Below are 142052 nucleotides of genomic sequence, written 5' to 3'. Positions count from 1 at the left end.
ACCTAACACTCCTCCTAATCCATGCTTGTTAGTGTAAGCATAATCATCTGGAAAACTCCTCCAAAACCCTGTGGGAAAAATGAGGATATATGCGTTTGATATGTTGCTAAAACTCCTGCAAACCCAGTGGGAAAATGATGTCTACTACACAAATTTATTTTTGTAGACACGTATTGGGTCTCCAAGCGCAGAGTTTTGTAGGACATTAGCAATTTTCCCTCAAGTGGATGACCTAAGATTTATCAATCCGTAAGAGGTGTAGGATGAAGATGGCCTTTCTCAAACGATCCTGCAACCAAATACAAGAAATCTCTTGTGTCCCCAACACACCCAATACAATGGCAAATTGTATAGGTGCACTAGTTCGGCGAAGAGACGGTGATAAAAGTGTAATATTGATGGTAGAAATATATTTTTATAATCTGAATAAATAAAAACAGCAAGGTAGCAAATAGTAACGGGCATAAAAACGGTATTGCAATGCTTGAAAATGAGGCCTAGGGTCCGTACTTTCGCTAGTGCAACCTCTCAACAATGCTAATATAATTGCATCATATAACCACCTCCCAAAGTGCGATGAAGAATCACTCCAAAGTTCCTATCTAGTGGAGAACATAAGAATAAATTGTTTGTAGTGTACGAAACCACCTCAAAGCTATTATTTTCGTTCGATCTATTCAAGAGTTCGTACTAAAATAACACAAAGCTATTCTTTCCGTTCGATCTTTCTACTACAAGAAATATGTCAACTTGCGACCATCACTATTGGTCACTGAAAGGTCATTGTTTTTCATTTGCGACATTTTTTTTGACCAAAAAACAGATGGTCAAAAGCTGACGGTCGTAAACTGAAATTAACGACCTTCTCACGGAGAAGGTCGTGGAAGGAAGTGACCAAAACAAAAGGTCGTTGAACACATGACCTTTTGTTTTGGTCGCTGGCTGTCTGCCCAGGCCACGTCGGATCCGACGTGGCAATCTGACGTGGCAAAAATGCGACCAAGTGAAAAGGTCGTTGATTAGAATCAGCCCCGTCCATTTCGGTGTCTATATGGGCCGAGCCCAACAATTCAGCCCATTTAGTATATTTATTTCTGTTAATTTTTGTCAGCTACATGGGCCAAGCTCAACTGGTCAGCCCATCAATTTTTATGCACGTTTGGCCTTTCAAGAGTATAGGTCAATTTTGTGCAGCCCATTTCTGGTTTACATTCAGCCTTTTTATACATTCAAATGATAATTCAATCCTGGAGTTGGTCCAGTACTCTTTTCAGCCCATTCACATATTCGTACAAATGATCCTCCTTTTCGACAAATTTTGCAAATAATTTCATGTTTCAGCACTACATATGTTTACATCACAGGCCATAATGTAGGGTAACGTAGCAGAAAACAAAAAAATTCCGACCTACGCACCAGCCCAGGACCACTATGCAGACTTCATACAAGGTTTGATCTTTTTCGTTACCGACTCGTAGCGCAGCGGGAAGTTGAGTCGATGACGATCGGCGGTGCAGATCCCCGCAGCTAGGATTTACAACCTCCCAACCACGAGGATGAATACCCTCATCTGCCCTTCGGACAGCCCTCCGGGAGGTGGTTGGACAGTCCCCCGGACGGTGTCGCGGACAGCCCTTCGGAAGGACCTTCGAAACTCGGACGGTTACTCGGACAGCCCTTCAGGAGGACCTTTGAAACTCGGACGGTCACACGGATAGCCCTTCGGGAGGCACTCTCGAACTAAGACCGAAACTACGATCTCTCTACAGAGTTGCACACATACGGTGCCATCTATCCGGCAGGGCTTCGCCGTCCAGAACTAGTTCCCACCGGAACACAGACAGCCTTTCGGCTCTACGAAACTATTTCGCGGGGAGGGAGAGAGAAGCCAGATCATTGCAATGGCACTTGTATGTGAGAAAGAGTAAGTGTGGAGAGTGCCTCCCCACCTCTACTTATAGGAAAACCCAAGGGGTAGGGGACACATGAAAAACCCAAAAATGCCCACACTTTATGTCACACATAAAGGGCATAAAGGGCATAAAGGGGTGACAAGTGGAGCCCCATGGAGGAGCTGCACCCTCCAACGTCCCACCTTCATGGGGGCCCCCCAAAGGGGTTTCCTTGATCCCCAAGTCCTTCTAGAAGCCTTTTGGGAAAAGCCCCAAAAGGTGGCTTTCCATAAATATCCCGAAAAGCACTTTCACTATTCACGACGACATTTTTCAGCGTCCGTGTGAACTGAAAATATTTATGTGGGCTTAGAACATTTCCAGTACCCACTGAAATAATTTTCAATGCGTTCCGAAACAATTCCGGATTAGTGATTTTCATCTGCGAAAAGCATCTGAAGTGGTTCCGGCAGCTCCGGAGCAATTCCAGCTTTTATCCCGGAAAATTCCAGAAAGTTTCCAGAATGACTCTGGCACCCTCCAAGAATTATCAGGCATGTGCCGAAACCAATTTGACTTAATAGTATATCCCGAAACAACTTTTCGATTTCACCGAAACTCATCCGATGACCTCTCTCTGCGGAACTTTTCCGTTGTCCGAAACTTTTCGGTGATTTTCTCTCAAACTCCCTGTCTAGTATTCAGCAGATAGATGACCCTTAAGCGTGTGACCCTATAGGTTCGGTGAAGTATAGACATGACCCGGAACCCCTTCCAATCAATGATCAACATCGGAGCCGTGGACACCAATATTGACCCCTATACCCACACGAATGAATATTGGAGTAAACCTCCAGTTGCAGTGAGCTATTCCTGTTGCTTCGCGATATGTCACAAACACCCGAGGTGAGATTTATTGCATCCCCGTGGACGAATATTTTTTCCACCATGCAAGTTACCTCGTTACCGGTTTTGTTCTCTTTTCTCGTTTCCGTGTTCCGGCATCCCAGTGATCAAATCACAAGGTGTCTGGCCAGAAGATTATGGATACCGTAACACCGCGAGGGCCCGAGAATATCTCTCCATCGTCGAAGGAGCAAATCCCAATCTTGAGCTATCAAGTTACTTCACATACTTTTCCATGAACCCGTGAGCCGCCGTAATAGCCACCCATTTACGGATGACGTTTAACAAACCCCAAAGTTCATGAAGCAAGCATGAAGAAACTCGATACTCTCATGGTCTAAGGAATCATGCAAATGTTAACCATATCTGTGTTATGTACCATTAAACTTGTGACGAATGTATCTCATAGCATAACATCAATTCGGGTCGATTCAACACAAATGTTCTTCTAACATTGTGCCCTCAAAGTTGCTGGCATAGACATGCCCATGATTGGGAAAACATAATCATCATGCAATACTTGAGCTAGTCTTAGAGGCATGACTAGGAATACATTTTACCGTTTATTATTCCACACGTGCACATGGGTTTTCCCCAGAGCCTTTATGGATATACGGGCTCGAGAACCACAGCAGTTATGGCATGGAACATAAACATACTCATGAACTTGGAGATAAATAATATCATTTATTATTGCCTCTCGGGCATATCTCCTACAGACTCCCACTTGCACTAGAGTCAATAATCTAGTTAATGCTAATGCCCTTTACACCTATGGCACACCGGTGTAAAAAATGCTTCGCATGTGGTATAGCCTGATGTCCATCGGATCTGACAATTTCAGCTCCGTGTGTATCTCTGCATATCCTCGCGTTTTCACGCTTTCACAAAATGCATATTTTGTGCGGACTTGGCTTTGTATAAATGTGAATCATTGGTCGAAACCTGATTACTCAGACTGAATTATGAAGAAACTATCTGCAATAGTGTCCCACTGACCAAAGCATTTCTTGGAACCATACTAAGTTCATGAATGAACTATATGATTCAACATCTTTGTCTTTGTTGCTTCTAAAGCGGCAACATACTTCGCCTCTGTTATAAAATTCGCCACAGTAACTTGTTTGGAACAATTTCAACTAACTGCACCACCATATTGTGTGTTACACAAAACCTTCAATTTAAATCGAAAATCGCATGGTGAAATGATGAAGATTGTATCGATTTAACCTTTTACAACGAACTCTTCATGATCTCCACTTGCGAGAAAACATGTCATCAGTGCTACTTTAGTACTCAATGATCCTTTTTTCACTGTTGTCCCATGATCAGTACTTTTGATCACTTTGGTATCTATACTCGCAACAGCTTGGAAGTATTGGACATATCTGGTTGTTTTACATACCATGGAATACATGATTAATCCAAAGACATGAGTGTGTAGAATTTCCATCATGTATTTTGCTCATCAGTGTTTTGGGACACCGATTCTTGCAAAAACTCTTTCCATGTGACTTTGGCAAGAATCACTTCTTGTCGTTCTTAATACTAAATGGTTTTAGCACCTTGTCAATATGTATTTTTGCTCAGCCCTATTAGGTAAATCTATCTCCATAGATCATTATGCCTAATATCAAGGCTATTTAGCTCAAGCACTTCATCGAAAAACTATTTTCAAATGAAGTCCTAATTCGTGTCAAGAAATTTATTTCCAATTAACAATGTGTCAAGAACACCAGGTTTTCAGAAATATTATTATGCTCCCACTTACTTTCTTGAAACCACAAGCATCTTCGTTGCCCATTGATGAAGTCAAACCCCTTTGACCATTCCATCAAAAACGAAGATTCCAACTCCATTTTGCTCTCTTCTGTCCATTGCTGGAACTCTGAAGCTAGCATACTTACTAGCATCCTCTGGACCGACAAAATACTTTGGATTGTATCACATACAAGTCCTAGGTTGTATTTCCATTTCATGGAAATTCTTTTGTCATCCATGTTTCATATCTCAAGTTTTGAATATGTATTAATTGCTAGTTTAACGAACCAACTTTAAGCATTGCTATGGTGAGAGAATCTCATTGTAGTCAACTCCTTGAACTTGTTATTGCAATAAGTCGAGCTTAATGGATAAAATATTTTTATCCGTATTAGTTTATAGTCCCATTACAGTCCGTTAGAATCAAAGTCTTTCGGAGGGTTTATCAAGATTTAAATCTTGAATCATTTATGGAAACTATCTCGGATTATATTGGCATTTAGCCAATTCCGGAGTCAGGGCCCATCAACGCTTCCTTGTGTATCATAGGTATACTGTTGTCTAACAACAATATCTCGTTTGCGCACCTGAGAAGTTTGCACGAGCTTAGCCAACGTTGTTCAGCTGCAAGTTCGACCGAAGTCCATACATCTCATGTAGAGGCTTTCGTATCGGTCGCAGTAGGAAACTCTGGAATCACTTCCAAGGTTCCTTTCCTTTGACCTGATGACAAAGATACTTGTTATCTCGTCGAGTTGCACTATCCTCCCACTTACCCTTTTGCAAGAACTATTCTCTTTAAACGTCTTGTGGCAAAAATCCTTTGCCTCGGTATAGTGGTGGGGGAATACCCAATGACTTGGGATAACTTACAAAGTAGCACTTGTCTGATTTGGAATAGGTTTGTAACCTTTTACACAAGCCCCATATTCCAAATGTTAAGAAAAGATATAACATGGTTAGGCGTACCATACCATGCCGTCATTTCAACAGACCTGATGGAGCTCTTTTCAGTGTAAAAGCCGCAGTCTCTAAAGCATTACTCTTTAAAAGTGATAATGGCAAATTTATTTATGTCATCTTTTAACTTACCATGTCATAAATGGTTTGATTACATCTTCACAAACATTCCACTCATAGTGGTGTTCCGGGAGGTGTAAGTTATGAAACTATTTTCACCACTCATCAGAAGTTCGCTAAACTTGTAACTCGGATATTCCTTTCTGCAATCAAATTGTGGAAACATAATTTCCTTGTTACAATAACTTCTACTTCATTTTTGAAAACCTTTGGAATGATTTCAAAAGATCCAGACTTACGTCTCATCAAGCAAATATCCATATATCTACTTGAGTCATTTCTGAAGATATATAAATCCACTACTTGCAACAACAATTATTGAACTACACACATCAAAATGTATGATCACCAATAAGTTTGTTGCTCGTTCCTTATGGCCTGTGAACGGTATTTCAGTCACTTCCCTTTTCGGAGAAAAGTTGCAAGTGTCAGAAGATTCAAAATCCATCATAATGGAATTTTTCCATGCGGGTTTCTCCAATGTGACCAAATGCAGTGTTATGGATGTATCATTTTGCCATCAATATTCATAACATACATCCCATCTTGGATGGAAGCATGGCCCTTCATGTTATTCGCAATACTGAACAACAATTGTTCTTTTATGAACAACCCTTTCGCAATAAAGATTGTGCAATGGGCTAGAGTGTAAGAAACTCTAAAATGAATTTTGAAAGTAAACACAGGGGTAATATATTAATATCATTATTCATAACATACATCTCATTCGTAATGAAAGTATGGCCTTATGTTTATTCATAATACTGAACGTCAAAAGTTCTCTTATGAACAACCTTCTTGCAAGATACTTTATGCAATGGGCTAGAGTGTGTAAAACTCTAAAATGTTTTATGAAAATGAATACATAGGGTAATACACCGATGGAAGATATAGTAACATTTACTATGTTCCATGTGTATCTAAACCTCATTCCTGGCCAGTCTTTCAGGCCATGGCAATGTGGTAAACACATAGAACATATCATCTCCGGTGAAAAACCAGTAATTTATTTATATTGCAGATTATGCAATATAAATACATCTTAATGTTGCAAAATTAATAGATTGCAAGAAGGTGGCTCGAAATCATTAGTGTGAATCTCAAATTGCTAAGGATGACACCTTGAATTTTGCATATGTATTTGCAAGAAATTGAAAATCTCAATTGCAAATAGATGTATTATTCAACATGTGTTTAACATGAAAATAGATACATCACAGAAATATTCTGGAATGCTGCGTACTCAGTACTATAAAGATACTGAATATACTTTGCAAGAGTTTTAAAATCTTAAATGCAAATACACGTAATTAATCTCGACACATGGCAAACGTGCAAATATATTACATCAATTTAGCATCTGGAATACATCGGTACTCAACAGAAAACAGTACTAAAATAGTTGTACTAAATTTAACAATCTAAACAGGAATAAAACTACTGCTTGGAACTAGTGTTATTTGCTCACATACTGATCTAGTACTAATGCATCGATCAAGCAAATAGCAAAAAAAAAAAAAAATCCTGTTGATGCCTACTGTCGGCAGCACATGGGTGCCCAGCGACAACACATGGGCTCCAGCGGCGCTGGTCAAAGGAGTGGATAAGGAGAGCCAACCGAAGGGGAAAAAATCCCAGCGATTCATCCCCAAACTCCCGATAGCACCGAGACGGACATCTCCATGGCCGCATTACAGGCGACGGGAGGAGCTCCCACTGCGCCTGTTCTCGTCGGAGGATCCTCCGGGTAGTGGAGTGCCCGGCGCGACGCTGTTGGAGACGCCATTCGCGAGCCCGAGCGCGGCCGGGCTCCACGCGCCGGCACCTGCCGGCCTCGGCCGCGGCCGCTTGAACGCGAAGCCGACGGCGCGCTGGAGAGGGTGGCCGGCGTCCGGGACGGTAGGCGCGGTGGCGGCCACGGGAAGTCGGGAACGGCCGTCGGTGGCGCGAACCTCTCCACCAGCGGCACGACGGCCGAACTGACGGATGGCTTGCATGCGGCAACGAGCGACGAGACGGCAACGAGGGCCGTCCTCGTGGCTGAGGCGAAGGAAGGAACGAGATGAGGCCGAACATCTTACCGTCGGCGAGTGCTCGCTCCCTTTCTCTCGTTGGTTTTGCTCTTCCGTAGAACTTTTTTTTTTAGGTTCTCTTCGGTAGAACTAACATGGCTGATAACGTGTTGAAAAGAAAGGAGAGAGGAGACAGAGAAGTAAAAATGAATAGTTGTTTTCATTGATGATGGCATTTACATATATATATATATAGCCCCCGAAGGAGTACGACCAAAGGGACGCGAGGCAACCGCCTTGGTTAGGAAAAATAGGGGTTAATAGGATTAAATAAATCCTAACAGGAAGTCCAACTTGCCCGTCAACCCCTTTCACATCCCATTATGTCGCTGGGTTTTTTTAAGTCCATTTCACCAAAATGTTATGTGCCCACTCAACAATGTAAAAATAAAATTATGTGCCTTGATAAAATTTGGCAATGGCAACCCCGGCTTGTATTTGGGTCAATTTCATATTAGTTTGTTACTTTGTGAACTAGTCAAAACACAGCAGGGGCAACTGAATTATTTTTACTTTGTGAACTAGTGAAAACACAGCAGGAGGCGACCTAGGTTTTACTGGTCCGCCGCCGGCCGCCTCCCCGGCGGCGGTTGTGGCGCCAGCGTTCTTGTCCCAGGACGGCATCCCCAAGTCGCCGTGGCTGGTTTTTCGATCTCTTCCTTGGGTTACTGCTGTCTTGCAACTCGAAGTAGATTCGTTTTTCTGGCTTTTGATCTTCCGAGGAGCATGTCCTGCTGGAAGTTTAATGAATCGTGAGGATTTGTGAGCTTGTCTTCTCTAGGTTGGATGCGGTCTGTTACCTGACGGTTTGGAAGGCTTAGTCGCCTGCATAGTTTCTTCACCTTGTGCCTTCACCAAAGTTTCCGTCTATTCCCTTTGATTTTTTTTAATTTTTTTTGCAGGGAAAGAGTATTTATATTAGCTAACAATAGAGATACAATCAGAGTTGATGGCAGCAGCAATTTCTGGGGGAAATTACGAAGCCACACTGCCGTTTTCAGTTGCTCTCTACCTAACTTTGCTAAGCCGTGAATCCCTTTGATTTGAGGTGAGGTTAATTTAACATAAATACTGAATGCACCATCTTCACGATGCTAAGCTCCACACAGAACCACGACGACAACTGGATATGAGCTGCCGTTGGTGAGCATGCATACATGATCATCATGACGCCGTCGTCCTCCCCCAGCACAAGCAGTTGTCCCTCGCTCTCGAACAACTCAGTGACCTCGTCTCTTTCCTCGGCCACGGAGGGGATCGTCGACTCCATCCGGCATGTTGGAGTTGTGTCGAATATAGTGTACAAGGTAGGTTACAGTTGGACTTGTAGCTGTATTGTGTTTAGGTAGGATATGGAGCCGTGTCCTAATAGGACACTTGTATCCTAGACCTTTCATATATAGCGAGGATAGACACATGATGTAACCTATGCCAACATAACAGCACAGGCGCGCAAGGGGGAGCCGGCGGCGTGTGCCGGCGCCCGGGTGGCCGGTGTGCGGTATTGTGACGGTGTCACGGGGAGGAGCGCCCGTAGTCAAGCCCCGGGGATGTAGCCATATCGGTGAACCTCGTTAACAAATCTCGGTGTCGTGCCTCGTGTGATTGGTTGATCCTCGGATGATCGACGGTATGCCTCGGAATTATTCTAACAAGTGGTATCAGAGCAAGGTTTTGAGGTCCGGACATGGCAGATTGTTGATCTAGAGGAGGAAGAATATCGACAGAAATCGGTATGATGCGGTTGTGATACGGGACGAAGGACGTCGGCGAGTTGCGATCTAAAGCAGAGTTGGTCGTATTGTAATCTTCGATGAAGCAATTGGAAGCAGGCAGAGTTGTCGGCGAGATCGGTTATAGCAGCATCGAATGGCGCAAGCAGCCGGCGGATTGATTGATGCAGCACCTGAAAGCGGCTGGTCTGGTGCGCGTTGGCGCAGCGTTCGTGAGGTCCAGCTAAGCAGCGGCTTAGCAGGAGCCCGTGGCCCATGTGTGGCTGTTTGGTCAAGCCTGGTTGACTAGGGGAGGCGTACGGACTACGGAGGACTGGGGCTGCATTACTGTACGACGCGGAAAGCTATGAATCCGTACGAGAAGACTGTTGTTGGATATGCGAGACAAGTTGAGATTTGTTTTGAAAAAAAAGAGGACACGGAAAGAGGCAGCAGCAGAATGAATCGGCAAAGGAAATCATTGATACATGATTCACGTCCATTGGAAATAGCAAGGCTGTGGCAAGGCAAAAGCTAGCACGTGAGTTGAGCCTAATAGCTAGTACACGTGAGGACCAGAATGTTTTTTGGTTGGAACTGCTGTAGTACGCGGAGGCTGTTCGTGTACTTGAGGCATCGCGTGGAAAGTTTGGATAATTTTTCACAGGGTCAGCCATATGAAGAACCATGGTGCCAACGGGTACCAGGTTCGGGGTGGAGAAGTTCATGAAACTAAAAACTTTGGTTATGGCAGACAAGGGTGAAAGTTTTGATGGCACAACAGTGATGCTTGAAGGCGCTGCAGGAAGTCAGGTCAGCTAAGATGGAATTATTATGTGATGGATGGAAATTTGCAGAAGACGATTTGGGAGCCTCGAGCGTGCCATACAGTCGAACGAGTTCGGCTGGGTCGGACTAGGCAGTCTGACGGATCGACGTGACTCGGTTGGAACAGAAGACGGTGGTGGGATCGGCGAAGACGACGTAGGAGCGTGATGCTGATGGTGACCGACTTCTGGGCATGGAAACACGTGGTGCACATGCCCGAGGCTTGTGCGGCTTCGACAAGACTATGGCGCGGGATTGATTCAAGGTGGTGTATACACGGAGCTTGAAGTCGATGAGGCGCAGGGGTGGATTGATCATCTACCATGGAGTCATGTTGAAGGTGGAGCTGGATTGAGGGCCTACGGCATAAGTCGACGGGGCCGAAGCCTATTCAGCAGGCGGGAAAAAGCGAGTGACATGCAGTTCGGACTGGAGCCCAGTGGTCTGATGGAAGCGTGAAACTCGTCATCGGTCGGTGATGATCGGTGGTACTCTGCAGTGGGGGTTGAGTGGTGTGGGTTCGCGACCCTTGAGACTCGACCGGGACAACAGACGCTCGACGCGGTAATAGCGGCGAGGCGTGCGGTTAGCACGGGGCATGGAGACGGGCCAGGGCTCTGGTGGTCATACATGTGGTGAGACAACTGCGAATTTGACTCGGAATGACAACAAGCAACGGTGAAATTCCTCCAAGTTTCAGACAGGCGGTCAAGAAAGGAGCGGTGATGTTGAGTTCAGGTAACTCTTATGTGTGACACCCAATATGTGAGTTGTTCACTTTCATGCGGGTCAGTGATCAGTGTGTGATGGCGTTGGACGGATACTCCCGAAGTTGGGAGCACAAAGTAGAGTAACAAGGAACTTAATTTTGCTCGAGTGTTGACTGTGGTCAAGAAAAGAAGGGACTACAAGTTGCAGGTGGAGTCGCATGGAGTCTTTGGAGTAGCAGCGGTACTCATGGGATAAGCTCAAGTCCAATGTACATGGAAGTTTGATGCATTGACGAACTCAAGGTGGTGAAGAATATTCGCCAAGGTGGAGTTTGTTGGAGTTGTGTCGAATATAGTATACAAGGTAGGTTACAGTTGGACTTGTAGCTGTATTGTGTTTAGGTAGGATATGGAGTCGTGTCCTAATAGGACACTTGTATCCTAGACCTTTCATATATAGCGAGGATAGACACACGATGTAACCTATGCCAACATAACAGCACAGGCGCGCAAGGGGGAGCCGGCGGCGTGTGCCGGCGCCCGGGTGGCCGGTGTGCGGTATTGTGACGGTGTCACGGGGAGGAGCGCCCGTAGTCAAGCCCCGGGGATGTAGCGAAATCGGTGAACCTCGTTAACAAATCTCGGTGTCGTGCCTCGTGTGATTGGTTGATCCTCGGATGATCGACGGTATGCCTTGGAATTATTCTAACAAGTGGTATCAGAGCAAGGTTTTGAGGTCCGGACATTGCAGATTGTTGATCTAGTGGAGGAAGAATATCGACAGAAATCTGTATGATGCGGTCGTGATACGGGACGAAGGACGTCGGCGAGTTGCGATCTAAAGCAGAGTTGGTCGTATTGTAATCTTCGATGAAGCAATTGGAAGCAGGCAGAGTTGTCGGCGAGATCGGTTATAGCAGCATCGAATGGCGCAAGCAGCCGGCGGATTGATTGATGCAGCGCCTGAAAGCGGCTGGTCTGGTGCGCGTTGGCGCAGCGTTCGTGAGGTCCAGCTAAGCAGCGGCTTAGCAGGAGCCCGTGGCCCATGTGTGGCTGTTTGGTCAAGCCTGGTTGACCAGGGGAGGCGTACGGACTACGGAGGACTGGGGCTGCATTACTGTACGATGCGGAAAGCTATGAATCTGTACGAGAAGACTGTTGTTGGATATGCGAGACAAGTTGAGATTTGTTTTGGAAAAAAAGAGGACACGGAAAGAGGCAGCAGCAGAATGAATCGGCAAAGGAAATCATTGATACATGATTCACGTCCATTGGAAATAGCAAGGCTGTGGCAAGGCAAAAGCTAGCACGTGAGTTGAGCCTAATAGCTAGTACACGTGAGGACCAGAATGTTTTTTGGTTGGAACTGCTGTAGTACGCGGAGGCTGTTCGTGTACTTGAGGCATCGCGTGGAAAGTTTGGATAATTTTTCACAGGGTCAGCCATATGAAGAACCATGGTGCCAACGGGTACCAGGTTTGGGGTGGAGAAGTTCATGAAACTGAAAACTTTGGTTATGGCAGACAAGGGTGAAAGTTTTGATGGCACAACAGTGATGCTTGAAGGCGTTGCAGGAAGTCAGGTCAGCTAAGATGGAATTATTATGTGATGGATGGAAATTTGCAGAAGACGATTTGGGAGCCTCGAGCGTGCCATACAGTCGAACGAGTTCGGCTGGGTCGGACTAGGCAGTCTGACGGATCGACGTGAGTCGGTTGGAACAGAAGACGGTGGTGGGATCGGCGAAGACGACGTAGGAGCGTGATGCTGATGGTGACCGACTTCTGGGCGTGGAAACACGTGGTGCACATGCCCGAGGCTTGTGCGGCTTCGACAAGACTATGGCGCGGGATTGATTCAAGGTGGTGTATACACGGAGCTTGAAGTCGATGAGGCGCAGGGGTGGATTGATCATCTACCATGGAGTCATGTTGAAGGTGGAGCTGGATTGAGGGCCTACGGCATAAGTCGACGGGGCCGAAGCCTATTCAGCAGGCGGGAAAAAGCGAGTGACATGCAGTTCGGACTGGAGCCCAGTGGTCTGATGGAAGCGTGAAACTCGTCATCGGTCGGTGATGATCGGTGGTACTCTGAAGTGGGTGCTGAGTGGTGTGGGTTCGCGACCCTTGAGACTCGTCCGGGACAACAGACGGTCGACGCGGTAATAGCGGCGAGGCGTGCGGTTAGCACGGGCATGAAGACGGGCCAGGGCTCTGGTGGTCATACATGTGGTGAGACAACTGCGAATTTGACTCGGAATGACAACAAGCAACGGTGAAATTCCTCCAAGTTTCAGACAGGCGGTCAAGAAAGGAGCGGTGATGTTGAGTTCAGGTAACTCTTATGTGTGACACCCAATATGTGAGTTGTTCACTTTCATGCGGGTCAGTGATCAGTGTGTGATGGCGTTGGACGGATACTCTCGAAGTTGGGAGCACAAAGTAGAGTAACAAGGAACTTAATTTTGCTCGAGTGTTGACTGTGGTCAAGAAAAGAAGGGACTACAAGTTGCAGGTGGAGTCGCATGGAGTCTTTGGAGTAGCAGCGGTACTCATGAGATAAGCTCAAGTCCAATGTACATGGAAGTTTGATGCATTGACGAACTCAAGGTGGTGAAGAATATTCGCGAAGGTGGAGTTTGTTGGAGTTGTGTCGAATATAGTATACAAGGTAGGTTACAGTTGGACTTGTAGCTGTATTGTGTTTAGGTAGGATATGGAGTCGTGTCCTAATAGGACACTTGTATCCTAGACCTTTCATATATAGCGAGGATAGACACACGATGTAACCTATGCCAACATAACAGCACAGGCACGCAAGGGGGAGCCGGCGGCGTGTGCCGGCGCCCGGGTGGCCGGTGTGCGGTATTGTGACGGTGTCACGGGGAGGTGCGCCCGTAGTCAAGCCCCGGGGATGTAGCCATATCGGTGAACCTCGTTAACAAATCTCGGTGTCGTGCCTCGTGTGATTGGTTGATCCTCGGATGATCGACGGTATGCCTCGGAATTATTCTAACAAGTGGTATCAGAGCAAGGTTTTGAGGTCCGGACATGGCAGATTGTTGATCTAGAGGAGGAAGAATATCGACAGAAATCTGTATGATGCGGTCGTGATACGGGACGAAGGACGTCGGCGAGTTGCAATCTAAAGCAGAGTTGGTCGTATTGTAATCTTCGATGAAGCAATTGGAAGCAGGCAGAGTTGTCGGCGAGATCGGTTATAGCAGCATCGAATGGCGCAAGCAGCCGGCGGATTGATTGATGCAGCGCCTGAAAGCGGCTGGTCTGGTGCGCGTTGGCGCAGCGTTCGTGAGGTCCAGCTAAGCAGCGGCTTAGCAGGAGCCCGTGGCCCATGTGTGGCTGTTTGGTCAAGCCTGGTTGACCAGGGGAGGCGTACGGACTACGGAGGACTGGGGCTGCATTACTGTACGATGCGGAAAGCTATGAATCTGTACGAGAAGACTGTTGTTGGATATGCGAGACAAGTTGAGATTTGTTTTGGAAAAAAAGAGGACACGGAAAGAGGCAGCAGCGTAATGAATCGGCAAAGGAAATCATTGATACATGATTCACGTCCATTGGAAATAGCAAGGCTGTGGCAAGGCAAAAGCTAGCACGTGAGTTGAGCCTAATAGCTAGTACACGTGAGGACCAGAATGTTTTTTGGTTGGAACTGCTGTAGTACGCGGAGGCTGTTCGTGTACTTGAGGCATCGCGTGGAAAGTTTGGATAATTTTTCACAGGGTCAGCCATATGAAGAACCATGGTGCCAACGGGTACCAGGTTTGGGGTGGAGAAGTTCATGAAACTAAAAACTTTGGTTATGGCAAACAAGGGTGAAAGTTTTGATGGCACAACAGTGATGCTTGAAGGCGTTGCAGGAAGTCAGGTCAGCTAAGATGGAATTATTATGTGATGGATGGAAATTTGCAGAAGACGATTTGGGAGCCTCGAGCGTGCCATACAGTCGAACGAGTTCGGCTGGGTCGGACTAGGCAGTCTGACGGATCGACGTGAGTCGGTTGGAACAGAAGACGGTGGTGGGATCGGCGAAGACGACGTAGGAGCGTGATGCTGATGGTGACCGACTTCTGGGCGTGGAAACACGTGGTGCACATGCCCGAGGCTTGTGCGGCTTCGACAAGACTATGGCGCGGGATTGATTCAAGGTGGTGTATACACGGAGCTTGAAGTCGATGAGGCGCAGGGGTGGATTGATCATCTACCATGGAGTCATGTTGAAGGTGGAGCTGGATTGAGGGCCTACGGCATAAGTCGACGGGGCCGAAGCCTATTCAGCAGGCGGGAAAGAGCGAGTGACATGCAGTTCGGACTGGAGCCCAGTGGTCTGATGGAAGCGTGAAACTCGTCATCGGTCGGTGATGATCGGTGGTACTCTGCAGTGGGGGTTGAGTGGTGTGGGTTCGCGACCCTTGAGACTCGACCGGGACAACAGACGCTCGACGCGGTAATAGCGGCGAGGCGTGCGGTTAGCACGGGCATGAAGACGGGCCAGGGCTCTGGTGGTCATACATGTGGTGAGACAACTGCGAATTTGACTCGGAATGACAACAAGCAACGGTGAAATTCCTCCAAGTTTCAGACAGGCGGTCAAGAAAGGAGCGGTGATGTTGAGTTCAGGTAACTCTAATGTGTGACACCCAATATGTGAGTTGTTCACTTTCATGCGGGTCAGTGATCAGTGTGTGATGGTGTTGGACGGACACTCTCGAAGTTGGGAGCACAAAGTAGAGTAACAAGGAACTTAATTTTGCTCGAGTGTTGACTGTGGTCAAGAAAAGAAGGGACTACAAGTTGCAGGTGGAGTCGCATGGAGTCTTTGGAGTAGCAGCGGTACTCATGGGATAAGCTCAAGTCCAATGTACATGGAAGTTTGATGCATTGACGAACTTAAGGTGGTGAAGAATATTCGCGAAGGTGGAGTTTGTTGGAGTTGTGTCGAATATAGTATACAAGGTAGGTTACAGTTGGACTTGTAGTTGTATTGTGTTTAGGTAGGATATGGAGTCGTGTCCTAATAGGACACTTGTATCCTAGACCTTTCATATATAGCGAGGATAGACACACGATGTAACCTATGCCAACATAACAGCACAGGCGCGCAAGGGGGAGCCGGCGGCGTGTGCCGGCGCCCGGGTGGCCTGTGTGCGGTATTGTGACGGTGTCACGGGGAGGAGCGCCCGTAGTCAAGCCCCGGGGATGTAGCCATATCGGTGAACCTCGTTAACAAATCTCGGTGTCGTACCTCGTGTGATTGGTTGATCCTTGGATGATCGACGGTATGCCTCGGAATTATTCTAACAAGTGGTATCAGAGCAAAGTTTTGAGGTCCGGACATGGCAGATTGTTGATCTAGAGGAGGAAGAATATCGATAGAAATCTGTATGATGCGGTCGTGATACGGGACGAAGGACGTCGGCGAGTTGCGATCTAAAGCAGAGTTGGTCGTATTGTAATTCTTCGATGAAACAATTGGAAGCAGGCAGAGTTGTCGGCGAGATCGGTTATAGCAGCATCAAATGGCGCAAGCAGCCGGCGGATTGACTGATGCAGCGCCTGAAAGCGGCTGGTCTGGTGCGCATTGGCGCAGCGTTCGTGAGGTCCAGCTAAGCAGCGGCTTAGCAGGAGCCCGTGGCCCATGTGTGGCTGTTTGGTCAAGCCTGGTTGACCAGGGGAGGCGTACGGACTATGAAGGACTGGGGCTGCATTACTGTACGATGCGGAAAGCTATGAATCTGTATGAGAAGACTGCTGTTGGATATGCGAGACAAGTTGAGATTTGTTTTGGAAAAAAAGAGAACACGGAAAGAGGCAGCAGCAGAATGAATCGGCAAAGGAAATCATTGATACATGATTCACGTCCATTGGAAATAGCAAGGTTATGGCAAGGCAAAAGCTAGCACGTCAGTTGAGCCTAATAGCTAGTACACGTGAGGACCAGAATGTTTTTTGGTTGGAACTGCTGTAGTACGCGGAGGCTGTTCGTGTACTTGAGGCATCGCGTGGAAAGTTTGGATAATTTTTCACAGGGTCAGCCATATGAAGTACCATGGTGCCAACAGGTACCTGGTTTAGGGTGGAGAAGTTCATGAAACTGAAAATCTTGGGTTATGGCAGACAAGGGTGAAAGTTTTGATGGCACAACAGTGATGCTTGAAGGCGTTGCAGGAAGTCAGGTCAGCTAAGATGGAATTATTATGTGATGGATGGAAATTTGCAGAAGACGATTTGGGAGCCTCGAGCGTGCCATACAGTCGAACGAGTTCGACTGGGTCGGACTAGGCAGTCTGACGGATCGACGTGAGTCGGTTGGAACAGAAGACGGTGGTGGGATCGGCGAAGACGACGTAGGAGCGTGATGCTGATGGTGACCGACTTCTGGACGTGGAAACACGTGGTGCACATGCCCGAGTCTTGTGCGGCTTCGACAAGACTATGGCGCGGGATTGAGTCAAGGTGGTGTATACACGAAGCTTGAAGTCGATGAGGCGCAGGGGTGGATTGATCATCTACCATGGAGTCATGTTGAAGGTGGAGCTGGATTGAGGGCCTACGGCATAAGTCGACGGGGCCGAAGCCTATTCAGCAGGCGGGAAAAAGCGAGTGACATGCAGTTCGGACTGGAGCCCGGTGGTCTGATGGAAGCGTGAAACTCGTCATCGGTCGGTGATGATCGGTGGTACCCTGCAGTGGGGGTTGAGTGGTGTGGGTTCGCGACCCTTGAGACTCGACCGGGACAACAGAGGCTCGACGCGGTAATAGCGGCGAGGCGTGCGGTTAGCACGGGGCATGGAGACGGGCCAGGGCTCTGGTGGTCATACATGTGGTGAGACAACTGCGAATTTGACTCGGAATGACAACAAGCAACGGTGAAATTCCTCCAAGTTTCAGACAGGCGGTCAAGAAAGGAGCGGTGATGTTGAGTTCTGGTAACTCTTATGTGTGACACCCAATATGTGAGTTGTTCACTTTCACGCGGGTCAGTGATCAGTGTGTGATGGCGTTGGACGGATACTCTGAAAGTTGGGAGCACAAACTAGAGTTACAAGGAACTTAATTTTGCTCGAGTGTTGACTGTGGTCAAGAAAAGAAGGGACTACAAGTTGCAGGTGGAGTCGCATGAAGTCTTTGGAGTAGCAGCGGTACTCATGGGATAAGGTCAAGTCCAATGTACATGGAAGTTTGATGCATTGACGAACTCAAGGTGGTGAAGAATATTCGCCAAGGTGAAGTTTGTTGGAGTTGTGTCGAATATAGTGTACAAGGTAGGTTACAGTTGGACTTGTAGCTGTATTGTGTTTAGGTAGGATATGGAGTCGTGTCCTAATAGGACACTTGTATCCTAGACCTTTCATATATAGCGAGGATAGACACACGATGTAACCTATGCCAACATAATAGCACAGGCGCGCAAGGGGGAGCCGGCGGCGTGTGCCAGCGCCCGGGTGGCCGGTGTGCGGTATTGTGACGGTGTCACGGAGAGGAGCGCCCGTAGTCAAGCCCCAGGGATGTAGCCAAATCGGTGAACCTCGTTAACAAATTTCGGTGTCGTGCCTCGTGTGATTGGTTGATGCTCGGATGATCGACGGTATGCCTCGGAATTATTCTAACACGGCCAGCAACCAAATTCCTCGTGTTTTTTCTTCCGTCAGCTGCAACACGGAGCACAAAAAGGCCGCATCTCTTTCACGCCTTGTTCCTTCACCAAAGTTTCCTTGTTCCTTCACCAAAGTTTCCGTCTTTTCCCTTTGATTTTTTTTGCGGGGAAAGAGTATTTATATTAGCTAACAATAGAGATACAATCAGAGTTGATGGCAGCGGCAATTTCTGGGGGAAATTACGAAGCCACACTGCCGTTTTCACTTGCTCTCTACCTAGCTTCGCTAAGCCGTGAATCCCTTTGATTTAAGGTGAGGTTAATTTAACATAAATACTGAATGCACCATCTTCACGATGCTAAGCTCCACACAGAACCACGACGACAACTGGATATGAGCTGCCATTGGTGAGCATGCATGCATGATCATCATGGCGCCGTCGTCCTCCTCCAGCACAAGAAGTTGTACCTCGCTCTCGGACAACTCAGTGACCTCGTCTCTTTCCTCGGCCACGGAGGGGATCGTCGACTCCATCCGGCCAGCAACCAAATTCCTCGTGTTTTTTCTTCCGTCAGCTGCAACACGGAGCACAAAAAGGCCGCATCTTTTTCACGGCTTCCTCCTTTGCTTATCACGCCACAACAACGACGGTGCTCGCGTTTGTGTCCACCGTGTAGGTCTAGTTTAGGTCGAGTCCGAGTTAAGCCGGTTTGTTGCCAGGCGTGTGATCGTGATGCCACTTCTAAATCTGGCTGCAATGTGAAAATATGGGAGTTTGGTAGGACCCATCTTCTCCACGTGGGAGAGGAGTCAGGATGGCGTTCACACAGAGACAGAGGGCCGTGGTCGCCGTGATGGTCTTCTTGGCATTGACGCAGCTGAGGAGGGGCGGGAGCTGGTAACCTGCACTGGATCCGGCGACCAATTGTGGATCCGTGCAGTGGAGGGGATGGGAGGCGAGGAGCACCACGCGAACTGATTTTGCAGGAACTACACTGAGGCATGAAAGAGAACTGCACGCACGGGAGCATCAGGTGCCTCCTCGTCCTCGACCAGCTCTAATATAATAAGCAGCACATGACGGGCGGCAACATCAGGGTAGGGGGTGGGACGTGGTAGGGGGCGCTTGGATCAGTTGAGCCGCATGAGTACAACCATGTGTGGGTAGACAACTTCCCATATGTTGTTAGCAGGGCAAGCCCGGCGATTATGCCGTCCAAAGTTAATGGAATGTCTGTGTTAAAGAAACAATGATCACAACTCCAATCAGATGCGAGACGGCAAATTAGATCAGGATGACCATGGAACGGGTATGGACAGATGGCGTCCAGCCGTGGCTATAGTCAGGCTCCACCTGGCGATGGCCACAATCATAAGCAACGGCCCCGGCAGACAGTGAATCATCAAAGCTAAAGCTAGTCGCTCATCCGGCAGCAGCGAATTTCAAACGTGCAAAAAGGCAGGACCTTAAGGTGGCAAACAACAGTAGACCCGCCATAGAAATGTCAGCTGGGGTCAGTTTATTTGATTTTTAAACTGACGGTTAGATTGTTGCATTGTGTATTTGTGCGGATAGTATTTAGCAAGAAATTTGTCAATTGTATTTCAGCTTTTACCATATATGGCCTTACCCTGGCTTCTATGCACTGAAACTACGACTGACTAACAAAAAGCAAAAAGAGTGCTAAAATCTAAAAGCACCAACCGTGTCATGATTTTGGAGAGAACAATCGTATTTTAGATGCTGAGAAGCGTTATAAAATAAATATTAACCAATAGGTTCATAACATGACATGATATGTAGACCCTAGGTCTCAACTTCTCACTAGTAATATAATCAAAACTAGACTCCAAATTCGAAATGTTATTTCGTCCTCTCGACCTGCATAAACTGTCCCTCAACCATACACATACGTGCTGAAAAAAGAACATGGTTTGCTGGGCAATTTCATGGACCCATGGGCGAGCTACTTCCGCGCCGTTGCGCGGACAGCGCGGATAGTTTTGAAAATCCACCACTTCTATCATGTTCAGGCACCAGCAACTTCCTGGGTCCGACGCTTCATATGCATACTCAGATCTAACCCCGGATCGTGTAACACTTTGAGTCCTCGCGCACCTCGTGAGCTGACTTGTCTGGATGTTGTTGGTGTAGCTGGAGAGAAGCTTAAGGATGGTGAAGGGAGGAATTGTGGCAGGCAACGTGTAGGTGCTGGGGTTCAAGGAATGTCTGGCTTCAGAAACCCTCTCTTCTTTCTCGCCCTCGAGGTCGTACTTGTAGATGTCATGTGTCCCATCTGTCGACTTCACATAGTATATGCAATTGGCCTCGATGGATGGGAACTTGTCTGCATCGACAGACATGTACCTGCCCCGTCGACCGAGAAAGAATGCACGGCCGCCGATGCTCTCAACAGGCTCAAGCACAATTCTGTCAGTGTTGATCCTGAAGACCTTCAAGCGATGCTGTTCCTTAAGAACTAGAAATAATTCTCCAGCAGATTCCAGTATGTCATACCGTTGAAACAAATCATACTCTGTGATTTGAGACATCTCAAAGGCGGTCAAAAGTGCCTGATGAAAATCAAAGTCGCGTTTGGGCAACCTCACAACATCGAAGATCTTTTCAGCCACAGCAACCGGAAGCGGCGCCAGCGGCTCCAGCAGCTCACCGTCTTTGCCGATGCAACCTTCAACGGCCAGACGCTGTAGGAGATAACCGCAGTCTTCTTCTTCTTACACTGTGAAACCTTCGCTGTCCGGGTCAGCAATGTACAGATTGCAACATCCATCCGGCTGGCCTCTATCCGAGTCCCGGATCAAGCGGAGGTTGGGCGAAGAACGACACGAGAAGGCGGCAGAAGAAACCTTCATGTTGTAGGGCACGGCCGCCGTGAAACGGATCATGTGGCCGGTGAAAGGGTTGAGTACGCGTGCTGTCCGCGAGGACGAACAAGGCGTCGTTGGTGGTGACGGCGACAACATAGTACCTGCGGAGCACAGGCAGGTCCTTGCGGAGGACGCGGCCGCTGGCGGTGTTCACCATGAGGCATGAGCCGGTCTCGAAGTCCTTGTCGATGATGATCCAGTTACGAGGACAAAAGCGGGGGGCGGAGGAGTTGGAGGGGTCGTCGGTGACGGAGCGCCAGCTGTGGCAGACGGCGCGGAAGTCCATGTAGCAGTCAAGGTCGTTGGTGTCGAGGAGGCACTCGGCGATGCGGCGGACGAGATCGGATGGGAGCGACGAGCAGTCCGCCATGGCCGACTTGCTAGATCGGAAGTTTTACAGCTGGATCTCTGTTGTTTCCACCTCGTAGCAATGGAAAGACCGTCGGTAGGTGAAGAGGTTAAGTAGATGTTGTTGGAATTAACCACGATTAGTAGTCTATATCCGGCTCGGACTGGAGGCAGTCACCGTATAGGATTCTTAGTTAGCTAGGTTAGCTACTACGTATACCTATATAAACCTACGTCACACACGTGCATCAAAATGGTCACACCCAGAAAAAGAAAACGAAAACTTAATGCACGTACACAAAGGGCATCTCCAACAGCGACTCGCATCCGTCAGCAGACAAGAGAGGACCAGCCCGCGCACACGAATGCGATGGCAGCCATCCAACGCTGCCCGCATACATTTGGGCGACAATACTAATAAACCGGACAAAACTCGTTCAAACCATGTGGCGCAGACGTACGTTTCACCCATGTTCTTTTCTTTTTTTGTTAGGGTAACCGCATGTTTCATTGGTTTGAACGAAAGCAAAGCAAAGCAAATTAAGAAAGATGCCCCCGCCGGTAGGACTTGTCGTGCGTGCGCGTGAGTACGTATTTCTATTTCGCGTGCACCTATACCCGTGACGTCACACACGTGCATCAAAATGGCCAAACAAAACACGTAAATTTAAACTAGCTAGTCCTTACAATTCAAGAGAATTTAAACTATTTCCAACAATAACGAATTATTTGTTGGAAGCGCCGCCTTTCCTTTGTGTCGTTTCACTAATTCTCACCGCTCGTCTTCATGCAACCTCTCATATTTCCCCCACCAGGGCTCGTCTTCATTTCATAATATTTTTATAAAGTATAAATAAACACATTAGTAAAAGATATTTTCTGAATATTAATTAGAAAATCAAAAAAATATAAAATATGACATGGGGCGTCTGTCGAGACAGTTTTTTTGTTTATTTTGCGTCTTTCCGTTTATTTTTTCAAAAAAAATTGGGTTAAAATATTTCAACAATTTTCATAATGTTCGAATAGCACGACAATTCATTATTACATCAAATGAAACATAACAAATTTTTTTCTAGATAAACCGATCCGACTTCATTCATATTTGAAGATAGAGCATTCTACATAACTTAAAACCGAATTTAAATTTAAGCATAAACTTAAACCTAAACCTAAACTACTCCTCGTCGCTGCCGCCGGTGAGGTCGTTGACCGGAGCCATGCCGCCGTCGCCGCCGTCGTCGCCACTGAAGTCGTCGTCCGATCCCCACAAGTCCGCCTCCTCCTGCGCCTGCTGCGCCTGCACTGCCGCCAAGGCCGCCTGCCGGTCTGCGGCCTCATGCGCCGCCGCCGCGGCCGCCTCGTCTGCCGACTGGGCCAGCACCGCAAGCAGCCCCGGCGTGTCGTCGGGGTCGCCGTCTTGCATGAGGGCGGCCTGCTCCGGCAGGATGGGGACCAGCGTCCGGGCAGGGGGCGGCTGTTGTGTCGGGGCCCGTGGGGCGGGAGCAGGTGCGGCATGGCGGCGGCTAGACCCGATCTCGCCGGTAATGTCTCCGATTTATGTGATGGGTGAAATCTGCTTCGATTTACTTGAAATTCATGCCATGTGTAGCCAACATGATATTTTGTTTGAGAAGCATCGCGATATTGCATCGGCCGACTAGACGACTAGAGAATCGCTTTGAAAATGGTTTCATCAAGAACTAAAATTATTTCACATGTTACAGAAGCATCACGATCTTGCTTCCATCGACTAGGCAAATAAAGAATTGTTTCACACATGCTTCCATCAAAACAGAAAATATTCCATATGTTTCAGAAGCTTCGTGATCTTGTTTTCATCGACAAGACACTTGCTTCCATTGAAAAGAAAAATAGTTCCAGTCATAACAACACATGGTTCATGCAAAATATGAAATTGTTTGCAAAGAAAGAAAAAATTCTACTAGGCTCGACAAAGCCCGAGACACCGCCGTAGCTAGCCACTCCGGCTACCACGTCCACTCTGGCTACTACGCCCACCCTTCGCGCCAAAAAATACATTCAACAGAGAATATAATTTGCTTCCATGGCCAATGAGATTGCTTCCAAGACAAATGGGCATAATTACTGAAGCAGGAACATAGATTGCTTCCAATTGCTTTCGCAAAAAAAAAAACAGACTGCTTCCAACTGATGCATTTTTTGTCCTAATGAGCCATAGATGCACACTGCTTCAGCTTCATCTGGACAATCTCTTGCAAGCACTACCATCAAAATAAAATTAAAAAAACTAACCATAACGAATCGCGGGAATGAATCAAAAATCAAATTGGCCACCCACAACCTAGCTTGTACGACCTAATCAACAAATCAAGAGAAAGCTGGACAACAACGGGCGCTGGTGAAGGGCACCGTGGTCTCCTGCATCGGCCACGATGCTCAGATGCGGCGGCAACAGATGAGTATAGCTTGAGGGAGAGAAGGATAATTGGCGGCAGGGATTGACGAGGAGATGGGCTCGTCGGGCAACGGAGTGGAGAACGCCATGCTCCATCGACGGGCGAGGAAACAGGAGGGGATTAGGGGAGGGAGGTGCGATTTTTCAGGGTGGGGCTAAAACGTGGCGTTGGAACTGGAAAAATAAGGAGCCTCTCGACCGTGCGATGTGAGGAAATCAACAGAGAAGTTTGGTCTGACGTTTCGAACAAAATCAGACGATTGACCGTAAGTGTTTCCCTTTCAGCAGTTTTAGGAATGTAGACTGAGCGGAATGAGACACAATAATAAGGTGTGTCGTATATGAACTCGATCAGCTTATACCAGGCTAAAAAAAAAACTCGATCAGGTTACGTAATCCGCACGTACTACGTACTAGTAGTACTTTTTGGACTCTGCATGCATGGGACATAGTTGCAGTCGGACACGTATGTACACCTTGTGTCTAAAGCTCCATCTCTTACCCTACCGTGGACTCCATAGGATCGATCAGCCGGTGCCAGTTCAACGGAAAGATGGCGTCCACCAACGCGAACGTTTGCGTGGGCGGCGCCCAAGCGAACTCATCGGCGGCGGACCGGTGGTCCAGCGGCATCCCCGATGATCTCCTAGCGATAAGCTTCGCCACGCCGATCGACCGCGTCCGCTTTGCGGCTGTGTGCACGGCATGGCGTGCCGTTGCGTCGATGCACCTGGCACGCGGCGGTTTTCCATGGCTCATCCTTGACCCAAGCGGCAGCCACGAGACGAATTATGCGTACTGTCCAGAAGAGGGCATGGTCCTGCCGCGGCCCTCTCTCCGCAGCGAGGCAGCCCGCCGGTGCTTTTGCTTTGTGGGCAGCCACGATGGCGGCTGGGTCGCCTCATCCGAGATGATCTTTAACCTCTTCTCCGGTGCTAAGGTGTCGCTCTTGCGGGAGGATATGGTCCACCCGCGCCAGTGCATCCGTGATCAGTTGGTCTTGCGAAAGATCGTTTTCTCGGAGAAGCCCACCTTGCCTGGTTGTATCCTCGCTGCCATCACCAACAAGCACGAGTTTGCATTCTACAAGGTTGGCTGCCCGGAGGCCGGCTGGAAAACGTATGGAGCTCTTGCACAGGACGGTCTCATGGATATCACATTCTGCAACGGCGAGCTATATGGCATCACAAAGTCCAAGCAGCTCAACAAGTACGAGTTTGGCATCAACAACCAGGGCGGAACCGTGCTCAAGAAGACCCACCGGTTCTCCAAGTTAGACGTCTACTATTGGGAGTACTGTAGTAACCAATTCAGGTACATTCTTGAGACACGTGGCAAGCTTGTGATGGTGGCGAGCAACTTCACGGTTCACGAGCTAGTCAACACCGACACCGGGAAGTATGACTGTGTGAGGATGTGCAACTTAGGAAACTACGCGCTATTTCTGGGGCCTGTGCCGACGGGTGAACGCGGCGGCTTGCAGAAAAACCACATCTACGTCTCCTACCATCGCTGCTTGCGGCGGAACGATGACATCCCCAATGATGCCAAGGTATTCTTGAAGACCTTAAATGATGATGGTTACCGTGTGTACTACAAGAGAGATAGATGTGTGAACGGCATCAGATCAACGCGGTACTACGTAATGGGTGGTCTCCATCCCCCTATGTGGCTTCTGCCTCCGTAGATTTAGAAAGTTAGGATTGTGTATTTACCGCCATAGATTACTAAGTTTGTTCAGATATATAAGGTTGGTTCTATGTACTAGTTTGACAATTCATGGGTTATGTGACATGAAATTGGTCACTAGATCGCAAGATCATTTCTGATGGTTTCACTAGAACAAGAAGCCGCATGCTGCCACGCCAGTTCATTTTGGAAAAAAAAGCATGATAGTAATACGTGATAAAATTCGAGTGGTTCAAACTAGACCGTGAAAACATAGGTAGTGTGTTTGTTTACTCATTACTCACAAAACATTACATTATCCATAAGGGATCGAATAAATCTTGAAGACCATCCTCCCCGCAAAAATAAATGAAAATAAAATAAAATTGAGGACCATCCAGCCGAACAAAAGCTTGACGATCACCACTACTGAAAGCAAGATTGTGAGCTACACCATTAGATTGACGCGAGTGGTGTGCAAAGGTTGACTGGCGAATCTCTATGGATAGGTCTAGGACGATCACAGCCGCTGGTTGCAGATTCGCTTCTTCTTAATGCAATAAACTGATCAGGAGACCTGAACCGAAAGCTGTTGTTTTCTGAGCTCGAAAAGGCAAATGCTGGAACTCGGTGGCTTTTTCTCCTAGTTTCTTTTACCGTGACTGTGCAGATGCCCCAGCCGTCATATTTGCTTTGAGACTGTGATCTTGGATGTACAGATGTTTGCTTTATTTATGAAGCAGGGTGAAAGCCTATTTCGAGGAGCAAGTGGAAGTTCTCAAACAGTAGGCTCGGGCTGGGCGGTGCATGTTCAAATTGATTTTGTTTTGCGGGTTCAATCGATGAACAACAGCGTGATGTACATACGTCTTTTGATATGAATTTTCTAGGATGTTCACTAGCCGGAGAACTTGTGACCTTCCCCATGGATAAGGATGATTAAACTTTCTGCTCAATTTGTTTATGCTGAACTTTCTGTTACCTAGTCTTCGGATGAAAGTTCTGCTCTATCAATTTCTTTAATGGAACAAGAACCAGCTGATGTTTATCGAACTGACACAAATCCTATAAAACAGACACGGTAAATGATATTGTCTCAAGATCCATAAAACAGACAAGGTTAATGTTTCTCCCAGGCCTCGAAATAACAGCCATTTCAAAGCCCGGTTCTCGTGATGTAGTAGCAGAAACTGAATTTCTCATAAGGGCTGGCTTATAAAGATGAGCAAAATGATAGGACATAACCTCTTTGTTGCCTGAATCCTGAAACGTATAGGAAGGAACCCGTTAAATCTGAATCATGGGAGCGATTAACTCCATCCAAATATTGAAATCGTCGCGGAATACTAGGGTCACTTACACCCTTTGCCCATTGTTTTGGCAAACAGGTCGTTTTGACATGGATCGACTTGGATTTCCAGTAAGATATTGTTTCTTAGACTGTTTCTCTGTTGGTGAGTGGTGACAGAGCTATTATGTCAACATGCTCAACTATACCGCCATCTTGTTTAATTGAGGTGGGGGCAGGAGGAACATTATCACTTAGAAGATTCATCATCTTTGCTATTTCTCTGTCTATATAGTCAACAAAGATTGAATTTTTCCAGACTGTTTCTCTATTGGATGTGAAGCTTCTCAGATATCTTCAAATGCCATGTTAAGCTGAATGTACAATCGAAATAAGAATATATAATGCAGCATCTATCTTACTTAGTTATTTGAATTCCAGAAATTTTTCACAAACACAAGGCTACCTCCAGCAACCGAAGACTGGTATCATGTGTTGGATCATGAAAATGGTTAAAAACATTCATATCACACTAGTAGGAAAAGGGGCTTTTACCCCGGTTTGTAAGGGCCTTTTGTCCCGGTTTTCAAACCGGGACTAAAGGGTCGTTACTAAAGCCCTAACCCTTTAGTCCCGGTTTTTACACAAACTGGGACAGAAGGTCCTCCACGTGGCCGCTGCTGCCAGCCCAGGCAGGGGGGCCTTTGGTCCCGGTTGGTGCCACCAACCGGGATCAATAGGGGGGGCCTTTGGTCCCGGTTGGTGCCACCAACCGGGACCAATAGGGGGGGCCTTTGGTCCCGGTTGGTGTCACCAACCGGGACCAATAGGCATCCACGCGTCAGCATTTCAGGGGCTGGGGTTTTTGTTTTTTTAAAGGGGGGGGGGGGTTTGGGGGGTTTTGGGGGGTTAATTTAGGTGTTTCATATATTGTGTTAGCTAGCTAATTAATAGAGAGAGGTGTCCTCTCTTATCTCCGTGCTTGGTCGACGCTACGTACTATATACGTATGGAGAGGACTAGACACGCTAGCTAGTAAGCAAATGAAGGAAACAGAAGATCATCATGAACATATGCATACAGAGAGAAGTGATATCGACCACCTCTCCTTCTCCGAGAGATTGGTCGAACAACAAGTTCTCGTATATCTATCTGACACTACCGGCTACATATATACAATAATTATCTCTTACAATATAATCTCCTAATTAAATTGTAAGAACACAGGGTCCACATAGTATTCTCCGTTTTCAGCGATCACGTGGTCAAGGAAGAATGCCGCCAATTCCTCTTGAATTGCTCGCATACGATCTTCTGCTAGGAGTTCATCCCGCATCCGAAACATCTAATTTGAAGAAGGGGGTCAATACATATATATATGAATAAATGAAACTCGACACAAATGATGGTAATAAAATAAAATTGTGAATATTATTGCTTACGCACTTCATATTGTTCGTCAGAGTAGCCCCGCTCACAGGTCGTGTGGCGGATAGACTCGCAAACGTAGTATTCACAGAAATCATTCTCTTGTTCCTGCCACAACCACTTTACAAGAAATAGAGGTCAATCTAACTGATAAGCAAGCATGCTAAATGGTATTGATGAAACTAGCGCTTGAATCACTAGGAGATGTGCAGAACATGCTACTATAGTACTTACTTTCGGGTGTCTAAATTGCAGCTTCTTCGGCAGTCCCGGAGCTTTTGTGGTGAATTTTCTCCAAACCCTGCCAGACAAAGAAAACAATTACTTGATATCAGGAAATGAACAAAGTTGCTGATATGGTGGATAATGATCGATTTAACTTACTTCTCGAGCATTTGAGTCATGTCCGCATAGTCCTGGGGATCTTTTTGTCTCGAGTCTAAGACGGTTACTACTCCCCGCTCAAGCTTAATCTCTAGGAGAATATAGTGGAAGCTGCGCATGCATGCATAAGTCATCAATTACATTACCATAACCTGGACTAATAAGGGAAACCGAATATGCACAAGACAGTAACACTCACTTGAAGTTGTAAGGAAAGAGTATTATATCTTTGTTTTGATTTAATACCAACGATCGTAGCAAGTTGGCCTCGGCTTCTTTGGCATGTTTTTCAACCGTATATGCATCTATGAGATTTGTGTTAATGAACCCAATATCACCGATTTGTCTTTTCTTCAATTCGGCGATCTTCAATCTGCATAATATAGTGAGGATAATTCTAAATACATGCAATGAAAGAGCTGACCTATATAGAGAGACTTAATGACAGAAGTAGTACTACTTATATACAGTAGCAAGTGATCGTTGATTTATCGAGGGCCTTTTGATTGAAAAACTGGAAGAACTCCTCAAATGGAACATTCAGCAGTTCAATTCCAACGAGGTCATGCTCCGGTTTAACTCTCAGCGTCAAAGTATTCATCCCATCAGACTCTCTGCAGGTTTTCATGTACCAATCATGTAATCTTCACATCATCGTTGTTAGAGATCTTTCATCTTTGACGAGAGGCTTCCCATAATGGTATTTGTGTTCGTCCACCTCCATGATTTCATAATGTACATCGTCGGGCAGGTAATCTCCAAGATTGCTATAACCGGGCACAATCCTCGGATCATTAGCGACGATGTCGCTAGACACCTTGAGCGGGGGGCACGATTGGTTCGCTTGTTCGCCGAGCTGGGCAATTTTTTTCCCAGCTCGTCGTTCTTTTAACCTTTGATCACTCACAGTACTTCCCGACAGCTCCGCTTCGACAAATGTCTTTGCAATAATGCACTCATAGTTGCCTTTCGGCGGAGACTTTGGTGGTTTTGTCAGGGCAGCCAGACTGCGCTTCGCTTTCACCGGATCTACCTTCTCCTCCGGAGGTGGATGTTTCTTTGCTTTCACCCCTTCAAAGAAGTTCTTCACTTCGGCTCGCACGATCTTCACGTTCTCCTCCTCGGTCCTCTCGTATGGTAACTTCTCTGGAGTCTTCAGAGAAGGACCGAATCTGTATTGCCTCCCGCCTCTGGCAGCTGTACTGCTAGACGCCGGCAGAGCAGATGGAGCGGCTGCGGCTGTCTTCTTTCCTTGCTTACGAGGCGGAGGAGAAGGACTACGACGCGCCGGAGCAGCCGTAGCGGCGGCGGGTCTCTTCCGCCCTTGCTGACGAGGTGGAGAAGGAGGAGGCTGGCTGCTCTGGCACGCCGGCGCGGGCGGAGAAGGAGGCGGAGTGCCGCCACGCGCCGGAGAAGGAGGTTGATGAGTGCCCTGATCACTCGCCGGAGGAGGAGGCGGAGTGCCGCCACGCACCGGAGAAGGAGGCTGAGTGCCCTGATCACTCGCCGGAGGAGGAGGCGGCGGCGGAGTGCCCTTACTCGCCGGAGGCGTCCAGTTCGGAAGGTTAATGAGGTCCTTCCGCCATAGGCACGGAGTCTTCAGAGCTAAACACAGCCGAGTCTCCCCTGCACCGGTAGGGTGGTCAAGCTGGAGGTCCTCAAATCCCTCCGTTATTTCATCCACCATCACCCTAGCATATCCTTCTGGAATCGGCCGGCAATGGTAGGTTGCGCAGGGTTCAGGAGGTAAAACAGAGCCAACAGCCGCCTTGACTTTGAAGTTCTGCCATTGCGCCATAAGGTGGCAATGTTGAGACTCCGTGATAGCATCCACGGGGTAGCTAGCAGGAGCCGTCAAGACATGCTCCAGCTGAAGCAGCTCGGTGGAAGCCACGCTGCTTCTCCGCTGAGATGGCGGGGTAGCTTCGGGGGTAGTTTCGGCATGTCAATTGCCGTCTCGTTCCTCTAGCGCTTGAACCCTTTCGTGCAGCTTCTGAATTTGGGTCTGCTCCATTTTTTTCCTCCTCTCCTGGCTTTTGTAACCGCCTGCGTCCGGAAAACCAGCCTTCCACGGAACGGAGCCTGGCGTGCCTCGTGTCCGTCCAGGGTGCTCAGGATTCCCGAGGGCCATTGTGAGCTCATCGTTCTCTCTGTCTGGAACGAACGTCCCTTCCTGCGCTGCATCGATATATTGCTGAATCTTCTTGACTGGTATTCTCAAAAGCTCGTTCGTCCAAACGCACCTCCATGACACAGGGTCCAAGGTTCCGCCAGCCCCGAAGAACCAAGTCCGGCAACGGTCTGTCCAGTTCATTTTCTGTGGTTCGATCCCTTTTTCAAGCAGATCATTCTCAGCCTTGGCCCACTTAGGTCGGGCTTTGAGGTAGCCACCTGACCCCGTGCGATGGTGAAGCTTCTTCTTCGAAGCATTCTTCTTGTTTGTCGCTGACATCTTCTTACTCTTTGCCGATGTCTTGTGGGCCACAAATGCGGGCCAGTGATCTCTGATCTTCTCATACCGGCCGATGAATTCTGGTGTCTCTTCTTTGTCGACAAATGTTTTCAGCTCATTCTTCCACCTCCTGAATAGGTCTGCCATCTTCTTAAGAGCATGAGACTTGATTAATTGCTCTTTAACTGGCTTCTCCGGATCCTCCTCTGGCGGTAGGGTGAAATTTGCCTTCAGCTCAGTCCAAAGATCATCTTTCTGCATATCATTGACATAAGACACCTCAGGGTCTTCCTTCTTAGGCTTATACCATTGGTGGATGCTGATCGGGATCTTGTCCCTAACTAGAACCCCGCACTGAGCAGCAAATGCATCCTTTGTCCGGATGGGTTCAATCGGTTGGCCGTCGCGCGCGATTGCTGTGATCTCAAACCTTTCATCCGAGCGCAACTTTCTCTTCGGGCCTCGTCTCTTTACCGCAGTTGTGCTCGATCCGGAGGGCTAGAAAAAAGAAGAAAGACGAGTGTTAATTAATATGTGTACATACCAAAACAATGAATGCATCAATTAGCTAGTCAGCACAGGCTTAACTAATATATTTACCTGGCCGGACTCTGTTCGGTCACCGGAGCCGTCACCACGGGCTCCTTCTTGCACCAGCATTGGGTCACCGGAGCCATCATAATCATGTCTTTCCTCCTCCACTCTTCGATCACCATAGCCTGCTTCTTCACCCTGTTCTTCCAGACCATCATTGTCGTTAAGATACGACAAGATATCACCCCCGGCTAAGATTATGTCCCCCAACACCTCTTCTGCTTGCTCGTCTCGTCCGTGCTCCATTGTTTCTGCAAATATTACAACATGGCAATTATTACACAAACATGACAGCAGGTGGATATATTAGTGCAAACGTAGACCTAGCTTATTCCGGGTTTGGGGTGGCCCCGGCAACGCTTCAAGGGTAGGGGCGCGGCGGGAGGGGGTAGGAGACCGACATCGTTTTTTTCTAGGGTTTGGGTGTCCTCGAGAGTTTTGGTCGAGCGAGAGGGTCGGGGGGTGCTCCCGTGGTATAAGTTATCACGGTCGAGAGGGGGTATAAATATCGACCGTCCATCATGTCGAAGTTATCTGGGAGGGATTTATATATATCGACAACGACGACATACATACATGGGAAAATAATGTTATCAGGGAGGGGGTATATCGACCCCCCCCCCCCACGTGTTGAAGTTATCGGGAGGGGGTTATATCGACAACGACGACATACGTACATGGGAAAATAATATTATCGGGGAGGGAGTATATCGACCCCCCCCCTCGTGTTGAAGTTATCGGGAGAGGGGTATATCGACGACGACAGACCCGATAAAACATAAGAAAACGAAGAAGAAATAAAAAGAGGAGAAGAAGAAAAGGAATAGAGGAGAAGATCGAAGAAAAAAAAGAAGAAAAAAAAGAGGAGAAGAAGAAAGGAATAGAGGAGAGAAGAAGAAAAAATAGAATTTTTTCTATTTTTCTTCTTCTCTTCTATTCCTTTCTTCTTCTCCTCTTCTTTTTCTTCTTTTTTCCTCTTCTTATTTATTTCTCCTCTTCTTAGTCTCCTCTTCTTCTCCTTTCTTCCTCTTCTTATTTTCCTTTTTCCTCTCATTTCTAAAAAAATGTTCAAATAGAAAATTTCGAAAAAAAGTAAAGGTTTTGCCTAATGCATTGTTCATATTGCATCATGTTCTATGAACAAAAAAACATCATATTTCATCCACATCCATGCATACATCATATATGTGATCATCTATGAGAAAAACATCATATTCTATAAAAAAAATCATTACATATATATATATATATATGAACAAAAACAATTATGATAAGAAGCATATATATCATCATATATATATAAAAAAGCAAGCATATATATGAAAAAAAACAAGCATATATATGAAAAAAGGGCGCCGGCCGGACCAAGGTGAGGAGGACCGCGGGGTCGGCGGCGAGAATGGCGACGGGGCAGGGGGCGCGCGCTCGGGGTAGGGGGCGACGGCGGCGAAGGGCGGGGCAGGGCGACGGCGACGACGGGAATGGGCCGGGGCGGCGCGCGTCGGGGCAGGGGCGCGGCTGACGGCGAGGGCGCGGGCAACGGCGGGCGACGGCGAGGGCGCGGGCGACGGCGACGACGGGCACGGGCGACGGCGACGGCGGGCGGCGTCAGCGTCGTCGGGGCGGCAACTGCAAGGTGAGAGTGAAAATTTCCTAAGTGTGAACTTATATAGCAAAACCTTTAGTCCCGGTTTGTGGCACCAACCGGGACTAAAGGTGGGCATTAGTCCCGGTTGGTGCCACGAACCGGGACCAAAGGGTGGCATTGGTCCCGGTTCGTGCCACCAACCGGGACCAATGGCCTTGCATAGCGGCGTGCTGGTGGGAGTTTAGTCCCACCTCGCTAGCTGAGAGAGAGCCGCACCTGTTTATAAGGTGCGGGGCGCCTGAGCTGTCGAGCTCCTCTCTAAAGCAGGCTTACGGGCCTAACCTCTCTATACATGCCTGTGGGCCTACTGGGCCCTCTGCGGGCCTGAATCCTGGCCCATGGATGGGTTTCTAGTCGTATTCAGGCCATGGTGGCCCAGTAGGTGGCATGAAATTTTTTTTGCCTGTTTTTTTGTTTTCTTTTTTGCTTTATTTATTTTGTTTTGTTTCTACTTACAACAAAAAACTTATTTATTTTATTTTATTTTGTTTCTAATTACTTATTTATTTTACTTTATGATAATTCTTTTTGCTATTAAAGTTTCTAACAAAAAAAGTTCTTTATGAAAATTATTTTTGCTTTCAATGATTTTGAACATAAAATACTTCGATAATTTTAGTTGCATCAATTTTATATAATTTTAGTTTCAATAATACTAGAGGTTGCTTATAATGTTTTGAACAGAAAATACTTTGATAATTTTAGTTTCAAAAATTTTATTTATGTTATTAAAGTTTATTTTATTTTGTTTCTACTTATATAGTTTATTAAAGTTTATATTATTTTGTTTCTAATTACTTATTTATTTTATTTGTTATTTTTCATGCATTTACTGATTATTTTGAGCTATAAGACCCTAAAATTGAAAAGCATTTCAAATGAACTCTGAAAAGGTTGAAAGTTGGCATGGTATCATCATTTCATCCACATAGCATGTGCAAGAAAGTTGAGAGGGTTACGGCAAAAACTGGATGCACTTCGTGTACAAAACGGACAATCTCTTTCGAAGTATCGGGATTTCATACGGAAACTCGTCTGTTACAAAGGGATTTCATTTTTAAAAACTTATTTGAACTCCTGACTTTTTGTGTGTTCAAAATGCACCATTCAAAGCCACATCATCAATTTTCAACCCTTTCTGACTACATTTGTTATTTTTCATGCATTTACTAATTATTTTGAGCTATAAGACCCTAAAATTGAAAAGCATTTCAAATGAACTCTGAAAAGGTTGAAAGTTGGCATGGTATCATCATTTCATCCACATAGCATGTGCAAGAAAGTTGAGAGGGTTATGGCAAAAACTAGATGCACTTCGTGTACAAAACGGACAATGGTATCATACTCGTCTGTTACAAAGTTGGCATGATATCATCATAATAGTTGCGGGAGAAAGTATTCACTTTTTCTTCGCTTGTGTCATTTGCTTATTGCGCCGTAACCATGGATAATCTTCATCGTTTATCAGGATGCTTGGGTCAGCATTGACTTTGACGGGAGGAATTTCATGAAACTTTTCATAATCTTCATACATGTCTGTCTTGCCCTCCACTCCCACAATGTCCCTTTTTCCTGAAAGAACTATGTGGCGCTTTGGCCCATCGTATGATGTATTCGCTTCCTTATCTTATCTTTTTCTCGGTCTGGTAGACATGTCCTTCACATAGATAACCTGTACCACATCATTGGCTAGGACGAACGGTTCGTCAGTGTACCCAAGATTGTTCAGATCCACTGTTGTCATTCCGTATTGTGGGTCTACCTGTACCCCGCCTCCTGACAGATTGACCCATTTGCACTTAAACAAAGGGACCTTAAAATCATGTACGTAGTCAAGTTCCCATATGTCCATTATGTAACCATAATATGTGTCCTTTCCCCTCTCGGTTGCTGCATCAAAGCGGACACCGTTGTTTTGTTTGGTGCTCTTTTGATCTTGGTCGATCGTGTAAAATATATTCCCATTTATCTCGTATCCTTAGTAAGTCAATACAATCGAAGATGGTCCCCTGGACAACGAGTACAACTCATCACAAACAGTGGTGTCACCTCTGAGACGTGTTTCCAACCAACTGCTGAAAGTCCTGATGTGTTCACATGTAATCCAGGCATCACACTGCTCCGGGTGTTTGGAGCGCAGACTGTTCTTGTGTTCATCGACATACGGGGTCACCAAGGTAGAGTTCTGTAGAACTGTGTAGTGTGCTTGAGACCAAGAATATCCGTCCCTGCATATTATTGAGTCCCCTCCAAGCGTGCCTTTTCCAGTCAGTCTCCCCTCATACCGCGATTTAGGGAGACCTATCTTCTTAAGGCCAGGAATGAAGTCAACACAAAACCCAATGACATCCTCTGTTTGATGGCCCATGGAGATGCTTCCTTCTGGCCTAGCGCGGTTACGTACATATTTCTTTAGGACTCCCATGAACCTCTCAAAGGGGAACATATTGTGTAGAAATACGGGCCCCAGAATGACAATCTCGTCGACTAGATGAACTAGGACGTGCGTCATGATATTGAAGAAGGATGGTGGGAACACCAGCTCGAAACTGACAAGACATTGCGCCACATCACTCCTTAGCCTTGGTATGATTTCTGGATCGATCACCTTCTGAGAGATTGCATTGAGGAATGCACATAGCTTCACAATGGCTAATCGGACGTTTTCCGGTAGAAGCCCCCTCAATGCAACCGGAAGCAGTTGCGTCATAATCATGTGGCAGTCATGAGACTTTAGGTTCTGGAACTTTTTCTCTTGCATATTTATTATTCCCTTTATATTCGACGAGAAGCCAGTCGGGACCTTCATACTGAGCAGGCATTCAAAGAAGATTTCTTTCTCTTCTTTCGTAAGAGCGTAGCTGGCAGGACCTTCATACTGCTTTGGAGGCATGCCGTCATTTTCGTGCAAACGTTGCAGGTCCTCCCGTGCCTCAGGTGTATCTTTTGTCTTCCCATACACGCCCAAGAAGCCTAGCAGGTTCACGCAAAGGTTCTTCGTCACGTGCATCACGTCGATTGAAGAGCGGACCTCTAGCTCTTTCCAGTGGGGTAGGTCCCAAAATATAGATTTCTTCTTCCACATGGGTGTGTGTCCCTCAGCGTCATTCGGAACACCTAGTCCGCCGGGACCCTTTCCAAAGATTACGTGTAAATCATTGACCATATCAAGTACGTGATCACCGGTACGCATGGCGGGCTTCTTCCGATGATCTGCCTCGCCTTTGAAATGCTTGCCTTTCTTTTGACATTGATGGTTGGTCGGAAGAAATCGACGATGGCCCAGGTACACATTCTTCCTGCATTTGTCCAGGTATATACTTTCAGTGTCATCTAAACAGTGTGTGCATGCGTGGTATCCCTTGTTTGTCTGTCCTGAAAGGTTACTGAGAGCGGGCCAATCGTTGATGGTTACAAACAGCAACGCGTGCAGGTTAAATTCCTCCTGTTTGTGCTCATCCCACGTACGTACACCGTTTCCATTTCACAGCTGTAAAAGTTCTTCAACTAATGGCCTTAGGTACACATCAATGTCGTTGCCGGGTTGCTTAGGGCCTTGAATGAAAACTGGCATCATAATGAACTTCCGCTTCATGCACATCCAAGGAGGAAGGTTATACATACATAGAGTCACCGGCCAGGTGCTGTGATTGCTGCTCTGCTCCCCGAAAGGATTAATGCCATCCGCGCTTAAACCAAACCATACGTTCCTTGGGTCAGCTGCAAACTCAGCCCAGTACTTTCTCTCGATTTTTCTCTACCGTGACCCGTCAGCGGGTGCTCTCAACTTCCCGTCTTTCTTACGGTCCTCACTGTGCCATCGCATCAACTTGGCATGCTCTTCGTTTCTGAACAGACGTTTCAACCGTGGTATTATAGGAGCATACCACATCACCTTTGCAGGAACCCTCTTCCTGGGGGGCTCGCCGTCAACATCACCAGGGTCATCTCGTCTGATCTTATACCGCAATGCACCGCATACCGGGCATGCGTTCAGATCCTTGTACGCACCAAGGTAGAGGATGCAGTCATTAGGGCATGCATGTATCTTCTGCACCTCCAATCCTAGAGAGCATACAACCTTCTTTGCTGCGTATGTACTGTCGGGCAATTCGTTATTCTTTGGAAGCTTCTTCTTCAATATTTTCAATAGCTTCTCAAATCCTTTGTCAGGCACAGCATTCTCTGCCTTCCACTGCAGCAATTCCAGTACGGTACCGAGCTTTGTGTTGCCATCTTCGCAATTGGGGTACAACCCTTTTTTGTGATCCTCTAACATGCGATCGAACTTCAGCTTCTCCTTTTGACTTTCGCATTGCGTCCTTGCATCGACAATGACCCGGCGGAGATCATCATCATCGGGCACTGGTTCCTCTTGATCTTCAGCAGCTTCCCCCCTTGCAGCATCATTGAGCACATCGTCTGGTTCCTCTTTATCTTCAGCAGCTTCCCCCGTTGCAGCATCACCGTATTCAGGGGGCACATAGTTGTCATCGTCCTCTTCTTCTTTGCCGTCTTCCATCATAACCCCTATTTCTCCGTGCCTCGTCCAAACATTATAGTGTGGCATGAAACCCTTGTAAAGCAGGTGGGTGTGAAGGATTTTCCGGTCAGAGTAAGACTTCGTATTCCCACATATAGGGCATGGACAACACATAAAACCATTCTGCTTGTTTGCCTCAGCCACTTCGAGAAAATCATGCACGCCCTTAATGTACTCGGAGGTGTGTCTGTCACCGTACATCCATTGCTGGTTCATCTGCGTGCATTATATATAATTAAGTGTGTCAAAAACCATTACAGAACATCATGAATAGATAATTAAGTGACCAAATTAATAGAAGTTGATCATCACATTAAAACCAAAGTACATACATAGTTCTCATCACTACTAGAAAACAGGTTATTAATGGCGCACCTATTTTGGCTACTAATGGCGCACATTAGGTGCGCCATTACTAGCACGCCATTAGTAAGTTTTAGTAATGGCGCACATTTGGTGCGCCATTACTATCCCAGACAGTAATGGCGCATCTAATAGTGCGCCATTACTAACCCTTAGGTGCCCCACTAGTAATAAAGCCAAGTGCGCCACTAGTAACCTTAGAGGTGCGCCACCAATAAAGGCTGAAATGCGCCACTAATAGTATATTTGGAAAACAAAAAAAATACAAATTTACAAAAAACAACCTATAAGGAAAAATAATTTAAAAACAAAAAATGAAATAGAACCATCATTTTTGTTATAGCAAGAATATTACCATGTCTTTATATGTATCCAATAAAAAGAAAATTGCACAGAAATAAAACAAAATCCTATAACTAATCTTCTACTCCCTCCGTCCAAGAATACCTCTCGCAAGGGGAGGAAATTTTGAACTGAAGTGCATTTTACATTACAACCCGTCATATTTCAAATCAAAATCAATCGAGTCCACGTCCGATCGGCAACAGCGCCTCGTCCTGGCATCGAGGAGAGCCAGAACTCATCTCTTCGGTAGCTCGTCACCACCCTCCCGGCAGCCTCCGACATCACGTACCCACCCTCCCGGCGTCGATCAACTGCTTTGAGGTAGCAGATTCCTCCTCTGTGTCTGCTCCTGCAATTAACACTTTGAATGCAATTAACAATTTGAATGTTAACATGGGGCAACGACAAGATGGATCAGTATATAACAATGGAGTACATGCACAATTAGATGTTCAAGCTGTTTAATGTCACTCCCATCATCACAATTTCATCTCAGGAAATGGAGTAGAATAGATTTAATTGGATGTTTGAATGATATGGTTACTTACAAATGTCAGGGCTATTACGGTCAGTTAAGTTATTGCACCAGATTAAAGAGGAGCCAAAGAATTTACAAGTGGTCTAGTGCATATGCAAGTGCAAGTTACTCAGTTAAAATTCAGTACTCCATTGCCCAAAATAATTCAGTTAAAATTTTGTTAAAAGATCACTGAATTAACCAAGTACTCCAGGTCAGGTCCAATTACTCAATGCATAATTTCTAAACCTATCATCAATGGAAGGTCACCAATTTTAATTGAGCAGTAGCTAATTGAGCAAACACACTGAGCTTATGCATAACACATTAGCTGCAGAAAGTACTCACCTTGCGGTGATTATTTCACAGGGATAAACCTCCAAATATAACCACTATACCACACTATATAAATTGTGAATCAAGGAACTGCTGCAATTGACATGAGAAGATCAACAATATATGCTCACCTCCAGGAACAAAGTCAGCTCCATATATATGCTAGCTCCAGGGTAAATATGCCACAATATCACACCTTGTGAAAAGAGCATCTTATTAAACAGTCGGTCACAAACATTCTAATTTCTTAACATAATTACAGTAAGTTACTTACTTGTGGTATACACAGGGGATAATTATCATATTAATTACCTTGTTTGAGGTAAATTAATTGCTAAAGTTAACATAAAAATGTAAATTAGATGAACTGTAAACTGTTCAAGGAAACAGAAAATGCAAACCGCATAACAAACAAAAATAGCAAGATTAGCCTCTTGTTTACCATTAAGTTTGGACTTCGGACAAAACGTGTTTTGATTGATCATACAGTAGATTTACGGGGCATCTCGCTGAAGGACGGGTCCTTGGCGATCTGCTCCGCCATCTCCTTGATGCTCGGGTCCTGCGCCCACGCCACAACAAAATCCACGATTCAAGTTAATTGTCACAGAAATTCCCATGAAATCGAAACAAATTCACAGGAAATTCGAGCTTGTGTAAATAAATCTTCCCAAGAACTCAACTTTGAAAATGGAGAGAACAGAGCAGAGTATTTCTAGTTTTGCAGAAACTGTAAAATGCTTCAGTAGAGCTTGGATCCGCGCCGATACGGGGCGGGGGAGGCCACCGTGGCTGGTGGCGGAGGGGGTGGCACCTGTGAAGCTCGTGGGGTGGATCTGGCCGGTTCCCGGCGAGTGGAGACGGCGGCGGCTCCACCACTGCCAGATCCAGCGCCGCCGCTGCCTTCCGATCCGTCGCCGCCGAGCTCGGGCTCCTTGGCTGCGACTGCCGCGAGGAGGCGCGAAGGGGACCGAAGAGAGAGGAGGGCAAGGGCCTCCGCGCAGGAAGAGGAGGGAGCACTTGCCTACAAAACCACAATGGCGCATGGATCGGGGCTGGGGCGAGGCCGAGAGACGTGTGTGTGTGTGCGTGGGGTGAGGGAGAAGAGGATAGGGTTCCGTGCGAGAGAGAGAGGAGAGAGATGGTGGACGGTCGGGCTGCGGCACTTACCTACAAAACCACAATGGCGCACCTCCTAAGCAATGCGCCATTAGTATCAAAAATAGCAATGGCGCATCAGGGAAAAGTGCGCCATTACTAGTTACAACTAGTAATGGCGCACTGTGTCTGGATGCGCCATTAGTATGTTTGGACAGGCGCACTAGTTAAAAAAAACATACTAATGGCGCACTGTTCCACAGTGCGTCATTACTAGTTTAAACTAGTAATGGCGCACGGTGGAAAAGTGCGCCATTAGTAGTTTTGCAAAAAAAGGAATAAAAAATATAATAGAAAAAACAACATTAGAGGCGCACTTTCCGGCAGGTGCGCCATTACTAGTTACAACTAGTAATGGCGCACTGTGTCTGGATGCGCCATTAGTATGTTTGGACAGGCGCACTAGTTAAAAAAAATTGATACTAATGGCGCACCCTGGGCTAGGTGCGCCATTAGTAGTTTCAACTCTAATGGCGTATCAGAAGGTGGTGCGCCATTAGTATATACTAATGGCGCACCGCTTGTCTGGTGCGCCATTAGTGTCAATCCCATCTATAGCCCTTTTTCTAGTAGTGCATCGAACAACATATATATAGCTCTCCAGAGCATCTAATTAATTAAACCATACATTGAAACTATGTAAAACATTTTAATGCGAAAACAAATGCGATGATAATCGCAACCAAGGTAACAATTGATCCAACGGCATAATGGTACCAAGCCTCGGTATGAATGGCATATTTTCTAATCTTCAAGCGCATTGCATCCATCTTGATCTTGTGATCATCCACGACATCCGCAACATGCAACTCCAATATCATCTTCTCCTTCTCAATTTTTTTTATTTTTTCCTTCAAGTAATTGTTTTCTTCTTCAACTAAATTTAACCTCTCGACAATAGGGTCGGTTAGAATTTCCAGTTCAACCACCTCCTAGATAAATAAAATCTATGTCACGTTGGTCGGTATATTTGTCATAAACAATAAATGAACCAAATAGTTATAAAAAGATAATACATACCACATCCGAATCATAGACAGGACGAGGGCCGACGGGGGCGGATACCAAAACCATCGCACTATGTAATAAGAAGGAATAATAAAAGTAACAAAATTAGACAAGTATCTATCTAAAGTAAGAATGTTTTTCCTTTCAGAAAGAAGATAAGAACAAGAGGCTCACCACGGTGGTGCTAGCGACGAGATCGGCGCGGGCGATCGACGGCGGTGAAGACGGGGACGGGACGTGACGGACCGCTAGACCTAGACAAATCTTGGGGGAAATGGAGCTCGGAGGTCGAGTTTCGAGAGGAGAAAGATTAACTAGTGTGGCTCAGACATTTCATCGAACACGTCATGTGCATAGGAGGTGAGCTAGAGCACCCAAATGCCCTCCCCTCGCCGGCCAGAAAAAACAGAGCAATGTGGAGTGCTCTGCTGTGGCGATGGGGTATATATAAGGAACTCATTGGTCCCGGTTCGTGGCACCAACCGGGACTAAAGGCCTTTGGTCCCGGTTGGTGCCGCGAACCGGGTCCCGGTTCATGGCACCAACCGGGACCAAAGGCCTTGTGCTGCCCCGCGTCAAAAGTTTAGTCCCACCTCGCTAGTTGAGAGAGCTCGAGAGTGGTTTATAAGCGCTGCTGCGCCCACCTCTCGAGCTCCTCTCAACTGCAGGCTTTCGGGCCTAACCGTTCTCTTTGCCTGTGGGGCCTACTGGGCCTTCTGCGGGCCTGAATCCTGGCCCATGGATGGGTTTCAAGTCGTATTCAGGCCGTGGTGGCCCAGTAGGTGGCATAATTTTTTTCTCTGTTTTTTGTTTTCTCTTTTGCTTTATTTGTTTTGTTTTGTTTCTACTTACAACAAAAAACTTATTTATTTTATTTCTAATTACTTATGTATTTAATTTAATTATTTTATTTTTATTTATTTTACTGCTGCTATTTTTATTTAATTTATTAAGGTTTATTTATTTTAGTTACTATAGTTTATTTTATTTTATTTTATTAAGGTTTATTTATTTTTATTTATTTTATTAAGGTTTGTTTATTTTATTTATTATAAAAAATGAACATAGATGCGCCTATAGAGAAAATTCAACCTAAATTCATAATAAATTTCTATGAAATTCAAAGAAATTTACTATGAATTTAGGTCAAATTCCCTGTATAAGGGCAACTATTTTCACTTTGAGAGGAGCTCAACAAGGCAGAGAGGGACGGGCTTATAAACTGGTGTGAGCGCCCTTCGGTTGGTGAGGTGGGACTAAACATTGACCGCAACTAGGACCAGCCCTTTAGTCCCGGTTTGTGGTATGAACCGGGACTAAAGGGTGAGCCTCTGGTCCCGGTTCAAGCCACCAACCGGGACCAATGATGGTGGGCCGGGGGCGAGGCCCATTGGTCCCGGTTTGTCCCACCAACCGGGACCAAAGTGGCCGGACGAACCGGGACCAATGCCCCCACGAGGCCCGGCAGGCCCCTGGCCACACGAACCGGGACCAATGCTCACATTAGTCCTTGTTCGTGACTGAACCGGGACTAATGTGAATATTGCCCTGTGACCAAAATTCAGTTTTCTACTAGTGCTCACTACAAGAGCTCGGAACCTGCTTGACATAAATACATATTTATTGTTAACAGAGGCCTCAATTTTGTGGTTGAATAAGTCATTAGACTGAGAAGGACATTCAAGCACCATACAAAACCAAGAGTATTCCATGTGGAGCAAACATGACTATTTATCTCTGAGACGGAAAGGCGTTGATGTGCAGTAACTAAAACTACCTAAAAAATTGGGGACCGGGAAATTTAACATATTTCTGACTGGAAACGTAATCCTGAAGGAGAACCGTTTTTTTAGCTCGGCCTACGTGGTACCCACTATCACAGCCATTCATTTTGGCTTCTCGTTCATGTGGATATGTGCAGCGATACGAAAATCAGCAGCAGGCGTCAGTCGCTCAGTGCTTAATCCTCTGATACGAGCCTTAGCGAACTGCACCTGACATCACGGGTCATGTCTCCCTCTTCCATCAGACCAGCTCGCTGGTCTACTTTTGTCCACCTTCTTTTGGAATCTCTCAGCCATAGGCTGCACCGATGGACAGCACGTAGGCCCCGCCATGCATGTCAGGAGACAGACATGGATGCAACTTCTCAGATATGTCAAAGGGCGCTCTCTCTTTCCTTGGTCTCTCTCATATGACTGCAGAGCACAACTCTCTCAACATCTCTCTCTACACGCTCTCCTTACAAAACAGTCTCACATGTCACATGCATGCTCAATAGTACAAGCTTTCGCTCACTATTTTTTTTTACAAAAGGCAATATCGCACTAATGGCAAAAGTCAAAGCTCAAATACCTAATTGTGCCTTTATTTCCTTTTTCCTCTCTTTGCTCTACGTTTTCTCTCTCCTGCTGCAGTTTGTCCTTTCTCTCACCTTAGATCAGTAAAAGAAAATAAACTCTCTCTCTCCCTTCACATGGGCACAGGACCGAAAGGGTGAAAAAAATTATATAGAAATAATACGGTGTGAGGAGCTGGTGGTTCGTATCGATTTTTGGTCGGTGATGTCAGTAAAAGGTGTGCCATCTCAATCAATGAACAGTACCCTACGCGTCGCACACAGTTCAGACGTCTCTGTTCCTATCAGAGTCTATAGACCTTAATCAACTGGCGTACAGAGAAACTAGCCCTCAAATTGCACAAATCCCCAGGAACAGAAAGGACCATGGAAGGCCAAGATAGACGGTACCGGGAAGCTCGACCTATGCTACAACTTTCCGATCCTGAAGCCATATAGCCATTCACAGGAAGTCCTTGGTTGTCATTGTTAAATCAATTCAGCTTCTGAATAAGTGATATGATGTTCCTGAACTTCTATAATAGCTCAATATAAACAAAAAACCACATGGTCTGATGTCCAAAGGAAGTTCTCAGTTTACATGGATATTTTTTCTAACCTTAATAATATAAAAACACAGTCACATTTGAGCTAATAAAATCAAGTTACAATCACCACTAACCTAGTCATAGAAACTAACGAGACGACATATTGACAAAGTGCACTAAGAACAAATCTCGACTAAGAACATAAACTTCATGGTGGACGTGTGATGAGGGGCCAGGTTAGGCAACTTCTCGAGGTCCAATCAGATGAAGGTGGGAACACTGGGAAGGAGTGAATTACGGGAAAAATGTTTTCCTTACAAATGTCACATATGTTAGACCAGGTGCATATACTCTGTCACGTATGGTTTAGGTAGAGGATATCTTGCGCATGAGATAAGTTCAGGAGGTAGTTTAGGCTAGATCTTCTTGTTGTAACTAAACCTATCTCCTCCTCTTTCTTTCTCTCCAAGATGAATATTTATCTCCTCTCAACCGAATCATGTATGCGCTCTCAGGGTTATTGCGCCCCAGCTATATACTCCCTCCGTTCCAAAATAGATGACTTAACTTTATACTAACTTTAGTACAAAGTTAATACAAAGTTAGCATAAAGTTGGGTCATCTATTTTGGAACGGAGGGAGTAACAGGCAACACGTCGCCCAAGCTAGGGTAAGACGTTTCTGCCAGTCGCACATGGTAATCAGAGCCTAACCTCTTTCCATCTAAGCTTTCAACGATTCCAATCTATGCCTAGCCATGTCTTCCTCATCTTCCTCATCCGACGCTATCTCCCAGCCTACCCTCAGCGGCCAGGTCATCGAGAAGCTTTCCCGCACAAACTATGTGTTGTGGCGCACGCAGATCATCCCGCAACTGCGTGGCGCCGGGGTCTTCGGCTACGTCGACGGCACCCTGCCGGAACCGGCCAAACTCCTCGCCACCAAGGACAAGGATGGCAAGGAGACGTTTGAGCCCAACCCTCTCCACCCGATCTGGGTCAGGGAGGACCAACAGGTGCTCGGCTACCTGCTGAGTAACCTCTCCAAGGAAGTCCTCATCACGGTGACCACGGTCACCACAGCGACTGTGCTCTGGACGACTCTGGCGGCCATGTAATCGTTGCAGTCGCTGAGCTGCGTCAACAACATCCGCACCTCCCTCATCAACGCCCAGAAGGGCAACCAGTCCGTCGCCTCCTACTTCGCCTCGATGCGTGGTCTTGCGGACGAACTCGCCGCGGCTGGCAAGCCAATCCAGGACGATGAACTCATCTCCTATATCCTTCATGGGCTGGATCAGGACTATCAGCCTCTGGTCTCGGCCCTCGATGCTCGTGTCACTCCTGCCTCCCTCGACGAGATCCTCTCCATGCTCAACAACTTCGACCAACGCATGGCTCAGTTCCATGGCTCCGGCGGCGGCGGTGGCTTCAAGTCATCTGCAAACGCTGCCTCTCGGGGTCGTGGTGGTGCTTCTCGCTACCGTGGCTCTTCCCGCGGCAAAGGACGGTCCTCAGGTGGAGGGCACGGTGGTGGCGACGGCGGGCGCTCGGGCACCAGGGGTCGCCGTGGCGGCGGCTCTGGTCGCGCTCGTGCGGACAGTCCTCGCTGCCAGATCCGTGGCAAGCCGGGGCACACAACAAAAGATTGCTGGTACCGCTACGACGAAGACGACGACGACTCCCAGGACGAGGACAAGGTCGCCAACGCTGCTGATGGCTCCTATGGGATCGACACCAACTGGTATGTCGATAGCGGCGCCACCAACCACATCACCGGCGAGCTTGAGAAGGTGACGATGAAGGAGAAATACCGCGGAAAGGACCAGATCCATACTGCCAGCGGTGAAGGTATGCGGATATGTCATGTTGGTCATTCAATTTTTAGTACCCCTAAACACAAAATTCATCTTAGGAGAATTCTACATGTTCCTAGTGTCGACAAAAATCTTCTCTCCGTTCATAGAATTGCTATTGATAATCATGTCTTCCTCGAGTTTCATCCTTATTTCTTTTTGATAAAGGATCAGGCCACGAAGAAAATCCTCTATCGAGGTAGATGTGTTCGAGGGCTTTACCCGTTGATTCCGGAGCATATAAGATTCAATAAACAAGCCTATGGTGTTGTCAAGCTTTCGTCAACACGGTGGCATGATCGTCTAGGACATGCTTCTTTTTCTCTAGTTGAAAGATGGCTTAGGAAAAATAAGCTCCCGTTTGTTGGTGAGCGTCATGTTGAAACTATTTGTGATTCATGTCAACGAGCTAAGAGTCATCAGTTACCTTACCCTATATCTACTAGTGTCTCCACACAACCCTTGCAATTATTCTTTTCTGATGTTTGGGGTCCTGCCCCTAGTTTTGTGGGTAGACACACCTATTATGTGAGTTTCATCGATGGCTACAACAAATTCTCTTGGATATATCTTCTTAAAAAGAGATCAGATGTTTTACATGTCTTTAAAAAAATTCAAGCTTGTCGAACGCAAGTTTAATAGCAAAATCATTGTTGTTCAATCCGACTGGGGGGGGGGGGGAGTACGAGAAACTAAACTCCTTCTTCCAAACTCTTGGCATCTCACACCATGTGTCATGCCCCCACGCTCACCAACAAAATGGCTCGGCCGAGCGCAAGCATCGCCACATTGTCGAGGTTGGACTTGCCCTCTTAGCAGGAGCCTCCATGCCTCTCAAGTTTTGGGACGAAGCGTTCCTCACTGCCGTGCATATTATCAATATGCTTCCTAGTCGTGTCATTAACAATGAAACACCACTAGAACGCCTTCTCCACACCAAACCCGACTACAAGTCTCTCCGTGTGTTCGGATGTGCCTGTTGGCCTAATCTCCGTCCATACAATAATCGCAAACTTATGTTTCGCTCCACACAATGCGTGTTCATTGGATATAGTGCCCAACACAAAGGAGTCAAATGCCTAGACGTCTCTACGGGCCGTGTCTATATATCCCGTGGCGTTGTCTTTGATGAAACTAAGTTTCCCTTTGCTGATCTCCATCCAAACGCCGGTGCACTCCTTCGCAACGAAATTCTCCTATTACCTTCACATCTCACTGGTCTTGATAAGGGGGAAACAATATTGATGATCAACTATTGACTAATCCTACTGATAGTGTGCATGAGCATTGTGATGATACAGGAGCAAACAACAAAGAAAATCACGAAAATGCAGCTCAGAATGATGAAAATGGTGCAATGTTTGGGCCTCATTTTATGTGTCCCGAATCTGGAGGCAGATCCTCCTCGGGGTCAGCTCCAGGTCAGAGAATCTGATCCCCCTCGGGATCCGTTGCCGCAGACGGACCAGGCGGACCAGGCGCAGGCGAACGCGTCGCTGCCTCCGATCCCGCTGGCGATGCGCGGTGTCCTCCCACTCGCCGCGATGCGGCCCCAGCCTCGCGCCAACCATCGTCTACCATGTGGCAGCGTGCCGCTGGTGCAGGCGACACCCGATTCGGCGGTCAGCCTGTCTGCTACAGGAGGTGAGGCCCAGGCGGCTCCATCGACGTGGGCCGCGGTACAGGCGCGGAATCCAGCGTCGATCCGCCTGTGCGCCCGACAGGCGCGGACTCCCGTGTGGATCCGCCTGCACGCCCGACAGGCGTGGACTCCGGATCATATTCGCCATCATTAGAGAATGATGGGTCGGCCCATAGGCCGGGATCTTCTGTGGATCAGGCCAGTACTGAGGCGCGGCTGTTGGCCACAGAAAATCCTCACGCGGGGGATGCAGAGAATCTCTCCTCGGGATCTGTTGTGGCTGATGCTTCTGTGCTGCCTATGGGATCCTCTGTGGCCATAGATTGCTCACTTCGTCACCTCGGCGTAGACGTCTACAGAAAGGGGTAACGAAACCTGTCAATTACAAGCACATAACCAAGTATGGAATGATTTGCTCTACAGGTGAACCAGGTGAACCTACGACAGTTCAAGAGGCCTTTGGTGATGAAAAATGGAAGAAAGACATGACTGAAGAGTACATAGCACTTAAGAAAAATAACACATGGCACTTGGTTCCTCCACAGCAAGGTAAAAATTTAATTGACTGCAAGTGGGTATTTAGGATTAAAAGAAAATCCGATGGAACCATTGATCGTTAAGGCTAGGCTGGTTGCAAAAGGCTTCAAACAGCGATATGGTATAGACTATGAAGACACCTTTAGTCCAGTAGTAAAAGCTGCTACTATTCGTCTTGTCTTGTCCATTGTTGTTTCCAGGGGTTGGAGTCTCAGACAGCTTGATGTAGAGAACGCGTTCCTTCATGGTGTTCTAGAAGAGGAGGTATATATGAAACAACCTCCTGGGTTTGAAAATAAAAGTGCTCCCACTCATGTCTGCAAACTTGATAAAGCATTGTATGGGTTGAAGCAAGCCCCAAGAGCATGTATTCCCGTCTCTGCCATAAAATGCAAGCACTCGGTTTTGTTCCTTCTAAATCTGACACCTCATTGTTCATTTACAACAAGTCCAACACATGCATGTTTGTTCTCATTTATGTTGATGATATCATTGTGACAAGCTCATCTAATGAAGCAATTCAAGGACTGTTGAGAGACTTGGGTGCAGAGTTTGCTTTGAAGGATCTTGGAGACTTGCATTTCTTTCTTGGAATTGAGGTGAAGAGACACAAGGATGGACTGCATCTCTCCCAGGAAAAGTATGCAACTGATCTAGTAAAAAAGGCTGGCTTGCAAGGTTGTAAACCCTCACCCACTCCTTTATCTAGCTCAGAAAAATTGTCTCTTACGGAAGGAACACTACTAAGTCAAGAGGACAGCACAAAATATAGGAGTCTGGTAGGAGCTTTCCAGTATCTCACTCTTACTAGGCCTGACATTTCTTTTGCTGTCAACAAAGTATGTCAATTCCTTCATGCACCCACTACTGTTCATTTGACTGCTGCTAAACATATAGTAAGATATGTCAAGAACACTTTGGGCGTTGGCTTAAACTTCAACAGATCACCCTCTACTCTTGTCAGTGCCTTCTCTGACTCTGATTGGGCAGGATGTCTGGATGACAGAAGATCAACTGGTGTGTTTGCATTTTTCTTTGGACCTAATTTGATATCATGGTGTGCACGAAAGCAGGCTACTGTCTCTAGGTCAAGCACAGAGGCAGAATACAAGGCATTAGCAAATGCCACAGCAGAAATCTTATGGGTCCAATCTATGTTAAAGGAGGTAGGTGTAAAAGTCAAACAAGCTCCTTGTTTATGGTGTGACAATCTTGGTGCCACCTACTTATCTGCAAACCCAGTCTTCCATGCCAGAACAAAGCATATTGAAATTGATTTTCATTTTGTTAGAGAAAGAGTTGCTCAGAAGGAACTTGATATTCGGTTTATACACTCCCAGGACCAACTGGCCGATGGATTCACCAAGGCATTGCCTGTACGGAGTTTTGAAAACTTCAGATCTAATCTCAACTTAACCAAGTTGTGATTAAGGGAGGGTGTTAGACCAGGTGCATATACTCTGTCACGTATGGTTTAGGTAGAGGATATCTTGCGCATGAGATAAGTTCAGGAGGTAGTTTAAGCTAGATCTTCTTGTTGTAACTAAACCTATCTCCTCCTCTTTCTTTCTCTCCAAGATGTATCTTTATCTCCTCTCAACCGAATCATGTATGCGCTGTCAGGGTTATTGCGCCCCTGCTATATAACATGCAACACATCGCCCAAGCTAGGGTAAGACGTTTCTACCAGTTGCACAACATAAACAAAAAAAGAGTGAATTTATAGTTAATACAGACCATTGCTTGGGACTGGTCAATCTTTGGTTCAGATTTCGCTGAAGGAAATTCAACTGTTCAGGAACTTCCTAGTTAATAAAAACTATTGCTTGGGACTGGTCAATCTTTGTTCACAATTGAAAGACCGAGAAATCGCAAAGTTGGTTAATCTTCTAAATGATAATGCTCCGCCTGCCCCCACCTCAATCAAACAACATAGCCATCAAAACATGTCTAGGAAATAGCTCCGTCACCAATAGAGAAACAGTCACCATCTGTTACTGGAAATCCAAGTCAATCCATGTCAAAACGATCTGGTTGTTAAAGCAATGGCCCAAAGGGCATAAGAGACCACAGTAGTTCGCGACCATTTCAATATTTGGACGGAGTTAATTGCTCCCATGATTCAGATTTAATGTGTTCCTTCCTATACGTTTCAGGCTTCAGGCAACAAAATACACAGCTAGGAAGAAAGTTTCCAACTCGCATTAGCATCTTTGTAAGGAGACGTCATATTGGATATTTAAGACTAAGGATTTAAGTAACTCAGGAAAATATCGTCCAGATCAGGTAAACTCTGATGGAGAAAGTTCCACACTGATGTACTATAAGTCTAATAAATGGGACCTGCCACAATACCGATCAAACAGGAAAGTCTTCTAATTTCTACCTCATCAATGTTTAGATATGCAATGATATGCAGTATATAGATAAAAAATATAAACTGCACTTCAACACTCTGTCAACCGTAAATACGCTCCAGATGTCAAATTCCTTGTTATGATGAATGTATAACAGAAAGAAGAATATATAGTGCAGTCGCTATCTTATTTAGTTATTTGAATTACGGAAATCCTTAACATGTTACAAGCCTGCCCCCTACAATAAAACTGTGGTATCATGTGTTGGACGATGAAAATGGTGAAAAACATGCATATCACTACAAGAGCTCGGAGACTGCTAGACATAAGTAAATACTTATTGTAAACAACCGGAGCAATATTGCAGTTGAGTAAATCATTAGACTGAGAAGGGAAAACAAGCACCATACAAAACCAACAGTATTCCGTATGGAGGAAACATGAGTATTTATCTCTGAGATAGAAAGTGGTTGATGTGCCGAAATTAAAACTACCTTAATAAATTGGGGAGCGGGACATTTAGGTTTAACATATTTCTGACGGGCAACGTAATCCTGAAGCCATATAGCCATTCACAGGAAGTCCACGGTTGTCATTGTTAAATCCATTCGGGTTCTGCGTAAGTAATGCAACTATATATATGCAATACCCACTCACGGTTTATAGATCTTCACTTACTTCTATGAAACAATATATGTGCCCGATATATATATGGATAAAAATAGAAAACTACACTTCAACACTGTGTCAACCATAAATACGCTCTTCATGTCAAATGTCCTGTTATGCTTAATATTTAACAGAAAGAAGAATATGTAGTGCAATATCAATCTTATTTAGTTATTTCAATTCCGGAAATCCTTAACAAGTCACAAGCCTGCCTCCAGGCTACAACAACCAAACTCTGGGATCATGTGTTGGATGATGAAAATTGTGAAAAACATTTCATATCACTACAAGAGCTCGGAACCTGCTACACATAAATATATATTTATTGTCAACAACGGCAGCAATATTGTAGTTGAATAGGTCACTAGACTGAGAAGGGGAATCAAGCACCGTACAAAACCAAGAGTATTCTATGTGGAGCAAACATGAATATTTATCTCTGAGACTGAAAGGGGTTGATGTGCATTGTGCAGTAACTAAAACTACCTTAAAAAATTGGGGAGCGGGACATTTAACATATTGCTGACTGGCAACGTAATCCTGAAGTTATAAAGCCATTCATAGGAAATTCAGGGTTGTCATTGTTAAATCCATACAGCTTCTGAATAAGTAATATTCCTGAACTTCTATAATAGCTCAATCTAAACAAAAAACGACATGGTCTGATGTCCAAAGGAAGTTCTCAAATTACATTGACTATTTTACTAACATTAATATAAAAACACATAGTCAAATCTGCAGTTGTGCACCTTCAAACGGAGCTCGGCAACGAAGTGTGCAAAGCACGACAAGTCATCCATACATAAAAGGTAACCAATAGGAATAAAAGAGTACACACTTGTGTTTCCACGGATGCTAGACATCAAGGAATTAAATGGGATAGCTCCTCAGATAATATACTCGAGAGTATTGGCGAAACTTAGACAGTCAACGAGTGTATGCGGCCGTGGCACCAGGCCTCCCCAACGTCGGCTGTCACGTCCAAGGCATCCAGAGGTGAGATGATATGCTCCAACGTTTGAATACTCAGTCTCGCCAAAGTCAAAGCTCAAGTATATGGTGTCGGCGCTAATAGAGCCGGCGGGGAAATTCTCTAGGGACAACGAAAGAGAGGAGTACATGCCCATGAACACGGCACGCCCTTTGCCGCTGCCCAAGCTCTTGACTGGGAATAGCGTCCCGTACCTCCTTCTCCAAATCCACACGATACGTGCCGTACCTCCTCCACATATTAAAATTATTCCTGGGAATCGAATGTGTGTCGTACCTTTGACGGTGCACCAGCAGTAGCTCCCCACAATTGTCCACGAGGTGTATGTAATCCACAGACAGCAAGGCATCCATATTTAGGTTGGCAGCCAGTTCCAGCCGTGGTGGTTGACCTTCGTCCATTTTCAGCACCATGACACCATCTCGAGTGACGCAGTAGAAGCGGCCTGCAAACATTATGAAGGGTGCTTCCCCCAGCAAGTTGTCTCTGAGCCTGAGCAGCGTCCAGCAGTCATCGCCGGGCTTGGCAATGCCAATCCTGTGGTGCGTGCTGAGGCAGAGCACCACCGTCCTATCATCGTCGGCAAGACCGGAGCCCCATGCTGTCATAATCCTTGCGAAATCGTCGTCGTCGCGCTGGTTGTAGTGCGCTATATGAGGCAGCAGCGTGTCGAGCGGCGGGAGCTCCGTGAGTTGGCCGGTGAAGGGATTGAGCAGGCGGATGGCGGTACGCTGCGGCTTGTCGAGCAGAAGGAGGAGGCCCACGGGGGTGAGGGCGAGCACGTGGTGGTCACGGAGCTGGGGGATGTTCACCTGGACGCACTCGCCGGTGGAGGTGTTGAGGAAGGTGCGGCGTGTTCCTCCCGAAGCATCGTCCACCGCCGCGGATGGAACCGGCGGTCGAGGCTGCCGTGCGCTCGCGGATCCACGGAGCATCGCTGCCACTGGGGGAAGGCGGCACGGAAATGGAGGAAGTCGACGACGTCGTTATTGGCGAGGATGCGGTCGGCGATGAGTCCCGTCGGCCCGTCCGGCAGATGAGCCCGGTTCCCAGATCCGGCCATCAGATCGGGATCGGATCCCGGTTGCGGTGGAGGAGGAAGGGCACCTTGGGTTGGCACCCCCACGAGGCGGAGAGGATGAGATCTGGGCTGGGCGGGATGAGTCCGATCGCGCTGACGGCACCGTCGGACGAGTGTGGATTGGGGCCGAGTTGTTCACAGCGGAGCGCTCGAGTGGTGGTTGCTGAACGACACGGTGGGTGGAGTGTGTCTTTGATTCAGGGTGGGTGTGAGTCAATCCCAATTCTTTTGACCGATGTCTTATTTCAGCTTCGTATTCGTATATGTACATCGACCGTGACCCCTATGTGCGACTTTATGCTCAGCCATGGCAACGCGTCTGCGGCGCTGTTCCTCCGCCGCCTCCAGGAGTAGCGCCTGGTGGTGACGCTCCTTTGTCCTGGCCGCCTTCATCTCACATTGCTGGCGATGCTCCTCCACTCCCCTCGTCCTCTCCGACTCGGCCACGCATATGAGGCGGATGTCGTCGCCCCTGGCCGTCGTGTCCACCACATCGAATGCAGCGGCTAGATCTAATGGCGCACCCTCATCCGCCTCCTCTGAGACCGTGTACAGAGAGCTTGGAGCCGCGTTTAGATGGCACACTCCTCGGTAGCGAGCCTGGCGCGACGCCCGGGGGTCAACATATTCCATGTCGTCACCCTCTATCGCACCATAGCGCCAACGTTAGCTTGGGGGAGATGCAGTTGCCCACGATAGAGAAGGCTGCGGCGGACGGCGAGGAAAAACGCCTTAGATAGGTGGCACGGGAGCCTCGGGAGGTGGCGCGTGCTCGGGATGTGGCTACGATAACGAACTTCAATTCAATAGCAACGACGGTGGCGACGCGAATCTCGGCCAGTAGACACATGAGTCGGTGCTGACGGCGGTGTGAAGGGGGTGTGGGCTAGGTTTCCAGTCACGGCACAAAATTTTATCGCGGGGGTACGCAAATTTGGGAGTGCGCCAACTGTTGGCCATCACCACACCAAGCGGAGTGTCTCCTCACTTTATTCTGTTGGCTCAGGTTGGACCAAATATAATTAGGGAGCAAAAGCCATATTTTTGAAGGATTATACACCATGGTATGTTAGCTAGTGTTTAGCTCTTGATAACTCACTTTTGGTCCTCAGTTATAGGTTTTAGGGGGTCTTCTATAGAGATGCCCTAATGCCTCTAAAAATGCATGCATGCAGCATGTGTCGCGCGTGACGGAGAGCTGAAGGGCAAGAGCACACATGCGTGGGCCACGGGGAATAGTAGTGGTAATAAGGCAAAGAAATCCGGCGTTCTAAACTTGGTTTTCTTTTATTTGGAGAAGAGCTAAATACACTAGCGGTCACTGAAGTTTAGGAGACAGTACACTCTGGTCACTGTACTTCAGAATACCCTCGTTACGGTCATTGAATACACATTCATATGATTATACTACTACTGGCTCACCGTATAACTTTGTATTTTGTTTACATGACAGTTTGTCGACTGTTCAAACAGTCTACAGGGCAAACAACGTCGCCTCGCCATCTCACGTTCTCTCTTCTATGCGGGTCTTGTCTGTCGTTGAAAGAAAGAAGTAAACAAAGAACTAAATTAATGCATGGGGTGGAGTGGGGCAGGTATTCAAACCCTATTGTGATCAGTTTTCATACCAAAATTGGCCACATATGCATGGCCATGTCCGAGTGGGTTGGTCGTGACCTATTGTGATCGTTTTGCTAACTTTATAGAAGATGAGCACTTACAATTTTGGTGACTAAGCTGCATATGCATGACAAGTTATGTGACCCATGGTGCAGTTGGCTCCGATGGTTATCACTCAGAATATACAACATTTTTTTGGTGAATCCAGGACCATAGAATAGTAGTTATATAGTAATTTTCATTCAATAATATGCAAAAAATTACAAAGACTTGAGTAAAAGTGCATCTCATCGATAAAACTCGATCCCCTACCATCGACCGACCAACGCTTTGTAGACTCATCAGAAGATCAACGCAAAGATGACGTCGACGAACGCCAGCGCTCGACCGAACACACCGGCAGCCGAGCGGTGGTCCAGCCTCCCCGGCGATCTCCTGTCCATAAGCTACCTCCGTCTCACCACCACGATCGACCGCGTCCGCTTCGCCGCCGTGTGCACGGCATGGCGCGCCGCAGCATCGCGGCACCTGCCACCCAGCGCTCTCCCATGGTTGATCATTGATCCGAGCGGCACCCACGAGGCGAATCGCATGTACTGCCCCGAAGAGGGCGTGGTCCTGCCTCGGCTCTCTCTCTCCCCGGCGAGGCCATCCAAAGGTGCTTCGTCGGCAGCCACGAGGGAGGCTGGGTCGCCTCCTCCCAGGTGCCGTTCAAGATCATTAATTTTTTTACGGGTGAAGAGGTGGCGCTCTCTCCCCACACACGACCGCACACGGATGATCCTTTACTCCTGCGGAAGGTCGTATTCTCAGAGCAGCCCACCCTGACTAGTTGTATCCTCTCCGCTGTCACCAGGATGCACCAGCTCGCGGTTTATAAGATTGGCTGCCCCGAGGCCGCCTGGACAATACGAGGACTACGTGGGAAAGATCGTCTTATGGATGTGGCCTTTTGCAATGAGGAGCTCTATGGCACCACGCAAAACCCCAGGCATCTCATCAAGTTTGAGTTTGTCGTGAACAAACATGGCGCCTTGGTGGGCGTGAAAACCCTCTACCGGTATTGCATGTTAGAGAGCTATAGGGAGAATCCCGAGCATATGAGGTACATTGTTGAGCTACGCGGCCAGCTTGTGATGGTGGTGAGGGGCTATCAGTCATACAAGGACTTCACCGCTTTCAGGCTAGTTCACGGCAACATAGGATTACAACATTACAATTATTATAACTACCCGTACAAGTGGGTGGAGGTGCAAACTTTGGAGACTACGCGCTATTCTTGGGACCAACATGTTCCAAGGCAGTGCAAGTGCCGGCAGGTGCACGCTGCGACATACAGAAAAATCACATCTACTTCTCCCACCATCGCTGCTTAAGGCGAAACAGTGAGATCCCCCGTGACGGCAAGGTATTTTTTACGAGCTTAAATGATGATGGTTACCGTGTGTACTACAAGAAAGAGGAACGCGTCCTGTCAAAGGGGTACTATGCAATCGGTGTTGTCCGTCCCCCCATGTGGATATTCCCTCCCGGTATCTTGAAGATTAGGAGCGGGCCAATATATTGTACCACCGTTCATTACTCGTTTGTTCAGATATTATAAATGTTGTTTCCCATGTATTAGTTCAACAATTCAGTGATTATGTGACATGAAATTGATCACTAGATCTGTACTTAAAAGCACTTTATAATCATCTTGTGGTTTCATAAGCACAAGAAAAACATCATGCATTACTGTTATGATCAGAGTGTTGGCCTGCACGGACAAAGTACGTCCTATATTCTTGAAATGAATAAGAAATTCTGTAACTATTTCTTTTTGCTGCTGACACACATTAGATTAGTTGACTCATTAGTTTATCTTTACATTAGCCTGTTTTTTCAATGTTAAACAAAAAACATATTTTTATGTTCTGAAAAAGATTGATAATTATAAACCATAACCGGGGCAAGATGCGCAGTTGAAGAAAATACCATCACACTGTATGTACAACTAATGAAGGAGTACATTTAACAGAAACTACACACAATACATATATAGCGATGTTCGTATCGTAACCAAGGAGGAATGCAAATGAAAAAGTCTTTGTCCAACTCCATCCATCAATTAGAAATGATACCATTCATTTTGTTCCTTGGGCATACAACAGAAGCAAGGTTGTGTTACATGGTGAAGATAGCAAAACGGTAAATATAATATAAAAATACGTTCTTGGGTTAAATGAAAGCATATGTTGGCTATTATAATATTATAAGTCAAAGTGTGATTTACCCAAGTGTTGACCTGACCGCAAATATGACAGGGCCGTACATTTCTCATAGTACGTATATTATTAGTGAACACAGTTGATGAGTGCAAATATACAGAGGATCGTACGTACCCACTTAAATAGGAGTAGCGATGATGTTTTTAATATATTTTCTAATTATATAAAAAAGTTAAAAAATTGTGGAGGCTCGCAAATCCAACCACTATTCATCACCGGCTATGTGACCAGCTACTGTTTTTGAGATCATATTAATCCTCTTACTGAGAAGACACATACCAAACTGAAATATTCTAGCTATCCAAATCGAGATTATAATGGGAGAATCAATGTAAAAACACGTAGTTTGCTTTTGTTGGGAGAAAAACGTCCACCAACTCAACCTCATCAATACTTCTCTAGTCACACATGATTACTCCTTTGTCCACACACAAAACAAACTTGTACATGGATTATAAAGGGGAAAAGGTTATATATGGGCAATACGTACAGAAGTGGGACTTGAGTTGTACCTGCAAGGCCTCAAGAGCATAAACAATTTAGAGTATTATTATGCCATACTGCATGTTGGCACGCAGTAGCTAAAATCATATGACATTCAAGATGAAGATTCTAAATCCTCTTTGAGATCGGGGAAAATAATCAGGTCAGTACTAAATCTCTGAATACTCATTTGTGTATATATGATGGATGATGGAAGGCATGATATAATAATTTGGTTAGAACAGATTTAGGTATCTTTATTTAGCCGGTAGCAATCTAGTACCAAGAAAGCACACTATTTAGAACTATGAGAAACATCAACCAATTTTATTGGCTAACACTCATGTTTATAGCTTCATCTAAATATGAACCTGAGATGGGAATCTTCATAAAGCCTCATATAAGCATCTAAGTGGACTTGTTGTGCAGTATTTACTTTATGATGCAAAGACCATAGCCCTACTGCAAGTATTGTGTGGTGCCGCTTGAGGAGAAGCGGATCAGGTCTCTATGCTCTTCTTTGGCTTGTACTCCCGTCAATAGTATTATTGATGATAGACCTAAAAAACTGATTTTTTTTTTCTATGTCAGACATAAGCGAATTCGTGGGGCTATTTAATGAATTCGATGAACTGTAAATACAAAAGGAAATTTATGAATAAGGGGATACTTGTCTGCATAGGTGACGCAGAGTGTAGTTTCTCCACTCTAGAGCCTTGTAGGTTACCATGCCCACTCAATCCGCTTTAGTCCGTACAAAATCTGCTCCATTGCATCAACCATCTTGTCACTGACCAATTGATTCACTGATTATTCTGAAAAGGCAGCATGCTAGGTAAAACTGAGGGGATTTAAAAATTGAAAAGGAAAGGGGTCATAGGAGGTTGGGAGACCGTATTAGCAAATTAAGGTCACTATGTGCTCCTCCCCCCCCCCCCCCCCCCCCCCCCAAAAAAAACTTATGTGATATACTTCTAGATCTGACTGGGGAGGAGCTACCATGTACCTTACGTGTTGTGTAGATGGCCAGGTGAGCAGGCATCCAGGCAACCGTACGGCTGATGGTCGCACCTCGCGTGTGTTGCGTTGGGGAAAACTTGATCCGAGATTGTTGGCCACGACGCCCGCGGTAGTAACTTTTAACTTCTTTTTCCTTCACATCCTTGCCTGACTTGCTTGATCTTCCACATCTGCGCATGGTATGAGGAACAAAAGACATCGGGGGCTCTAACACCATGATCGATCAGAGGAGGATTTAATGAGATACGAAGACCGAGGCACATGGAGATGACGGTTGTACTAAGAGACATAATCGTTGGGCGATTGTAGACCATGAAGGACAGGAAAAGTACTTGGGAAGGCCCTTCATTGAGGAGATAGGAGAGGCGAAGGATCAATGAAGAAAGACATGAGGCGGCCATGACATGAGGATTGTGCTTATATGTTGGGTAGATTACGGGACCTAAAACCTAAGGGGAAGGTCACAAGTTCTCCGGCTAGCGAACACCCTAGAAAATTCATATCAAAAGACGTATGTACATCACGCTGTTGTTCATCGATTGATCCCACAAAACAAAATCAATTTGAACATGCACCGCCCATCCCGAGCCTACTGTTTGAGAACTTCCACTTGCTCCTCGAAATAGGCTTTCACCCTGCTTCATAAATAAAGCAAACATCTGTACATCCAAGATCACAGTCTCAAAGCAAATATGACGGCTGGGGCATCTGCACAGTCACGGTAAAAGAAACTAGGAGAAAAAGCCACCGAGTTCCAGCATTTGCCTTTTCGAGCTCAGAAAACAACAGCTTTCGGTTCAGGTCTCCTGATCAGTTTATTGCATTAAGAAGAAGCGAATCTGCAACCAGCGGCTGTGATCGTCCTAGACCTATCCATAGAGATTCGCCAGTCAACCTTTGCACACCACTCGCGTCAATCTAATGGTGTAGCTCACAATCTTGCTTTCAGTAGTGGTGATCGTCAAGCTTTTGTTCGGCTGGATGGTCCTCAATTTTATTTTATTTTCATTTATTTTTGCGGGGAGGATGGTCTTCAAGATTTATTCGATCCCTTATGGATAATGTAATGTTTTGTGAGTAATGAGTAAACAAACACACTACCTATGTTTTCACGGTCTAGTTTGAACCACTCGAATTTTATCACGTATTACTATCATGCTTTTTTTTCCAAAATGAACTGGCGTGGCAGCATGCGGCTTCTTGTTCTAGTGAAACCATCAGAAATGATCTTGCGATCTAGTGACCAATTTCATGTCACATAACCCATGAATTGTCAAACTAGTACATAGAACCAACCTTATATATCTGAACAAACTTAGTAATCTATGGCGGTAAATACACAATCCTAACTTTCTAAATCTACGGAGGCAGAAGCCACATAGGGGGATGGAGACCACCCATTACGTAGTACCGCGTTGATCTGATGCCGTTCACACATCTATCTCTCTTGTAGTACACACGGTAACCATCATCATTTAAGGTCTTCAAGAATACCTTGGCATCATTGGGGATGTCATCGTTCCGCCGCAAGCAGCGATGGTAGGAGACGTAGATGTGGTTTTTCTGCAAGCCGCCGCGTTCACCCGTCGGCACAGGCCCCAGAAATAGCGCGTAGTTTCCTAAGTTGCACATCCTCACACAGTCATACTTCCCGGTGTCGGTGTTGACTAGCTCGTGAACCGTGAAGTTGCTCGCCACCATCACAAGCTTGCCACGTGTCTCAAGAATGTACCTGAATTGGTTACTACAGTACTCCCAATAGTAGACGTCTAACTTGGAGAACCGGTGGGTCTTCTTGAGCACGGTTCCGCCCTGGTTGTTGATGCCAAACTCGTACTTGTTGAGCTGCTTGGACTTTGTGATGCCATATAGCTCGCCGTTGCAGAATGTGATATCCATGAGACCGTCCTGTGCAAGAGCTCCATACGTTTTCCAGCCGGCCTCCGGGCAGCCAACCTTGTAGAATGCAAACTCGTGCTTGTTGGTGATGGCAGCGAGGATACAACCAGGCAAGGTGGGCTTCTCCGAGAAAACGATCTTTCGCAAGACCAACTGATCACGGATGCACTGGCGCGGGTGGACCATATCCTCCCGCAAGAGCGACACCTTAGCACCGGAGAAGAGGTTAAAGATCATCTCGGATGAGGCGACCCAGCCGCCATCGTGGCTGCCCACAAAGCAAAAGCACCGGCGGGCTGCCTCGCTGCGGAGAGAGGGCCGCGGCAGGACCATGCCCTCTTCTGGACAGTACGCATAATTCGTCTCGTGGCTGCCGCTTGGGTCAAGGATGAGCCATGGAAAACCGCCGCGTGCCAGGTGCATCGACGCAACGGCACGCCATGCCGTGCACACAGCCGCAAAGCGGACGCGGTCGATCGGCGTGGCGAAGCTTATCGCTAGGAGATCATCGGGGATGCCGCTGGACCACCGGTCCGCCGCCGATGAGTTCGCTTGGGCGCCGCCCACGCAAACGTTCGCGTTGGTGGACGCCATCTTTCCGTTGAACTGGCACCGGCTGATCGATCCTATGGAGTCCACGGTAGGGTAAGAGATGGAGCTTTAGACACAAGGTGTACATACGTGTCCGACTGCAACTATGTCCCATGCATGCAGAGTCCAAAAAGTACTACTAGTACGTAGTACGTGCGGATTACGTAACCTGATCGAGTTTTTTTTTTAGCCTGGTATAAGCTGATCGAGTTCATATACGACACACCTTATTATTGTGTCTCATTCCGCTCAGTCTACATTCCTAAAACTGCTGAAAGGGAAACACTTACGGTCAATCGTCTGATTTTGTTCGAAACGTCAGACCAAACTTCTCTGTTGATTTCCTCACATCGCACGGTCGAGAGGCTCCTTATTTTTCCAGTTCCAACGCCACGTTTTAGCCCCACCCTGAAAAATCGCACCTCCCTCCCCTAATCCCCTCCTGTTTCCTCGCCCGTCGATGGAGCATGGCGTTCTCCACTCCGTTGCCCGACGAGCCCATCTCCTCGTCAATCCCTGCCGCCAATTATCCTTCTCTCCCTCAAGCTATACTCATCTGTTGCCGCCGCATCTGAGCATCGTGGCCGATGCAGGAGACCACGGTGCCCTTCACCAGCGCCCGTTGTTGTCCAGCTTTCTCTTGATTTGTTGATTAGGTCGTACAAGCTAGGTTGTGGGTGGCCAATTTGATTTTTGATTCATTCCCGCGATTCGTTATGGTTAGTTTTTTTAATTTTATTTTGATGGTAGTGCTTGCAAGAGATTGTCCAGATGAAGCTGAAGCAGTGTGCATCTATGGCTCATTAGGACAAAAAATGCATCAGTTGGAAGCAGTCTGTTTTTTTTTTTGCGAAAGCAATTGGAAGCAATCTATGTTCCTGCTTCAGTAATTATGCCCATTTGTCTTGGAAGCAATCTCATTGGCCATGGAAGCAAATTATATTCTCTGTTGAATGTATTTTTTGGCGCGAAGGGTGGGCGTAGTAGCCAGAGTGGACGTGGTAGCCGGAGTGGCTAGCTACGGCGGTGTCTCGGGCTTTGTCGAGCCTAGTAGAATTTTTTCTTTCTTTGCAAACAATTTCATATTTTGCATGAACCATGTGTTGTTATGACTGGAACTATTTTTCTTTTCAATGGAAGCAAGTGTCTTGTCGATGAAAACAAGATCACGAAGCTTCTGAAACATATGGAATATTTTCTGTTTTGATGGAAGCATGTGTGAAACAATTCTTTATTTGCCTAGTCGATGGAAGCAAGATCGTGATGCTTCTGTAACATGTGAAATAATTTTAGTTCTTGATGAAACCATTTTCAAAGCGATTCTCTAGTCGTCTAGTCGGCCGATGCAATATCGCGATGCTTCTCAAACAAAATATCATGTTGGCTACACATGGCATGAATTTCAAGTAAATCGAAGCAGATTTCATCCATCACATAAGCAAATGCTTATTTATTAATTTTCTATTTATAGCATTAACAGAAGAATAAGTTATAATTACAAACAAAGGTGGAAGCATGTACTAGTTGCATCTGATTTATATTTATATAAGGTTGGTCATTCCTTCTTTCTAAATATAAGTCTTTTTAGACATTGCAAATGGATTACAACATACGGATGTATGTTGACATATTTTAGAGCGTTGATTCACTCATTTTGCTCCATATGTAATCACTTGTTGTAATCCCTAAAAAGACTTATATTTGGAAACGGACGGAGTACAAGTTTCGCGTCCTAAGGAAGCATGCCGTTTCAACTCATCAAAAAAAGAAAGAAGCATGCCGCAGATTGCTTCCTAAATCCAGCGAACAAGAATGCATCTCACTAAATTATCTCCCATAATTAGTGGCCCACATAAGCACGTGATTTGCTGAAGCTGATTGAGGTTGTTTTGTACGTGGAAACTCATTTTAAGGGGCCAGCAGCCACATCAGATCAGATCTTATTGTACGGCTCAGGACTAGTCTGATGGGAAAGGCATCAATAGTCTAATACCTAGTGCTGCCCTCGCTTAAACACGTCTAAAACTGCTCAAAACTAAGTTCTCTCCGCCGATGTCTGCCTGCCTAAACGCTTAAACGCGTCGGCCTATTGCCGCACGCGTCGAATCAGGAAACGAGCTGCTTCGTGCGTAATCGCTCCTTTTCTTCTAATTTCTGAGGTCCAGTGTAAGCTTTTTTTTTTTTTGGCGGGAAACTGCGAGTGCATGCTAATCGCTACATCTCTTTCTCTATATATATACTGTACAACTTTGTACCAAGTTAGTACAAAGTTAAAATAGAAGAAGACCCATTGTGTAGTACCCTGTTAACATGATATTATTTTAGCCTAAATGATAACTCCCACACGTGTTGCACAATTTAACATGGTGCAAAAGCAGTCCATGCCATCTGATTCATTTGCATGAATATTGAAGCAGTTGCCATCTGGGTCGAGAAGCACGTAAGCACTCAGCATCGCGTGACCATTATCATTTAGTGCCACACGTGTGGGCGCTCCATACCCAAACGAACACAGGACGCTTGCCCGAAAGTGTGGACGAAATTGCTCTTCGCCCACATGACCCTCACACAGTGATAGATGGCAACTAAAGGTGTGCATATGTGGCAACTAGTTAGTCACAGACGGCAACTATGGTTGACCATACATGACAACTATTGTTTAACTACATGTGGCAACTTCAATTAGTTACACATTGTGCATATGTGGCAACTAATTAATCACACACGGCAACTATGATTGATCATATATGTTAACTATGATTTCACCACACGTGGCAACTCTAATTAGTTACACCATTGAAGTACTTGATTGATGAGCACCGCAAGGATTATGAAACACCATTTCAAGCACGCAACCACCATGGAAACAAAGAAAACACAACCAGCAAGCGGAGTCTATCTTGGTCCGTTACTACAAACTTTGAAACATAAAACAAACAATTCTTTTTCTTGTTATTTGACTTCTTGGAATGGAATTCTTCTCATGATAGTTAGACAAGCAAAGGAGAAGAGGATGGGTCGTGAGGGAACTATTTTTCTTCTATTCTAAGTTTTGATTGAACGAGCAGCATCACAACATAACAGTTTTGTGTAAGGAAGTAAGGAAAATTCAATCCTACGACCTCTTGAAGTTGCAAAAACGAAGCGGCGCCATTGACATTCACGCCTTCAATCGATTCTGAAAGCCGGTTGAATTACACGCATCAAATGCAGCTGCTCCGCCTTCAGACTACTCACAATGGGTAGTAACATGCATAAGTTACTACTCTGCGTTACTACCTCTATAGTGGGAGTAACATATGTCTGGTGTCATGCAACACTTTATTTATTAGGTGTAGAGTTATCTTGTATTGGTATGTGTGATGCTACTCATGGTATAAGTAACTAGCTATGTTACTCCATCTGTCTCTTTTCTCATTAATTAGCCGCCACATCATCTTTTTTGCTTAGGTGGCATATATGTTATTACCGATGTTACTCTCATTGTGGGCAGTCTGACGCTCCGACATCTACTTAACCTCTTCACCTACCCATGGTCTTTCCCATGCCAAGAGGTGGAAACAACAGAAATCTAGCTTCATTCTCGCACTGTAAAAAATTTCCCATCTATCAAGCTGGCCATGGCGGACTGGTCGTCGCTCTCGTCCACCGCATCACCAAGTGCCTCCTTGCCACCAATGACCTTGACTGGTACATGGACTTCCACGTCGTCTGCCCGAGCTGGGGCTCCGCCACCGAGGACCCGCCAACTCCTCTGACCCCTGTTTCCGTCCTCGCAATTGGATCATTATCGACGAGGTCTTTGAGACCGACTCACACCTCATGGTGGACTCCGCCAGTGGCCGCTTCCTCCGCAAGGACCTGCTTGTGCTCCGCAAGTACTATGTTGTCGCCGTTATCACCAACGGTGCATTGTTCGTCCTCGCGGACAGGGAGCACCCTCACGTTGCACGCGTACTCAACCCTTTCGCCAGCCACATGACTCGTTTCATGGCGGTTGTACCCTACAACATGGAGGTTTCTTATGCCGCCCTCTCGTGTCGTTCTTCGCCCAGCCCCCGCCTGATCTGGGACTCAGATAGCGGCGAACCGGATGGATATTGCCATCTCTACACTGCTGATCCGGAGTCCCAGACAACGAAGGTTTCACAGTGTATGAAGAAGAAGACTACGGTTATCTCTTGTAGCGGCTGGCTGTTGTAGGTTGTATCAGCCAAGATGGTGGGGGTGAGCTGCTTGAGCCGCTAGCGCTGTTTCCGGTTGCTGTGGCTGAAAGTATCTTCGATGTTGTGAGCTTGCCCAAACGCGACTTTGATTTTCGTCAGGCCCTTTTTTCCGCCATTGAGAGGTCTAAAATCACGGAGTATCATTTATTTCAACGATATGACATACTGTAATCTGTTGGAGAATGATTTTTAGTGCTTAAGGCACAGCATCACTTGAAGGTCTTCAGGATCAACACTGGCAGAATTGTGCTTGATCCTGTTGAGAGCATCGGCAGCCGTGCCTTCTTTCTCGGTCGAGGCAGGTACATGTCTGTCGATGCAGACAACTTCCCATCCATCGATGCCAATTGCATATACTATGTGAAGTCGACAGATTGGACACATGACATCTACAAGTACGACCTCGAGGGCGAGAAAGAAGAGAGGGTTTCTGAAGCCAGACATTCCTTGAACCCCAGCACCTGCACGTTGCCTGCCACAATTCCTCCCTTCACCATCCTTAAGCTTCTCTCCAGCTACACCAACAACATCGAGACAAGTCAGCTCATGAGGTGCGCGAGGACTCAAAGTGTTACACGATCCGGGGTTAAATCTGAGTATGCATATGAAGCGTCGGACCCAGGAAGTTGCTGGTGCCTGAACATGATAGAAGTGGTGGATTTTCAAAACTATCCGCGCCGTCCGCGCAACGGTGCGGAAGTAGCTCGCCCATGAGTCCACGAAACTGCCTAGCAAACCATGTTATTTTTTCAGCACGTATGTGTATGGTTGAGGGACAGTTTATGCAGGTCGAGAGGACGAAATAACATTTCGAATTAGGAGTCTAGTTTTGATTATATTACTAGTGAGAATTTGAGACCTAGGGTCTACATATCATGTTACGTTATGAACCTATTGGTTAATATTTATTTTATAACGCTTCTCAGCATCTAAAATACGATTGTTCTCTCCAAAATCCTGACACGGTTGGTGCTTTTAGGTTTTAGCACTCTTTTTGCTTTTTGTTAGTCAGTCGTAGTTTCAGCGCATAGAAGCCAGGGTAATTAAGGCAAAGTACTCACAATGGGGGATCCAGGAATTTGTTGAAGCCTCCTGACAGCGCAAAGTAAAGTACTTCACTTCGGTCTATCAAAATCCGCAACTATCACACATTTTGCTGAACGTCATGCAATAGTAAACACTAATATTTTATAGGTCATATATGATAAAAACTGAAATACAATGACAAATTTCTTGCTAAATACTATCCGCCCAAATACACAATGCAACAATCTAACCGTCAGTTAAAAAATCAAATAAACTGACCCCAGCTGACATTTCTATGGCAGGTCTACTGTTGTTTGCCACCTCAAGATCCTGGCTTGTGCACGTTTCAAATTCGCTGCTGCCAATGAGCGGCTAGCTTTAGCGTTGATGATTCACTGTCTGCCGGGGCCGTTGCTTATGATTGTGGCCATCGCCCGTTGGAGTCACAGAGCCTGACTATAGCCTCGGCTGGGCGCCATCTGTCCATACCCGTTCCATGGTCATCCTGATCTAATTTGCCGTCTCACATCTGATTGGAGTTGTGATCATTGTTTCTTTAACACAGACCTTCCATTAACTTTGGACGGCATAATCGCCGGGCATGGCCCTGGTAACAACATATGGGAAATTGTCCATCCACACATGGTTGTACTCACGCGGCTCATCTGATCCAAGCGCTGCTAGCTCCATGAGGTAGTCTGTTAAAAGAACGCCGTCTGCATGTGAGATTTAGCTTCTCAGAACAGAGCTCCCAGTCTTAGGACTATATTGTTCCATTCGTAACTTTTTTCAGTCATTACATGTGGAGCTAGGAGAAAATATGTAGTATGCAACTCATGCATGAAGCATTCGCAAAAAAAAGGAAAAAAAGAAACAAAAACTCGTGCATGAAGTAGTGTCATAGAGAAATACTACTGCAAGTTGGAACCATACTCAACGTTGACCACTGCAAATTATACTGAGCAGACTCGTTCTTAACATGTATATAAAAGACTCTCTCCTAAATAAACATCCTGATTCCTTTCCAATCATATTCCAACTCATGTTCAGCTGTTGTGTGCTTCTTCCTCTGTTATTAAAAATCATCCAAGTCTTCTCCGTATCCAATGGTGTGTTCTTCATATCCCACAGTAATGCACAAGGCGAGGCAGTCCACAATAGTGTGTGGCAGCATTACCGATTCACGAAGATTGTAACCGTCATGAGGTGTGATGCTTCTGTCTGTGAGGTGGTAAGCCTCAAAATCATCCCTCTCACCAGCGTCAAAGCTCAAGTAGATAGTGTCACCACTCATGGAGCCAGAGGGGAAAATCTCTATGGGGACCGAGAGAGAGCAATACATGCCCATGAACAATGCACGCTCTCGCCCGAGACTATTAACTGCAACTAGATCCCCAGTTGCCAAATCCACCCGATACACATCGTAACTCCACCTGTGCCAGCGCCTGCGGTGAACCAACATCAGCTCCCCGCCATTGTCCACGAGGTGGGCGCTATAGCCTTCTCGGGACACCTGTATATGCAGCTTGGCAGCCACCTCGAGCCGTGGTGGACTCATCCTGAGGACCATGACACCATTTAGGTTAACACAATAGAAGCGGCCGGAGAACATCAGAGGTACCGTCCTTAGTGGGTCAGGGAACTTGAGCAGCGTCCAGCGGTCGTCGCCAGGCTTGGCAACGCCAAGCATGCGGAGCCGGTAGAAGCAGAGCACCACTGTTGAATCATCGTCTGCAATGCCGGAGCCCCACGCTGCGAAGTTGGTCCCGAAATTGTAGCGATCTGAAAGCCTGTGGTGGTCCTCAGAAGGCAGCAGCATGGTGATCGGCGGGAGCTGCATGAGTTGGCTGGTGAGCGGGTTGAGCAGGCGGACGTGATATTGGTTATGGAGCAACACGAGTAGGCCCTCGGGGGTGAGGGCGAGCACCTCGTGCTCACGGAGCTCAGGGATGTCCACGTGGATGCACTCGCCGGTGGAGGAATTTAGGAAGCGCCTGCGGTTGGGCGTGGCGAGCCGTTCTCGGAGCAGGACCCACCGACGGGGATGGAACCGGCGGTCTAGGCCGCCGTGCGCGCGTGGGTCCATGGAGATTCGCCGCCACGGACGGCACACGGCACGGAAGCGGAGGAAGTCGGCGATGTCGTAGGCGAGGACACGCTCGGCGATAATCCCCATAGGCCCGTCAGAGAGATTCGCCCAATCCCTCCTGCGGACGCGGCAGGGAGAGCAGATTAGAGAAATCGGCCGGCCAGGGGCGGATCCAGGACCCATGAGGCAAGTGACGTACCTTTGCTCAGGGCAGGAGGAGGGGAGTGATCCATGGAGCCACGACGGGTAGGACTTGGCAGTTGGGGAGGGGTGCAGCGGATCGTCGAGTGTCCCCCGCCGCCGCCGGGATGGAACGTCGGCCATCTCACCCGGGTGCGAAAGAAAGAATCACCTGTCGCGGAGCGTCGCCAGCTTGGGCTAGAATTTTGTTTTTCAGAACAGAACCATCCTGGCATCTGCTTCCACGCTTAGAGTCCAAAAGCAACACAAATACAACGTAAACATCTTTTTAATTCACATAGTAATTAACATATATATATATATATATATATTGCCCTAAAAATCATAATATATATTTTTACATAAAATATATGTTGATGCTTCTTTTTTCTTTTTCTTTTTTGAGGGGAGAGAAAGTTGTTTCGCTGACAGATATGTTTTTGTACAAAAAAGTATATTATAAATGTGTATGATGCCGCGAACCAACATTTGGTTGGATGGTTAGAGAGACGGTGTTATCCCCAGTCCACTAGGGTTCAAGTCCTGGACTCCTGGTGCCTGCATTATTTCTGGATTTTTTTAGGATATCCGACGATGCGCTTTCAATGGGAGGAGATGTTACCGTCCACGGCGCCTAAGATGACTTTGTAAATCTCAAGATGATATGACGGCTCAATCTATCGTCGAAGGTGCTTATAGGGTAGGGTGTGCGTGTGTGCACGAAGCGCCATGGTGACTTCGTAAATCTCAAGATGATTTGTTGGCTCAGTCTTTCGAAGGTGCTCATAGGGGTAGGGTGTGCATGTGTTTGTGTTGTAGGGGCGAGTGTATGCGAGTATGTATGAGCGCTTGTGTCTGTACTGTGTTAAAAAAAGTGTAAGATGCCCTATAAAAAAATGTTCGTGTGCATTTAAAAAAAATTAAGATGACTTAATATAGAGTTTTCTAGTTCATAAGAAAATGTGCGTGCATCTGAAAATAAATGTTCATGAACATTCTTTTACAAGACACGTTGAACTTGTTAAAATACGCAAATAATTTTCTCCAAATACATGATGAATAATCTTTGAAATAGACACTAAAGGTTATCTTTTGACCTCCGGATCAAGAGGGCACACGTTTCCGGCATCATCGATATTCTTAGGTAACATGTTTGATATTGCTGGATGCTATCAGCAATTTACTTTGAACCCCCAACATGGACCATGAACCATAATCTCATCTTAATTTTTGAACAAACGCAGCGACGGGCGGCCAGGAATTGCTCTTGCCCGCGAGGAGCCCCGGGATTCAGGCACTCCATCATTTTTTATAGGAGTAAATGTTATATTTTTACTGTTTCAGAAATTTCAATTTAACCTTCAAATAATAAAAATAAGTTATCCTAGCAATGCTAGAATCTGGAAACAATAACCGAAATAGTCTTTGGGCAAATCCCTGCAAGAAAAGGAATCTTATCGGTTTATTTGTGCTAAGGGAATTGAAGTGAAACTACAAAGGGTATTCTTTTCAAGTAGCTCGCGGCAAGGGCAATGATCTTACTCCTGAATTTTATCAGTCTATTTATGAGAGCAAGTAAATTAAAAGTCCTGTAGCAAATACAGATGGAAAACTATACGGTGACCTAAACGGGGCCTTTTTTTTTTTTGCGGGGGACCCGAACGGGGCCTAAGGGCAATAGACATCAGTTCCACCTTGAGCAAGACATAGATGATAGCAAAACAAGACGTGACTGGTCAAGAAAAGAAACGACCACGCGAAACAGATAAGGAAACATATCCGAGCAAGGTATAGCATACGTTACGTAGGGGTTCCTTAATTACCATATACTGTACAGACAAATCCGCTGGAGGTATAGGAATCGGATTGATCGAACCACTACTTTATCTGGCCAACACAGACCGAGACCAGCCAGTCCCGCGTCCCACCTTAAACCCAATCCGCCCCGCTAACACAGGCTCGACTTTTCGCGTCGGCGAGATCATGGATGCCACCCAGTCCTCCCGTGCCGGTCTACTCCCCTGTCGGCGGTCGAAGCGGCGGATTGTGCTGGAGAGTTGATGTTGGTGCGTCGTAGATTTTCGCGACACTATGATAGGAATAACGTGGCGGAAAGGAGATATGACGCGTATCAAGTGGATTTGGATGCCGGCACGCTGTGCCGAGTAAAAAGCTTTGGTGGCGGAGGACATGCCTTGTTCATCGGCATGACTTGCTCTTTCTCTGTGCCAATTGAGGGTTTCCCCATTGGTTCCATTAGTGGTGACACCATCTACCTGAACGTTGACATTGACGAGAGTGACAAAACTGAGGGCTACAGTCTTGCAGATAGAACCATCACACCTGCTGTCAGAAGCCATCACTGGGCAGCGCAACCATATACACTTGTTGACTGCCTCGCCTTTTGTAATACCCGTATTTGGTCAGGACTAAAATAGAAACAACACAGGTGGTGAAAGAATAGAAGAAATCAAGCTGGGCCATAGATTGGAGATGGACCACAAATAAAGATTTGCATGTTCTTGTAAATTCTCGGTGCAAGTTTCAAAACTTTTCGGTGCAAGTTTGAAAACTTGCACCTGCACTACGGAGGGAGCACACTAGTGCAAATTGGATGGTTGTGTTATTCGAATCTCAGTTTTAATTCATATTTCTAGTTGCTTAAGCCTCGAGGATATAATATATATATATTGGAGGTGGATATGCACAATTGCACTGCCATTGTTTTTCCTCCTCTAAGATGTACAATATAATAAAGTTAGTTAGGACCCAAATTAGATATTCACAAGAATTACAAACGCCCATCCTAACTGGTTCTCGAGTTATCATATTAGAAAAAAAAAATGGTGCACTAGTCTATATGTCTCTCTTATTGAACATCCCGAAGCTGATGTGACCAAGGGCAAGATGGTGATCAACTAGGAGCATATGCTGCAGCGAGAGAAAGTGCAACCTGTTCACGGGGAAGGCTCCTGGCCACCAGATCGTTGGTCTCAACCCCAACTTGGTTGGGGAAAGCTGAACGTAGATGGTGCATACATGGTGGCAGAAGGAAACGGAGCAGCAGACATGATCTTCATAACCTATACGAGTGCACTAGAGGCGGAGGTTGCAGCCTGCATGGAAGGGGTGGCGCTGGAATGGAGCATGGAACCCTTCATCTAGAGACGGATTCTACCGTTGCTGCTGACATGATCATGGACAAGGAGGTAAACAGATCACCGGTAGCGTCACTTGTGCAGGAGACTAAATGTATGCCTTCTGTAGGCAGGAAGCATTCTATTTTGCATGTAAATCAAAACTCAAACGTTGTAAGCCAGACACTAGCACAGATGGGGCAGTAGCAAGCCCGGACAACCGTCGTCTGTCTTTGGTCCGGGGGGAGGAGATCACCACGATGTGCTCCTGTGAGTGTATGGTCGTTGATGAGTGATGAAGGAAATTCCAAATTCGCAAAAAAATGTAGATGACAGCCTAGTAGTTCAGTAGATGACAGCTTACTGCTGAAATTAGGGGGAGATAATAAACCATTCAAACCTAAATGATAACTAACCTCATGAAGCAAGTCAAACAGAAAAAATGTAGATAAATAAGGAAAACACATGACAGCTCGGACTACATAACAACATGCACATTAGGTGCAATCTTTAACAAGGAAACATGGCCTCTGCCTTGTAACTTCCATTAAGTAGTGTATGACTTTATTTTGCATCACTTGAATAGGTGTTTCAAGGAGCCAAACACCTCAACTAATGAGAGTGAACAACATTGCTATCAACGATGTGCTTGAAATTAGGTAACCACTAGGGACCAGACTACTGATCCTAGCGTTCCATCATACTATTTCATGGTAGTAGGATTAGTAGCACACAAGTAGTTGGATCCTGTGCGGGAAGGATGCTTAGGTTGTTCACTGATTATGTGGTAACGTCCTCCTTTTATTACGATGCTTCCTGCAACCGGTCCTATCCTAGTAACCAGCTAATTTCTATGAGCCTTCTTAAAGAAAGATGTCTATGCTACCAATGTTTTAGTCCCTTTTCCACTAAACAACATACATCTTAAGACTTCAAAATTAGAACTTATGGACACATGGATATCTTTAACAAATTAATTCATTGGACCAAGATGTAATTTAAAACATAAAAACAATTGTAGTCTTACCGTTGTTGCATGCTCGTGTGAATTTCATACAACAACAAACATGTAATGAAACAATTCTCTCACCAATTCATATATGTAATGAGAATAAATTTATAATGAAAATATTTTATCTTGTATAATAAACATGTGTATAATTTTTGATATTGTTGGCATATCGTGCATCGAGAAAAGTTAGTTAGCATGTTCGCGAGAAGTGTTGATAGAACAGTGCCGTTGCAATCAACATGTACTAATAACCCGTTAATTATCATTAAATATTAGCTAACTCGGTCACGGTTACAACTCTGACAATTGTCATTATTCAACTAGCAGAACTATCAATGAATGAGAAGAGTGTATATGTGTAAGATGATTTTTTTTTCAGGTTTGCTCGCTTACTCAGGGACACGCACACACTTAGGATAATGTTGCTCAACTATTGTCTCCAAGGTGCGCTAAAAAAGTGTTTGCAGCATACTGATAGCGAGTTTTTGCGCGGCGAGGAGCGCTTGCTCCAACGGCTGCTGAAAAGTTTAGTGCGCGCAAGCTGCTCCAGCAGCTGCTGCAAAACATTACGTGTACAAGTTAAGATTGAGGGAGGGTGTTAGACTGTATATTCTATAAGAGCTTTTGTACGTAACCGTATATTGTATCGTGTACAAGTTGTACCCCTATATATAAAGAGCCACACCCGCATTAGGGTGTCATGCAGTTTCCCACAAACATTACATTTTACATGTCTCGGACAAGAAATGCACATCTGCCCCCCACTGCATCTGGATATCCAAAAGAGCCCTCTTTGCCGCAGTGCTGGCTAAACCGCGGCAATTCCATCACAAGATTTTCATGGCGTGCAACGATCCTCCTCGGGGTGAAAAAACCTGTCGTAATCAAAATGATGCGGACGGACAAAAACCGATCACCACACCTTGAAAGGCACAGCTTCGCGAGACGCTCGCCGGGACGTGAAACTATGCAGGCGACTAAGCCTTCCAAACAGCCAGGTAGCAGACCGCATCCAACCTAGAGAAGACAAGCTCACAAATCTTCACGATTCATTAAACTTCCAGCAGGACATGCTCCTCGGAAGATCAAAAGCCAGAAAAACAAATCTACTTCGAGTTGCAAGACAGCAGGAACCCAGGGAAGAGATAGAAAAACCAGCCACGACGACTTGGGGATGCTGTCCTGGGACAAGAACGCTCGCGCCACCACCGCCGCCGGACCAGCAAAACCTAGGTCGCCTCCTGCTGTGTTTTCGCTAGTTCACAAAGTAAAAATGATTCAGTTGTCCGCTGCTGTGTTTTGACTAGTTCACAAAGTAACAAACTAATATGAAATTGACCCAAATACAAGCCGGGGTTGCCATTGCCAAATTTTATCAAGGCACATTTTTTCTTTACATTGTTGAGTGGGCACATAACATTTTGGTGAGATGGACTTGGAAAAAAGCCCAGCGACATAATGAGATGTGAAAGGGGTTGACGGCAAGTTGGACTTCCAAGCATGCATGCACAATCAAACCCACGTCCTCGAATCCATGCGAATAGCTTGAGCCATATTTGAATATACAAATCCAAATGGAGAACATGAGAAAATGATAATGCTAAGATAGATAAATAGACTTGTGTCCAGTCGATTAATCTAATCGTATGTCAAGATAGATATATAATTCCTGCAGAAACATGGTTATAGAATTGCTTCCTCCTTATATAATTAACGCCCCTGATCAAAATATGTTCACAATGTTTTCCTTGTAGTTATGAAGCCACATGACGGTAAGAAAGTGCTCTTGAGTACGGATGTAGTGACCAATGTCATGTCACATAACCCATGAATTGTCCAACTAACACATGAAAACAACATTAAAGATCAGGAAAAAAAAGAGTAATTAATTTATGGTGGGATAATACACTAGCTGAATCCTAATCCTCTGCACATCTCTCAGGGAATAGCCACATGGGGGGATGGACACCGCCCATTGCGTAGTACCCTGTAGACATGATGCCTTTCACACCATCCATGACACTTTCATCTTTCTTGTAATACACACGGTAACCATCGTCATTTAAGCTCTTCAAGAATACCTTGACGCCATTGGGGATCTTATCGTTTCGCCTTAAGCAACGATGGTGGGAGAAGTAGATGTGATTTTTCTGCATCTCACCCAACCCACTTGCCGGCACACGCACTGCCTTGGAGCCTGTTGGCCCCACGAATAGCGCATAGTCTCTCAAGTTATCAACCTTTGGCCAGCTATACCTGTGGCTGTGGACTAGCTCGAAAACTGTGAAGTTGTTTTTTTCGATGGCCGTGAAGCTGTTGTACAACGTATAATTACTCACCACCATTACAAGGTTGCCACGTAGCTCAAGAATGTACCTCACATGCTCGTCTGGGCCGTTTTCGTAGTTGTTTAGCATGCACAACGAGCGGATGTTAACATCGAGCTCTTCAAGTTGGTTTACACCAAACTCGTACTTGATGAGCCTCTTGATGTCTCTTGTGATGCCATAGAGCTCGCCATTGCAAAAGGCGATATCCATGAGACGATCATTCCAATTCAGTCCTCTTATTGTCCAACCGGACCCAGGGGAGCCAACCTTATAGAACGCGAGCTCGTGCACATTGGTGATGGCGGCGACGACACAACTACTCAAAGTGGGCTCCTCGGAGAAGATGACCTTTCGCAAGACTAACGGGTACCCCTGCGCTGGAGTGTGTGGAATAGATGCTTCGAAGAGAGAGCTACCTCTGCGCCCGAGAAGAAGTTAATGACGATGAGGAACGGAGCCTCGGACGTGGCGACCCAGCCTTGGTCGTGCCTGCCCACGAAGCACCTGTGGACGGCCCACGCCGCTGCATGGCAGGTGCGGTGATGCGACGGCACGCCACGCCGTGCACACGGCGGCAAAGCGGACGCGGTCTACTGGGGCGGTGAGGCTGAGGTAGCTTATGGTGAGGAGATAGTCGGGAAGGCTGGACCATGGCACTGCCGATGAGTTCCCTTGGGCGCTGCCGCCGCAGGCGGAGGCGGAAGTCGACGTCATCTTTGATCTCGCACCGGCCGATTTTCATCCGAGTGTACGAGCTTGATGTATCGAGCAACCCACGAACGGGACTCGAGGGAAAAGAAAACCGGTGCGTTTCCTCAGCGAGGAAAACAACGCCTATATATGGTAGAGTATATATGTACGTACGTGATCGGTTAGGTATGGAAATTTTAGAAGAGATATGATCGGATACGTACGTGATCGGTTAGGTATGGAAATACGTGTTTGTGTTCGAACCCCGTACGTACAGCCTCCTTGTATATCATCTCATCGATAAACTCGATCCCCTACCATTGACCGACCAACGCTTTGTAGACCCATCAGAAGATCAACGCAAAGATGACGTCGAAAGCCACAGGCTGTGGCGGCGGCGCTCGAGCAAACACACCGGCAGCGGAGCGGTGGTCCAGCCTCCCCGGCGATCTCCTGTCCATAAGCTACCTCCGGCTCACCACCACGATCGACCGCGTCCGCTTCGCCGCGGTGTGCACGGCATGGCGCGCCGCTGCATCGCGGCACCTGCCACGCAGTGCTCTCCCATGGTTGATCCTTGACCCGAGCGGCGCCCACAGGACGAACCGTGTGTACTGCCCGGAAGAGGGTGTGGTCCTGCCTCGGCTCTCTCTCCCCGGCGAGGCCGTCCAAAGGTGCCTCGTGGGCAGCCATGAGGGAGGCTGGATCGCCTCCTCCCAGGCACCGTTCAAGATCATTAATTTTTTCACGGATACAGAGGTGGCGCTCTCTGCCCACACACGGCCACACACGGATGATCCTTTACTCCTGCGGAAGGTCGTGTTCTCGGAGCAGCCCACTCTGAGTAGTTGTATCCTCGCCGGAGTCACCAGGATGCACATGCTCGCGGTTTACAAGGTTGGCTGCCCCGAGGCCGGCTGGACGATACGAGGACCACGTGGGAACGATCATCTTATGGATATCGCCTTTTGCAATGGAGAGCTCTATGGCACCACGCAAAACCCCAAGTATCTCATCAAGTTTGAGTTTGTCGTGAACAAACATGGTGCCTTGGTGGGCGTGAAAATCAACTACCGGTTTTGCATGTTAGAGAGCTACAGGGAGAATCCCGAGCACATCAGGTACATTGTTGAGCTACGTGGCGAGCTTGTGATGGTGGTGAGGGGCTATCGGTCATACAAGGACTTCACCGCTTTCAGGCTAGTTCACGGCAACATAGGATTACAACATTACAATTATTATAACTACCCATACAAGTGGGTGGAGGTGCACAACTTTGGAGACTACGCGCTATTCTTGGGACCAACATGTTCCAAGGCAGTGCAAGTGCCGGCAGGTGCGCGCTGCGACATACAGAAAAATCACATCTACTTCTCCCACCATCGCTGCTTAAGGCGAAACAGTGAGATCCCCCGTGACGGCAAGGTATTTTTTACGAGCTTAAATGATGATGGTTACCGTGTGTACTACAAGAAAGATGAACACGTCCTGTCAAAGGGGTACTATGCAATCGGTGTTGTCCGTCCCCCCATGTGGATATTCCCTCCGGGTATCTAGAAGATTAGGAGCGGGCCAATATATTGTACCACCGTATATTACGCGTTTGTTCAGATATCATAAAGGTTGTTTCCTATGTATTAGTTCGACAATTCACTGATTATGTAACATGAAATTGATCACTAGATCTGTACTTAAAAGCACTTTCTAATCATCTTGTGATTTCATAACCACAAGAAAAAACATTGTGCATTACTGTTATGATCAGAGTGTTGGCCTGCACGGACAAAGTATGTCTTATATTCTTGAAATGAAGAAGCAATTCTGTAACTATTTATTTTTGCTGGTGACACACATTAGATTAGTTGACTCATCTGTTTATCTTTACATAAGCCTGTTTTTTCAATGTTAAACAAAAAACATATATTTATGTTCTGAAAAACATTGATAATTATAAACCATAACCGGGGCAAGATGCGCAGTTGAAGAAAATACCATCACACTGTATGTACAACTAATGAAGGAGTACACTTAACAGAAATTACACACAATACATATATAGCGATGTTCGTATCATAACAAAGGAGGAATACAAATGAAAAAGTCTTTGTCCAACTCCATCCATCAATTAGAAATGATACCATTCATTTTGTTCTTTGGGCATACAACAGAAGCGAGGTTGTGTTACTCCACCCGAGACAGCACCCTAGCACCACAAAAAGGACAACATGAGACCTTCTCAGCCTAGATTGTGAGAGAAAAATATATCAAAACGGTGTTTATTTGTGATGATTTTGCTCTGGATGCCTCCTTTTGTTGTAAAAATAATTGTCCACTGGACTTGATGTGTGGAAAAGCACAGGCAGAGGTTGTTACACCATTATTTATTTCTAAGAAAAGGATGGTTAGTGATGTTGCAAGGCACAAAGATGCAAGCTTCCATAGATAAATATGTATTTAGATAAATTGCTTCAGTTTAGGTGCCATACTCAATTAAAGAATATTTTGAAATCATATCAATGACAACAAATTATCATTTCATAATTTAATTTTAAAGCAGGTCTAGAAAGAACAACTAATTTGTTTCAACATATTTCTCTCGTCCAATAGTAAGTAGCAAGCTAGACAAAATTGGCCTAAACAGCGCATGCAACTATCTCTCACGTCCGAGGATCATCTGGTAAGCTAGGAAAAAATAAAAGTAATGCAAAACATGATTTAAAAGTGCATCCGAGTAGACCATTTAAGAGGCAATATGTTAGCACAATTAATCATTAATATTTTTATTTACCTACTAATTAAATATCACCTCATGGGCTCATAGTATCTGCATATAACGTGACAATAGCATTTTTAAGAGTAATGTTTGGTCATGTCACATGGTGAAGATAGCTAAACCGTAAATATAATATAAAAATACGTTCTTGGGTTAAATGAAAGCATATGTTGGCTATTATAATATTAAGTCAAAGTGTGATTTACCCAAGTGTTGACCTGACCGCAAATATATGACAGGGTCGTATATTTCTCATAATACGTATATTATTAGTGAACACAATTGATGAGTGCAAATATACAGAGCATAGTCCGTACCCACTTAAATAGGAGTAGCGATGATGTTTTTAATGTATTTTTCTGATTATATACAAAAGTTAACAAATTGTGGAGGCTCGCAAATCCAACCACTATTCATCACCAGCTATGTGACCAGCTGTCTTTGAGATCATATTAATCCTCTTACTGAGGAGACACATACCAAACTGAAATATTCTAGCTATCCAAATCGAGATTATAATGGGAGAATCAATGTACAAACACGTAGTTTGCTTTTGTTGGGAGAAAAACGTCCACCAACTCAACCTCATCAATACTTCTCTAGTCACACATGATTACTCCTTTGTCCACACACAAAACAAAACTGTACATGGATTATAAGGGGGAAAAGGTTATGTGGGCAATACATACAGAAGTGGGGACTTGAGTTGTACCTGCGAGGCTGCAAGAGCATAAACAATTTAGAGTATTATTATGCCATACTGCATGTTGGCGTGCAGTAGCTAAAATCATATGACATTCAAGATGAAGATTCTAAATCCTATTTGTGATCGGGATAAATAATCAGGTTAGTACTAAATCTCTGAATACTCATGTGTGTGTGTATGATGGATGATGGACGGCATAGTATAATAATTTGGTTAAAACTGATTTAGGTATCTTTATTTAGCCGGTAGCAATCTAGTACCAAGAAAGCACACTATTTAGAACTATGAGAAACATCAACCAATTTTATTGGCTAACACTCATGTTTATAGCTTCATCTAAATATGAACCTGAGATGGGAATCTTCATAAAGCCTCATGTAAGCATCTAAGTGGACTTGTTGTGCAGTATTTACTTTATGATGCAAAGATCATAGTCCTACTGCAAGTATTGTGTGGTGCCGCTTGAGGAGAAGCAGATAGACTCTATGCTCTTCTTTGGCTCATACTCCCGTCAATAGTATTATTGCTGATAGACCTAAAAAAACTGATTGTTGTTGTTTTTTCTATGTCGGGCATAAACCAATTCATGGGGCTATTTAATGAGTTCAATGAACTGTAAATACAAAAGGAAATTTATGAATAAGGGGATACTTGCCTGCATAGGTGACGCGGAGTGTAGTTTCTCCACTCTACAGCCTTGCAGGTTACCATGCCCACTCAATCTGCTTTAGTTCGTAGAAAATCGGGTCCATTGCATCAACCATCTTCTCACTGACCAATTGATTCACTGATTATTCTGAAAAGGCAGCATGCTAGGTAAAACTGAGGGGATTTAAAAATTGAAAAGGAAAGGGATCATAGGAGGGTGGGACACTGTATTAGCAAATCGAGGTCACTATGTGCTCCAAGCCTCTGCCCTTTTTCCGGATCAATGCACAAACAGGACAATCACAAAAACTTAAAAAACTTATGTGATATACTTCTAGATCTGACCGGGGAGGAGCTACCATGTACCTTACGTGGTGTGGGTGAGCCAGCATCCAGGCAACCCTACGGCTAATGGAAGCACCTTGCGTGTGTTGCGTTGGGGCAAACTTGATCCGAGATTGTTGGCCACGACGCCCGCGGTAGTAGGTTTTAACTTCTTTTTCCTTCACATCCTTGCCTGACTTGCTTGATCTTCCACATCTGCGCATGGTATGAGGAACAAAAGACATCGGGGGCTCTAACACCATGATCGATCAGAGGAGGATTTAATGAGATACGAAGACTGAGGCACATGGAGATGACGGCTGTACTAAGAGACATAACCGTTGGGCGATTGTAGACCGTGAAGGACAGGAGAAACACTTGGAAAGGCCCTTCATTGAGATAGGAGAGGCAAAGGATCAATGAAGGAAGACATGAGGCGGCCATGCCATGAGGATTGTGCTTATATGTTGGGTAGATTACGGGACCTAAAACCTAAGGTGGAGAAGACGGGCCTGTTGTGGAGGTTCTTTAGGCAGCACGTGAAAACATTCTCCAAAGAGGGATATAAAAGTTTCTTTTCTTTTAATACAGAGGGATGGGTTAATCTGCGCCATAATAATTTGATCCCACCAAATTACTGATTATCGTGGTAATTTCTAGGGAGTCCCTAATTAGTATAGGTATACATACATAGATAGATAGATAGATTTTTGGTGTTGCTAATTTGTTTTTTTTTTCAGATGCAAAATCAAAAAGAACAGCTCCGTCTGTGCATTGGACTACAGAAAATGAAATCTGTAAAATTTATTCCGCTAACTTTTATTGAAAAATATATGCATGTTTAAGTGGCAAGGACACTACAACAGCCAGGAACAAATGATGTAAATAATACAAGATCAATCTACTGTACGACAGAAGTATAGAGTGTACAGCACAAACGACAACTCTACATGATGATCTCAACACACGAACCAGTGTTACATAAACCTAGAGTATCAAACCAGTCATCTTCATCCAAAATTACACTCCTTTTGCAAGCCCCGTGGCTGAATCAATCAACGTGTGCCTCTCCTCGGTGAGAACTTTTGGGCCAGCCCCAGGCCTGCTGCAGATGAAGTAGCTAACATCGCCCTTAAATTTTTGGGTTGGTGTCTTCATCTCCGGAGGCGGTGGAAGGGCCTCAATGTCAGCTAAGGATTGCACTCCGGCGCTACTTAGGATTGATTTATCGCCGACCATATAGCTGCCATGATCAGGTTTGTCAGATGTATACATATTTGTAGAATACCCAGAAACAAACAAATGCTACGTTTATTCTTGATAATATCAAACACACCTGTCCAAATTATTTTCTTGTGGGGGGAAGCAGTATAAGAGCCTCTGAAGGAGAAGAGCAGCAGTCTTGCGGTTTCGTGCTATTAGGACAGCGTTAGGCCCAGCATCAAATGTGTAGGCAACCTTCAAATACAAAAAGACCAAATGCCAAATTAGAAGTCTTCACACAAAAGTTGGTTCCAGTATGTCAGATCAATCACCCGATCGACTGTTCACAGTTGAAGTGAACTGGATACCAGACAACACAAATAGACGAACAAGTAATATTGCAATATTTCACTGGTTTTCTCTCTTTGATGACGGCATACTAAGATATTTATTGTTCATCCCATTAGCAATTGACCGCTCCAGAACCAATACCAGTAGTAATATGTTTTCATGATTACCTCTTCAAAATTAACCGTATGTTCCCCAGAAACCAAAGGGCTGAAAGCATAAGCATAAACTCGTATTTTTGTAATTTCTTTCAACAAGGTGGCAATATTTTTTTGCACTTTTCAATTAAATTAAATTACTTCACCATGTGATGCTAGTTAAATAGGTTTTATCCAGTGCAGTAAAAACTTATTGTACTGTCATGTCATAACGAAGGTTAACCAACCTTATATTAGATCCCTATGCAGCACTGAGCCACTGGCGCAGTTCAGAAGAATTGAAAAGAAGGCAGCAAGTGTTAAACAGGAACAAAATATACCTGTGGGGTTCCTTCCGAGTGGTTCCACTTTTCCACAAGGCTAATTATCCTGCAGTTGGTTGAAAGAGCAATCCTCAACTCTGGGATTTCAGTAGTAACAGAATCTCAAAATCAGGACAGCTAAAAAACTACCTGTGTGACGTATCATTCATGTAGAAGATGGGAGGACTCGTGTCCAAACATACAGCATGAAACTGGTTGCTATCTGCACAAGTTAACCTGGCAAAGGATTCAAAATCACGATTCTTGATGGCCTCTTCCATTTTCAATATGCGACCTGGAACTACAGTCTGGAACACAAGAAAAAGTAGTGCAGTGCACAGTGAGAGCAAGAAACAGTAAGCTGCAGCTAAAGAGATAGATGGCCAACAGACTTGATAAAAAAATGAAACCACAAAACTTGAGGGTCCACACAAGAGGAGGGATAAAACTACAATTCAGAATCAGAATTGCAGCTTCATGATTTTGTTCCCTCGATGATTCGTAAAAAAATTGTACAATATGTGCCAAAAACAAGTTAAAGATGAAAATGCAATCACCTGGGCCCTGTACTGCAAGAGGGGGCTTGTTTCAACAGTGTCCCGCATCCCACTGGTGCTACTGGTTTCCTTCTGCTTTGAACTGACCTAATTCCACAAAGCATCATAATAAGAAAAAGATGTTGGGATAAAAATGGTAAATCGGTGTCACTATGTAGTTAAGGATTGGTGTTAATGGAACCATGACTCGATGAGCAATATCCAATGATAAGTTAAATGAAACAGATCATGTTATACAACAGAGATCACATTGACATACCACTGCTATGATTATAACAAGATCATCCCAATGCGACTCGTCAACAAGCTGTACTGCCATACTGTCACTTCCATCATCACTCTACAAGTATAGAGTCAAACTCAATCGTTTTACTATAGAAAAACATGCATTTTAACCAATTAAGCTTCTCTGCCTTAACCAAGAGATAACTTACTTTTCCCATACACCATTTCACAAATCCACCATATATACTGCGGCATGCACTTCCAGACCCCTGCCTGCATTGAAATTTGTCAGCCCGAGAGAAGTATAAGTAAAGAGGGGACATAAGTACTAGCTTATTATTTAGTAAAATGAAGTAAAACTGTTGCTATATCATCAAGCAAACATCACAAACAGGATAGAGCACAAACAGAGTGTTGCTACATAATGTATCAGTATAGAGTACAGACCTTGCTATTGAAGAAAGTTCTCCATAATCTTCATTCACATTCATTAGCTTTCCGAGGGTGAAAACTACAAACAGTATTCAAATTACTAATTTGTGCTGTGATATTGGTATGAAAGCAAGACCTTGCTTAGCATGTTTATGAGCAAAAAAGAAAAGTAGCAGTGGACAATCATTTTGTGTTGGATAGCGCTATCAACTTCCAAGCTATGAATAAAAGTAATCAATATTTGTAGAAAGCAAGCATGCTGAGCAGTGGTACTCAATCAGGGCAAAACAACACTCAGGACCAGATATTAGCACTATCATGGAACTTGGTAAGACCAGCCATTTTTTTTCAAGGCTAGCAGATTTATTGCAAAGATTAACCAGCAGGCCAGGACTAAACATATCTTCTGTGTCTTATTTTATTTTATTTTATTTTTTGCCTCTATACAACCAGATAATAAAGAACAAACTGCAGATAAGTTGGCCAACCTTAATAGCAGGATCCAGGACAATTTTAGGTGAGAGTTAGAAAACCATAATATTGTCCTATTATCATGAATAGCACACGGAGGTGTATTCGAAAGGTAAGAGCAACAGCTTTTGCTAGGATAACAGTCCACTTGTAGCAGAAATACTTGTATCACCCTCAACAACGAATGTTTGCAGATTGCATCAGCAAGAGAACAATTCTATAAGAGAATAAGAAATACACCCCCTCCGCTACTAAACACAACTGAGGTGGGTCCAGAAGAGCAGAAAACAAAATGAAATCCAAGTCTAACCCGAAATATCCACAGTTTTAGTCACACATCTGTTTTTCTGACAGATAGCCATGGCATCAGAACCAGGAGACTTACCAAGACAAGCAAAGCCAGCAGCTGAAGAGGCCAAACCGGCAGCGGTCGGGAAGTTGTTGTATGACGCTATGTGGACGTGCAACTTCTCCCAGTCCTCTTTCTTGATCTTGATCCCCCTTTTCTCGTCCTCGACGTCACGAGCCCGCTTCCGGATCTCCCTCAGGCAGCTCTGAAACCTCCCGCCCGACAACGCAATCTCCTGCTCAATTCCACACCAAACGGATGATTAGATCACACTGCCATCCAAGCAGCCAATAATTTGTCTTTCTTTTTCTTGCAGTTGTGTTACATCACACCCAGTTAAAGACCTGGTACAGAACTACTTGTATTGGTCCATCATCCCAGCATGACGCAGGCAGCAATATATACTAGTAGTAGATGCTAACTGCAGACAACAAACAGAAAGGTGTCTTTTGGTTTTTTGTTGAAAAGACAAATTTTCAGAGATGCGCCGACTGTCTATCCAAATGCAGCGAGATTTCAAGCAGGTCCTGATCCAGATCTAAGCATATGGGCAGCCGATTTCACTACAGTAATCCCAAATCACAACGGTGACTGACACAGGCTCGAAGCTCAAATCGGCGTGCTCCTGCTGGATTTCCCCCCTAAAACAGAACTCTTTCGAGCTCGCGATCCACCGGATCACTGCAGGAAGGAACACTCGGCGGCGGCGGCGGCAATGGGGGGAGCGAACGTGAGATAAGGACAAGGAAAAGGGAAGAAGAGCAGAGCGCGGGAAGAAGGGGGCGGACCTTGCCGTTGAGCCACATGCGGTCGGAGGGGAAGGCGGGGCTGGCGGCGACGGTGGTGGTGGCGGAGAGGTGGTCGGGGTCGAGGGTGACGCTGATGCTGTCGTTGACGGGGAGGATGAGCGCCTCGTCCCGCTTCCCCCAGTACTTGATCACGGCGATGTTGGTCGGCGACCGCCCCGTGGCCGTCAGCACCCACTGCGCCTGCGCCTCCGTCGCCATTGAGTTGAGTCTTGAGTTCCGCGGCGGAGGAGGGAGTGAGGAAGGGGGAGATCGCGATTCGCGAGGGAAATAGCCTCCCAAAGCCAGGGGCTTTTTTTTAGTCAACACACGAGGCTGCTAAGGACTTTGACTACGTTTTAGTCCTACCAAAATACTATAAGAATCTACTTGCAAAAAATAATCATGTCGGAGTTTCCTAAATATTTGTTTTTTATAGGGGAGTACTTACAAAAATGATTTATTTTTTGCAAGTAGATTCTGAGAAAATTCATTTCTATGGTTTTCCTAAATATTTGAAAACACATTAGTAGTCGGAGTTTCCAAAGTTTGACGGGTTTTGCCGGGTCAAAGGTAGTAGTGTACTACCTTTGTGTGATGTGGACACTAACACTTATATTGACAGTTTTTTCTTCTTTTTCGGGACCATCTTTCTTCCTAGCTGGACCAAATGTGTGATATCTCGCATCGCATCTTGTCGGAGGTAGTCTTGCCAACGCATGGTTTCGACTTTGATATGCGGTAGCATGTTTCCTTTTTCATTATTACTCCCTCCGTCCCATAATATAAGAACGTTTTTGACACTAGTGTAGTGTCAAAAACGTTCTTATATTATGGGACAATGTACTACAAATATTTGATGTTGTGTGTCTATGAATGCATGCAACATTTACACAAAGAAGACATTGTGTAGGGGGAGATCGTTCCTTTCTTCCTGTCGAAGAAAGAGGACCCTTTGGCTAGGGCTTCTTGTGCCTCCCGCCGGTGCCGCCATCGGTCTACCTCGTCTCGTGTGGTCTTAGGGCCATGTAGGCGTGGTGGATCCTGGCCCTTGCCGACAGGAGGGCTCCATTTTTTTTGGCTCTTTTGAGTTTTGTTAGGCTTTGTGTGCTGCTCAGAGAGGTGAGGCGGCAGCAGCTCTCTGAAGATGGAATAAGGTTCTCCCCTCCTAGTCCCCGTCTTGTTGGTGTTTCTAGCATCGTCGGGTGACGTGTGGAGATTTATCTTCGGCGGATCTCGCGGGATTTGGTCGGTGTTTGTCTTCGGTGGATCCATGTCTGTGTTCGTGTGTCTATAGGTTGGATCCTTCTGATCTACGCTTCCTTCATCGACGATGATTGTTGTTCTGGTGCGCTGGTTCTATGGGGCCTTGGCACGACGACCTTCTGACTGTTTACTATAAAAAGGTTTGTCTGGCTCCAATGAGGGAGGGGCGAAGACGGCGGCACGCCTTTGACTCACTCAAGTGCTAGCAGATGTCGCTAGGTGGTCTATGGATGTATATCTACTTTGACAGTTGATGAATAAATCGAAAGTTATCCTCACAAAAAGAAAGACATTGTTTCAAATATGTGAACAGTTAATGATGTATTTATGTTCGGATATATGATACATCTACACACTGCCTCCCATTCATTATCGCCCAATGTGCCTGCATGTTTCTCAATATCAACTACACAAACACAACTTGTTGTTGACGCAACCGTCTCAAAGCGAAAGAAAATGTGTTCGTGTGTGAGGGCGGACATTAGGATATGTTGAGTGTGTCATCAAAGTTTAACCCTTGAATCGATCTAAAAAACCGTACACCAAATCTTTCCATATGTGGAGTGTTGTCTTACACATGATGAGAACCCTTTGGTACAATAAGACAAAAAAAGACTCTCTTCAATCTCTTGTAGTTAATCATGAAAACAGTAATGTGTGACCGCAAATATAACCAAGATTAGTCCTATAAACATCCCTTATTCTCTAGAATTTGCCACTAAACCTAATATGGAAAATCTTGAACTTCAAATAAAAGTATACATACATTTAAGATAAACTATTGTATACTCTCGAAACCTTCTTTTAGATAATTGTTAGATTCTAACTTTTAGCTCCCCGGACAAGATATGTAGGGATGTTAAAACGGGCCAAAGCACATTGATATACACTGTTCTCCATGAGTCCACAATTTTATCCACCAAGAGTTGTAGTTTTTCAATTTTAGTCTTCTTGGAACAAGGGAGATAAAATTTAGTGAAATGTTTTTGAAGAGATAACATATCAAAAATTGATTTAACTTTGTTAAAATAATCCAAACTAACTGTATTCACAATATGTAATGATAATGTTATATTTTACTATTTTTATTAAGTGTAATAGGAAACTATACTGATGTGCCTTATCTAGGCCATGAAGCTCCTATTGATGTTGGGCGGATCAACTACTACCCAAGGAAATATGCTGATAATTAAGAAATCTTAACACATGCCAGCACACTAATATTTATGCTCCACCACTAAAAAATTAAATATTATTTCTCAAAATAGCAATTGAGAACTTTAATTTATCAAATAACACTATGAAATTCGAATATCAACATTTGGAATAGTGTAATCCGGGGCCAACCTTAGCGCAAATATGCACTTCCGGCCGGATCTAGTCATATTAATAAATACCTTTCTTTTGACAATCCAGATTCAACCGTTGGAGCCTCTCGATTACTTTCCCAAATTTCTAATGCTCATTTGCCGCCACAACCTCATCAGCCAAGAAAAAATTGGGAGCACTCAGATATAGCACCTTCATCTGTTCGATCACGATGAAGACGGACGAGAAGCGTTGCACCTCTTTGGTTGCAACAAAGATAACTAGAGGCTGCACAGGAGGATGGTGTGCGCCACGGCGCCTCACCTCACCACAATATGAGGTTATGGCTTCGCTTTTGTTTCCTAGTCAAATTATCAGGTTGTTAAACTGAGTATATGCTTAAAAATCTAGCTGGTACAAATGCAATTGAAGTGGTAAACGGAATAAGCTTTGCAGTCAATTAAAAACTCTAAAAAACAAATTTACAAAAATATCCCACAATTGGAGAATTCAATGTACTTCATATTCAAACACAATTTCTTATTCAAAATGCATGTAACGTCTTGAAATATGTAATGTTTAGTGTTATATAAAAAGAAAATAATCATCACATTGAGATGTCAGGAAAATGTGAAACAATATATATATCAACAAAAATAAAACAACTAATACCTACTTCCAGAGTAATAAAATATACTACCAAAAAGATTGACCATAAATGTTGATCTTAGACAAGTGCACATGGCTAGTTGGAGTGCACTTTGGCAGAAGTATCCCGGTTTGTATATCGTTCCAAGGAAGTGGGTAGGCGAGTGTTATGATGAATGTTTCTGTCACACTTGAGGTGTCACTAGTCTCGAGTGAATTGATAAGTATGGTATCCGCAAGACTTAAGATGGCCATGGTGAAAAGGTGTTTGTAACGGAAAGTAACAAAACAAGAGAATAGAGAGTTGCAACTAAATAACATAAAAGTAAAAAAAAGCATAAGGTAAATGGTGTTTCCTATAATGGAGAGGTTAGGTGTGGAGAGGTTCAGTTGATGGTAAATAGTGAAAGTGCCTTGTGTAACATTAATGTGGTGTTACCCTTCGTATTGAGTGTTCGATGATACGTCCATTTTGCATCACTATTTCTTATTATATTTTCCTCTTTATTATTGATGTTTTGCACATTATTCCTAAATTATAATGCCTTTCCCCTTTAAATTGTATGAACTACACGGAGAGGGAAATTACCGGAACACTCAAAAATAGGAGAAACATGATGGCAACAAAGAAAGCAAATTTCCAGAGCTCCGTAAATAGCAAACAAAACCCAAAAATCATTTCCGATAAAATACCCATGGAGCCAGAAGATGGGGCCAGTGGAGACCATGTAGTCATCCCCTGGTTGCGTGGTGTCACTACAGCAAAACTGCCTAGCAGTGGCAGGCGCTAAAAGTTCATCAGTGGCGGGCAACACTGTTAGGGCACGAACAGGGGTCCCTATGGGATGCGGCCACCCTTGGTCGCGTGGTGTCACTAATATAGAATTGTTTGTTCATCAATGGCAGGCAAAGCTGTTAGGGCGCCCGCTGCTGACTCCTGTTGGAGTTGTTGGGAATCCCCCAAAGAGGAAGGATGTTGTAGAACAGCAGCAACACATTTCCCTTGGTTAGGGAACCAAGATTATCAATCCAGTAGGAAGCTCTGCTACTTGTAATAGGCGTTGGGATTCCCCAAAAAGGAAGTGTGAGGTAGTGTAGTAGAAAAAACTATTTCTCTCAGTTAAGAACCAAGGTTTATCGAACCAATAGGAGACGTCACACAGACAAGATAAATGGTACCTGCACACACACCAAACAAATGCTTGCACCCAACAACAGCAAGAGAGTTGTCAACCCCCTTGTTCTCGCCAATTGCAAGGATTAAATCTGATAGTGGTAAATAGATAAAATAAATAGAAAAATAAAAGTAAATAAATTGAAGCAAGTATTTTTAGGGTTTTAGTGTTGAAATATTAGGGTGGGCCTAGGGTCCATCTAACAATTTCAGAAAATCTACAAGGGCCCTGTGGATTATATGGCAATGGGTGTGGTGGGAAGTTTAGTGTCATACCTCTAGTTGGAGAGAAGTTGGACCTCCTTATAAGGGTTTCTCTTCCACATGCTATTCGAGACGAGAAGTGGTTCCGGTGCGCTCCTCCTCCTCCGCCCGCCTCGCCTCGCCTCGTCATGATGCGTCGCGCCGCGGGGATGAGCTGAGCCGAGCTCACACCTATGCGCTTATTTTTGCCGGTTAGGAATGGAGGGACTTTGATATCCGGGCCACGATCTGAGACGCCGGATCGTGGCTGTCACCAACTCGGACTTAGGTCCAGCCCACGTCTCTCCACGCGGCCGCGCCTATATATTGGAGGCGCTGGCCAACCCTAGCCGCCATGCGAAACAGATCGCATCTGCCTCCATGCCCACTATCATTCCTTTTGCTGCTGCTGTCGCCGGTGATCCCATCCCGTCCACCGAGTACATGGTTGACGGGAGAGTAGGCCTTCGAAACCCCGTTTCTTTGGATCCTGTACGGGAGAGGGGCGATTAGATTTTTGGGGAGCGTCTCCTACGTGACTGCTTGCCGCCGCTGGTCCACGTCCGCGCCATCACCATGTCCACCGCCAACGGAGTCAACCGTGCCACCGCTGAGAAGCTTGAAGCCGAGAAGAAGGCCACCGAGGATGTCGCTGCTGCCATTGCGGCCTCTGCATGGCCGATGAGAGGGTATAACTCATTTATCCCTCTCTTTGTTTATTACTGTTTTAGCCGTACTAGTGATTTGCGTATATGCTTCTACTTTCTGTCTAGTACGCGTTAATATGATCAAATATTAGTATGTGCTTAGTACTGTTTACGTCATGCTCATGATTTATTCTTGGATTAATTTCATCGAAAAATTGCCTATTTCCTCAGCATTTAGTAAATATAAAGTGAATGGACCCGAGGGCCATAGGTTCACTAGAGGCATCTCTCTCATGATCATAATACGGTGGGTAGACAAATTACTGTTGGACAATTAATAGAATAGCGCATAGTTATGATGATTCTTCATGGCATGATCACTATATAGGCATTACGTCCGAGACACATAGAACAAAATCCATCTGTATCTACTACTATTAATCCACCTCTTGATTGCTATCCAGCATGCATCGCAAGGTATCAAGTTCATAATAAACAGAGTAATGCTTGAAGCATAATAGCATAATGTAGACACAACAAGATGTTACCTTTAGTAGCAACAATACAAATACATGTCTTGCAACTCCTTCTATCATAGAGTAAGGACACCGCGAGATTGAACCTACTATCAAGCACCTCTCCCACTGAAGATAAAATCAATCTAATTGGCCAAAGAAGATGGATAGATCGGAGAGAAATACATGGCTATAAAATCACACACAAATAAATCTTAGAAAAGACTGAAATACTTTAGATGAATAATATGATCATAAACCCACAATTCATCAGATCCCAACAAACGCACCGCGGGAATTATATCAAATAGATCTCCGAAGAGATTATTGTATTTAAGATCAAAGAGAGAGAGCGAAAGCCATCTAACTACTGCTATGGACTCGTAGGTCTTGTGGAAAGTACTCACACATCATCATGGAGGCAGCAAGGTTGATGAAGATTACCTCCCCAATGGTTTTCCCCTTCGGTAGAGTACCAACAATGGACTCCAGATGGGACTAGGGAATAACAGAGGCTTGCGGCAGTGGAGGAATTGTTTCGGGTCTTGCTCTAGGGGTTTCTGGATTTTAGGGAATTTATAGCGCTGTAATTAGGTCAAACGGGAACACGTGGGACCCATAAGATCATAAGGCATGCCTCCCCCACTGCTTCCTTCCACCTTGAATGGTGTGTTAGCACACCAAATTCTATGACTATATTCAATATGCCCTGATGTCCATAGTACCGTACTCAGACGACCCTACCCTTAAAGAATAGTAGGATTACATTCATCGTTCCAGCTGTAAAAACACAATTTCTAGTTTGACTGAATGAGATTCATGCAATAGGCATCAGTAGGGAGTGCGAAAGCAGGGCGTACCACCTGAGCTTGTGCCTCCCTCGATCATCATCCGGTGCATCCCCGAAACTTTGAGGGTCTCTTCTGGTTTAGAAAAAATCACCGTGAAGTTTTGTCGTGCTTGGACATCATTTGGTATGTTTTTTCTGCGAAAAAAGAAATAGGGAAAAAATAGGAACTGACACTCACTAAGTTAATTGGTTAGTGCATAAAAATGATATAAAATGACATATAAAGCATAGAAGATTGATAATATAATAGGATAAACTAAAAAAATTATAGATAAACCGGAGACTTATCAAGCTCCCTAGTTTCTTCTTCTCGGTGATAACCTAAATGTACTTATTTCGAGAATGAATCCAACATAAACGATTATGATCAAATCTTATGCTGCTAATTTCTTCCTCTTCTAAGTGTGTTGTCTTGATATAACTAACCATGCTCATTACATGGTTGGCGAAGTTTTCTCCAGCTCAGTAAACCCCTATGCATGCATGTATCCAAATGAAGAATCGTGCATATTTTGCCAGAAGCTTTGACTGTCAAATTTAAGGAGGTTTTGTGTTTGGAAGATGGGAATCTCTGGTTATCCATGGCAGCGGGATTGTTGATTTTTATTCCCCAAGGTAGGATGTCTACATCGATAAAACTAAGGAATACTCATAAATATCTTACTCATTTCCTCCGAATCATCTCAAGGATGAATCTATGTTCTTAACTTTTTAAAATTTTCCCTACTTGACATATTTTGGTCTCACTGGAAATGGAACTGCAAAATGTGGATATAAAAATGGAAACCCTTGTGGCATTGTTTGTGTATGTGCAATCCATCTCAAGCCTAGGGTAGTAGTTCAACACTATGTAGGCACTCCCCGTATTTATTTTAAAGATTTTTTTTGTATGTCATTGTTTGTGTATGTGCAACCATCTCAACCCTAGGGTAGTAGTACATCACTATGTACACACTCCTATATTTGTTTTAAAGATTTTCTTGTATGTCTTCTACATGTAATCTATTCGTTGTAGAAAGACATTAGTAGTTACTTGTCACTAGTGCAGAACAGGTCTTTATCACCGGTTCGTAAGGGCCTTTAGTGCCGGTTCTGCAACCGGCACTATGGAGTGGAGACTAAAGGCCCCTCCCTTTAGTACCGGTTCGGCACGAACCGCCACTAAAGGCCCACCACGTGGCGTGAGCTCGCGCTGTGGTATGGGGGACCTTTAGTACAGGTTGGTGCCGGTACTAAAGGTTATTTTTTTGAAAAAAATTTCTGAAAATTTTGGAAAAAAAATTTGATTTTTTTTTGACTTTCAATTTTCTGAATTATTTGATGATTTAGTCTCTAATCACCCCTCTTAACTACTCAAGTGTGGATCACTCATTCCAAATCATCTAACTTCCCGGCCGGTCACCCATCCTCTCACTCCCCTAGCCTGAGCACGCTTAACTTCGGAGTTCTATTCCCTCTACTTTCCAAGTCTGCACTTGTTGTTTTCCTGACAATAGTAAGATATCAATCCTATTAACCCTCAGGAATTTAGCTTGAGCATGAAGTCACACATTTCATTGTTTGAGTTTGAAACTATTGTTTTAAAAAACAATAATTATTTAGTAACACTAATATTTCTTGAATAATTAGTTTGACCATTGTTTGACCACAGTTTGACCAGATTTGACCAAAATTTAAAAAAACTGAAATAATTATTTAGTAACACTAATATTCTAGAATAATTAGTTTGACCACAGTTTGACCAGATTTGACCAAGTTTGAATTTTTTTCCACTCTAGATCTTAAAAGCCCCGTAACTTTTTTCTGTTAGGTTTTTGAGGATTTTGAAAATGTTTAACAGGGTTCCCCCAGTTAAATTCGGAAGTAACTTTTCGAGTTGATGATTTTTCATATAAAAAACTTTTTAATCCGAGTTCGTATGCAAAAGTTATGCCCATTTTACAAATTCCAGAGAGATTTTGCAAATAAAGTCGAAATTCATATTTGTAAATTTTCCCAACAACTAGACCACATATCACATAGGAAACTTATTTTATTTTATTTTTTGACATTTTCATCATTTTCTTTTGTTTTTTCTAAAACTGAAAAGGCGGTCCACAGGGGGGTAGAGTTTGAAAATTGCCCTATAGTCCCGGTTTGTGTCTCCAACCGGGACTATAGGTCAGACCCCTTTAGTCCCGGTTCATGGCACGAACCGGTACTAAAGGTTAGCCCTTTAGTACCGGTTTGTGCCACGAACCAGCCTGCCACCACCCCTTTAGTACCGGTTCGTGGCACGAACCGGTATTAAAGGTTCAACACGAACCGGCATTAATGCATAGCCGTTCGAACCGGCACTAATGCACACATTAGTGCCGGCTCAAAAGCAAACCGGCACTAATGTGCTTGACATTTGACCCTTTTTCTACTAGTGTGTATGGATCTAGGGTATCTTCACATAGATCACACATGTAATGCATCTGTTGAGATCAAATATTACGATTGGTGTTTCATCGTAGATTTTTTCTTTTGCATGATACAACTTTAGTACTCATTTGCTCTTAATCGTGCTATGGAACTTGCTAATTTTCTTTTATACCACTGACTTGGGGAAGGGTTGACGGACAGAGTTCAGATTTGTAAGGCAATGGTTATTATGCGCATTGATTTCTCTTCATCCTCCCATTCCGCATGTTATCCTCCTTGACGTTTACCGATGCGTGTCCATTTTCCATTTTCGATCCCGCTCTCCACTGGTCCCCTCTACGGGTAACTCTAGCAAAGTTAAGTTGCGAAATGTGAGTGACCAGTTCTGCGGGATGCAGAGCGACGTGCTACTTTCAACGAAATTAATAAGCGATAAAGACGCGCTTGGACCCATTCCCGATCTAAAACTCGTGGTTATTATGTGTAGTGATTTCCCTTGACCCCTTCGTGTTATTCGCCTTGAATCCTCGATCCTCTTGAATAGTTGCCCCACGTGACATCTTTATGTTCCATTTGGCCTCCAACTATCCACCTTATCCTCCACTAGCAGTAACTCTAACGAATTTAAGTAGCGACATGGGTGGTCAGTTTCGGGAGAGAGCGTGCGACTCATGATTGCCGCGAGAGAGCGTGGTAATTAAGTAGCGACATGGGTGGGCACGTGCACTCGTTTCGAACTAAATTAGTTACGGCTTGATATCATATTTAGGATTTGAGGCCCAATAAATCGAAGAAAGTGAGCTTGAAAAAAACGTTTTGTTGTATAGAAAACCTAGGTTGTACTAGTACACTACCCTTGAAAAAAAATTGTACTACAAGAGAGAAATGAAATGATGATTGACCAAATTGACCCCGGGTCCAAGAGTGTCAGAATTTGCCCTCGTGCCTAAAAAGGACCGATCTTTCTCTCCCATCTGTACCCGCAACCCGGCCGAATTCCCCCACGCGCTCCCCCTCGCCGCCGGCGACCTCCGCTTCTAGGGTTTTGCCCCCCGGCCCGCCCCGAATTCCCCCAACCCGCGGACCCCTCGATCCCCAATCCGGCCGATCCCGGCCGCTCGACGGCCGGATTGGCCGCCCTCGTCCGGCCGGTCGGCGGGATTCCTTCTTGACCTTGATGCAGTGCAGCTTCGGAGGGGGCTGACGATGTCGGGAGGAGGAGGAGGCTCGAGGCCCGACGCCGCCGCGGGGGGCTTCCCCGCGAGGGGGGCGCCGGGGGCCGCGACGGAGCCGCCGTCGCTCGCGCAGTACATCTCGCTGGATCAGTTCCCCGTCGGCGAGCACCGGCACTCGCGCTCCGCGGAGCTGCGGCGGGCGCTCGCCGACTCGGCGGAGCAGCCGCTCGCCGCGCTGGCGCAGGGCAAGCCGCTCCCCCCCGCGGCCGCCGAGGAGCTCCGTCGGATCCGGGGCGGCGTCGCGGAGTCGTCGGCCAGGGCCAAGTACACGTTGCTCCTCGTATCTTTTCACCGTGCTTTTCTTCCGCGTGCATTGCTGCTCCGGTGGGGCCTGAAATGGTATGGGGTTGCAGGGACAGGGTGAAGTCGCTGCAGGAGTCCATCCAGAAGCTGGACAAGTACAAGAACGTCGTCACGCGGCGCCGGCAGAGGAGTGACGGCGCGTCGGTGGATAGGTCGTCGGGGAGCGTTGGCGGCTCTCTTAGGATCGGGGCTCAGAACAGCGGGGATAACCCCGTCCAGAGGCTCGAGGAGAGGGCTAAGAGCTCGACCATGAGCAAGCGTGTCCGGTCATCGCTGGCGGCAGATGCACGGGTTTGTACTTCTGCCACTTCACCGTTGCTTTCAATCAGCAACTCCGTTTCGCTTGTATGCCATTGCTTCCACTATTGTAGTTAGTTTGAGTTGGTACCTTGGATTATGAGTTATGACATATTAGAGGTTCCATTATTCCTATTCTAAACAGATAAATTTGTGTGAACTGGTGGTTGGCATGGCATATCAGTGTGCGTGCGCAAATCACATGGGGCAACAGGTCATGGAAGTGATCTCATCTTAAATGACAAATCTTTGTATACTTCTATGATGCTGATAACTATGCGCTTAGGCCCTACTAGCCCTGCTGTGTACCGAATTCCATGACTGAATTAAAACATTGTGGAGACAGAACCGTTGGGTCGATTAATCTTGAATGGACCTGTTGTCTAGGTGGAGATGTGTCAAGATTGAGCAAAGCTTTTATACCATGTCTCTCTCCCGAATTCCCTTTTGTTGCTCAATGGTTGAGTTAAAGTCCCCACACTTATTTTTTTGTGGCCTGTTCAATTGTTAGACAATAGTGCATTTTTAGTTTTTCGACTATGAGTGTATTCATCTTTATTATGTCTTCACAGTGCTACCATTTGCCTTTTGTGTTGACTCTTTGACTTCATATTTCAGTTGGAAGGGCGTGTTAGTGTTTCTACAAGGCAAGGAGGCCCTTTGGTTGATACTGAGAAAAACCCATCTTTGGAGAAGGACAAAAGCTCCGTCAGAATTGCCAATGCCACATCAGGGTTTTCTGAAGACAAATTACGAGGCCTAGCTCCTGGTGGTGAAGGATGGGAGAAGAAGATGAAACGTAAGCGTTCTGTTGGAACTATGCTCAATAGAGGCAGTGATGTAGACCGAGATGTTAAACCATCAGTTCAACATAGATCAAACAGTGAAGTACGTGGACGTTCTAGTGATGCTATTCCATTTAGGTAATCTTCGTGCACTGTCATCAGCTTTGTTATGTATTTATAGTTTTTCCACATAAGCTTCAAATGGATCATTATGGAGATGCATTATGAGGTTAAGAATGCTATGGCTTCAGAGTTCCAACCTCAGATTATTGTCTTCAGGTTCATGACCATGGTGAGTCATCTCCGCATTCAGTGGCACCTATCTTATCCCTCCTTTTAATTGTTGTATGACAGACATGGAGCTTCTGCTGGAGCATCTGGAGGTAGCAAGATGGATGGAAGCTCTCAACTGAGTAGTTCTGGCTCACGGTATCTTCTGAAGACAGAGATGGATTCCACCCCTCTTCCAAATGAAAGACGAGAGCGCCATGGTGGGCTAGACAAAGAACGGGTTTTGGTGAAAGGAAACAAGTAAGCATTGATAGCTTGATGTCAATATTGTAGCAACACATTCTATAACATGATCAGACTGATTTGAATGGTTGAAACCTCTTTGTGCTGCTGTAGTTCATGTAGTTTCAAACTTTCTACTGTTTTTTTTTTTTTTGCAAAATATGAATAGTTATGTGCTTCTTCATTCTTCTGATGTTTTGTATCCATCGTGATTCCAGGGCACATATTTCCGAGGATATGCAACCAGGAACCTTAAGTCCTGTGACCAAGGGTAAAGCAACCAGAGCACCAAGAACCAGTTCGCTTGTCGGTATCCACTCATCATCTACTTTGCTACGCTCAGCTGGAGGAATTGATGAATGGGAAGAAGCACCTTGCACAAATAAAGCCTCACCATTGGGAAGCACCACAAATCGCAAGCGTCCCATGGCTGCAACTGCCTCTTCACCTCCTGTTGCTTGGGTGGGTCAACGTCCACAGAAAATGTCACGGACAAGAAGAGCAAATGTTGTATCACCGGTGTCAAATTTTGATGAACCCGTATCTGAAGGATCACCAGTTGATGTTGCTGTTAGGCCAGCATTAGAAACGCCCGGCCTTTTACTTCCGAGGGGTGCAGCTAGCAATAATTCACAAGCTGCATCTAGAATGGATAATGTTACATCTCCAGCTGGTTTATCAGAAAGTGAAGGGTCTGTTGCTACTGAACACAGGAATAAGGAAAAAGTCACAAACAGTGGCGACTTTGAGAATGAGGGGGCAAATTCAGCTCATGTGGCATCAGACTTAATTTTCTCGTCCAAGAAAAGCAGGATTCCGTTGAAAGAAGAACTTGAAGATGGTAGTATTCGTCGTCAAGGGAGGAGTGGAAGAGGCACTATGCATGTTAAAGGGTGTTCATCCATACCAAAAGAGAAGTTGGACAGCACTGAAACGAGGAAGTTGGTAAAGAGCGTAAGACCTGCATCTGAAAAGAATGAAAGGTGCTTAATGACTGAATTCTAGCGAACACATGTATTGTATTTGTATCTGAAACTTATGGTCTTCTTTAATTTGCTGCAGTAAGTTAGGCCGTCCTCCAACAAAGAAAGGCTCGGACCGCAAAGCATCATCTCGTCACCCAGAAATTCTGAATTGTGGGTCAATGGATACTACAGGTTTGCTGATAGACATTTTAATTTACCATTGAAGATCTTTGGTTTCTCTGAAAGTTGATCCTGATGCTTAAGTTGTTTGTTGTAGGTGAATCTGAAGATGACCGAGAAGAACTTCTAGCTGCTGCAAATGCTGCCCGTGGTGCAATAGGTGTGCAATTGCACATATCGTAGCTATCTATTTGCCATGCAAAGAGCTGCAATTTTATGTCTCATGGTTGATGAATTCTTTATCCTTTTCTGCAGTTGGTGCATATGCTGGCCCTTTTTGGAAGAAAATAGAACCCATGCTTACTTTCATCAGCTCTGAAGATTTATCCTTCTTGAAAAACCAGGTTCGATTTTATTTTCCTTACAAGTTGGTATAATGGACCTGTTGCCTTGTTGGGATGAATCATCACTTACCGGAGTCTCTGGTCAGATAATATTCTTGGAAGAACTTGAGATGGGCATGTCTAATAAGCACGATGAAGATAAGTTAAATGCATCAGCTAACTACAATGGGCCACCATCAATGGTACTTTACATTCTGCCACTCCTCTACTCTTATCGTGGAAGATGTTTCCAATAAATCCTCAACTTTTGTATTCCTTTATATGTCTACCACCTACTCTTATCGTGCAAGATGTTTCCAATAAAATCCTCAACTTGTGTATTCCTTTATTTGTCTACCCTGTACTGCAAAGATCTGAATTTGATACCCATGTTTCATATATTATTTTCATCTGTAGGTTGAGCATTCCTCCCAGGTTCTGCCTCCATCCAATTCTTCTTTGTTGCTGGATCAAGGGGAAGCAAATGGTGTTGGACCAAGGGAATCTGTTGACATTTTGTCTTATAATATTGGCGAGAATCATAACAACACATCTCAAAAGCCACAGGGGCAAGGAATATTTGGTGAAATGGCTCCCCTGACAAGTAGACTGCTCTCTGCCTTGATTGTAGAAGATGTTGATGACTTTCCCGAGTCCAATGGTGTCCAAGGAGATATACTTCTGGAATTCTCAAATGACTACCTTCCTCGTGCTGCCTCAGTTGAATTCGAAGCTACGGGGCTAGAATCCAGTTTTGGAATGTCTCCTGATTTCAAGCATTCAAACAGTAACCCAGCATATAACAGCATGTCCAATGGTTTTGCAGTTTCCAGTAATTTGAGGGGCTCATATAGTCAAAGTTCAGTTTGCAGTGAGAATCTATCAGATGGGATAAATGTTATGGGGTACCCAGAAAACGGCTCTCTGCATGGATCAGTACCGCAGATTACACAGCAGTATCAAACTCCCGGAAAAGATTTATCTTTACCATTATATGGATATCAGTATGCGCAGATGTCTTTGCATGATAGGACTTTGGTCGAGTTGCACAGTATTGACATTTTTCCAGAGATGGTATGGTTTCTAAAAGCCCGATTCATGATAAGTTGTCTATTTGAAGGTTATTTCTTTGTCATGTACTCCCTCTTCCATATTAGTTGTCGCTCAAACGGATGTATCTAGCACTGAAATACGTTTAGATACATCCGTTTCAGCGACAACTAATATGGAATGGAGGGAGTAGTTAGCTACAATTTTATATGGAAATGCTAAAAATCTGACGTCAGGATGGCAAATTATGTTGTCGCGAGGATGGCAATATCTTGTAGCAAGCATGGCAATTCCTGGCAAAAAACTGAACATGGCAAGGATTTGCCATGCTTGCTAAAGGGAATTGCCATCCTTTCTTATTTGATTCCATTTTTTGTTTCTTTTCATTTTCTTGGGAACTGACAAGAGATTATCAGTACATTATTTACATGATATAAGCCAATTACTTCAACTAGATCAGACAAATTTTGGAAGTATGCCGTGATCAGGGCTGAAAGCAGGCTGTGAATTCGAAACCTTGACGGGGTGTGGTTCTGTGGGTGTTGATCTGTCGTGAGAGTGTTGACCCTCATTTTGCATCGTATGTTCCTTTAGGGTGAACCAACTGCAAACATATTTTGATGATCCTTGAGAAAACAGATGCATCATAGATCGTCACCTCATTGTTTTCAGTATTTGTGTGTTATTCCATATGTCTCCTTATTAACTCAAATCATGGTCGCGGCGATATTTTTTCTGACTGCAGCCAGAGCTGGACGAGGGAGAGGATGAGGATATTAATAAAGTTATTTTGGAGCTGCAGAAAAGACTCTTTGATCAGGTGGGTACATTCAGCATTCAATTTTGGTTAAACTCAACAGATCATTCGGATAATTAAAGTTATCAAGTCATCATTTCATCTTCTCTAGAGTTCACATGAAGTTACTGTGAAAACTTAGAGCATACTAAACTAGCATTGGTATTAGTAGTTCTAGAACTTGAATTCGAGGCTTCAAGCTTAAGTAGTGAGACTGATGAGAATATTATGGTGGAATTGCTTGATATGTTAAGATTGATTGTGCAAAAAGTTGTTGGGTCTCATGTGACAAATGGATAGAACCTGAAAGTAGTGAAATAGCAGGTCTCACCAACTTAGCAGAATTCAATAGATAAGTGGTACGGTGAGAAAGTCACTATTTTGGGTTGTTTGAATATGGCAATATTGCATAACTTGGAATAGTTTGAGTCAATTTGAAACAGTCCCACATAGGGAGCTTTAAACCAAATGAGATTATGCACCACACTTCAAGTAATTCTAGCAGCCTTGTCCTCATTTTGCACGTGTTGATGATTTCCTTTTGTCGTTGGATTTACAGCAATTCTATGCATTAAAAACATTAAAAAATGCATTTTGATGCAAAAGTACCTCCCTGCATGTGTCCTTTTGTCAACATTCAGTTTGGCATATTTCTTAGTACTTGTGCAACTTGCACATTTTTGTCGGAAAGGATATGCTTTTCTAATTAATATGTATGCTTCTTGACTTGTTTCAGGTGAATCAAAAGAAATGCCAACTAAATAAGCTAGAAAAAGCAATTCGAAATACTAAAAACATGGAGGAAAGGTATTAATGATTCTTCCTATGTCTATCTTTTTTATTAATGTAACTGAGTAGAAACTATTGCGGTGTCTAATTCCAAAATTTTGTCTGCAGGAGCCTGGAGCAACACGCAATGAACAAATTAGTAGAGAGGGCATACAAAAAATTGCTGGTACCTGAATACTCTATTAGTTACATTACCGCCTACTTTTTATTAGCACTATTTTTTTAAGGAATTGGACGATTAGGGCATTCTGCTTCCCATAGGTTTCGTGTCTTAACTGATTGCTGAACAACTGAGGTGGGTGATGTGATGAATGTTGGCCTGGCACCTTCATAGTGTAGTCTTGTTTATTACTCAAAAAAAGTGTAGTCTTGTTTATACCAGCAATGTTTGTTCCTAAATATCTCATTTTTGAGATGCATTAATCTGGCATTCGCTATTAGTCCATTCTGTATAACTAGGAAATTTTTTATTGGTTGGTTTCCAGTGTTGCTTGTTTCTTTCTATGTATGTTTTTTTTTTTTGTTTACCACTTCAGAAACCAATATAAGTAGTAACCTTAACCTTGATCTTTTTCACAGGGTGGTCGAGGTAGTTCTAGTCACAAGGGCGGTCTCAGTAAAGCGGCCAGTAAGGCCGCAAAACAGCTTGCATTGGCTTTTGCCAAGCGAACACTTGCCCGGTGCCAGAAATTCGAGGAAACAGAGAAAAGCTGCTTCAGGGAGCCTTTCCTTTGGAGTGTGCTGTCCGCTCCTTTGCCAAAGAGTGACCCAGTTGATGGTAATGCACATGCAATTGTGGATATCGAAATAAGCCACACAAACTCGCCTATTTATTTGACACTATAGTTGTAAGAACTTCCATATAATTAATCTGCCTTCTTATGCTCCAGGTGTCCCTCCAGGATCTGCAGATAGGCCAAAGGCCCTAAAGCTTGACAGAAGCCCATTAAGCCAAGGTATTTCTAGCACCCTTGAACACATTTTACTTAACTTTGGCATGATGATTTTGTAAGAAATCTTTTTCATGAGGTATCCCAACATCTGCTGATCCTTTTGCAGGTAGCACAAAATTGAAAAAGGGCGAGAGAGAAAGGGACCAGAGCAGAGATGGGTCTGCCAAGAACTCCAGCTCGAAATCAGGCAGCGGCCGGAACTCGTCTGGCAGCGGCCGGAACGAGCGCAAGACCAAGATGAAGCCAAAGCAGAAGCTAGCGCAGCTATCAACATCTGGAAACGTCCTTGGCAGAGTCACAGAGCCATCCAACTCCAGCTTCCCATCACCGTCGCCACGAGAATCCAACGAGTGGAACAACCCTCTAAGCACAAGACCTACCCAGCAACCAAGGAACAGTGCGGCCAATGTTGCTCCGGAGTCCCTGGACGCCCCCATGAACCTGCCACCGATGGACCCCATGGTGGACATCCTGGACGTGCCGGAGGGCAACGACATCAGTGCCTGGTTCACGGACGGCCTGGACGACTCGCTGCAAGACTTTGATTTCTCTGGAGGCCTGGAGATCCCGGACGACGATCTCACCCAGCTAGGGTTCATGTGAGATGAGAGCTATAGTAAATATCATTATATATATGTGCATATAATTGGATGATTCTTGATGCTGTGTTAGCAAGCGCTGCCTTGCTGGTTTGCCGCACTAACCACCTTAGCTGATGTAACTAACCCCAATTGGTATTGGTGAGCATCATGAGGTGACAGCATCTATTAATCTGCAGTTTCAGTCTTGAGCATCATGTGAAGACTATATATATGCTTCACGGAAAGTAATTTTGGCAATTTTTCTTTTCTTTTTTGCGGTGAAATTTTGGCAACAAGTTGCCCATGCTCCCCATGTTTCATCTCTATTTTTGTTTTTTGAGTTGAATATTGTTCACAATTTAATGGATGCAAGTGGAGTACTATATAATTTGCATGTTAAAAAAGTCGTAACAAAAATACTCTATAAAATAATGTGAACTGTACAAAAAAACACACTGCATGTTATTTAACTTGGCACTGTTCATCTGAGTATTTGTCCTTTTTTGTGTAGTCACAAATGTTATATTATTGGATGAATTGGTACAAGTGCACAACTGCATGGCATTACTAACATCTACAGTATGCATCATTTCACATTTGATAGAAACTAGGAAAAGGTTAAAAGGACTAGAATATGGGTTTGCAATTGTGAATAGTTTGCGCAACTTTTCTACCTTCCAGTCAGGCGATTGTGCTGATCAATGTACATTATATAAGTTTAGCATCACTTAGTCCAACATTACAAAAGAGTGACTGCGGTTCGAAAACGTGTCATATTTCTTTTTTCTAAACAGAGTCCAATGACTTGCTTTCTTAATTAATCAAGCACAAGAGAGTTGTCTAGTTAATTGACGAAAAGATAGGCAAAAATCATTACAGACACGACCACATGTAGACTACTCCCAAAGCATGAAACCCTGCAACCGCAAAGGCGGCTCCTCAAACACTAGCAACGTGCCAAAACTGCAAGCCATCAACATAAAGAACAAAACATCACATGAACCCTAGCGAGAACCCTTTGAGCAAAACATCGGACACCAGCAAAATCACCGTGGCAACTAAACCCATGAAGATATGCAGAGACTAAGGTCATCCGTCAACATTTGGATCGAATAAAGCTGACTAGACAACCTTAATCTGCATCGTGTAACCAGCATAGGGAACAACCGCGCACCCTTCACCGTAGAGAAGAGGCGTGAAGGCGAAGGATGACTTTATGTGCAAGTCAGCACCGTCACCATCCCATGTCCCAACCGTAATCACCAAGGAATCCCCTGCCGACACCACCATGACGCGATGTGAGAGCTCGAGCACGCCATCCTCCCCAACTGTGATGGAGGGAGGAGGGCAATATATTTCAACACTTCCTCTCACGTCTAGGCTTATTTAGGCCTTAGGCGATGCAGGCCACATGATCTTTTTATTTTAATACTGCATTGGCAGGGTCTTGAACTCAAGACCTTTTGGCTCTAACACCATATTGAATTCATGCTTCAACCAACTCATCCAAAAGTCTAAACTGATGGAGGGAGGCGAGAGCAACTAATAAACGAGCGCTCCTTCGGGAGCCTCACAATGATCAGCGCCACTTGGCACTCTCTCAGCCATTCGCCACGTTTCGCGCTCTGGGCGCTCCCTCCGGATTTTCTTTTCTCTTATTTTTCCGCACGCGTTTTCGGCTTTTTAAACGGGTTTTTTTCTGGGTTTTTTCGACGTTTTGGTTTTCCACCGGTCTTCCTTAGCTTTTCGATCAAAATTTTTGTTTGACAATTTTTTTTAAAACGCGTTTTCTTTTTTTTCTTTCGCGAGAGTCACGGTTTTGCTTCCGCGAGAGGCATGGTTTTGCTTTCGGGAGAGTCATGGCCGTGCCTCTCGGAAACGAAAAAAACCGCATTTTCTATTTTTTTCCTTTCGCAAGAGTCACGGTTTTGCTTCCGCGAGAGGCATGGGTGTGCTTTCGCGAGAGTCATGGACGTGCCTCTCGGAAACGAAAAAAAACGCGTTTTCTATTTTTTTTTCCTTTCGCGAGAGTCACGGTTTTACTTCCGCGAGAGGCACGGTTGTGATTTCGTGAGAGGCACGGGCGTGCCTCTTTCGGAAAGAGAAAAAACCCGTGCTCCCGATTCGGTTTTTTCCTCCGGTTTTTTGTTCGGTTTTTCCGTAAAAAAAAAAGTTCGTGAAAACCTATCAACATGGGATCTAGTTTTGAAGATCTCGTCGCCAGGAATCCAACGGTGAAAGCGGTTTGAGATTTGGACGCACGGTTTGAGAGATAAAACATTTTGAATAAACGAATCTACGAAAAAAGGGAAAACTCCCAGGTTGCGACAAGTGGCGCGCTGCATGTGCGCCACTTGTAGCAACCTGGGAAGTTGGAGTGATCTTTGCAACGAGTACTCCTCAACTAGTGATTTCGGAGGGAGGCGAGCAATATATTTCAACACGGACCGCCGCGTAGCGCAGCTCGACGGCGCTTGTAGGAGGAACACCTCGTTCTCGGTCTCCGCCTGCATCTTGAGCTTCGCCATTGGCACACCTCACATGTCCGCCACCATGGATTTGAGGTGGAACGTCTCCATGTGAAAAGGGGTCACTCGGCCACCACTGGCAGCTGCCACCGCTGCGTCATTCCTCAAAATGGGCATATTTGAAGGACCCACTGACAGCTGGAAGGCCGGGTTGTTGATCCTCCTCCTCGACATCATCATCGTTCGGGCCAATCTGCTCTGCCTCCTCTCCCGCCGTGATGTCCTTCATGGTCTGATCGACGTTCAAGTCCACGATTGTCCGTCAGCCGCCGGCCCGTCTTCTCCTCGAGAAGCCCGAGGCGCTCTACGCGGCCTCTCAACACCAGCAAGGTCTCGCTCTGCCGAGGGCAAAGCTCTTTTGACGGGTGCTCCAAAGGCCAAGCTTCTCGACAATTTCCTCCAGGTAGGTCCGCCAGCCTTGGAGTTCTGCCAGCAGATGTGCCTTGCCGTGGATGCTCTTGTCGTCTGCCCCACGGTCGCAGAGGCAGTCCGTGCTGCTCCTTATCCACGCCATGAAGCTCCCGTCGCCGTTGGAGGCCGCCATTGATACCCTATCTCCGCGGCAATGATCAAGGGCGAGTTTTCGGGGATTCTCACCTTTTATATTGAAAATCACCAGAATCGGTCGATACGATGAGTCCCACCTAACACTTAATAACACAGCTCAGTTTAACGTACATGAAGAGGTAATCACCTCAACATCTAAAAAATAATTTGACCTTGCGATGTACTCTATGGAAGCAAAATTAGTATTCAAGTACTTAAAATTGTTGAGAGTACACTTCTCTATTTACTATCTTGGCCTTTCCCTCTATTTATTACTTCAAATTTTCTTTTGAACTTTTTATTATATTAGGTTTATTCTTTGTTTTCATTTTGTTGTTGTTGCTTTTCCCCACTTCATAATGTGTGTTTTTCTTTTAGTTGTTTTTATTTTATCTTACATGAATGTTTTTTGTAAAATACTAAGCCTTTTCTTTTGGAAGCCCCGAACCTTAATTCTTGAATACCCTCAAAAATAAAAGTAAGCATGTATACACATCCTTATAAGCAGCTAGCTAGATATCAGGAGGAAGAAGCCACATGCTATCATATCGACAATCTTCCATGAAGTAACCTACCGATCTGATCTTGAAATAGTCGGCAATGCTCTTGATGTAATGTTCCTTGTGATACTTAAGGTCGCCATCGCTTTGTGAGATCGTCAAGAACACCTCATCACCATTGACTGTATTGCTTAGACGTAGGTAGCGGCGGTTGCAGTAGTAGATGTGATTTCTCTCTATGTCGCCAAGCCTATCTGCTGGCATGTGCACCGCCTCGGAAAAATTCTGTCCCAAGAATAAGGCATGGTCGCCCAAGCTGGTCACCTCAGACCAAGTGGTAGCGTCGATTGTAACATGCGTACTCATTGCAAGTGCTCCACGGTGATGGACGGTCTACTCTAAGCATGTTTATCCGGTACTTTTCGGTGACCACCGGAGCGACATCCTTCTTCACACGGATCACAAATTTGATGAGTTTATCGCAACCCGGTTGAATGCCATAGAGCTCACCATTGCAAAAGGCAATGTCCATGAATCCCGACATATGACATCCATATATGGTCCACCCGCCAAGTGGACAACCAACCCTGCAAACCGCGATTCCGCAGTTGTTGGTCATGGCGGCCATGATGCAGCCGTCCGAGGTGGGCGTCTTGGAGAAGACGATTTTCATGACGACCGGGCCGTAGGCGTCACCACGCGCATGGTACAGGCAGGCGATCCTCTTCTGTTTCTCAGAGAGCGCCAACTAGGCGCCGGTGAAGACGTTGACGATCCTGAGCGACGGCTGCTGGTGCTGGGAGAAGACGACCCAGCCTCCGTCGTAGCCACCGACGAGGCACGTCCCGACGTCCCCGCATCGGTGCTGGACGCGCATCGCAGCGCCGTCCTCGGGGCAGTGCGCGCGCCACGTCCTGTCTCCAGCGTCGCACGGCGAGACCAGCAGCCATGGCAGTGCAGGCACCCGCTGCTCCGCGGCGACGGCGGCGCGCCAGGACCTGCAGACGGCGGCGAAGCGCGAGCGGCTGCTCGGGGACTCCGCCAGAAACCGGTAGACGATGAGGAGGAGATCGTCGGGGAGCGCAGAGAACGACGGGCACGGCCTCGCCGCCGTGCACTGCGCGCCCTTCGTTTCTTGCGTGGGCATCTCGCCTGCCGGCGCTCTCTCTATCGATCGGTTACGACCCACGAGGAGAGAACGAAACGTGGGAAGACCGGAGATATTTCTTTGATTTTTTTTCGAGGGGAAGATATTTGTTTGATGCCGTGCATGAATCGAATCAGATTCAGATACTCTATATAGTCCTCCAAGCCCGGAGATATTTTGCTGTTTATGTATGTTGGCAGCACCGATAAAAACTTCTGGTGTTTCCTCGGCACTGAATAATTTTATAAATTTCCAACTAGCTATCTGCTATTCTTTGGAGATTTTCTGTTTTTCAAGATCTAAACTTGCCATGTATGTACTCTCGTGTATGGCTTGGACTGCTAGGGCTACTTCTTTTTCTTTACACTAGATAATTGTCGTGTTAGAATAACTTGAGGCACGTACATCCGTCGAGCATAGGAAATCACACAAGCACACACATGACACCCAAATTTTTGTCTAGTCACAAATGGTTATATTATTTGATGAATTGTGACACTCGAGGTTCATAACCAAACCCATGCATGCATGCTGTTTCCTCCCAACCCTAGCCGCTGACACCATATCTTCCCAACATGCCGTCGCCATAGCCTACCAACTCTTCACCCTTCCGGCGGCCTCATCGGTCAAAAGAGGAGTGGAGACCCATGCGTCTCGTCTTATTTGTCTTAGTTTTTTGTTTCCCTGGCAACATCGACGAGGTGGTGCTGGCGATGGTGTGTTGAATAAACTCTCCAGGTCTCTTCTTACCGACTAAGTGAGAGTTCATGTCCCCTGATCTGTTGGTTACCTTCCGATCTTGCCAATTCGTGTGTTTTTCATGGGGAGCTATTGGCTCGCTATCGGTGTGACGGCCTCGACATTATTTTCATGTTGTTTTGTGGCTTGGCATTTTTCCAGCCATTTGAAACAGTGGTGATGGATTGCAAATTTGTTCTGCATGGGTGATGCTCCAGCCGATGCTGCTTCAATCATTTATAGATCCCCTCTCAAGGGGCGAGTGGCTTGCGGTCTTCAAAGCCTGGTACGGCAAGGGCGTTTGTATATGTCGCTTCTTCTTTACTGATAGTGCAGCTTATAGTCTCCGGCAGATGGTACAATCGTAGGAAGAAGACTAGTATGTTTCTAAATGTAAGTTTATTTTTTTACTGGTCGTTCTACGTCCAGTTATTTATCCTTTGTACCAACTTTTGTTTTCCTCAGTATCAATCAGATCTAAGATGCCATTTGGGTTTCTATTAAACAAAACATACCTACAAATTATTTCACTTTTTCTTAGCAAAAGTGATTTGCACCTATTATCAAAGTTAACCGGAAGTACAAAACACCTCAAACATAATAAAAAGTACATAGAGATTACAAGACCACCGAACAACCACTACCGGTGACTAGTTTGCACAACTCTTTCAAGACAGGCGACCATGCTGACCAATGTACATATAAATTCATTCCAACATTACCAAACAATGACTACAGTTTGAAAACATAAATAACATTTTTTTAAACGGAGCCAAAATATTTGCCTCATTGATTAATTAAGCAGAAGAGAGTTGCAAAATTAACTATGAAAAAATCAGACAAAACCCATTACAAATATAGTGATAAATTGTGTGCCATTTATTTGCTACTACTTTTTAAGCATGCACCAAATTTCTAGTTATTTTTCAGATACAATTCAAAATTGAACTACATGTATCTTAAAAAGGGCATGTCTATGGAAGCAAAATTCATATTCATGTACTTATATGCACCTTGGGAGCTCGTACCCAGAAAAATATATATGCATTCCAAACATCTCCTTGGGAAACTTCAAACCCTTGGCTGCACCTAGGTAAGGAGTGTGCAAGATACACGTTGAAGGGGCAATGCGTCGAGCATCAGTTGATGGATCCTACAGTTTTGCAGGGATGGATCTGGTAAATACGCCCCCACAAAAAAAAAGGATCTGCTAAATACCTTGGCGCTTTGGCCATTAGATGTTCTGGCATCAATGATCCAGCCTCGATGGAGGCACTTGCATGCAGAGATCTCTTTCCCTCGCCTTGGCTCTCTCACTATCGCATCTGTTAGTAACTTTAGATTGCAAGGAGGGCTTTATGCAATTATTATCAAGGAGATCAAAGCAATGACATCGCAGTTTATGGAGTGCTCTTTCATCTTTGAAGGGCGAGAGACGAAATTTGAGGCTCATCGCCATGCCAAGAACACCTTAGGACTTCTTTTAGGATGCTATTTGGGGCTCCTCAATCCTCTGGATTTCAATTGTATTCCCATGTTTGTGGACATTGATCAATAAAGAGAAGTGTGTTTGGTCTCTCTCTACGTCACCATGGCTGCAGTAGTAGATGTGGTTTCTCTCTACGTCACCATGCCTATCCGCTGGCATGTGCACTGCCTTCGAAAATGCCGGTCCCAAAAACAAGGCATGGTCGCCCAAGCTTGTCAGCTCCGACCAAGTGTTAGTGTCGATGAGCTCGAAGACCCTAAAGTAAGGCTTGGGGTTAGGCCACCATTGGTTAATCACGGCCATCGTAAGCTTTCCATGTAGATCAGCAATGTAACAAGCATACTCCTTGCAACTGCTGCCGGATGCTGAATGCTTAACCATTCCCACGTCAGTCTGGTAACCGGCCATGACCATTGGCGCGCCATCCTTGTTCACACCGATCACAAACTTGAGAAGTTTATTGTAATTACCTTCGATGCCATAGAGCTCACCGTTGCAAAAGGCAATGTCCATGAATCTTAACATACGACATCCATATGTCATCCAGCCGCCTCCTGGACAACCAACCCTACAGAGCACGATTCCGCAGTTCTCGGTCATGGCAGCCATGATACAGCCGTCCGAAGTGGGCGTCTCGGAGAACACGATTTTCGAGACGATCAGCCTGCAGGCATCACCACGCCCATGGTAGGAGCACGGGCAGGCGATGCTCCTCTGTTTCTCAGACAGCCCCACCTCAACGCCTGTGAAGAGGTTGACGATCCTGAGGGGCGGCGTCTGGGACGAGACGACCCAGCCTCCATCGTAGGCGCCAACGAGGTACCTCCCGACAGCCCCGTGCCGCGGCCTGAAACGCATTGCGGAGACGTCCTCGGGGTAGTGCACGAGCCATGTCCTGTCGTGTTCTTCGCGCGGCGAGAGCAGCAGCCATGGCAGAGCGGGCACCCGCGGCTCTGCGGCGACAGCGTGGCGCCACGACCTGCAGATGGCGGCGAAGCGCGCCCGGCTGCTCGGGGACTTGGCCAGCAACCGGTAGACTACAAGGAGAGAACGCTCGGCTTTGCCGTTTTGAGGGGAGGTATAAGGACAGGAGAAACGTAAGAGAATTCCATATTGTAGAAAGAAATTTTGATTTTTAAAGTTGTCAAATTCATGACCATTATCACATTGTATGAATCTTATAGGGAGGAAAAAGTGGACCGAGACATAGCACTGAAAGTTAAGGAATATATTATGAACGTCGGATTTGTTGCGTAAAGGAAAAGTCCAAACATAATGAGTAAAATCATCAAGAATCACGAGATAATACTTAAAATCAGATACACTTTTTATTGGTGATGTCCAGAGATCACAATGAAGTAATTCAAAAGGAAAAGTACTAGAGGATTGAGAGGAACTAAAGGGAAGGCGAAAATGTTTGCCTAATTAACATGACTGACACATAGAAAAATTATAAGAGTCTCTATTACAAGGTATTGAAAATTCACTAAAAAGTGTGGATAACACATTTTTATTGGGATGGACGAGACGTTGATGTCACAGATCAACAGAGGCCACCATAGATGTTGGAGGAGGAGCGACCGGAACACCATGGAGAGAATACAAATCACCGGAGCTATTGAATCGAGCGATCTCGGCCTTGGTTGGGTAGTCCTTCACGGACAGACCAAAGGGGTCAAACTCAACAGAAACATGATTATCAGTGGTGATTTGGCGAACAGAAATCAGATTTTTAATAAGAGCAGGAGCTACAAGAACATCACGAAGAAGCAAAGCTTAGTTGGGGATTGGATGTGAGCCTGACCGACACAGTAAATAGGAATAGAATATCCATCACCGAGAGTAATAGAGGGAAAAGATGAAGGTGTGCAAGAAGAAAGCAAATTACTCGATGCAGACATATGATGAGAAGCACCAGAATCGAAAATCCAATCCGTACCTGAGTTCCCTTGTGCAGCAAAGTTGTTCATGGCTTGTAGAAAAGCAGCTTGGTCCCAGCACGGAGTCGAAGTAGAGGCCGGTGTAGCATGGGAGCTTGCGGGTGTGGTGGCGTCGGCAGTAGGGCCGGCATCGGCGTAAAGAGAGAGACACCATCATTGTACTGCTGCATGTAGGGGGGCGATGGAGCGCCATAGGATGCACAAGGACTGATGTTGTAGATCGGTGACGTATAGGAGGGAGCAGCGTGGTACGCGACCGTCGGCTGTCGGGGCGCGAGGACGGGCGCGCCGGTGTGAGGGCGAGCACCGGGCTGCCAGCCACCGGTATAGGCAGGCGGGGCACCATATGGCGTAGGGGTGGACCAGGGCATAGGCCACGCCTGGACTAGCCCTGTCCATGGATCAGGAGATGGGCGCCATCCGGGCGGCGATGAAGCTGGGGGCGGCGGTGGTGCAGTTGGTGGAGCCGGGGGCGGAGCAGGAGCGGGCGCCGTGCGGAATTGCGGCGGCCTAGGGTTTTTGCCCCGATAGTTGGGACATGGACGCCAGCCAGATGGTTGAGGAGGTGTTGTTGGTGGAGGTGGTGGTGGCGGCGTCGACGCAGGCGGGTGAGGAGAAGCAACGCGCCGCTCGAAGTAGCCGGGTGGCGGCAACGGTGCCGGGGCTGGCGGGTTAGCCATACCCTAGAATCGAAAGTCTGATACCATGTAGAATTGTATTGAATAATTGTTGATGCAATATTGTGCCAGTACAAGAGGTATATATAAGAGCCAAGCTATACTTGACCTATCCCTATTACAAACCGAGTAGGAGTCAATCAAGTTGTATTCTAACAGAGATCGTCTGGGGGCGTGGAGAACGACGGGCAAGGCCGCATCGTCGTCCTGGCTTGCCCCGTGCGCCGCGCGCGCTTCTTTTTCTGCGTGGGCATCTCGGCGGCGCTCCCTCTATCCATCGATCACGAGGAGAGAATAAAACGTGAGAAGACCGGAGATATTTTTGTTTGGTGACGTGCATGAATCGAATCAGATTTAGATATACTAGTACAAATGCCCGTGTGTTGCACCGGGCGGAAAAATGGGCATAACCTGCTTTATGTGTCATTGTGCATCATTTTTATATTTATTTTTAATAAACATAGCATATGTGCCCGTGTGTTGCAATGGAAAAAAAATTAGCCTGCGAAGGAGTTGTCAACAGGATGGTCGCGGCGACATTTTGTATACCTGTGATGCTGTGCACAACAAGAGTGGGCATGGTGGCATAAGTGGAGCGCAAGGGCAACGATGCTGCTAGCGTTGGAGAGGGGAGAGGTTGACCTCACCAAACCATGCTTCCTCACAATGTGTCCCTTCCCTCCGCGTCGAAGCTTCCTCTCCAAGATGTTGCTGTTGTCTTTTCACTACCAATTTCCTATTGTCGGAAGCACCTTCCAAAAATAGATGTACGCAAGCCACCTTCTGTTAAAGAGAAAAAGAAGAATACTTAAAGAATAAATAATTAATCAAAACCATACTTTAGAACAATATTCGTCATGTTTGGTACCTCGGAAAGATGTTCATCATGTTTGTCATTGCCAATAGATATAAAAATATGTTCATTACCACTGAAAAAATCCTTAGATTCCCCAGGTTCCAGTCAATCACAACTCCACAAGACAAACTTCAAGAATCTGTATTCGAGAGGTCAAAGTGAACTAAAACGGTTGATATATCAAACTAACGGAGTGATATTTCTTCATAGTTTTTTCTCGACAAAAATAGACATACCTCCTCTGAACCCCTTGTGTAGTAAAAGGCAGCACCGCCCTTGCTTACACATGGGTCATGGAGCCAAATTTCGATGTCACTGTCATTGCCTAAAAACTTACCTGCTAGTTGGAATAGATGACCCTACTTCCTTGAAAGCAACTGAATAGTAATTTGATGTCAAATAAAAAATGAACAATAATTTTGTGAAAACAAAAGAATTATAGTATTGCAGCCAGGGAAGAGTAGTGCTACATGCTGACAGTTTAAAACTTTAAAGCATATCTGAGATATAAAATTTACAAAACCAGATAGTAAAATTAACCCTGAACACACCGATTTTATACTGGATGGACACCACAAAGTCACAGCAAACCTTACTGATGAACCATTTAATAAAAATAGTGTACTGAAAGGTATATATTCTATTCACCCGACCGATCTGTCACGGGCATCCACCGGTTCCAATGCTCGATGCGTGTCACGTATGGGGTCTACCCATCACTATCTTGCCCATCCTTATCCATAGAAAATGGCATCTACACATTTCTCCACCTCTGAGTAGTCATCTTCTTCCTTGAAAAAAATCACGAGTACCTCATTAGCTCCGCCGCTAGATGTTGCAGCGAGCGCTGTGCTGGAAGCCAGCAACCCAGGTGTTGGTGTGCCGGCTGCGCGGACGCTCGAAACCACCGGACTGCACCGGCCGTCCCCGTGAGAAAAGATGCCGTGCGAGCCGTGTCCGTCATCGCCCGCCATGTCGCCGCCGTCCTGGAGTAGCGCCAGTGTCCATGGCTGCCGCCTCCTCGAGCTCAACCGCAGGTGCCACCAGCAATAGTTCCTGCGACATAAATTTTATTGCAAAATAATTCTACAACATGATCTCTGTTGCGAAAAAAATCATAAACTTTTTTGCAATGTCATCTTTCTTGTGATTTTTTTGAAACATAACCTCTGTTGCAAAGATTTCTACAACACGACTTATATTGCAAAAGTTTCCGCAACATTAGCTTTGTTGCAATGGTGAAGGGTGTCGGTCAGCCACTCGATGGCGTTAGATCTAACGTCTCGCGACCCGACCGATCTTTCGACAGACGCGTAGCACGCCCCATATAATAAGGTCCGAAAAAACAAAGGCATGAACTGAAGGATTGCTTGAAAGCTTGATCACTGTATCGTCAGAAAGACATTGCAAGAGCTAAACATACCTCGTTAGGCAAGGAGAGGCAAAGCATGCAACGCTATACTTTTAGTTCTTGCCTGACACCATTCAGTGCTTTGACCTGTTTTGAACGAATTAGAGACTCGCATGTTGCTGTTGGCCTGCCGCCGCCCGGCGTCATCACTGGCAAGCTCGCTCCTGCCATCTTCCAATCAGATCAAAATCTGAGCTGATTAGCTATTGGGCCGGCAACCGCCGGCTCTCTGTTGCGGTTTGCATTGACAAAGCAAAGGGGAGATATTAGAGGCCACTCACCGGATTAAAGTTGAGGCAGTGGTCGGTGGAGTAGGATCAGGATGAGTGGCCACATGAAGTCAGCGTTTGTTCATCGAGGGCTGCTCGACCTTCATCGTTTTGGCGGTGCAGACTATCAGGTGACGATGTGGAGGCGACCATGTATGCGGAACCCTCCCCGTAGCCGCTGGCACATGGTGGTGACGCGTAGATCCGCGGTTCCGCCAGCACCTATGATCGGCTCTCCACTCCACCGCGCTCGGCATCTCTTAGCCATCGACAGCACTCTGTGACGGGCACCGCCATCAGGTCAATGAGCCCGTGCGCTTTACGCGACCAACGTCCATGCCTATAGGGTGGCCCATGCCGATGGAACCTGCCGTCGTTAACGTACCACGTGGGCGCCGTGTCTGGAGATCTCCTCATTGTTGTCAACGATCATCATCCATGACCGTGCCGGCGCAGCGAATCCAAAGAACGCGAATCCTCCCGAAGATGTGGACCTGTTGGCGTTGGCTTCGGCTGTTGCTACCGTCGGCTTCGGCAAGGGCTCGCACCTGGATGTATTGTCCATGGGATCGGCCTTGGTTTACGCTGCTCATCCGGTGGCTCCGTCTGTTGTCTCGGGCGACGTATTTGAGGAAGAGGCTACGGCGGCATGCCTTCGGCTCACTTCTATGCTTGTAGTTGTTGCTAGGTGGTCTACGGATCTGGATGTAATTTTTATTTCTGGTGTTCGTTGTACTGCCATGATTGAAGATGAATAGATTGAAAGTTTTTTCGCAAAAAAAAGAAGGTAGGCGAGAGACCAGCTCGTGAGGGACTCAATTCCCGGGGACGGGCAGAGACCGGATCGATCTCGAGGGACAGGGAGAAACTAATCTAGGTGGAACGATGATAGATAGCGTATCGGGAGGCGTATTATGACCCATGAATAGTACCACCTCGGATGTAAAAAATAATATAGGTAAGCGAACCAACCTGTGGTTGGATGGTTAGAGGGACTGTGGTATCCCCAGCCCACCAGGGTTCAAATCCTGGTGCTCGCATTTATTCCTGGATTTATTTCAGGATTTCCGGCGATGCGCATTCAGTGGGAGGAGACGTTCCCGTCGACGACGAGGTGCCTACGGTGACTTCGTAAATTTCAAGATGATATGCCGGCTTAGTCTTTCGGAGGTGCTCATAGGGGTAGGGTGTGCGTGTGTGCGTTCATAGGGGTGAGTGTATGCGCGTGTATATGAACGCTTGCGTCTGTACTGGGTTAAAAAAATATAGGTAAAAAAACTGAAAGCGTAAATTTACGAGAAGAAGCGTATTGTGACGGTAAACCCATGGAGTCAATCCGTGCTGTATTATTAGGGAAAAGACTATATACGGTTCGATCCAGGAAAGGGGGCGTCTAGTGGAGGTTGAACATATTTTAGGTGTTTCCTGACTACGAATTAATTATAAATCAGTTTTGCTAAAGCACATTTAGAAAAATTTCCAACTAGTTATTTGTTATTATTTCTTTTAGAATTTTTTTCAATCTATTTATCAACTGTTAAGGTAGTAAAAAGAACACCAGAAGTAAAAAATACATCTAGACCACTTAGCGACGACTACAAGTACTGGAGCGAGCCGAAGTCACGCCACCGTCACCGCTCCTCACTCATTGGAGCCGGGCAAACCTTGTTGTAGTAGACAGTCGAAAGTCATCGTGCTAAGGCCTCATAGGACCAGCGCACCAGGACAACAACTGCCGCTGATGAAGAGATGCATAGATCAGAAGGATCCAACCTATAGACACATGAATACAGACGTACAAAGATCGGATCTACATGGATCCATCGAAAACAGATGCCGACCGGATCCCGCGAGATCCGACAGAGACAAACTTCCAGACGCCCTCCGACAATGCTAGAAACACCATCAGGACGGGGGCTAGGCGGGGAGGACCTTATTCCATCTTCAGAGAGCCACCGATGTCTCATCTCTCCGAGCAGGATACAAACTCAAAAAAAAAACTCAAAAAACCATCTGAAAACGAAGCCCTCCCGCCTTCAAGGATCGGGATCCACCATGCTTTCATGGCCCTAAAATCATAGAAGACGAGATAGACTGGCGGCAGCGCTGACAGGAGGCACAAGAAACCCTAGCGCTTAGGGTGCCTTCGTATGTGAGAGCCAAGGGGTACGCCAATACAACCAATTGCTATTCTTATCTTTAGGAGATTTTCAATTTTTCAAGATCTAAACTTGCCATGTATGTACACTCGTGCATGGTTTGCATTGCTAGGGCTAATTCTTCTTCTTAGTAAACATGCCTGTGCATTGCAAATATTTCACACACTCCTGGTCCAATTAGCATCGCTGAAGATCCCTCCAGATCCTCTATTTCGACATGGTGCAAGTGCAACAGGTGTGTCACAACTTATCCTCCTTCTCTCCGTCACCGACAGTGTACATCGTGTATGATATAACTACACTTTACCTAGCCAAATCTTCTTGGCATCCAACATCTCCTTCGCGAGAGACTCGTTCGTGTGCATCTTGGACGACTACTATAGCACACAGGGCATGACGAAATGAGGAGCGGAACTGGGAACGTTAATGTCGCCCTCTTTTTTTTTTTATTTGACAAACGAGAGCATTAATAGGGAAGCGGTGGTACACAGCGATTTACAAAAAGGACCCAAAATTAAACCTAAATTGCAAACTGGTCCTTGACTTTGACACAGAAGACCCCAACAAACTGATGGAAAATGAGATTGGGTCCCTTGCATCTTCCTCACGGGCACAACCTCATCGTCGCCGTGGACGGCACCACTTGGGACAGTGTGGCCTCCATGACACCTCGTCGCAGACTTCGTGGAGAAGAAGCACTACCTCCCTTTTGCCTTCATTGGCAGGAGGAAGAAGCACTACCTCCCTTTTGCCTTCATCTTACGTTTAGTCATGTATATAGACGTCCACGACAGTGCGTCATATATGTGAGTGTTTGTGTTTGTACTGTATTTCTTCGAAAATTAGTAATAGTCTTTTATTTCATATAACTCCCAAGGTTGCTTGTTTCAATCGTTTTGGTTTGTGGTTTTTGTATTTATTAATTTTCATCTTCTTTTATTTTATTCTTGGACATCGCAACACATGGCAATACCATGACATCAGCAAATTCTCTAAACCATTTAAGTTTTTAACTCTTCTATTTCTCACATCGCGTATCTTACAAACGATCTGATATCACCATCGATTTCGCTGTGATGAGATTTTTGAAACTAGGTTTCATATTCAAATGTTTCAATAATACTGTTCTCGATAGTTATCAGGTTATAATCACTTGCTTGTTATGTTAATAGACATGGTTTATCAGGTTACTTGTCACATACCACATATGTACGACATTCATGGTCAATGGATTGAAATGATAATGGCTTGTGTGAGCTCAGTAGATATAAAGAGAGATATAATTCTCAGGAAACTGAAGTGTTCACCCCAACAAGGGGGATTCGGCGGGGGGCTCTCCTGATATTTGTTCCTTCTTTATGTAGAAGGCCTTTCTAGTATGTTGCAGTATGAAGAAGAAGTTGGTGGCATATATGAGATTAGAGTGTGCGAATGCACCGTTCGTTTCACACCTTTTATTTGCTGATGATACTCTAATTTTTATGAGAGCAGATGTGTTAAATGCAACTTCCTTACAACATATACTAGAAACCTATTGTCAAAACTCAGGACAAATGGTGAGTTTGGCTAAACCTTTCAGCCCAAATACAAGTGTTATCTCTAAAGGAGAAATTTGTGATACTGAAGCCCTGTCAGATAAGTTCTTGGGCTTCATACTTTGGTTGCTGCAGACAAGAGTGATTGTTTCAGGCATCTTATAAAAAGAATTAAAGTAAGGCTATTGGGATGGATGAAAAAAATAGTTGTCCGTAGGACAGAAGGAAACATTATTGAAAGCTATCGCCCAAGCTATACCTATTTTTGCTATGTTTATTTTCAGCTTGCCCAAGGGATTTGTAAGGAAATAATAGATATAATTGCTTAGTTCTGGTGGGGCGGCAGTGTAGAATGATCCACTGCATAGCTTGGTCGAAACTTTGTTATCCTAAGTCAGAAGGGGGTATGGGACTCCGGGATCTCTACTCTTTTAATCCAGACTCACCGGTTTCGAGAGTGTGGAAGGCTAAATACTATCCAAATAGCTCTTTAGTGCATGCTACTCCAAAAAATGGGTTTTCGTTTACATGGCAACGTATACTCAAATGTTTGGATAGTTTTAAGAGAGGATATATTTGGAGAATTGGTACAGGAGAGGAGGTAAATATTTGGAAGGACCCATGGATCCCATCTAGCCCAAACAGGAACGTCATCACGCCAACAATCTTATCCAGGGTGTGTAAACTTATTGATCCGGTGAGCGGGACTTGCGATGAGGCTTTGCTTGTTAACATATTCAATCATGTTGATGTCCGAAGGATCTTACAAATTTCACTTACTTTCCAAGATTTTGATGATTTCATTGTGCGGCAGCCGAACAGAACAGGGATATTTTCTTTGAAGAATGCTTATCATGTTCAATGGTTACATACTTTTCGGGTACATGCAAACATGATGGATATCCCTTGTGGATCAAACTCTTCTTCAGTATGGAGCATGCTATGGAAACTGCATATTCCATGTAAAGTTCAGATTTTTTTTACTGGCGGGTTTTGCATGGAATAATCCCTCTCCGAGATATCCTAACTAACAAGCATGTCGGGTCCAATGGAGCTTGTCCAGTTTGCCACCCAGGGAGTTGAGGACATACGGCATTTATTGTTCCAATGCAGGCATGCGAGGGACCTCTAGTCACGTCTCGGCATGATACAGATGGTTGACCAGGCGCTGCCAGTGGACAACATGGAGACGGACACATTCAGTATTAACGATTGCAAGCAATTTCCAAAAGTCTTCATCCCCAACGCTTGTTATATCTGAAAATAAATGAGTAGACCGGACCCTAGATTCACAAAACTGAATGTGAATGCAGCATTCTTTCCTGGTGAAAGGCTAGGTGCGACTGCTGCTGTAATACAACAAGATGACAGGGGAAATGTTTTGGTGGCCCAATGTAAGTTTATCCCGCATGCAGTTGACGTGATCAGTATAGAAGTGATCGGCATGAGGTATGGGCTTGCCCTTGCTGAATCTCTTGGGTTTAATCGTCTTGAGGCGGAGTCATATTCCTTACAAGTCATAAATCTTTGCACTGGACAAACTAGATGATGGGATGCGGCAGCATCAATTTTTGTTGAATCTGTGGACTTACGTACCCTGATTGGAAAGGTCATTTTTAAGCATTGTTCTCATTCTTGTAATCAAGCAGCTCATGTGCAGAGTTGGGGACCCTAAAGGCTCCTCGTCCCCCTCGTGTCGCCCCCGCGGGCGACCCAGGGGGAACCCTAGCCACGTTCCTCTTGGCCCTCCTCTCACCTCCACCTCTCCTCGCCGCCGTTCCGCAGCGCTGCCGGGCAAAGCTTGGCCGGCTGGGCGACGGCGGGGCGTCTCTCCCCCTTGTCTGTCGCGGCTGGCGCAGGGCAGCCAGATCGGGCGGGGCGCTGGACTAGCGTGGGGTCGGGTGGCGCGGCAGTCGGGCTTCTTGGCGACATCGTGTGCGGCGCGGCGGCGGTGGTGGCCTGCTCGCGGCGTGGTGACGGCTGCGTGGTGGGCAAGACTGGTGGTCGCGGGCGCTGCCGGGTTCAGATCGGATCCAATCTGGGTCTTGGGCTTGACCGCCGTCAGCCTCCGCGGGGTGGTGGTGGTCGTCGCTGACCATGCTGGTCGCTGGATTCGGCGCGTGGAGATCTACGATGGATTCTTCTCGATCCTCCTTCATGGTGGGTTGAGCCCCATGGCTCTCAGATCTTTGCAGGTTTCGGTTCATGGTCCGTTGCCGGATCCGGAGCCGACGGAGGTTTGGTGGTATAGGATGGGGACCGGAGGAAACTTTGATCGGCTTGTTCGGTCCGCCATCGGCGACGTATTTCGACGTTGTTACCCTCCGTGGAGGCGATGTCGAGGTCTCTCCTATCCACCTCCAAACCCCTCCCGGACGAAAGTCCAAACTTCAGTCTGGATTGGGCGGCGGCGGCGTCCTTCTCGTCATACCCTCCATGGAGGCGCCGACTTGGGAGGTTCTGTTGTTCGGCGGACAGATGCTGTGGGTGATGGACTTCGTGTAGCTTCAGCAGCGGAGACAGTGTGGAGGTTGCCAGGAGATGCGGTGTTGTTTCTACCGCGTCGATGATGACAAGCATTGGCGGCATGGTGCAGCTGGATATCGACGACAGATGCGGCTGGATGGACGAGCGCAGGGCGGTGGCGCTGTCTGGCGTCATGGTGGCGTCGACAGCTGACCTGGCAAGGTCTTTGCGCCGGTACCTGCTCTGAATATGGCTATGTGGATGACGGCTGCGGTAGCATCGTTGAGTGCGTCGGACCAGTGTGTGACTCATTCCCAATATATGGCTGGGATGAGGCAACCGGCATTAGATGTTAGTTTGGTGTGATGTCTGCTTGGTATTAGGTTTGAACATTCGGCACCCCTGCATTAAGGGGATAGGAGTAGCGACATGTGTCGCCAAGATGGTGGCTTCAGGCTTACTGATGTAATGATTTGTAAGGTCTATCAGAATAATTAATAAAATGGCTGCATGCATCGCTCAGATGCAGAGGCCGGGGGTAATCCTCCTTTTGTAAAAAAAAAGCAGCTCATGTGCTAGCAAATTTCAGTTATTCCAATAAACAACTTTTAGTTGGTTGGACGAGCTCCAGATTGTATTGTGAGTAAACTTGTAGACGATGTATCAGTTGTTTTGATTTTAATAAAGCTAGCCATGATGGCCTTCCCTAAAAAAGGTTAAGTGGGCTCGATAAAATAGTTCAGGGGTGTTTTAAAAGACAATACCACTGCCACGTGTCCATATGAGAATGATTTGGACCAGTTTTGCATCTGTATCACAAGTTCGTGGACCGGTTCACCCCAGTTTCAAGTTCTTGTACGAGTTTGCACACCTACCGTGCAACTTTGTGTATGCCTAGTGTATATATCTCTTTATATAACAAGCAAAAAATTATGAAAAAATATTCGGGTGAAAAACTTGTATTACTCAAAACTCTACCATCAATGCAAGCAAAATTAGCTAGGCTATCACTAACCTTAATCTTGCTACGATTTACATGAGTAATACAACTTTCACGAAGAGACATAAGATATTTAATTTCCTTTATGATGGACGAGTAGAAAAGCAAATTATGATATTAATGAAAGCAAAAGCTACTTCATTTGGAAGCAAATGATATCCACTATAGGAATCATTGATCAAAATAACAAATATTTGTTTCATTCAAAGCAGATACTATTTCCTTTGGAAGCAAATTATATGCTCTTACGTAACAAATGTTTGTAGAAACAAATATTTCATACATTGAAGGAAATTTGTAAGAAAATTATATTCTCCGTTGGAAGTTTTTTATTGCGACATAAGAATATTTGTTGCATCCTTTAAGATGGAAATAAAATAGTACTCCCTCCACCCCATAAGATAAGAGCACTCTTGAGCACTCTTATCTTATCTTATGGGATGGATGGAGTAGAAGGTAATAATCTCATATTTTCTTGGAAGCAATCTAGCTGGCCAACAGAAGCAAAATATTGTCGGTAGGAAGCCACATTAAGTTGCACTAGCAAGTAGTATATTTTATTATCAAAAAAGATCGCTTCCATTGGTGGAAATACTGATTGCATGATTTTATTTATGTGACTGGGGATAAAACGTAATAAATTTGCTATTTTTATAACTCCTATACTAGGAAACTACTCATAATTTCGCAAATTTATTTCTGAAAAGTAAGGGATTGTTTCAGATAGAGATGAGATGTGCATTGCGGGATCACCCAGAGAGCCGCGCGGGGCCTGGTTGAAAATCCGGAGGCCAGGCCTCTTTCAATCGTACGGCCAAATGCTAGTCTGACAGGAAGCAAATATTGGCTTCTGAGCTCTCACTTTTTTCCATGTCTAAACTTTTTTTTTATGGGGTACCCATATCTAAGCTGAAAAACAGAATTGTAACGCCCTTAAATTTGATTGGCTGGAAGATGAGAAAACAAGTGTCAAGCTTGAAATTATGCTATATTTGGTGAATTAGTATCTGCGAGCCATTTGAGGATGAGAATAGAATGTCTCGTGCTCATTCAGAACGAGAATAGAACAAACGGAAATTTCCTTATGCTTGAACCCTAAACTCAAGCCTTGTATATGCCTTAAGAGAAATTATCTCATTAGTTCAACTCCGATTAGTGCCAAAACGTTTGGCCCTCTCCTTTGCAATCTTCAGTGGAAAACTAGTGAGCAATAGAACCTTACTTTCTGCCAAAATTAGTACATATATTATTTGAAAAAGAGCATCGCATCTTATTCGAATATATATATTTTCTCAACAAAAAGAAAAGAGAGAGAGTACGTTCTAGACTTGGAGTAAGGCGACGGCGAGCTTGGCGAGCTGGAAAGCGTTGCCGTTCTCCACCGTCACCGGCGACGGCACGTGGCTCTTGCTGAAGCCATCCTCGCACTCCTTGGCCGCGGCCGCCGATTTCTCCAGGGGCGAGATTGCCTCGCTGAACTTGCCGTCCTTGACCGCGGCGGCGCTGCCAGGCTGCCGCTGCAATATGCCGCCGTAAAGAGTTTGGCAGGATCTGAGGCACTGCGCGGTGGCGGCGTCCGCCGTCTTGCCGCCGAGAAGGCCGCCGATCTTGGCTTTGGTGCTGGTGGCGTTGGCCGTCAGGAGGTCGACTGCGATGGCGGCGAGCTCTTGGTACGTCGCACCGTGTGCGGTCCGGGGATCGGAGTGGAAGGTGTCCATGCAGAACTGGATGCCGACGAAGGTGCTGCCGCCGCCGACGGTCTTGCATATGGGGAGCAGATAGTCCATGGGGGTGACCTGAGTGGCGCCAAAGAGGAGGAGGGCGGAGAGCACGAAGAGGACACTGCCGCCATTGAAGGAGGAGGCCATTGCAGCTTCTATTCTATTCTATTCTATGGTGGATTCTGCAGATTTCTTGGGTAGGGGCACAGCACAGACGTAGGATGACATGTTAATTTATACAGCTACTCGTTAGTCACAACCCACCAATTAGGGATTTGATTTCATAACGTGAATCCGGCAGTCAAGATTGATTCGTCAATCTTTATTACTCTAATCAATTCCTTCCGTTACTGGAGCCGCGCATGCACGGCTTGATGGTCTGCAACGGAATTTTAATGAGAATGAACTTACTTACTTTTTTGAAAAACTTCCGATCATGACGGCACAAATGCACAACTAACATAAAAAAAATACATCCGGACATGTAAAGCATTAAAGCGAGCCGAAGTCGCGCCGCCGCCATCACCCCGCCCTTGCCGAAGCCAGAAAAAAAGCTTGTTGTAGTATACAATCGGTAGTCGTCGTGTTAAGGTCCCATAGGACCAACGCACCAGAGCAGCAACCGCTGCCGATGAAGAGTAGTGTAGATTGAAATGTTCCAACCCGAAGACACGCGACGTAGATGAATCAACGACGAACAGATCAAGCAAATCCACAAAAACAGATCCGTCGGAGACACACCTCCACACGCCCACCGGTGATGCTAGACGCGTCATCGGGGCGGGTGCTAGGCGGGAAAAACCTTATTCCATTTTCAGGGATCCACCGCCTCGTCTTCCTGAGCAGCACACAAACCGAGACAAAAATCCAAAAAAACTTCTATAGACGGAGTCCTCATGTCGGCAAGAGCCGGGATCCACTGCGAACCCACGGCCCTAAGGCCATCGGAGACGAGACGGACCGACGGCGTTGCCATTGGGAGGCAGGGGAGCCCTAGGCTTTTTTTGGAGCTGAGATGGCTATAACTTACTTCTCATTCGACCGAGAATTAGTCACACCCAAAAAATACATTAATTTATCGAATTTTCTAGCTAGCTGAGAATAAGTAAATTTATCCAGATGATAAGTGGCACACATCAGGTGTGAGACACTCCGACCCTCATGTTTTTCGATGACACGCGACAAGTTTTTGCCAAAAATAAACTGAAGCACGGGAAACTTCTATGCTTGACAACTAAAGTAGCCCTACTCGCGTCACTAAACTTGCCATAAAAAACATTCGGAGTTGCCATGTGCTCATGCCACACGTCAAGAGGGTCCTAAATTCAAGTCAACATCATAATCGTCGGATTCGGGTTGCCAAGATTCATGTTTAATTTTGTTGTTTGTCATTTTATGTTTTTTTAGGCTAACCACACACTTCATTAATCTATTTGTAACACAGCTCATTTGTAACGCATGTGCTTTTGTTTTCTTTTTTTACTAGTATGCTGATCTGGGCCTAGGGTATGTGTTGGTTTCTTCTTCTTTGTTTTTTTTGTGAATAAATGAGATTTCTATTGCTCAACCATGGAGATTAATTTTTTTTCTTTGTTGTTCCACGAAGCTTCACTTCTGCTTGTGTAGGCCTTGTATTTTCATATTTTTTTTGCCTATCATTTTTTATTCTAATTTTTCATGTTGCACATGTGTCGCGACTAACAATTATGTCTAAGATTTTTCCACTTGTTAATGGGGTTGCAACTGAGATTTTTCAGTTATAATTGGGCTTGTGACTGAGATTCTTAAAGTCACAACTTGCAACTAAGTTATTTCGGTTGCCTCCCACAGAAAAAAAAAGTTCTTTCAGTTGCGGATAGGATTGCAGCTGAAATTCATCAATTGCAACTGAGATCTTTCAGCTGCGGATAGAATTGCAACTGAGTTTCTCACTGTTGCAAGTGAAGTTACAACTGAACTTTTTAGTTGTAAGTGGGGTTACTACTTAGTTTTCTCAGTTGCAAGTCGGGTTGCAACTGAGATTCTTTTTTCATGTTATAACTATGAAAATAAATGTAGAAAACTAAGATCACACATGAATTGAGTGTACATTTTTTTTGTTATTGAGAATCTCTTGAGCATACACGTGAACACATGAAAAAGTCGTGAGTGTATCCTACCCTGCCACCCTAGGTCCTGGGACGCGGTGGATCCTGGCACTTGCCGGCGGGAGGGCTCCATTTTTAGATGTTTCTTTTGATTTTGTTAGGGTTTGTGTCCTGCTCAGGAAGGCGAGACGGTGGCGGCTCCCTGAAAATGAAATAAGGTTCTCCCTTCTTAGGCCTCGTTCTGGTGGTGCGTTTAGCATCGTCAGAGAGTGTGTGGAGGTGTGTCTTTGATGTATCTCGTAGGATTCAGCCGGTGGTTATGTTTGGTGGATCTACTCGGATCCGGTCTTCGTTTGTTAATGTTCATGTGTCTCCAGGTTTGATCCTTCCGATCAACGCGTCTCTTCAACGGTGGCGCGGTTGTTGTTCTGGTGCGCTGGTCCTATGAGGTCTTAGCACAATGACTTCCTGGCTGTCTACTACAACAAGTTTTTTTCGGCTTGCTTTAGTGCTTGTAGTCGTCGCTAGGTGATCCTACGGATCTGACTGTAATTTTTATTGTTTTTATGTTCATTATACTATTATGATTGAAGATGAGTTTTCTCGCGTGACTTTCTTTTAAGAAAATAAAGAAGTCGTGACATCTTTTTAGGGGGGGGGGGGGGGTCGTGACTGTATCCTACCCTGCTACATGTCGATCCGGAGCTATTCCAGAGCAACACACGTGATGTCAATCGACTGAGCGTTAGAGCCGGGCTTACTTTTTTTAGGAGATAACTTTTCATCTATTCATCAACTGTTAAGGTAGTATAAAGAATACCAGAAGTTAAAAATACATCTAGATCCGTAAACCACCTATCGATGATTACTAGCAGCGGAGCGGCCGAAGTCGTGCCGCCGTCTTTGCCCCTTCCTCATCTGAGTCGGCCAAACTATATTGTAGTAGACAGTCGGTAGGTCGTCGTGCTAAACCTCCATAGGACCAGCGCACCAAAACAGAAACCACCACCAATAAAAAGTAGGGCGGATCAGAAGGATCCAACTTATATACACACGAACACCAGATAACCTTACTTTATACTGTTACTCTATTCATTAATCACGAGGATAACATGTACACATTTAGACTAGATAGCCCTACTTATGTTCGTGTGTATATTCTTTTATTTAGACTAAAAAAACCCTCTAAGATAAAAGTACACATTCTGAATATATTTTGATTTCTCTAGATTTTCAAATTTAAAATTATTCGGATTCAACAAAATTTCCGATGATTTGTTCGAAACAAAATTACATACATTCATGCTACACTGTATTTCCTTTTAGATTTTTGAATTTAAAATTATTTGAATTCAAACAAAATTTATTTATTTATTCCGGAAAAAATTGCAAAATTTACGTACATTCATTATGAACTATATTTTTTTATATAGATTATCTCAAACTAATATGACAAGCATATTACTCAAATAATACTATACCACATGCCAGCACAACAAAGGATCTTTCTGGTGGAGGGACTGCCCAAGTCTTATTGACGTTTACAGAGGTATGGCCACCTGCAAATTCAGTAAAGGTGATAATGTTTCATTATGGGATGATGTCTGGAATGGAAGCATTTTGAAACACAAATGGGCCGAACTGCACTCATTTGCTGAGAATGAGAATATCTCTATTCAGCAAGCTAAATCTGTGACAAATTATTATAATCTATTCCAGCTTCACTATCTATGATTGCCTATGAACAATTCAACTTATTAGCCGATCAACTAGAGGCAATCAGACATAACCAAGACAATGAGACATGGTCTTTCATGTGGGTAAGCTCGAAGTATTCATCTAAGAAAATCTACAATGCCTTAATGGGTAATCAGCAGGCGCCACTGCCCATGCAATGGATCTAGAAATCTTGTTCTCTTCCTAGACACAAATTCGTTTGCTAGCTGTTACTCAGAGATAGAATAAATACTTGTGAGCTAATTACCAGAAAAAATTTCAACCTGGAGAGTACAAAATGTGTTTTATGCAATGACCACAATATGTAAGATAGAATGCACCTACTATTCAGCTGCCCTTTTATACAATGATCAGGGCTAAACCCAGCATCAAGGAAGGCATGCTCTCATGGCTAGACAGTGTGTAATAAATGCATAGCGCTTTTATTTTCTAACATCTTGTAACAGGCATTCACCATGCCACCTCTGTAACTAGACTCTAACCATATTGATTTAATGAAAAAGATCACAATAGGGATTTTCCCTACTGTAGCTTGTCAACAAAATTATATAGATTATTCAAATTCAAACACAAAATTAGTTGAATTGTCCGAAAAATTACGTGCATTCATTTTGACCCATATTTTCTTTTATCTAGATTATCTAATTTAAAATTATTTGAATTAAAACAAATTTTGTCCCAAAAAAATACGTACATTCATTGTGCACTAATTTCCTTTTATTCATATTTTTAAATGTTATGTACATTCTTTTTGAAATATAATTTCTTTTAGCTAGATTTTCGAACTCATAAAAAAATTATGATGATTTGTCCAAAAGAAATTTATTTATATTCATTACGAACTATATTTATTTTATCTAGATTATTCAAATTCAATAAAAAATTAGTTGATTTGTCCGAAAAATTTATGTACATTCATCCTGACCTATAATTTCTATTATCTAGATTTTTCAAATTTCAAATTATTCGAATTCAAACAAAAAAATTGATTTGTCCAAAAGAATTTACGTACATTCATTCTGCACTATATTTTGTTTTATCTGCATTTTTAATTATAACACCCGAATTCATACAAAAACTTAGTTGATTTGTCCAAAAAAATGCGTACACTCATTCTGCACTATATTTCCCTTTATCTAGATTCTTAAATTTAAAATTACTCGAATTCAAACAAAAGCTAGTTGATTTGTCCAAAAAAAATATGTAGAATATAAGTAATTTTCTTAAATGAAAAAAGAAAGAAAGAAGAATACATAAGATAAATTGTGTTTATGTATTTAAATGTCATTGTGGCTGGATGGTTGGCGCTCGCGCACGCGACGAGCTTATGTGGTCATAGGTTCAAACCGGTGCCTTCCCCTTTTCTCGTTTTGGTTTCTACTTTAACTCCTACGGTCTGTCTTATATAAAGCTAATTGTGCTACATAAATGTCAACAGTAAGGAGGTCAAGTGGCTATATAAGTGAGGCGAATCATAGCAGGTCGTGTGTTAGAATCCTGCAGCGCTCCAGCACTTTTCATTTTATTTGGGGACCTTCTGCGTAAATAAATAAAATACAAAGGTGCTTCCTGAAGAAAAATCAATGCATGTGGATTACCCACCGCCTCAGCCACTGACAATGGACCCCTGCCATGTTGGCAAGCCAAGGATGCACATGATACGGTAGAAAGCATAGTATATGAATGGAAGGATAAGTTAGATGACCATAAGCACGTACTTTACAAGTTTGTGCACCAAACTGACCGCCGCGTGAAAGTTCTATAATTTGCGGTGTATTTACCTCTAACTCATACTGTTACTCATTAATCACGCCCAACTAATTAGGTATATTTGATTTGATAACGTGAATCCGTTAGGATTAATTCGTCAATTTTTATTAATTCCTTCCCTTGGTGGAGCATAACAGTAATAGATTTCATACATGTGCCTAATTATTACCTACTAATTCATTTTAAAGAAATACATTATTAAGTAATTAGTTTTTCAGTTAATTAATTCCCTCTTGCCGTCCAATTTGTTGAATCCTAGTTTGATATGTCTCTTATTCCATTCTAGCAACTTTTCTAGTCTTCGTTTGGGTGTTTATAGGTTTGATCCTTTTGATCTACGATTTTCTTCATCGGCGATGGTGGCTACTCTGGTGTGTTGGTCCTATGCAGCCTTAGCACGATTACTTCTTGACTGTCTACTACAAAAAGGTTTGCCTAGCAACGCTGAGGGATGGGGCGATGACGGCGGCGCGTCTTCGGCTCGCTCCAATGCTTGTAGTTGTCGCTAGGTGGTTCATGGCCATGGTTGTAATTTTTATTACCTTTGTTGTTTTTTGTATTCTCACGATTGAAGATGAATAAATTAGAAGTTTCTTGCAAAAAAAAGCTTTTCTACAACACTATACTCACAACACAAAAATTGAGGAGCCATTAACTAGACAGCCAAAGTAGTACGGATTTATAGAGAATGACGTTTTGGCTCTCGGCCTCCATGGTGGCCGTTTTTTTTAATTCAGAATTCAAAAAATTTGGTTTAAAAAGTCTGAATTTTTTTTGTAAGTAAACAATGATGTGGTGCGCATGTGTGTAAAATTTCAGGATGAAATCAGTTGAAATGTGACCTGTACAAAAAAGACAAATTCATGCTTGGGAAGGATGAATGGTATCATGTGTTCAAAAGCCCCAGATTTGTTTTTTTGCATAACCCATGTTTCAATGTACTTTGTCCTGAAAATTTACACACTTGTGCACTATACCTTCATCTATCTCTGTATTTTTTTCATAATTTTTGAAATGTAAAAATATGAATTTTCAAGAATTTTGAATTTTGCATTTGGAGGCCTCCATGAAGCTCGGCCTCCAAAAGCAATTTCCGGTGACGGATGGGATTGACTATATAATTTCTTGTGCGTTGTAATGGTGCATAAATAAATATTTTAATAGCTAGCCGGTTTTTTGCCTGTGCATATCAATGTGATCGTGTAATTTATTTGATAAATATAAATATTTATTTGGCAAGTGTCTTATTTGATAAATATAATGGTTATACTATAATTTCCTGGCGATTAATTGTTAATTGTGTAGAGGAAAAAGAAATGTAAATATTAATGTGATTGTGTAATTTATTTGATAAATATAAATATTTATTTGGCAAGTGTCTTACTTGATAAATATAATGGCTGTCCTACAATTTTCTGGCGATTAATTCGTAATTGTGTGAGGAAAAGGAAATGTAACAACTGGTGGAGAAAATAGGTAAGGAAATATCGTGAGGGATGGTGGGAAAGTAAATAAGGATCGTCGACGGATGGAGCGCAACGTCTGTGTAAAAGCGGGCAAATTTCTTACCTAATACTCCCTCCGTCCGGAAATACTGGTCGCAGAAATACATAAAAAATGAATGTATCTAAAACTAAAACACATGTAGATACATCCATTCCTCTGACAAGTATTTTCGGACGGAGAGAGTACCATTTAGGGACACACGGACACTTTTCCGTAAGAATCACTCCGTAAGCCTAGCTTTTCAGCTAGAAAAATCAGCAGCCGCAGATCATGGATGAGTTTAAAAACAGTACGCCAATATCACTGACGGAGTGAACAGCAACCGTCTGCGATACTGGCACATCGCATACGCAACATGCATTGTGCAAACGTTACTACACCTTTGCAATATATTTTTTCTTGTCATCCCATAGCCATAGGTGATTGACAACATTTCTCCACACTTGACACAATGTACTGTCTGGAACGAGAGTCCTAATCATCCAGTTGGCCCACACACAACACTCTGAAAGTTCAAGCCTAGCAACTACTTATGATGGTTGCCAACTTAGTTCCAAGAAAATAGCGACAATCAGGGTACCGCTAGACGCTAGTGATCTAGACATCTAGAGCTAGATCGAATGAGGTTAAGGAGTAAGGAACCAGCAGCGCCTGCATCTCCTCCGCAGCATTGGGCAGCTCGCTCATGACCGGCGCCACCTGCACCCGTTTGCAAGATACAGCAATTGTCACGCGAGCTCCCAGAGGGATTCAGAAATTGTAATTGAAAAGCTCGCGTGAGCTTGCAAATAGTTCAGCCGCCATCTTACCTTCTTTGGTCGACTGAATGAGTTCCCATCAAGCGGATTGCTGGACGTGAGAACAGTGACCGTGGATCTTGCGCTGTTGACACTAGCTTCAAGTCCAGACGCAGATATTGTGAGATTCACAGCAACTGGCCCAAAGTTCACTATCTGTGGAACAACTTTCCAAGGTCGATATCAAAACTTGCTAATCCTAAAGTACCTAGGAAATCAAATCGATCTGTAGGATTTTATGCAAATGGTTTTGAAATATTTGTTTTGCCATATATGGACATCCCAGATATGAATGCAAGTCTACACTCGTCATCTAGTCATATCAAGCATACGCATGCAGGCTACGAGGAAAATGCCAGCGTTGATTTTACCTTCACTCTCAGGAAGCTAATCTTACTGTCTTGCCAGGTGACTGCAGAAGCTGCCAATTGTTGGGAATAGCTGGAGTTGATTGTGATGGGATGGATCAGAGCACCACTTGATTCACGGAAAAATGTCTGCATCCAGTAGCTAGGAGTGCCATACTGTTGCCAGGAGTTAAAGACTATCGCATCTGGCATCCAGCTGCAATCAAATTTACTTGTTATCACTGCAATTCTCATCGACAAGTATGATAGAAATAACAAGAAGCCACAAATACTAACGTGCGATCGTTGTCATTGACGAAGAGTGGCGCATAGCTCGCCATCTGAACGATATCACTGCAAATAAGGCGACAGAGAGCTATCTCACCATATGATTAACTTTAGCAGTTCTTGTTGCTCAACGTAAAATGATCACAAGGTTACTCAGTGTATTTTTGTTGTTAATTTCTCAACATGTTTTTCTTTTTCTTTGGCCATGTGTTGGAAAAACTACAATCAGGTCACAATTACCAAAGGCAATGTCCCTTTATACAGACAAACTTGTGCATCTCCAAAAACAGACAAATGTCTGATTGTTATTTCCCAGGACCCAAGAAATAATCCAGATAAGGAGGAAGGATAGGGGGAAGTCACCTATTTTTCTCTAAGCCGGTGAGGAAAGCAGCCTCTGCCAGTGAAGCGACAAGGTTTCCGTTACCACCATCGCCAGGCTTTTCTTCTACAACAGCATACTCACTAACAAACACCTGCAATGAAATATTGCAAAGTCACCCTCAAGAAACAAAGTCATTGTGAAGACAGTGGCTAGGTGCTAAGCTACTCCCTGTTTATGCAGCATCCACGCATGATGAGAAGGAAGGTAAATTAACATCATAGTGGACAGGAAAAATCAAGGCATACCTTAGGCCCAGTACGAGGCACATTGTCAAACATGGTCTTGTTAAGAAAAACCCAAGTGCTGTTTTTATAGATCTACAAAGAAATGTAACATTTAGTATAATTCAATCAAGAAAACACAAGCCAAAGAACTGGTGATAGAGTGAGTGGTTTTACATGAAAATCATACAAGTCAGCAGGATGATCAAGTCGCACACGTGAGCCAACACAGTTTGATATAATTTGAATATCAGGATAAGCCTCTTTGATGGCAGTGTAAAATTCGAGATAATGTTCTGTTCAAGAGAATTATAAATTTCATGTGAAAAGCAGGATATAAGTCATAGCTGTTCAGTATTTACAAGTCCTGAAGTAGAAATGTAAGTTATAATGAAAAAGTGCCAATAATCTACCTCTGTAAAAACTGAAAACGCAGTCCTCATTCCCTAAGGCCACATATTTAACTAGGAAAGGCTCAGGATGCCCCATGGAGGCTCTAACGCTGCCCCATTTTGATTCCGCACTCCCCTTAGCAAACTCTAGAGAATCCAATATATCCTGTAGCAAGACAACTAGTTACCTTTAAAATAGTGAACTCAAAATCATCAGAAATGCATTGGCCTGAAACTTCAGTGTGGTATGATGGACACTGAAAACTTAGCTTGCAATGCATTTAAAGAGGAATATTTATCACTTATGGCATGAATGGTTGATCCATACAAAGATCTAGGACACTGAAAACTTACCTCTACCAGGGGTGCGATGTCAGAGATGTTAATTTTATCGTGATGGCTGATTCCTAAATTTCGCGATCTTAGAGTTAATGGGTATACTAGTGATGACAAAAAAAAATATGAAAAATAAAGATGCAAATAATGTTATACCAATGTTCACCACCCAGATTGGGGTAGCATCCAAGTCTTCAGCAAGCTATTTCGAAAGAAACAAATGGTAAGATATGGTGGCACGACACAACACCAGAAGAGCAAAACCCAATATTGTAAAGGCATACCTGAAGAAATTCATAATATCCAAGGCCATCATCGGTCCAGTAATGCCAAACATCTCCAAAATGCCCAGGTCTTTGCTCCCATGGACCAATAATTTCCTTCCACCTAAATGCATTTATCAACCATTCGCCTTCAACAAAGCAACCTCCTGACAAATAAATCATACAAATGCCTAGCTCAGATTGTGTACAACTGAAAATGTTAGAATGCTTTTTGTTTAAATCATTCTTTCTAGACTTAAGAAAAAGGTATACATATGGTAGGACAGTGAGAAGTCATTGCGTCCAAACAATGGACACAAACATTGTAGATTTGCATAGCTGGTTGTTTTGGAAACAAAGAAAATACCTGGAAATCGTAGGAAGCGTGGTCTAAGATCTAAAAGCATGGATATGAGTTCCTTGCGAAAGCCATGGCCCTGCAGATGTGTAACAAAATGTTCATCAACAACTCCTGTATACTCATAGTAAACATGGTTATTAAAGAACAAAAAATTATTTAAATTTTCTCAAAAATTAACTATAGGTTATTGTACTTTGACAGTATCAATGATAATAACTGAACTAATATCTTTGTGACAATTGATTTTCAATTTCAGCTACGCTTCAGGAATATTAACACACAAAAGCCTCCTTCTCTTATTCAAAATAGCATTACTTTGATAAGGTTTCCATTGAATGTACACTTACTCATTAACGAAACAGTGCAGTTTTTAGGTATTAGGTAACGAAAAAGTTAAAATAGCAAACCACCTTGTGTGTGTCTGAAGGCATAAGGGAAACTTGATCCAGCCATATTATTCCCCTGTTCAAAGTTGTTAGTTCAAGCCGTGAGCTTCTGCATGTTCCTTGAGCTAACAGTTGCAGCTCTATCTTTGTCCAGTTTGATAAACCAGTAAGCCTGAAATGATGCGATCATTTTTGTGGTTAGTTGACAAAAAAAAAAACAAATGAAATATGCTGTAGAAGGGCTAGGGAAAAGATGTATACTGTATAGAGGCTGACGCTACAATTTGCGATCCATTTGAGCATGTTAGTGAAGCTGTGAAGTTCAAATGTTCTGGTGATCTCAGATACATGGCTAGATTATAGCTTTCTCCTTGTTCTATTGTTAGAGTATGTAATGGGCCTGGGCTGGCGGTATAGCCCGTTAGTCTTAGGGTTAATTAGAGATAAGGGTCGCTTGCTTAGGGGTCAAGTAAAGCCTTGCTTGGGAGTCAAGTAAACCTCTCTATATAAAGAGAGGAGATGTATCAATCTAATCAAGCAAGAATTAAGAAGGAAATCCCTTCCATCTTGCCCGGCCGTGGGCAAAAGGCCCCCGGCCGGCCCTCTCGCGCCCTCCTTCTAGCAGCGCCATAACATCTATATTCTGAAAATTGAAATGCAAAAAATATTATTAGCTCAGAAATAAATATTGTTAGTTTAAGCTGTGCAAAAAAAGAGTCTCTTGAAGTGTCAATTTGTAGATTCAGAAAAAAAAAATTATGCCTCGTATTTCTTGGTGAAGACTAATTTATCTATTAAGACAAATTCATACCATGTCCCAGAATCCAGGATTAGAAATGCCAACACCACCGGGCGGACAGTCTTCACAAAGAACCTCCATCTTTAGAGCAAAAACATTTCTCTTGAAACAAGAAGATCTATCTGTTGTTACGCGTATTGTTGATGTGTTCCCAAGGATTGACCATGGCTCGATCCTCGATGGAGTAAGGGCGCCTCCAGCTTCAAAACCTGAACCATGAAAAACCATTTCGTCAAATTCACAACGTCAAATAACTTCACAAATCATTTCTTCAACAGATGTACAAGGAAGACTAAGTGCGATACCTCTGTTACTAACTAATTCTGCCCATATTCCACCAGCTCCAGCGTGATTGATCTCCTATATACGCATAAGACAATATAACAAAGTCAACATATGTCAATATAGAAAACATGTAATGTGTGTTGTATAAAAAAATATGTTGCAATAAAGAAGAAATCGACTAGCGGTTCGGGCGCTCTTCCTCGCTCGAACAGATACGCAGCAGGAACAACTCGCACATATCTCCCCCTCTCTCTCTCATGTTCTCCTCCCGAAACCCTCACCACCGCCAAGCCCGGCCTCCTCCGTCGCCGGTCGGATCCTCCCTTCGCCTACAGATCCGGCCTTCCCAGGCAGTTTCCCTCCCGCCGTAAGACAGGAGCAGCGACCCCCCGGGAAGGAGCAGCTCACCCCGACGCCATAGACACTGGAGACCTCTCCCAAGCCAGGAGCAACATCCCAACGACGACCCCCCTCCCCCAAACCGCAGCAAGTTGAGGTCTTCTTCCCTATGGTCCCGAGCAAGGTGCAGGGATGTTCCTACTGTTGATGCAAATTGCCACAAAAATTCAGAACTCTAGTGCTTATATGTGTGCAAATATGCTGCAATGTGTGCAAATGTTTGTAGTGCTGCTGAATGGCTGCTGAATGTGCAAATATGCTGCATTGTGTGCTGAATGCGCATATATGCTGATGAATCTGCAAATATGCTGCATTGTGTGCAAATGTTTGAAGTACTGTTGATGCAAATTGCCAAAAAGTTCAGAACTCTAGTGCTAAATGTGTGCAAATATTCAGCCATATGTGCAAATGTGTGAAGTGTGCTCCTGAATGGCTGCTGAATGTGCATTTTTGTTCAAAGTGTACTGCTACTGTAGATGCAAATGCATCCGATGCTTCAACACCGGCGGAAAGTGGTCCTAACATTGATTTGTTTAGGCACGAACTAGCTACCTAATCATGTTCATGTCTTTAGATGTGTGACCATTTTGATTTGCAAACTTATATACATTTAGATGTATGACACATGATAAAACTAAATTGTCTTCAAAATTATACCTTGTAAGAAATATTGAAAAGGTCTCTGTATATCTCTCTGTACTGAAAAATTCGCAGCAATAGCTCATGTAAAAAAAACTTTGGGCACTGTTTTCAGCCCAAACTAACACAAAGTGGTGCAGACCAGCCCATTTTTGTGCTCTGTTTAGGCCTCTTTAGAACCAAGAGCCGAACCAGGCCTTCTCCAGCCAGCCCAAGAGGGGCGCCCAGCAGGCCTAGCACTGGGAGAAGCCAGGACAGCACCGAACGCTTTCTGTTCGCGAGCTGAAGTGTGAAGCTGGCTTGAGAAGCTAGATTTTCAGATTTTGAGAAGTTTGGAGAGGTTCAAAACAGGCCCTAATTAGATACTTGGGAGTGTTCTTGAAAAAGTAAATCAGAAAAATACTAGCAGACAAATTTAACAATGTGATTGGGAAGTGGATCAAGAAAATCAAGAGGAAAAAAAAGAAGAACAAGTTTCAAAAAGAAGTGAGAAGAGTTTTTACATACTTCAAAGAACAGTCCAAACAACGTCTCTGGTATCCTCTTAGCAGCAGCCTTTGAGGCATCGATCTGCACATCCGGAAGAACTTCAACACCATGAGTGAAGGTGGAAACCAAAAGGAAGAGGAGAAAGAAGAAGAAGCACTTGGAGCCCATGGTTTGGTTTGGTGCTTTGCCTTCTGTTTCACAGCGTAGGGTGACCACTGTATATATGCAGCCATGTGCAACCCCCCACTACCCATTCTTTCTATTTATGTTCATGCGTTTTACAGCCTAAAATTTTCATGATTAAGTGTCAATTGTATCCAATTAATTATGATCAAGTTAATGTACCTGATTATTTTGAGTTAGTTCTAATGGTCATGGTTTGGTGCTAATCGTTGATAAAATAAGACCTGATGTTTCCCTGTTAGCACCTAAAGATCATGTTTAGGCACTAAATGACTTGAGGTAAGGCAAGATATAATGCCAATTGGCTTTTCCCAAATCATGAAACCCAAACCCTAGGTTTTCCCCAAATCAGAACCCACGGACCTTACGATTCGCGCTGGCCGGCACGCCGCCGCGCCGGTGTCGCCTCCCTCATGCCACGCTAAGTGCTGAACGCAAGGACGACGGAGCGTACCGCGGCCGTCACCTGCTCACGGCCGCTCCGCCGCCGGAACGATCTGTATGATGAGGCAGGCGCGATCTATGTCTCCGCGGCACAGGATGCCTTCCCCCGCCGCGCACCTCGAGGCCACGCGCACGGGACGGAGGGCGCCGTTCGACGGAGCAGCGCACGGAGTCTGGACGCGGCGAACGGTGCCGCCGTGCCGCCGTGGAAGGGTTGCCGGCGCCGTCGCTCTAGTCGGGAAAAGGTAGGATGAAAGAGGGGAATGGGTTCTCTTCGACGCGTGCTCGATGGGAGCCGTCCGATTGGATCGGACAGTGGAGACAGCTCCGGCTGTGAATAATCAGCCTGCGGGCTATAGATGGGCCTTTCTTCAACAATTGGTAGCAGCCGGGTTAATTTGGGAATTTTAAAAAATACTAATACGCGATTTGAGATTATTTCAGAAATATTGCTACTCTCTGTGCCTGTCTCACTGTCACTGTCGCTACTCTCTCTGTTCGTTTTTGTCCGATTCGAAACAGTCAATTGCACCAATAATTTCTTGCCCAAAAAAAATCCTCTTACCCCACAGGCTCTAGGGAGGGTAGAGACGAGGCAAAGGGCGTCCCCGATCTGTTGCTCGTGGAGGCGTGTTTGGGTGTGGAGGTGGAGCAAGGTTGGGCAACAATGGTGGACTGGTGTGGTGTGTTGGGTTGGGCTCTCGGGTGCGCGATGCAGCGGCGGTGGTGGTGCTATTTTGAGGCAAGGGACGGGCTTCGCACGCATCAAGAATGACCCTAATCACTTGCTATTTTTGGTTTAGTGTTCATGATTTTTTGGGGGCTAGGTGCATGGTATTTGTTTGGATTAATGTAGATGTATGCTTAGATAGTGGCTTTGCCATTTGTTGGTACGTAGATTATTATTAAGTGGTACGGTATGTATATTATTTAGGTGGTACTCATGTTTTGGGTGGTACGTTATTATTATTATTATGATTATTATTATTATTATTATTATTATTATTTAGGTGGTAGTCATATTTTAGCTTCCTCTTTATTCGTATGCATCTAAACATATTTTAGTATGTATGTTCGCTCATTTTAGTATGTATGTAGTCAATATTAGGGAAAGGGGTATACTTTAGGTGGCCGTCATATTTTTATTGCTATGGTAGTTTGTAATTTAGTAATTTGTGGACCGTTAGGGACAAGCCCGTAAGCCCGAAGGTTAGGGAAAGGGGGTATACTATCGGGCTTGTTCCTAATTTGTGGACCGTTAGGCTTCATTTGGCAAGGAAGGTTTTCCTGCCCCAAGGAGGTCGAGGATTACAGGGAATTCGATGATCCCCTCCCCTTCACCCAATCCCCACTAATCCCTTCTTATTCCTAATTTCCTGTGTTGCTCGCCCGATCTCAGCGTCTCACCCAATCTCTACATCTTCCAGTTCCACAAGTAGGCCCTCGAGGGTTCAGTTCCATGTGGAACGGAAGGGGGTTGTTGGGGATCGGATGGTTTGGACTAGTCAAAACCTTGTGCGTCAAACTACTTTATGGGGACTTCCGAGGATTACCAGGCCCGCGGGGTTAATCCGTTGCAAACCCTTCCAACCCCCTTCCACCAAACGAGGCCTTAAGGTTTAGTCGTTGTGAACCAAATCCCGTACACACATTTTCTAGGAGTTGTTACCACTAGTTCGGACACATCAGTGGTCGAATTGGCTAGCATCATGCAAATGCCAAAGGACTATCCATGTCGCCCTGATGGTTGTCGTGCTGAACCAGACTGATTTGATACAAGTTGGGCCTGGACAGGGCAGTCAGACGACTGGTGAGATGGATGCATCTGTGTCACAAATTGTTGATCAGTCTGATTATATGTCACATAATGTAGGTGCTTATGAAGCAGGGTAGTGTAGTTAGTCGGCAGGAGATGCCAATAGTGGCGAGCCTGTCGGGGATGAGAGAGCGGGAAAATGCAGGATTTGACGGCAGGGGAAGACAAGGATGGATTGGCGGAAGATCTTGATTCTGATGATTTGAATGAAGAAGATGAATAAGATGATGAAGAGAGTGACGAGGAGGTGCCTATTCCTGCTTCATGGAATCATGACATGTCGACCATCATGCCCGTGAACGATGGGTATGAATCGTCTTGGGAATATCACATGAATAATATTGGCTCTGTATAGCTTGCAATAGAAGATAAGGGAAGTCGTGACACAGTGGGCAATGTCCATGCAACGGGTCTTCCAAACTAATGTGTCAATTCCAAAATATTTGACTCTGAGTTGTACTTCTGTTGGTTGTCGTGCAAGGGTGCACGACCACCTTCCGAAGTATGAAGTGAATTGGGTCGTGCCCCACACCTGTGTCAGGCCAAATGTCTGCAGGACAATCCAATGTTTAAGTCAACTCTCATTGTGCTTCTCTTTTCAGTGAGATAGTGGAGAAGAAATACATGGCAGCGAAGCACGTCCAGACAACAATTAAGAGCAGATGGAAGTACAACATTTCGTATGGGAAGGCTTGGAGAGCTAAGCCGAGGACTATGGAGGAGAGGTTTGGGACGTTTTTGGACTTTATGGAATTGTTGTCCATATTCTTCGCAAAATGTAGGAGAGGAATCCTGGCACATATGTCGACATCCAACACCTCAATCTGTTTGCATTAGCTAGACTAAAGGTGTTGCATCGAGTTTTCTTCTCATTTTCTATATGCATCGAACCTTTCAGGCATTATCATCCAATGCTCCTTTAACAATTTAGGGATAACTCAAAAATACGTTCTCTTGATTTATGCAACTAAGTGAGCAACCTATGTGATGAGCAAGATACAACTTAGCATACGATATATGCAAGTAAGTAATACTAGCAGCAAGTAAGTAAAGGGGATGAGAGATAACCACACAATGGATACCGAGATTTATCCCAAAGTTCACTTCCCGAGGGAAACTAGTCTCCATTGAAACAGTGTGAAGTCACTAGGATCCCCAAAATAGACACAAAGGCTTAGTATATTCTCCTCGTGCCTCCGCCAAGGTGGATTGAAACGGTCCACTAAGTGTTGCACTTGAAGATGGCAGCCAAAACCTTTACAAATAAGGTTGGGGCTTGCTCCAGGGGCGGAACTAGAGATAATTATGAGAGGGGACAAATCAATTGACTAGGGGCATTTCTTTGTACAAGTTTGTTGAATTTAAAACTTTTTCTTTCATAGGGGAATTCAAAATTTTGAGTGGGGCCCTAAGCCCCACTCATCATCGGCTCCTAAGATGAAATGGTTACCGTGAC

General features: G+C 45.0%; 13 protein-coding genes across 14 annotated transcripts; 5 read left to right on the top strand and 8 right to left on the bottom strand.

Annotated features, from left to right (window-relative positions):
- The first annotated feature begins 24809 nt into the window (after window positions 1-24809).
- LOC141020844 (uncharacterized) lies at window positions 24810-25943 on the top strand. The gene has a single exon (XM_073495793.1). It carries the CDS (start codon window positions 24810-24812, stop codon window positions 25941-25943), a length of 1134 nt encoding a protein of 377 aa, XP_073351894.1.
- A 19688-nt stretch (window positions 25944-45631) lies between these two features.
- Window positions 45632-50335, top strand: LOC141020843 (uncharacterized). Its single transcript, XM_073495792.1, has 7 exons — window positions 45632-45937; window positions 46001-46724; window positions 48128-48373; window positions 48795-48867; window positions 49109-49172; window positions 49358-49586; window positions 49899-50335. The coding sequence occupies exons 1-7, from the start codon at window positions 45632-45634 to the stop codon at window positions 50333-50335; spliced, it is 2079 nt and encodes a 692-aa protein (XP_073351893.1).
- A 5651-nt stretch (window positions 50336-55986) lies between these two features.
- On the top strand, window positions 55987-57002 carry LOC109758101 (uncharacterized). Its single transcript, XM_020316945.1, has 2 exons — window positions 55987-56284; window positions 56368-57002. The coding sequence occupies exons 1-2, from the start codon at window positions 55987-55989 to the stop codon at window positions 57000-57002; spliced, it is 933 nt and encodes a 310-aa protein (XP_020172534.1).
- Window positions 57003-60755: 3753 nt separating this feature from the next.
- LOC109758100 (uncharacterized) lies at window positions 60756-61889 on the bottom strand. The gene has a single exon (XM_020316944.1). The coding sequence runs from the start codon at window positions 61887-61889 to the stop codon at window positions 60756-60758; it is 1134 nt and encodes a 377-aa protein (XP_020172533.1).
- Window positions 61890-68213: 6324 nt separating this feature from the next.
- On the bottom strand, window positions 68214-69551 carry LOC109758098 (uncharacterized). The gene has a single exon (XM_020316943.1). It carries the CDS (start codon window positions 69549-69551, stop codon window positions 68214-68216), a length of 1338 nt encoding a protein of 445 aa, XP_020172532.1.
- A 5924-nt stretch (window positions 69552-75475) lies between these two features.
- On the bottom strand, window positions 75476-76600 carry LOC109758097 (uncharacterized). Its single transcript, XM_020316942.1, has 2 exons — window positions 76391-76600; window positions 75476-76258 (listed from the first exon to the last, which is right to left on the bottom strand). The coding sequence occupies exons 1-2, from the start codon at window positions 76598-76600 to the stop codon at window positions 75476-75478; spliced, it is 993 nt and encodes a 330-aa protein (XP_020172531.1).
- A 342-nt stretch (window positions 76601-76942) lies between these two features.
- LOC109758096 (F-box protein At2g26160-like) lies at window positions 76943-78133 on the top strand. The gene has a single exon (XM_020316941.1). It carries the CDS (start codon window positions 76943-76945, stop codon window positions 78131-78133), a length of 1191 nt encoding a protein of 396 aa, XP_020172530.1.
- Window positions 78134-81816: 3683 nt separating this feature from the next.
- LOC109758114 (diphosphomevalonate decarboxylase 2) lies at window positions 81817-86162 on the bottom strand. The gene is made up of 10 exons (XM_020316957.3): window positions 85861-86162; window positions 85109-85307; window positions 84268-84331; window positions 84030-84093; window positions 83855-83935; window positions 83596-83682; window positions 83189-83346; window positions 83057-83105; window positions 82364-82485; window positions 81817-82270 (listed from the first exon to the last, which is right to left on the bottom strand). The coding sequence occupies exons 1-10, from the start codon at window positions 86077-86079 to the stop codon at window positions 82048-82050; spliced, it is 1266 nt and encodes a 421-aa protein (XP_020172546.1). The 5' UTR covers window positions 86080-86162; the 3' UTR covers window positions 81817-82047.
- Window positions 86163-95828: 9666 nt separating this feature from the next.
- LOC109758112 (uncharacterized) lies at window positions 95829-103929 on the top strand. Of its 2 annotated transcripts, none has more exons than XM_020316955.4 (16): window positions 95829-96413; window positions 96503-96743; window positions 97368-97672; window positions 97889-98065; window positions 98266-99030; window positions 99110-99204; window positions 99290-99352; window positions 99448-99536; window positions 99623-99718; window positions 99933-100589; window positions 101311-101385; window positions 102098-102168; window positions 102259-102316; window positions 102730-102928; window positions 103041-103106; window positions 103210-103929. In XM_020316955.4, the coding sequence occupies exons 1-16, from the start codon at window positions 96121-96123 to the stop codon at window positions 103704-103706; spliced, it is 3747 nt and encodes a 1248-aa protein (XP_020172544.1). In that variant the 5' UTR covers window positions 95829-96120; the 3' UTR covers window positions 103707-103929. The 2 variants fall into 2 exon arrangements, with proteins under 2 accessions (XP_020172544.1, XP_020172543.1); XM_020316954.4 differs by having other exon boundaries at window positions 95884-96419.
- A 6697-nt stretch (window positions 103930-110626) lies between these two features.
- LOC109758095 (uncharacterized) lies at window positions 110627-112602 on the bottom strand. Its single transcript, XM_020316940.1, has 3 exons — window positions 112572-112602; window positions 112243-112380; window positions 110627-111669 (listed from the first exon to the last, which is right to left on the bottom strand). Exons 1-3 carry the CDS (start codon window positions 112600-112602, stop codon window positions 110627-110629), a joined length of 1212 nt encoding a protein of 403 aa, XP_020172529.1.
- An 11514-nt stretch (window positions 112603-124116) lies between these two features.
- LOC109758092 (uncharacterized) lies at window positions 124117-125383 on the bottom strand. Its single transcript, XM_020316938.3, has one exon. It carries the CDS (start codon window positions 124811-124813, stop codon window positions 124268-124270), a length of 546 nt encoding a protein of 181 aa, XP_020172527.1. The 5' UTR covers window positions 124814-125383; the 3' UTR covers window positions 124117-124267.
- Window positions 125384-132141: 6758 nt separating this feature from the next.
- On the bottom strand, window positions 132142-135934 carry LOC109758115 (alpha-L-arabinofuranosidase 1). Its single transcript, XM_020316959.3, has 14 exons — window positions 135804-135934; window positions 135567-135714; window positions 135163-135232; window positions 134817-134962; window positions 134689-134734; window positions 134551-134603; window positions 134218-134362; window positions 133982-134100; window positions 133829-133900; window positions 133562-133674; window positions 133208-133264; window positions 132935-133127; window positions 132576-132719; window positions 132142-132465 (listed from the first exon to the last, which is right to left on the bottom strand). The coding sequence occupies exons 1-14, from the start codon at window positions 135890-135892 to the stop codon at window positions 132364-132366; spliced, it is 1497 nt and encodes a 498-aa protein (XP_020172548.1). The 5' UTR covers window positions 135893-135934; the 3' UTR covers window positions 132142-132363.
- Window positions 135935-135940: 6 nt separating this feature from the next.
- On the bottom strand, window positions 135941-138747 carry LOC120962120 (alpha-L-arabinofuranosidase 2-like; the record flags this gene model as incomplete). Its single annotated transcript, XM_040386048.1, has 5 exons — window positions 135941-136185; window positions 136354-136550; window positions 136647-136701; window positions 138172-138234; window positions 138700-138747. Coding segments are annotated over 5 exons (462 nt in total), but the record flags the coding sequence as incomplete, so codon positions are not given.
- Window positions 138748-142052: the final 3305 nt, after the last annotated feature.

The sequence above is a fragment of the Aegilops tauschii genome, chromosome 3 (genome assembly GCF_002575655.3).
Source record: "Aegilops tauschii subsp. strangulata cultivar AL8/78 chromosome 3, Aet v6.0, whole genome shotgun sequence".
Taxonomy (NCBI): Eukaryota; Viridiplantae; Streptophyta; class Magnoliopsida; order Poales; family Poaceae; genus Aegilops; species Aegilops tauschii.
The sequence above is the reverse complement of the archived record's forward strand: the minus strand, read 5'-3'. Positions and strand labels throughout refer to the sequence as shown.

What these genes read in the sequence shown, in the direction of transcription:
- LOC109758097 (XM_020316942.1), bottom strand. Translation starts at nt 76,600, where the DNA reads ATGACGTCGACTTCCGCCTCCGCCTGCGGCGGCAGCGCCCAAGGGAAC. An exon ending in GCGGCGTGGGCCGTCCACAG is followed by an intron (nt 76,259 to 76,390) that starts GTGCTTCGTGGG and finishes ACTCCAGCGCAG; the next exon opens with GGGTACCCGTTAGTCTTGCG.
- LOC109758114 (XM_020316957.3), bottom strand. Translation starts at nt 86,079, where the DNA reads ATGGCGACGGAGGCGCAGGCGCAGTGGGTGCTGACGGCCACGGGGCGG. An exon ending in TGCTGGCTTTGCTTGTCTTG is followed by an intron (nt 84,332 to 85,108) that starts GTAAGTCTCCTG and finishes TACTGTTTGTAG; the next exon opens with TTTTCACCCTCGGAAAGCTA. An exon ending in ATGAATGATACGTCACACAG is followed by an intron (nt 83,106 to 83,188) that starts GTAGTTTTTTAG and finishes AACCAACTGCAG; the next exon opens with GATAATTAGCCTTGTGGAAA.
- LOC109758100 (XM_020316944.1), bottom strand. Translation starts at nt 61,889, where the DNA reads ATGGCGTCCACCAACGCGAACGTTTGCGTGGGCGGCGCCCAAGCGAAC.
- LOC109758096 (XM_020316941.1), top strand. Translation starts at nt 76,943, where the DNA reads ATGACGTCGAAAGCCACAGGCTGTGGCGGCGGCGCTCGAGCAAACACA.
- LOC141020844 (XM_073495793.1), top strand. Translation starts at nt 24,810, where the DNA reads ATGGCGTCCACCAACGCGAACGTTTGCGTGGGCGGCGCCCAAGCGAAC.
- LOC109758115 (XM_020316959.3), bottom strand. Translation starts at nt 135,892, where the DNA reads ATGTATCTGAGATCACCAGAACATTTGAACTTCACAGCTTCACTAACA. An exon ending in TGCCTTCAGACACACACAAG is followed by an intron (nt 135,233 to 135,566) that starts GTGGTTTGCTAT and finishes ACACATCTGCAG; the next exon opens with GGCCATGGCTTTCGCAAGGA. An exon ending in CATTCAGTCGACCAAAGAAG is followed by an intron (nt 132,466 to 132,575) that starts GTAAGATGGCGG and finishes AAACGGGTGCAG; the next exon opens with GTGGCGCCGGTCATGAGCGA.
- LOC109758098 (XM_020316943.1), bottom strand. Translation starts at nt 69,551, where the DNA reads ATGGCCGACGTTCCATCCCGGCGGCGGCGGGGGACACTCGACGATCCG.
- LOC109758092 (XM_020316938.3), bottom strand. Translation starts at nt 124,813, where the DNA reads ATGGCCTCCTCCTTCAATGGCGGCAGTGTCCTCTTCGTGCTCTCCGCC.
- LOC141020843 (XM_073495792.1), top strand. Translation starts at nt 45,632, where the DNA reads ATGTCTTCCTCATCTTCCTCATCCGACGCTATCTCCCAGCCTACCCTC. An exon ending in CCATACTGCCAGCGGTGAAG is followed by an intron (nt 46,725 to 48,127) that starts GTATGCGGATAT and finishes ATCTGGAGGCAG; the next exon opens with ATCCTCCTCGGGGTCAGCTC. An exon ending in AAAAAAGGCTGGCTTGCAAG is followed by an intron (nt 49,587 to 49,898) that starts GTTGTAAACCCT and finishes CTGATTGGGCAG; the next exon opens with GATGTCTGGATGACAGAAGA.
- LOC109758101 (XM_020316945.1), top strand. Translation starts at nt 55,987, where the DNA reads ATGACGTCGACGAACGCCAGCGCTCGACCGAACACACCGGCAGCCGAG. An exon ending in CCCGGCGAGGCCATCCAAAG is followed by an intron (nt 56,285 to 56,367) that starts GTGCTTCGTCGG and finishes TTACGGGTGAAG; the next exon opens with AGGTGGCGCTCTCTCCCCAC.
- LOC109758095 (XM_020316940.1), bottom strand. Translation starts at nt 112,602, where the DNA reads ATGAACAACTTTGCTGCACAAGGGAACTCAG. An exon ending in TGCTGCACAAGGGAACTCAG is followed by an intron (nt 112,381 to 112,571) that starts GTACGGATTGGA and finishes ATGTTCTTGTAG; the next exon opens with CTCCTGCTCTTATTAAAAAT. An exon ending in CGCTCGATTCAATAGCTCCG is followed by an intron (nt 111,670 to 112,242) that starts GTGATTTGTATT and finishes CTCTCCTTGTAG; the next exon opens with TCTACCGGTTGCTGGCCAAG.
- LOC109758112 (XM_020316954.4), top strand. Translation starts at nt 96,121, where the DNA reads ATGTCGGGAGGAGGAGGAGGCTCGAGGCCCGACGCCGCCGCGGGGGGC. An exon ending in TCGGCCAGGGCCAAGTACAC is followed by an intron (nt 96,420 to 96,502) that starts GTTGCTCCTCGT and finishes ATGGGGTTGCAG; the next exon opens with GGACAGGGTGAAGTCGCTGC. An exon ending in TGCTGCCCGTGGTGCAATAG is followed by an intron (nt 99,353 to 99,447) that starts GTGTGCAATTGC and finishes CCTTTTCTGCAG; the next exon opens with TTGGTGCATATGCTGGCCCT.